Source organism: Salvia hispanica, chromosome 2, assembly GCF_029641045.1.
Source record: "Salvia hispanica isolate PSC_SH4W2 chromosome 2, Shi_PSC_v1, whole genome shotgun sequence".
NCBI lineage: Eukaryota > Viridiplantae > Streptophyta > Magnoliopsida > Lamiales > Lamiaceae > Salvia > Salvia hispanica.
Window position 1 is genome coordinate 43234068 of NC_142693.1, and position 121896 is coordinate 43355963.

General features: G+C 38.5%; 11 protein-coding genes, 4 long non-coding RNA genes and 2 pseudogenes across 19 annotated transcripts; 9 read left to right on the forward strand and 8 right to left on the reverse strand.

Annotated features, from left to right (window-relative positions):
* Positions 1-6918: 6918 nt before the first annotated feature.
* Positions 6919-7906, forward strand: LOC125202296 (receptor-like protein 44 pseudogene; annotated as a pseudogene).
* Positions 7907-14572: 6666 nt separating this feature from the next.
* Positions 14573-18132, forward strand: LOC125201718 (Serine carboxypeptidase S28 family protein). The gene is made up of 10 exons (XM_048099943.2): positions 14573-15014; positions 15184-15370; positions 15469-15602; positions 15706-15818; positions 15919-16042; positions 16289-16438; positions 16548-16700; positions 17070-17149; positions 17262-17311; positions 17809-18132. The coding sequence occupies exons 1-10, from the start codon at positions 14610-14612 to the stop codon at positions 17946-17948; spliced, it is 1536 nt and encodes a 511-aa protein (XP_047955900.1). The 5' UTR covers positions 14573-14609; the 3' UTR covers positions 17949-18132.
* Positions 18133-22952: 4820 nt separating this feature from the next.
* Positions 22953-28092, forward strand: LOC125215459 (uncharacterized). 2 transcript variants are annotated; one of them, XM_089063846.1, is made up of 10 exons: positions 22953-23201; positions 23956-23996; positions 25523-25598; positions 25673-25882; positions 26469-26591; positions 26667-26724; positions 26811-26884; positions 27024-27112; positions 27215-27290; positions 27789-28092. In XM_089063846.1, exons 1-9 carry the CDS (start codon positions 23097-23099, stop codon positions 27279-27281), a joined length of 843 nt encoding a protein of 280 aa, XP_088919972.1. In that variant the 5' UTR covers positions 22953-23096; the 3' UTR covers positions 27282-27290; positions 27789-28092. The 2 variants fall into 2 exon arrangements, with proteins under 2 accessions (XP_088919972.1, XP_047972841.1); XM_048116884.2 differs by having other exon boundaries at positions 22956-23201; positions 23974-23996.
* Positions 28093-30154: 2062 nt separating this feature from the next.
* LOC125218976 (elongator complex protein 3) lies at positions 30155-36041 on the reverse strand. The gene is made up of 8 exons (XM_048120812.2): positions 35507-36041; positions 33811-33880; positions 33543-33715; positions 32954-33128; positions 32120-32286; positions 31766-31985; positions 31580-31684; positions 30155-30600 (listed from the first exon to the last, which is right to left on the reverse strand). Exons 1-8 carry the CDS (start codon positions 35977-35979, stop codon positions 30289-30291), a joined length of 1695 nt encoding a protein of 564 aa, XP_047976769.1. The 5' UTR covers positions 35980-36041; the 3' UTR covers positions 30155-30288.
* A 58-nt stretch (positions 36042-36099) lies between these two features.
* LOC125218986 (26S proteasome non-ATPase regulatory subunit 6 homolog) lies at positions 36100-40124 on the forward strand. Its single transcript, XM_048120824.2, has 8 exons — positions 36100-36345; positions 36437-36551; positions 37655-37745; positions 37821-37966; positions 38063-38282; positions 39262-39370; positions 39517-39685; positions 39768-40124. The coding sequence occupies exons 1-8, from the start codon at positions 36213-36215 to the stop codon at positions 39940-39942; spliced, it is 1158 nt and encodes a 385-aa protein (XP_047976781.1). The 5' UTR covers positions 36100-36212; the 3' UTR covers positions 39943-40124.
* A 792-nt stretch (positions 40125-40916) lies between these two features.
* LOC125209252 (uncharacterized) lies at positions 40917-42839 on the reverse strand. Its single transcript, XM_048108889.2, has 2 exons — positions 42657-42839; positions 40917-41460 (listed from the first exon to the last, which is right to left on the reverse strand). The coding sequence occupies exons 1-2, from the start codon at positions 42757-42759 to the stop codon at positions 41096-41098; spliced, it is 468 nt and encodes a 155-aa protein (XP_047964846.1). The 5' UTR covers positions 42760-42839; the 3' UTR covers positions 40917-41095.
* Positions 42840-44499: 1660 nt separating this feature from the next.
* LOC125195684 (protein SUPPRESSOR OF GENE SILENCING 3-like) lies at positions 44500-47731 on the reverse strand. The gene is made up of 5 exons (XM_089066223.1): positions 46747-47731; positions 46341-46635; positions 45964-46208; positions 45041-45150; positions 44500-44833 (listed from the first exon to the last, which is right to left on the reverse strand). Exons 1-5 carry the CDS (start codon positions 47716-47718, stop codon positions 44626-44628), a joined length of 1830 nt encoding a protein of 609 aa, XP_088922349.1. The 5' UTR covers positions 47719-47731; the 3' UTR covers positions 44500-44625.
* Positions 47732-50050: 2319 nt separating this feature from the next.
* Positions 50051-51262, forward strand: LOC148932459 (uncharacterized; annotated as a pseudogene).
* Positions 51263-53752: 2490 nt separating this feature from the next.
* On the forward strand, positions 53753-56652 carry LOC125195692 (replication factor C subunit 3-like). Its single transcript, XM_089063682.1, has 11 exons — positions 53753-54841; positions 54935-55045; positions 55135-55167; positions 55243-55420; positions 55487-55668; positions 55745-55881; positions 55961-56056; positions 56151-56220; positions 56285-56359; positions 56475-56520; positions 56597-56652. The coding sequence occupies exons 1-11, from the start codon at positions 53765-53767 to the stop codon at positions 56650-56652; spliced, it is 2061 nt and encodes a 686-aa protein (XP_088919808.1). The 5' UTR covers positions 53753-53764.
* Positions 56653-58414: 1762 nt separating this feature from the next.
* Positions 58415-61711, reverse strand: LOC125202073 (epoxide hydrolase 1-like). Its single transcript, XM_048100394.2, has 2 exons — positions 60956-61711; positions 58415-58960 (listed from the first exon to the last, which is right to left on the reverse strand). Exons 1-2 carry the CDS (start codon positions 61675-61677, stop codon positions 58717-58719), a joined length of 966 nt encoding a protein of 321 aa, XP_047956351.1. The 5' UTR covers positions 61678-61711; the 3' UTR covers positions 58415-58716.
* Positions 61712-63524: 1813 nt separating this feature from the next.
* On the reverse strand, positions 63525-65548 carry LOC125190790 (uncharacterized). Its single transcript, XM_048091612.2, has 2 exons — positions 65409-65548; positions 63525-64947 (listed from the first exon to the last, which is right to left on the reverse strand). Exons 1-2 carry the CDS (start codon positions 65469-65471, stop codon positions 63694-63696), a joined length of 1317 nt encoding a protein of 438 aa, XP_047947569.1. The 5' UTR covers positions 65472-65548; the 3' UTR covers positions 63525-63693.
* Positions 65549-83091: 17543 nt separating this feature from the next.
* LOC148932460 (uncharacterized) lies at positions 83092-92895 on the reverse strand. Its single transcript, XM_089064191.1, has one exon. The coding sequence runs from the start codon at positions 86277-86279 to the stop codon at positions 83985-83987; it is 2295 nt and encodes a 764-aa protein (XP_088920317.1). The 5' UTR covers positions 86280-92895; the 3' UTR covers positions 83092-83984.
* A 4632-nt stretch (positions 92896-97527) lies between these two features.
* Positions 97528-98225, forward strand: LOC125200644 (uncharacterized). The gene is made up of 2 exons (XR_007172743.2): positions 97528-97612; positions 97866-98225. It is a non-coding gene; the product is annotated as an uncharacterized LOC125200644 (long non-coding RNA).
* A 1519-nt stretch (positions 98226-99744) lies between these two features.
* LOC148932461 (uncharacterized) lies at positions 99745-102059 on the reverse strand. 3 transcript variants are annotated; one of them, XR_016135868.1, is made up of 4 exons: positions 101924-102046; positions 100506-100569; positions 100144-100325; positions 99745-100006 (listed from the first exon to the last, which is right to left on the reverse strand). It is a non-coding gene; the product is annotated as an uncharacterized LOC148932461 (long non-coding RNA). The 3 variants fall into 3 exon arrangements; XR_016135870.1 differs by lacking the exon at positions 100144-100325; XR_016135869.1 differs by lacking the exons at positions 100144-100325; positions 100506-100569 and having other exon boundaries at positions 101924-102059.
* Positions 102060-102135: 76 nt separating this feature from the next.
* Positions 102136-102596, forward strand: LOC148932462 (uncharacterized). Its single transcript, XR_016135867.1, has 2 exons — positions 102136-102275; positions 102372-102596. It is a non-coding gene; the product is annotated as an uncharacterized LOC148932462 (long non-coding RNA).
* Positions 102597-106532: 3936 nt separating this feature from the next.
* On the reverse strand, positions 106533-108735 carry LOC125200922 (uncharacterized). The gene is made up of 3 exons (XR_007172807.2): positions 108639-108735; positions 107292-107352; positions 106533-106759 (listed from the first exon to the last, which is right to left on the reverse strand). It is a non-coding gene; the product is annotated as an uncharacterized LOC125200922 (long non-coding RNA).
* Positions 108736-111439: 2704 nt separating this feature from the next.
* LOC125200904 (mitochondrial inner membrane protease ATP23-like) lies at positions 111440-115276 on the forward strand. Of its 2 annotated transcripts, none has more exons than XM_048098746.2 (5): positions 111440-111676; positions 111812-111933; positions 112174-112311; positions 112475-112558; positions 112654-112836. In XM_048098746.2, exons 1-5 carry the CDS (start codon positions 111553-111555, stop codon positions 112684-112686), a joined length of 501 nt encoding a protein of 166 aa, XP_047954703.1. In that variant the 5' UTR covers positions 111440-111552; the 3' UTR covers positions 112687-112836. The 2 variants fall into 2 exon arrangements, with proteins under 2 accessions (XP_047954703.1, XP_047954685.1); XM_048098728.2 differs by lacking the exon at positions 112654-112836 and adding an exon at positions 114802-115276 and having other exon boundaries at positions 111442-111676.
* The last annotated feature ends 6620 nt before the right edge of the window (positions 115277-121896 follow it).

Genomic DNA, 121896 nt, shown 5'->3' on the forward strand with positions numbered 1-121896 from the left:
ATATTTGAATCAATATATATGTGTTTGATATGAAATTATTCATTCTTCCTAGCTTTGTATTTTCTTGAGAGATTTCGGAAAAATGGTCTCAGTTTGCATGCCTTTCGTAATTTGGGATTAAATTCCCTAACCTTTTGAAATTTGGGATCGTGGCATGCAAATTTTCCGGATAAGAGATTTTCGAATTTTTATCTATTTTTCTTCATTTATCTTATTATTTATCTCATACTCCCTACGTCCCACAAAATATGCACTTTCTTAATTTAGAAACTTATTTCTCTCTAATGAGATGAGACTCATTCTCCACTAATAATACTTTAATTACTTTTTCTCTCTACCTCTCTCTTACTTTATTAATTTTTTTGCTTTAAAAATTCAAGTGTATATTCTTTTAGGACAGGACGTAGGTAGTAATATTTACAAATGGACCAAATCACCCTAATATTTTCACCACAATTTTTTAATATTTTTACTCTAATTATGCAAATCACCTCTCATCAGTACCGCAGCCTCCAAATTCTAAATCAACGTGTGAAATATATTAAACAAACTGTTAAATTCATCAACTTTCACCCAATTCTGAAACACAAATCAGTTAATCAAACACTGTTTTTTCCGCAATCGGAAGCCAAACTTTTCTCTTCTCTCCACCCTCACATTAATAACTTCAACAGACGAATCTCCATTCCTCTGTCATGGAATCTTGGATGAACCACGATTTCTGACATGAATCTCTTCTTATCGGGATTCTGCGAGCCACGATTTAGTATAACCCTATTGATATATTTCTACCTTACATATATATACATGAGTTTATTTTGAGTGTGATTATGTTGTACATTCTTGATATTAGGGTGGCCTATATATATCAAGTGTAGTGCCGAGGCGCAACAGGTTTGCTATTTCTGTATACATCTGGAATGTCTTTGTCCAAACATTTTGATACTGCAGTTTTCCTTAGTGATTAATAACATTGCATATATTCCTTCGGTTTGTAGGAATGCCTCGAGGAGGATTTAGAGGACAAAAAAAAGGCCTCATCCTCCATTCTCCCTTCGGCTATGCTAGAGGAGGACACTGGCGCTCACGCTCTAACAGAGCATGTGTTGGGTCTTGTAAATGTTGAAAGAAGAAAATGATGTCCAAGGGAAAGAATGGGAGAGGAATGATACAGGGAGGGAGGGACCGCCCACCACCTACACATGGTAACGATGGTCGTATATTCATACACGATAAACCTCAGGAATGAATTGCAAGTGGATGGGATAATTTTATACTATTGAGGTGTGCGCAGAGTTGGAGAAGCAAAATGAAGCGTCGCGTGCGGAGTTGGAGAGGCAAAATGCGGCGTCACGCGCCGAGTTAGAGAGGCAAAATTCCGGAGCTGTGCACGGATTCAGAGAATAATTAAGAGGTTGTTGGAACAGTTGATAAACCTGAACAGGTGAACGAAATGAGAAGTCAAAAATAGATTAAGTCTTACTCCCTCCGTCTCACATAATTTTACCTACTTTGACTCGGCACGGATTTTAAGAAATTTAATGGAAAGTGAGTTGAAAAAGTTGGTAGGATGTGGGTCCTACTTTTAAAGTATTAGTTTTATAATTAAATGTGAGTAGAAATGAGTTAGTAGAATATGAGGTCCACTACCAAAAATGGTAAAAGTTAAGTGTGTAAAATTATGTGGGACGACCCAAAATGGAATGTTGGGTAAAATTATGTGGGACGGAGGGAGTATAAACTAAAAATGTAAAACAATTGTATTATTTTTTTATGTAATTTTTGAGTTTTGTTACTTGTTTATTTCATTTCATTATGATTTTATTTAATAAATTATCCAGATAATAATTTGTGAATATATAATATTAGAATTTATGATGAATATACTAATTTGCGAGCACAAGAGTCGAAATTCCAAGCGCAATTGAGTTAGAGAGGCAAAATGTGGAGTTGAGCACGGATTTAGAGAAAAAAAAATGAGAGGCTTTTGGAACAATTGATGAACCTTAGCAAACAAGTGAACAAAATGAGAAGTCAAAAATTAATTAAGTTTTATAAACTAAAAGTGAAAAAAATTACTCCCTCCGTCCCGCTTTAGCAGTCCCATTGACTTTTCTGCCCTATTTTTGTAAAAATGATAAAAAATAGTTAAAGAGGAGAAATGGTAAATTAAAAGATAGAATAATATAGAGAAGAGTCTTATCTACATTATTGTCTCTCTTACTTTACCATTTCTTCACTTTAACTATTTTTTATCATTTTTACAAAAAGAGGGCAGAAAAGTCAATGAGACTGCTAAAGCGGGACGGAGGGAGTATTAATTTTATGTAATTTTTGAATTTTGTTACTTTTTTAATTTTATTTCATTATGATTTTTATTTAATAAATTATCCAAATAATAATTTGTGAAAAAATAATATTAGAATTTATGATGAATATATGATAGGGTCTCATTTTCACGTCCACAAGAACCCATGCAACAGCTTGATCAAGCAAGCCAAGAGGATGCCCAGCCGGAGGTGGCAGCAGTGGAGGCCCAGGAACATGACGGCGCTAAGACCAAAGGAGGCAAGAAGCCCAGAGCTCGCGATCAGGCCAAGACGAGAGTCCAGCGAAGAGAAACGCGTCCAAGCCCGCTAAGCTTAAAGACTAAATATCTCATTAGATTTTTTTTTCCTTGTTTTATTATTTTCTTGCCATGTTGAACTATTCCCTCCGTCCCACTGAAGATGACTCACTTTCCTTTTTCGTTCGTCCTAACCAAGATGATCCCTTTCTTATTTAGGAAATATTTAAAATACTCAATTATCTTTTTCCCTTTTTTACTTTATTCATCTATACTACTTTTAAACATCCAATAACCTTTCCGTCTCATTATCCATTAACACTACTTTAACTACCCTTCTCCTCATCTCTCTTACTTTACCAATTTTATCTCAATTTTCGTGTCATACCAATTGCCCATATTTTTTGGGACGAGGGAAGTATGTATTAGTGTATTACTATATGAATTGGACTTTGAACAAATTCTAAAATACAGCCACAATCATTGCATGGGTCACTACAAAAAAAAACAAGGTTTATCGAGCACCAATGTGCTCGGTATAAGGTCAAAAATGCTCGGAAAATCGTGATATGCTGAGCACTCTCCAAGCACCTAGTTTGTGCTCGAAAATTTCCCCAGCACATGTAAAGGTCCTTGCTATTTTATATAGATGATTTATAATTGTTGGTATAGTTGATACGATTGTGTTTGATACCATGGCCAACTTTTAAATGAAACTAATCATTTTCACAAAAAACTTGAATCAAATAATTGGTTTATAATCGGTATCAGCATTTTGGGTACATTTTTCTATCTTTAAGTACATCCATTCTTCTTCTATATTTGTAGTTTTTAAAATCATATTTGTATTTTAATTTATGGTACATATTTCCGAGCACATGTAAAGGTGCTTGCTATTTTGCCGAGCACAAGTATACTTGTATACGTGCTCGGTACTTTCCGAGCACGGGTAAAAGTAATCATTGGTTTGTCAAGCACAAGTAAATATGCTCGGAATATTTCCGAGCAAATGTACAACTCCTCGGTATTTTCTGAACACAAGTAATGTGCTTGGATAGTGTTGGTCGGAAAACATTGTTTTTTTTTGTAGTGGGTCAGACTTAGACTAGTGTTTCTAGAGAAGAAGTCTTACGAAAAACACGTCTAACTCGGCTCATTTCAATCACACAAATTTCCCAAGTGTTCCTAGTGAGGTAGACCTACAAAAACACGTCTTACTCGGGACATTTCAGTCACATAAATTTTCCTTTGTGTTGCACCTCTCAGATTATATCACCCACAACCTGATAAGGCATTGTAATGAGAAGACAATTTCTAGTGGCGAGAGGTCTTATTGACCACAAGGGGGCTTCACATGATGTTTTCTAAGGGAACAACTCCATTTTCACACGCACAGATTGTATCACACCCTTTGACATGCCTTAAACATTACGGGCGGTGTTCGGTTTCCTAGATAAAATAATACTCCCTCCGTCCCACAAAAAATGTCACACTTTCCTTTTTAGTTCGTCCCACAAAAGATGTCACATTTCCTCTTTTGTAAAAAGTTCCTTCTCACATCAATTATAAAATTAACTTTTCTCTCACCACTAAACATACAAAATAACATCCCCTAAAATCCCATGCTATTTCCCAAGTGTGACATCTTCTCTGGGACGGAGGGAGTACCAAAATATAATATAGGATTGAGTTGTGGGATTAGTTTAGTCATAGGGGATTAGTTATGACTAATTATCTTATGATTATCCATCTAGGATTGAGTCGTGGGATTCAATCTCATGAAATAAACACACTATATAATTAATTTCGGGATACAATCTTACAACCGAACACCTATATGGTCCTATATATGAAGTTGTTAGTTACCTCCTTAGATTGTGAAATCAATACATAAGATCTAGTTCTCGAAGTATTAATATAAAGATCGAAAAATAATCCAAAAAAATACCATAGTTTTATAAAATTGATTAAATCTCTAAATACAACAAATATGACCTTTAATTTTTGTGTATTAATCAAACATGAAACACTAAACTTAGATGCTTTACTATTGCAAATTTAATTTCTGTATTTTCCTATATAAAAACAAATAAAATTATAGTACTACTTCCGTCCAAAAAAATAGACAATGTTGTAAATAGCAAGAATTTTAATTTTCAGTTAGTAAAATAAAAGAGAAGGAAAAGGTGGTGTAAGTAGTGTTAGTGGATTGATGTGTAAGGTTAGTATTTAAATAAAACTTTCCATATTTAGAAATAGTCTAATTTTTATGGACGGTCCAAAATTGTAAAATTAGTCTATTCTCTTTGTCTAATAGAAATATACTCAATTTAGAATTGACACGAGTTTTAATGTGTAATTGGTAAAGCAAGAGAGGAGGAGAAAAGATAGTAGAAATTGTATAGTAGATGGTGAGACCCAAAATAAAAGAAAATATAATTTGTTTTGGAGGGAGTATAATATATTTCTATGGAACGTATAAAAAAAATATATGATTTATTTCTACATGATGGACAAAAGAAAATATAGTGTATTCCTATACTAGGGAGTATTTATGGACAGAGGCAGTACTATTTATAAGAAATATGTGGAAAACGCCCTAGACAAGACTTAGTGTTGTCCCTATCTTTACCCACACGCCCGATCGACCCACCACCTTCACTCCTCTCACTTTCACTTTCACCTTCATTAAACCTCCAAACAAACACCTGTAAGCTGTCCCACCACTTAAAAACATATTTCTCGTGATATCTCACTTTCTATTATTTCTGTTAAAGTATTCATCTTCTTGTAAATAAAATAAGAGAACGGATATACAGTGTGTTTGTTTGTCGAATGGTAGAAAAATTAATAATATTTGAGGCTAAAAGCCTCGGTTGAATCCTCGGTAGCATGGATTTTTAAATTTATGTTTATTTAATTATTAAAAAAAAAAGAGTGAACTGATATACAGTATAGTTCAACAGTAATTTGTTTTAAAAAATAGCCGCTTTTAAAATTGACCTACTTATTTGTTACCCTCATTTTTACGTATTGAATAAAAATAATTAATGAGGTTGAATCGATTTATTCGAGGTCAAATTAGTTCTAAAAATTTACTCCCTTCGTTCGTCATTAAATGTTTCATTTTTTTCTTTTTCGTTCGTCCTCCAATAAATGTTTCTTTCCATTTTTACTATACTGGGTAGGTGGACCATATATTCCACTATTTCATTCTACTCCATTTTATTATAAAACCAATATATAAAAGTAGATCCACGTTCCACTTACTTTTTTACCCACTTTTATATATAAAATCAAACAATTTCTTAAGACTCGTATCTGTCAAATATGAGACATTTAATCACGGAGGGAGGATATTATTGCCTCAACAGTAAAATAATGGCAATTCCTCTATTTAAAAATAAAGATATGTCAGAAAATTCTTGTATTTTCAAATTTAACAAGGAATTATTCCCTTGTCCCACGTTATGTGTGCCAATTTTTCATTTTATGTGTTCTGTATTAATTGTTCCATTTCGTTTTAACCACTTTAATATTATATTTCATATTTCACTAACTCATTTTACTCAAATTTTATTAGTTTAAAAGTATGACTCATATTTTAATAACTTTTTCAACTTATTTTCTACTCCGTCCGTCCCTGAAACGTTCATACATTTAGTTCGGTACGGATTTTAATTCATAATTGGCAAAGTAAGAGGGAGATGGACATAAAGTATTGTTAGTGGTTTGTGGTGATCCGGAGGTCACGAGTTCAAACCCCACCTTGGGAGACATTCGACCTTAATCCGCAAGCCCGGTCGAGCAGGATTAATCCGATTCCGCTGAAGGAAGGTTCGAAACACTTGTTGTAAAAAAAAAGTATTGTTAGTAGAGAATGAGTCTCACCTCATTAGAGGAAATTTTTTTTTCAAAAATTAGAAAATTTATAGAAACAGACTAAAACGAAATATTTCATAATTTTTAGGGATGGAGGAAATATTACATTTCTTAGAACTCTATTAGATTAAAATGAGACATATATTAGAGCACAAAAAGAGTACTCCCTCCGTTCCTTGTTAATAGAGGCGCTTCTTTTCGGCACCGAGTTTAAGAATAGAGTGTTAAGTAGATAGTGGAAAAAGTAAGAAAGAATAAAGTAAGAGAGATGAAGAAATAAAGTAAGGGAGACGGAGATAAAATAAAGTAAAAGAGATGATTACTTTCTGCTAAAAATAGAAATAACTTAATTAACTTTAAACTTTCCAAAATAGTAAAATGACTCTATTAACATGGAACGAAGGGAGTACGTCTCTGAATATTGTATTAATATCATGTGCAAGTTTCTATTTTTGAAATATTCTTAAATATTTATAAATTATTGCTCAAACTATTTTTGCATTTTTTTAAGAGTCACTACGGCCTACGCAGCATGGGCAGCCGGGCCCACCTGTTCGCCGCCGCAGCGCTCCTCCTCCTCCTCCCTCTCTTCTCCTCCGATCCCGACGACGAGCGCTGCCTCACCCATCTAAGCCAATCCCTCTCCGACCCCCTAAAAAGCCTCCACAACTGGAGCGCCACCACCTTCACATCCCCCTGCGACGGCTCCACCTCCTTCCTCCGCGGCGCCACCTGCAACAACGGTCGCATCTCCACCCTCTCCCTCTCCAACCTCTCTTTACGAGGCTCCATCCCCCCTCACCTCTCCAACTGCACCGCCCTCCAATCCCTCGACCTCTCCTCCAACGCCCTCTCCGGCACCATCCCGTCCGACCTCGGGAGCCTCCTCAATCTCGCGGCGCTCAACCTCTCCTTCAACGCCTTCTCCGGCCCAATCCCGGCCCAGCTAGGCCTGCTGGTCCGGCTCTCGGCTTTTGACATCTCGAGTAACCGGCTATCCGGTCCGATTCCTTCTTCGCTGGGGAACCGGACTGGGAGCCTGGCCCGTTTCAATGCGAGCTCTTTTGTTGGGAACAAGGGCCTTTACGGCTATCCCTTGCCACCGCCAAAGAAGTCCGGGTTTCCGGGCTTGGCGATCGTCGGAATCGGGCTCGGAAGCGGGCTGGTGAGCTTGCTGCTTAGCTTTATTGTGGTTTGTGTTTGGTTGAGAGTTATTGAGCAGAGATCCGAGAATCATGAGGGCAAAATTACTCAGCTCATGCCGCATTATTAGTTTTACTTTTAATTTATGCTTTCTTTATCTTATCGGTTACTATAATTATTATTTTTATTATTTTAAATTTAGATATATATGAACATCTCTTTCTCTTTCATGATTGGGGTTATTTTTAATTTTGAAATGAGTATGCATGTAATTGGTAGTACTCTCTGCATCTTGAGTTATTTGAATTATATTATATTTTGGATTATTTTAAATTATTTATCTTTATCTTTTATAACTAGAATCAAAACTTCAAATCTCACTTCCTTTCTTATTTTTCTATTTTATTCTTTCTTTTCTTTTCTACTTTATTCTCTGTCCTATATTATTTTATCTAGCTATATACTAACTAAAATTTTCTTAAATCTCGTGTAAAAAAAAATATATCAAGTAATATGGGACAATGTCAGTACATTATTTCATCATGATTAACACGCACACATTAAATAAAATTTAAATTTTAACAAATTGAAAGGTTTGGTCATTATGAAATACTACTATTCATTTTGTATATGAACAAATGTTTGACTTTGATCCGTGGGTATAAAAAATATGAAAAAATTTCAATTAAATCACAATTTTTAGTTGACTTCCGGTTTATCACACAACTTATAAAGTTAGCTAATTAAATCATAAGTTATAACACCTTCGCAATTGTACAATTATGCGGTGATGTGGACGCTCTTATTTTCCTACGCGAACATAAACATCATTTATTTAAAACAATGTCAGCTCTACACCCCTATAAAACGACATTGTTTTGTTCCATCATTTTCATATTTAAGGTTTTTTTTTAAAGAAAAGTGTATTTGGTTTGATTATTCTAACGATTTTTTAATTCTATAATACCACTTCAGAATGTCATATTATTAAATAATGTCATTTTATGCCATGTCACTAAATGCTCTGTCACTTAACAAAGGTTGATGAAAAAGTCAGTGGTTATATATACTAGGGCCGACAATTATTTAATTTCTTGTAAATAAGGTTTAGATCGTGGAAATGAATTTTAATCATGTAAATCAAGTTTAAGAATTAGGTTTATTTGTGAAATATTAGGTTTTAATACATAATATTTGGATTGGGGCGTTATCATGTCATGTCAACCTATATTATATCGTGTCGTTATTGGGCTTGTATTGCTTAGGATTTGAGGATAGCGGTCAGGTTTATGTTTGGATTGACAGTTTCCTTAACAAGTCGGGTTCTTATTAGGCCTTATTGGGTTGGGTCAACCTGATAACGACCCAATCTGCATGATTTGTCACCCTAATTTAGAAATGCCCCCTTTCTCCCTCACTTTGCTCGAATTAGGGCTAGTTGAATTCAAAGTATTTTCATGATCTCCAGTCGAAATTAAGCCTACATATTCACCATCAAACACATCAAAGGCATCAAATCGGTTTAGAAACTCCATTGCAGACGAATTTGGTGACAGCGGAAGTGGAGTCTTTTTCGCCGGAGAGATGGTAAAATACGCACCATCGCCTACATAACCAGATGCCGAATTCCAGTATGAATCTGACAAGCCACGGTGCGGTTGTGGTGGAACCAGAGTTTTCGTAGGTAGAGGCGGCGGAGCTGACTTCTTCATGTAGTAAACATTGCCTGAATAATTAGACGGTGATTTCTCCACATGATTATCATGATGATGATGATCTTCTGGATCGCTACCATCGTCGGTAGAAGAATCCGTTATACACAAATGTGACTCCTCCTCCTCTTCGTCTTCATCATAATCATGCAAATGCATTGATTCACAACCATGACTATCACGACCGCCCTTTCTAGGGTTAATAATTGCGGGTGGTCGCGACTAATGGTACTTTAAGAAAAGAAAATTATTCTAGGGTTTCAATAGAAAAGTTTTACCAAATACTAATATTCAAATAGTGAGGGAAAATCAGAGCAAATGCTTAACATTTAAATCCTGAGTCAACAGTTATCATTATTATTAATCCACGTGTAAAAGGAATTCAAAACATAATTGAGAAAAAATAGTTATGGTTTAGCGGAAGCATTCAAGAGAAAGAGTGACGCCATGTATGAAGAAAAGACGACCCTCAGAGTTCAAAATAAAATCCAACAAGGCTTAAGGCTCGACTCAACACCACCCAAGCTCGTTGTCGCTCAACCTGCACATAAGGAAAACACATGCAGGGCTAAGTACTATAAAATACTCAGTGGGCTTATGCCAAAAACACAGTTATCAAAATATTTATCATGTCATTGTATGGTAACAATCGGGGTTTTAGCTTTAGAAAGGCCTGCACCATCATTCAAAAATCACGACTGCGCAGTCATTTTCCCATAGACGTCAACCATATCTGCCCATACATGACATGGACTATGGCCACAATCCAAGTCACTAGACCAGCCAACCCATAAGATGACACACGGTCTACCATAGGTGTACACTAATGTGAGTTCTTGCTCTAATTCTTCATTGTCTAAAAAATGAAGAACCCTAGTTCTTGTAGTCACTCAACTTCATAAGCTATGGAACGTTCGACCTACAGCAGAGGATTCGGGATCGGTCCGGTGAGAGTGGCGGCCGATGTGACCTTAGATTCCCGTACGAGTCTTGCAATTGCAAGAAATTTGCTTCACTCCGTATCGTCAAAAGCCATGGAAAACCTACAAAGGGAAAACTCTAATTTGTTTATAAGAGAAAAGAGTGCACTTTTTTCAAGTGGTACAAACCAATCGAGCCAATTGAAGAAGACGACGACGTGGAATCATCGCCGACGTTGGCCGAGACGGATGGGGACAATTTAGGCTTGATTTTAGCATCAATCGATGACAATAATCGGAACATATAGAAATTAGGTAGTGTTGTTATGTATGGATTTTGTTTCTTTGTTATCGTAACGTTTGTTTGTATTTTGATGTTGAAGTAATGTATGGATTTGACATCAATATGGAGTGGAATTGTGACATCCCTGATGCGTAATGTATATTATTTTGTATAATTATATTTCCATGACATATTATATATTTACAACATTAAAAGAATAAGATAGAAAGTTACATTTTAATGAATTATTAGCATAATTGTTATATTATTATTTTATAATTATGATGTGTATAAAATTAGAGTATACGTGTAATGCATATAATTGAGTACCATGATGCATATTATTTGTTAAAATAATTGAGTGCTTATCAACCATATAACATAAGTTTTCCACGTGTAATGAAATAAACCAATGCATATCTTTACCTTCTAGAAATTAAATTGAAATAATAAAGTGGTATATATGGCGGCCGACTTTACTTGAATAATATATATAGATACATATATAGCTTTGTGTTCGTAACGGAGGGGGTTCCTAGAAAAGAAAAAAAAGAGAAATAAAATAGGCAAAAAAAAATTAGAAGTATGAGGGGAAATTAGATTAGACAATAAGAAAAGAAAAATATTGTTCCGCTCAGTTCGGACGTGAATGTCCTAAAATAAGATTGAGATGGTAGATCAGGATACAGAATCAAGAGTTTGATTAAATTACTTATAGATACCAGAGTTTGATTAAATTATTTATAGATACTTATTTTTATATATTACATAGTTGATTGCTATATGTTAGCTTGGAGTGAATATTTGATTTATATGGTGGAATATGATATGAATATATGATTGATATAAGAGAGTATATTTTAAAGGAATTTATTTGATGAAATATGATAGAAATATTAAATATGTAATTGAATATTGATATGTTCTACCTATAGTATCAAAAGTATATGAATTGTTTGATTAAAAAGAATTTGTGACGGTTTTGCCCGGTATCTGAAATTATAGAGGGACCTTCGGATCGAAATACAGAGGGACCTACGGGTCAAATACAGAGGGACATTCGGGTCATAGAGGAATTCCGGGCAGATACCAGACTTGATCCGTCACAGAATAATAAAACGGAACATGGAGCATATGCATATGAATATGAAATTTATTATTTATATGTTCCGTATGATTTTGATGATATGTTTTATATATGATATTATTGAAAGTACATGAATCATATGATTAAAGAGAATCTGTGACGGTCTTGTCCTGGATCTGAAATTTTAGAGGGACATATGAGTCCATTATTATAGTGGGACCTATGAGTCCAATACAGAGGGACCTATGAGTCCAATTACAAAGGGACCTATGGGTCATAGAGGAATCCCGGGCAGATAACAGGCTTGATTTGTCACAGAATAATAAATTGAACAGAGAAGCATATGTCTGAAATTGTTTATGATATTTGATGTTTATATATATGTACGGATTTAGAGTATTTGTAAATAAACCTAATAAATGATGGATTTTGTAATTATAGTATTTGGATGGTGATGTAATTAATACTATGTGATTTCTTTATTTTAATTTGTATTTGTTGATTATAAATGGATACTTTTGAGAAGCATATGCATATGGATCTGAAATGCTTTCTTTGAAATGGAGTAAAACAATTAGAAGCTACAAATTTATAAGAAATAAAAATAAACTTATCAGTCCATAGATGTATTACATAGATTTATTATAAATCTGCTCCAATAGATTGATCTCGATATGAGTTGATGATCAACCTTTTCTTTCTCAACTGTTGTCTTCATTATTGTTGTGGATGCCACTACGGAAATGCGCGTGGCTGCCTAAATGATTCAATGGAATTAATGTACAACCATATGCATAGACGTATCAATGGAAATAAGAGTCGTAGAGGTACCATCTCTTCTCCTCCTCCTTCTCGTTCTCCTTATACTTATTGTTATCTTTCTCCATTTAGGGTTTCTTCATTCGTTCGGTTAGGTTTTCTTTGTTCGACTGAGAAACTAGAGTTAGTTGTTTCGTTGAGAACTAGGTTACCTCTCATGCACCGTCGTCCAGGAATAGGATTCACCGTCTGATAGCCTAGGAGAACAAGGGTTCCGTCGAAGTGAGAGGGGGAGGGTGATAGACATTTCGATTTTGATTCTGAAATTGGCTAAGTGTTGAGTTTATTTCATTTTGGTTTTTAATATATTTTTGTTTTATTTTTAAATGATAACTTATAATAATAATTGAGGATATAAGTAGGGAGCTAGTAATCACAATTAAGAGTAAAAACCAAAATTGGTGTTGAACATATGGTCATTTTACGTTTTTTGTCCTAAACCTTATCTTTTGGATTTTTTGGTCCTGAACATATAGAAATTTGATCATTTTGGTCTTCCGTCAACTATTCCGTTAAAAACTAACGGTCAACGGGTTTAATCCCGATTTTGACCAAATTAAATTATAAATATTCTTTTAAAATTAGAATTAAATAATACTCCCTCCGTCCCAAGATAAGTGACCATAAACTTTTCGGTACGGGATTTAAGGAAATGAGGTTTTGTTAGTAAAGTGGAAAGTGAATAAAGTAAGAGAGTTAATAAAGTAGAGAGAAAAAGTAAGAGAGAGAGAGTACCAAAAAATGAAATGAGTCACTTATCTTGGGACGTCCCAAAAAGGAATACGAGTCACTTATCTGGGGACGGATGAAGTATGTTTTGGGAAAATTCCCAATTCTCATCACTCTCACCACCAAACACATCAAATCAAATCTCCATTAGTTTTGCACAAGAAAAAAGGTAAACAAAATGCGCGTGAGCAACAATCTGGTGGGAATTCTGAACTTGGTGACGCTGCTGCTCTCGATTCTGATAATCGGCGGCGGGATATGGCTCTCGAAACAGGCGAACACCGAGTGCGAGTGCTTCCTCAACAAACCGGTGATCGTGCTCGGGGTTTTCGTGCTGCTGCTGTCGATCGCGGGGCTGGTGGGGTCGTGATGCCGCGTGACGTGGCTGTTGTGGGTGTACCTGCTGGTGATGTTTCTCCTCATCCTGCTTCACGATATTCGCCTTCGTCGTCACCAACAAGGGCGCCGGCCAAGCCCTCTCCGATAAAGGATACAAGGAGTATCGCCTTGGCTATTACTCCAATTGGTTGAATCGAGTCAACGACAATTGGGTAAGATCCGGAGCTATTTGGAGGATAGCAAAATCGTGCCACAGCCAGTGTTCACATATCATTTATAATCATTTTTTTGCTGCAATTCCTATCTTTTGTTAATGCTACTTAACCACCATCTAAACTTATGATTATATATTATTTAACTGAGGTGAAACACTCGCTAAACATATTATTTAATTCTAATTTTAAAAGAATATTTATAAAAATAATAAAAAATTAATTAGGGAGTAAAAAATTAGAATTAAAAGTTTAATTTGGTCAAAATCGGGATTAAACCCGTTGATCATTAGTTTTTAACGGAAATGTTGACGGAGGATCAATTGTGATCCGATTTGAAATGTGCAGGACCAATTGTGATCCGAATTGAAATGTTCAGGACCAAAAAATCAAAAAGATAAAGTTTAGGATCAAAACATAAAATGGTCATATGTTTAGGACCAATTTTGACCTTACTCTCACAATTAACAATTTAATTTGGTCAAAATCCAATTTAAACATGTCGATTGTTAATATTTTACAAATTCGTAAGTTTTGGACTAACTGTGGTCCGAGTTGAAATATTTATGATGCATAATTACCAAAATCATAAAATATACTTCCTCCGTAATAGGAGTCACTCTTATTGTGTGCACGAGTTTTAAGAAATGCAAAAGATAGTGAATTGTAAAGTTAGTGGAACATGCGACTCACTTTTTTATATTGGTTTTATAATAAAATGTGAGTGGAGTGAGTTAGTGGAATGTGAGGTATTCTTACCATTTATGATAAAAAAATGAAGTGTGATTTTGTTATGAGACGGATCAAAATAACAAAGCGTGACTTTACCGTGGGACTGAGGGAGTGTATGTTAGGTGGACGGAGCGAATATAGTTTTTCAACATGAGTAGTGCTTCCACTTTCTCTCTCTCTCAGAAATGGGCGATTTCATAGCAACGCTCTCACTCCCTCTCCTACTCTCTTTCGCTGCCCTCTGCATCTACCCTTCACCTATCTCCTCCCTGCCCCTTCCTCGCTTCTCTCCATCATCAAAATATGCTCCGCGCTTTCTCGGAAAACCCTCTCGCTCTAATTATTCCGCTCCTACGTACCAATACGACACCCGCTACTTCGACCAGAATCTCGACCATTTCAGCTTCTCCAAGCTCCCCAAATTCCGCCAGCGCTACCTCATAAACACCGATTACTGGGCCGGCCCCTCCCGCTCCGCCCCCATCTTCTTCTACTGCGGCAATGAAGGCGACATCGAGTGGTTTGCATCCAATACTGGCTTCCTGTGGGAGATCGCTCCTCGTTTCCGCGCCATGGTTGTTTTCCCTGAGGTTTTACTCTCTCCCCTTCCTCTTCTCTTACTATCTATCGCTGTATTTGTACCAATTTTTACATAGAATTTTTTAATATGGGTAGTGATTGATCATGCGTTTGTAGTGATTGATTATTTTAAGATTTTGGTTTAAAAAATCACCTAAAAATCAAAATTGAGTTGAGCAGCATCGATATTATGGAGAGTCGATGCCCTATGGGAGTCAGGAGGAGGCGTATAGGAATACATCAACGTTGGCTTATTTAACTGCTGAGCAAGCCATTGCTGATTTTGCTGTCCTGATCACTGAGCTGAAAAGGAATTTATCGGCTCAGGATTGTCCTGTTGTGCTGTTTGGTGGATCATATGGTGGAAGTGAGTATTCATGCATTGTTTTTAAGATGTAGGGATTCCTTAATTAGGAAGCTTTGTGTGTTCATTGTAAGATCAGCTATATTCTCTGCTTTCAACAGTGTTAGCAGCGTGGATGCGCCTCAAGTATCCCCACATTGCCATTGGAGCCCTTGCTGCTTCAGCTCCCATTCTTCAGTTTGAAGATCTTGTGCCTCCGGAAACATTTTATGATATTGTTTCCGATGATTTTAAGGTAGGTTTTTGCCTTTACAGTGGTCCTATTGCTTGATAACTGTTGGTGTGTGTGTGTGTGTGTGTTAGATGTCCTTACTTCTGTTTGTTCATTTGTTTGTCAGCGTGAAAGTCTTAGCTGCTTCAATACTATAAAAAACTCTTGGGATGTAATAGAATCAGAGGGACAGAAAAAGAATGGGCTTTCATCCTTGTCTGAAACTTTTCGATTTTGCAAGTATGTGCTGCAACTTTCTAGCTCGAAAGCTCCTTTTCCTCTGTCATGTTTCAAATCTTGGTGATAGTTCTCGAGTTTGACATTGAATTTGAATTGACAGGAAACTCAAGAGTACTGGTGCTCTTTCTGACTGGCTATATTCTGCTTATAGTTATTTGGCAATGACAGATTACCCATATCCTGCTGACTTTGTAATGCCATTGCCTGGAAACCCGATAAAGGAGGTTCGTCTGGCTCATGTTCAGTGTAAATGTTTCTATGATCAAGCAGATTGTAGTCTAAGTTAATTAAATAGCGTCCTAGCTTGTCAGCTCAGATATATTACTTAACGAGATGATGGGAGACTCCCTACTCACTTTCACATGGAAAAGTGTTTCACCTAAATTGGTGGTTCCATTAGATCGTTTATGTAACAGGGAACTATATGTTTTGCATTTCTAAATGCTCATCGTTATAGCCTTCTTTGTCAGGTATGTAGAAGGATTGACAACTGTCCAGATGGGACTAGCATCTTACAACAAATATTTGAAGGTGTAAGTGTTTATTACAACTATACAGGAACCGTTGACTGCTTTGATTTGGACGATGATCCTCATGGCATGGATGGGTGGAACTGGCAGGTGCAAGTTTATGTCCTTTGCAATGTGATTCTTTTGCTTTCTCTAATAACAAAACAATACTTAAAAGTATGGTGTACGGGAATATTAATGTATTTTCTGTATTTCCCAGGCATGCACTGAGATGGTCATGCCAACGGCTACCAGCAAGTACAGCATGTTTCCAGAATACAGTTACAATTACACTTCTTATGAAGAGTGGTGTCTGGGGGATTATCATGTCAAACCCAGGCCTAACTGGATAACCACTGAATTTGGTGGGCATGTATGTAAACTCTTGTACAATATATACTCTAATCCTTTATTTGTAGTTAAATCGATTTGTGAATATATTGTCTTCCCTTTTCCTTATTGTTCTTAATTGGCAGGAGCTTGACTTCTCTAAAGAGGGTTCCATACTAGTCATCTAATTTGAAACCCCCTTAACCTGATGACTCCCTAACTGAGCTTTTGCTTGGAGTCTATTTTGATGAACAGACTTCCTTATAAGTATTTATGTGATCACCCCATGAAGCCCTCCCCTTGTTTTACTACTAGTACCGTAGTATGTTATTTATACCATACGCTGGATATAAGTCTCTGGTAGCAGTATATTGAATTTTTTTCTTATTCTTCCATATTCTCCTTTTTAAAGGGATTTAAGCATGCCCTCAAAACCTTCGGGAGCAACATCATATTCTCAAATGGGTTATTAGATCCATGGAGTGGTGGCAGGTAACATATTATGTCTCTGTATTTATTGTTTGCTTGTTTTTTGTACATTTCTCTTTACCTTAACAATAGAGCATTGATAAATCATTTATTTAGATAAAATGGTTTTGTGCAGTGTTCTGGAAGACATTTCTGAAAGTATAGTAGCTCTTTTTACGAAAGAAGGTAACTATGTTAGAAACCAGTTTTATGTCGATTTAGTTGTGAATGTTACAGTTGATGCCTTTTACCTTCTCCGTTAGTTTAGCAACTGGGATGACTCTGGAAAGAAGATTTGTGTTAATACAATCAGGAATATTATTAACAGTTTTACTCTGTATGATAGATTGGACTAATAATACATAGGAGTGAGTATCTAAAGGTGTACATGTTTGTTCCCAATAAGTTTACGTACAAACACTGTCAAGTTCTTTTCTACTATGGTTGTTATCTTAAGGTTGTAGAATGATGAAGTGTGCAGCAACTAGTTAAGCTGATGAACTACTATAAAACTCTTCGAACATATCCTGCATTAGGCTAATTTATGTTGTCTTTCTTTCCCAATGTAGATCTGCTTAGTGTGGTTTGTTATCACGTCACATCCAACATGATGTATCTTGGCTATCCGGTTGATGCCCTTCGTGCATATGTAAACTGATCTTTTTCTTTTGATTGCTTATTAGGAGCACATCACCTAGATTTGCGTCCATCCACGGCCGAAGATCCCGATTGGCTAGTGGAGCAAAGGGAAGCTGAAAAAAAAATCATCCGAAGCTGGCTAGATGAGTACTTTGAGAGAAAAAGAGCAGTTCTTGACATGTGAAAACCTCTTTATTTAACCTTTTCTCCCCTATCAATCTCTCTACTGAAGAACTGTTTCTTTTACTAGCTATTTTGGCTGAAGGATCTGGGAAATAAACTCTGTATAATTTCACTATTCCACGAGTTGGGAAATGTTAGTACACTAAAAACCACTATTTAGTCGAAATAATGTACAATTGTGATTAGTCGTGCGTTTATTCTATTGTCGATTGTTGACTTAATTTGCATTCAAGAACAGACCTTAATTTGGCATCCCTTTATTTTGAGAAACGTAAATAAAATTCATGCAAAGGGCTAATAATTGCTCATTACTTAATAATCCCTCGTCAATCAATAATTGTAAAAGTGGGTTGAAAAATTAGTGGAATTAGTCCTACTTTTATATACTAGTATTAATTTATAAATAAAATGTGAGTAGAATGAGTTAGTGGAATGTGAAGCCTACTTATCATTTATGATAAAAGTGAAAGTGGACAATTAACAAAAGAATGAAAGAAAATAACAAAAGTGAACAATTAATAGAGAACGGAGTGAGTATGATGGAATAAAATAAGAAAACTGAATGATATTCCTACTTTGATTTTATTTTATTTGTATAAAACTCTATATTTTTTTTAGAAATCAACATTCCATATTATTGATTTGGTTGATCAATTGAATCAAAGAGTGTAGCTCAGAAAATAGAGATTCAAGAAATGCATCAAACTTGCTTTTATAAATATTATAATAACCCAAACTTGCTTTTATAAATATTATAATAACCCAAAAAAAAATGAAACAATAAAAGTGATGGAAAGGGAAGAAGATGAGGTGTTATGATTTAGATTCATGTTTGGAATCTATAGACCTTATACAAAACAATTGAGGTGTTATGATTTAGATTCATGTTTGGAATCTATAGACCTTATACAAAACAATTGAGATAGCCCAAGACAACTTTCACGGCTCCAAAAAACTAGAAACACAAGAACTAGAATTTCATACCTTAACATTAATCTAAGCCCGTCAATAGATTAAAATGCAATCACAAGAACTAGACATGGTATCTAAACTAGAGGATAAAAATGCTAAATAAAAGAGCCAAAAAGAGTTCAAAAATGCAAGTGGCACAAAATGTCCGGTCTGGTGTTTCCCCTCCCATAGACGCACCCGATCGGGCAAACTCCCTGGAATTCGCGACCAAAAATAGCCAAAACTCTCGGTCGGGAGTTTTCCCCTTGTAAATCGCCCAGTCAGGCTATTTCTTTGGAATCCTCTAATTATATTGTCTTAGTCTTTGAAAGAACTTCGCGTGAGTACCTTAAACTCCCCAATCGGAGTCCGGAAGAGTTATGGCCATTATACGAACGTCGTGCATTGAAGAGCGGATGACTCCAAAAGAAATGCCCGGAGTGGCGTTGCTTCGCTCGGGTTGGGCGTCGCTTCTGTTCCCTCCTCCCATGAGGCCTGGAGCACCATTTTTAGCTTTCGGTCGTCCCCCACTTGAGTACTCTCTTCGGAGAAACTTATTCCACGGATAAATGTGCTTAAGGTTTCTTACATCCTCTTTGTCATTGCCCTCGTCATTGGTCGATAGATGTTCAAAGAATCCATAGCAAAATGAGGTGGCAGAGAGAATGAATAGAGCTTTGCTAGATAGAGTCAGGTGCATCCTATTCTCTTCTAGATTACCGGCTGAGGCCATGTCCACTGCTGCAGTGCTCATCAACAAGTGCCCCTCTTCTGCAATCTCTAATGAGATCCCAGATCACAGATGGTATGGAAGTTTGGGAGATTATTCTGATTTGAAGATTTTTGGGTGTGCTACATATGCACATGTGAATCAGAATAAATTGGAACCAAGGGCCAAGAAATGTGTGATGCTCATGATGGTGTGAAGGGTTACAGACTATGGAATCTTCTGAAGATTGTTGTGAGCAGAGATGTAGTGTTCAATGAAGAAGAGAAGCCATTCAAGAAGAAGCAAGTTTCCGATGAATGCGGTTATGTTGGTTTGCAGAATTTGAAGTAGGTGAAAGCTCCACCAAATCAGATAGTGATGAAGATACTGAGATCATGGAGAATATGGAAGAAGGTGGAGCTGAGCATCAATCATCTCAAAGCATTGAAAGACAACAACCAACAACAATAAATGAAAGACCAAGAAGAAATGTCAGATTGCCTGCAAAGTTTTATGACTATGATATGAGTTTCTTTGCCTTATGTGTAGCTGAAGTACTGCTATATGTATAACCATCAACATATGAGGAAGCCATGAGGTGCAAAGAGAGTTAGAAATGGATCAAAGCAATGAGAAGAGATAGATTCTCTACTTAAAAATGATACTTGGATTTTGGTAAATGATCCAGGGACTCAGAAACTGATCAGCTGCAAATGGATTTTCAAGAAGAAGGTGGAGGTGGAAGAAGTTGAAAGCATACGTTTCAAAGGCAGATTGGTGGCTAGAGACTTCACATAAGTGAAAGGAATTGACTACCCAGTGTGTTTTTTTTTTAGCTCTAACTACTCATTTTGATTGGTGGCTGCACTAGCTCAATGTAAAAACTACATTCCTACATGGAGATTTGGAGGTAACAATTTACATGGTGCATCCTAAGGATTTTGAGCCAGGGGAAGAGTAGAAAGTCTGCTTGTTGAAGATAAGCCTATATGGACTCAAGCAAAGTAGCAGATAGTGGAATATAAAATTCCATGAGCATGTGAAGACTAAGAATTTTGAGAGATCTAGTTGACATCTTCGTATACATAAAGAAGAAATGAAAAGTGATAGTTGCTTATCTGCTGCTCTATGTAGATGACATATTGCTAGCAGGATCAAGCAAAAATGAGATACAACTGGTAAAAGAAGATCTAAAGTTGAAGTTTGAGATGAAAGATTTGGGAGAGGCCAAAAGAATTCTAGGCATGGACATTCTCAGAAATAGAAAGAAGAAAAAGAAGCTAAAGCTTGCACAAGTTGATTATGTCAACAAGGTAGTAGAAAATTACCATACGAAAGATGCAAAGCCTGTGTCTATTCCATTAGCAAGCCATTTTAGACTCAGTAAAGAACAGATGCCAAAGACAACAGAAGATAGAAAGGAGACGGGATTGATACCATATGCCAACATAGTAGACAGTGTGATGCACTTAATGATATGTACAAGGCCGGATGTTGCACATGCTATCAGTGTAGCCAGTAGATATATGTCTGACCCGAGCAAAGAGCATTGGAATGCTCTAAAATGGATCCTGAAATATCTAAAAGGTTCTGAGAAAGTTGGTCTATATTTTAGAGGTGGAGCTTGGTCAAAAAGTGATTGAGATTCTGGAGATCTTTTGTGAATCAGACTATGCAGCCAATTTAGATAACAGAAAGTCACAGGGTGGATATATCTTCACACTATTTGGCACAACAGTCGGCTGTGGTTGCCCTATCCATAACTGAGGCTGAATATATTGCCTTGACAAAGGCAACAAAGGAAGGGAAGTGGCTGCAGCTTGCAAGGAATTCTCCAAGATTTTGGCATTCATTTGGATGAAGTAAAGATTTTGGCCAAACATCAGATGTTTAATGAAAGAAGAAAGCATATTGATGTTAGGAGACACTTCATTCAGGATGAGATTCAAAATAGAAGGATAAATGTTGTGAAGGTTCCAACCTTCAGATATACTAACAAAAGCTCTTCCGGTTTTCAAGTTTAGACATTGCTTGGAGTTGGTGGAGATTGTGGAGTGCTGAAGTCAGCAACAACTTTGAGAAAGGAGTTAGATGTTGATCATGTTTTGCAAGGTCAAGGTGGAGATTTGTGAAGTTATGCCCGTGCAAACCATATTTGAGTATTGAGCTTGAATTGGGAGCCGTTGGAGCACAAGGTGAAAAGCAAGAAGTGAGCTCGGCCAGTGAGTTGAAACTAGCTGTTGGTAGATGGCGGTTGTAACTGATTTTCAGCTGAAGAATTAGTTAGATTCAACTCTTTGTAGTTTCTCATATCTCGGTAATTCATTATTTGTAGAGGTAGTGAACACCCAGTATACACACACAAACTGAGAGTTGAGCCCTTGCTTGTGATTAGTTAAGGGCGGTTCATTTTGTATGGTGAGGATTGAGGAATATCTTCTTGAGAACAATAAACTTCGATATCTTCTCCGTGGATGTAGGCAAATTTTGCCGAACCACGTAATTGTTCCAGTGCATTTTACATCCCTTGTTGTGTGCGTGCAATCGGTGTTTCAAACCCAACATTTTGCCCAACTTAAAATTGCATAAATTTGATATTCTTGTTGTGCCACATCTTAATACACTTCTTATACCATATGACATAGTCATATGCTTCGAGATGTAGCTCTTCCAGTGGCATTTTCATTTCCTCACACTTGGTCGGCTGCATAGTTTACTTTTGAACTACCCAATACGTCTTTGCTCCAACTCCACTAGATAATGACATGTCTACCTGAAAATTAATTAGTACGAGGACATTCCTATGGGTGTCTTCTATGTAGTCTTTTAATCCATAGTATGTCTTATAGCTTTGAGCTCCACTCCCTTCATGACGTGTTCATCATCTTCTCCAGACTTTACTTGATTTCTTACTGGAAATCTCTGCTTGCCCATTTGAATGCAGATGGTAAGACGGTTATGGACTTCATATATCGTCATCAAACTTTTCATCGTTATGTTATGTAAATGTGTTCCTATATGTTGACAATTTTCTTAGGTACACGGTAATGTGAGACTAGAGAAATGTTGTTACCATTGATGCATCGTTGGTTCTTGCTGTTTTTGCTTCTACCCTCTAGTAAACGTAGTCTGTTGCTACGAGGATTAAGAAATTTCTTTCGAAATTTTGGAATGGGCGCATGAAGTCCATTCCCCAAATGTTGAATATCTCACAGGATGTCCAAGGCATGTCATATTTACTCCATATTATTCATGTGAATTGACACCTTTTGTAGCTATTGCTATATAAGCACAAACAAAAATTGGATATGTATATTAACCAAAATTAACCTACGAAAAAAGGCATGGTAAATTGTCGTGAATACCGAATAACTGTAATCATCCAATCCAAGAATCAATCTTTATTTAATTTGATCAAATTAACGTCCAGTTAAGCAATGCAAACACCCAAGAGGGTAGTTGGGTGTGCTGGGAACTGAGAAAAAGTTAATGAAGGGTTTATTCCAAATGGGAGAAAGTAGATGGATGGGGAAGACGATGGCCATCTCCACAATATCTCTTCTACTCATCTCCTTTGCAGCTTCTCAATCTCAGGTAATCTTTTTCTCTTTCAAGATCCAAACACCATATCATCATTCTCCCAGAAGGGGTGAAAATAGAGAGGAATCTTCAACTTTTTATGTGTTTCGAAATCATTCTCAAAATTAAGGAATTCAATATTTCTTCGTACACATACTTTTTCTTGATTCATGCGTGTTTCTTCTTCTTTCTTTTATAATTCATTTTATTTGACTTCAAAAATCAGGGCCGGTTGGTTTCTTGGATTTTTATGCTTGCTGTGATTTCACTTTGTAGAAAATGCTAAACAGATAAGCCAATTATCTCAACCATCATGTTGATTCACTTTACCAGGGAGTCATGTAATGTTTACCAAACTTATAGTTAGATAGGAATAAAGATTTTGAGGGAATTTTGGTGTGGAATTTAATCTGCTACCCAAAAATTAAATTTTGTGCTATTATATATAGTAAAAGGTTTGCACACTGTAGGCTTCCTTCTACTTTTTTGTTGATCTTCATCGTCATCTTCGTGTGCTTATCATTCTTGCTTTATCAAGTGTGTTACTTGATGTAAATCGGGTAATATGTTCATGTCTTCACAAGTTATTTCACATTTCAGCAGCTTAATTAGAATGCATGATTCATTGAGAAACTTCATATTATATCAATTGAGTTCGCGGTCAAGTCATGTTAAGTTGCAAATGATAGATCCATGAAGGTGTTCGCAATAATTTCTCTTTCCGTATGAAGAGTATTTAATTTCACACTTGAGAATTTAACACTTGCAGTTTTACTTTTTGCCACAGGATATCAACAGTGGTACTTCAAGGTAACTTACCAGTCATTTCTATTAGATTTGTGGATATTATCTATTGGGTAAATCATATAGTTGGAAAATTTTATTACTAATTACAACCTAGAACTGTGTAAATAGGTAGAATATGGACCTGTTTGAAGAATGAAGAGTGGTTGTTATGTATGGAACAATTATTGCTGCCTCGTAAAATGCTCGTATTAGAACAGAGGTTGATTGTCTTAGAAAATTCCTGTATCACTGGCAGTTAGAAACTTTAGCTGTTCCAGGTTTTTAGTTCACATGCCTCCTCCTCAAATTTCTGTAGCTAGCGATCTGATTTTGTCTCCATATACTTTTGTTTTGCTTCGAAAAGTACAAACTACAAAGAATGCCCCAAATTCACGAACAATAACTACATCTAGATCTCCAATCTCTAGGAGAGTTAGCCAATACACATCTTTAAGGATCATACCCTGTCTACCATTAGTCTTTGTTTTGAAGAACTATAGTAGCCGTGTGGTGGTGAGTCATGATTGAATAACTTTTTTTGGTAATTTGACTATCTAATATTTCTATACTTTCATCACCATACACTTAGCCATAAAGGTCCACTTGCAGCCAGTGGTGTTCTAAATCTAACCTCAAGAATTCTAACATTTCACCTCCTCAAAGAAAGCGTTTCCTGGCGGGGTTGGCTCACAGCCTCAAGAACGACAGTCATCGTTGTAATTGTTCTGAATGCAGAGATAATTTTTTGTTAAAAAAGTTATAATTGTGATGTTTGCTATGAGTCTTGACACCATGTCAATGCAAGCTAGAATCATTAAAGAGGTTTTGTAATGGTGTTATCTAATCATGTATCAGTTTCTTTTCGAACCATTTTTTGTATTGCACCATCTATACTTCATTGCTGTGTTTTTTGCCTCCGATTTCCATGTATAAATGATGGATGCGGTTGGGTTTTGCTTTCAGTCATGTGAAGGTTATTTATAGTTGTATTGATTATCTTTGAATATGATAGAGGCCTTGAGGTTACAGTTGGAGGCTGGAAAATGTCCTAGGAGTGGTCTTAGTTTCATGATAGAGGTTGTCAGTGCTCAATGGAAAAATGGCAAGTGATAATAAATATTGACAAATGACAATTGTATTAAGAGACTTGATGTTTGCGATCAATGTTGAAGGGGGTTTGGATCATAACTTGCAGTAAGATTTCAGTTCCTTCGCTAGAAACTTAAACAATAAGATAACTTCCATAATCATACTCAGACCTGACAATCAAACAAATTGTGTAGAACTGTAGATTAGAATGGGACAATGGGAAGGTATGCGCAAGACCATTGAAAAGTTCAACTCTAAAAGGAATCCAGTGATTGAGCCTTGGGATATGATGGCTATAGATTACAGTCTGAATGAATTAATGACGAGTTAGATCGATTAGGAGTAGCATTCCCTCCAAATTATTCATTTTCCATAATGACCATGCAAGTAAAAAAGATATGATTGCTTGAATGTGGTTGTCATATTGGTCGTAATCTCAACTATGTTGTTTTAATGCTTAGAAATCTTAAAGAAGGACACCAAGAAGTTCATTGCTCAAGAGAGAGGAGTCGAGCAGCCTGGAAGATTATACAGGAGGTATGAAGAACTGGAAAGCATATTGTTTGACATATGTAGAGGCCTAATTTAACTTTGTACTATTTATGATCCAGTATCTTGCACCTTTTGTGGAGAAAGAGAAATATCAACTTCCAAGCAGATGCAGGCTTCATCCAAGCAGCGATTTATTCAGGGATCAGGAGGAGCATAAAACTCACTTTGACATAAATGATTGGCGATGTGGTTATTGTAAGAAAATCTTCCGAGCAGAAAAATATTTGGATCAGCATTTTGACAACAGGCACTACAATCTTCTAAATGTTGTATGTGACATTGTCTTTATCTTTAGTGTGCTGGTTATTGGATTAAAGATGCTCTTATTGTTTTTGTTGGCAATAAGAGATGATATTATATGAGCCCATCTTTATATGCTTGTTAGCATGCTACTAAATTTGTAAGGTTCTCCACCCACGTATCTTTTCAAATATCATCTCGTTTCTTTAATAGCTTCTAGTTTCTTATGAATAAGCCCTTCTATCTCGGTTTGTTAAAATGTTCAGATTCGGATATCCATGGATCTTGAATCAAGTGTTTTCTTGTTCTGGACTGAACTCTAAATTGTGCGTGTCTTTTTCTATATTAACACACAAAGTAAATGAATCTGTCTGAATTTACTTTCTTTCTATTAATTTTACACTATCATCCATATGTGATAATTCAGAACCATTAGAAATTACTCTTCATCCCCTGAAATTATCTTGCATTATGAGAAAATTGACGATTGAGTGTGTGGACCATGAGATCAGTTCGATATTATTATTTTGTTTCCTTTGTTGCATGCCAGAATGGGGTTCAATTGAAATGTGTATATATATGATACTACAACTTTACTGCTTTCTTTTCCTTCAGAGTCATGGCAAGTGCTTGGCAGATCTATGCGGAGCTTTGCATTGCGATTATGTGATTAATTCAAAATTTCATACAGCCAAGTGTAATCCTGCAGCTGCTTCAAGGAACCGTCACTTGTGTGAGGTTGTTCCAGTATAAGATATAAGGCATTCCTAGTAATATGACCTAATCATCTAAGGCACTCTTTTCATCTTGCAGGATCTTGCAAACAACTGTTTTCCTGTGAATAAGGGCCCATCGGCTACTCGCCTACATGGTACCTCTTTTCTTACTCCTGAAGCATGAAACGGCTTTGGTCAAATCACGTTCATTGACAACATCCTTCTCTTAATGTTCTTCCAGAATTCTTTTTACACCAGTTCTGTGATGCCCATACTTGTTCAAAAGGAGTAAAACCGTTCTCTAGAGGAGGCAAGGTATGTGGTTACTTCTTGACATCCGAGTTGCAAGCGTATGACAAATTTAATTTTCTGCTAAAGAGATTATAAAATTTGCCTCAAACAAGGATAATTGCTCACAAAAATAATAGTTTTGTCTTATTCTTTTCCATTGCAGAAGCATAGCAGCATATTTTATTTGGCGGCTTCTGTACTGATATTGATGTTCGTTCCTATATTTTACTTACTTGTGTACCTGTCTTGGAGGTACCGTCCCTGTCTATATATCTAGTCACGCATTCAATGACTTCAAGTTAAAAATGCTAAAAATAAATGTGTAAAATCTCATGGATCTGGTTATATACACAGGGGAAAAAAAGGAACGTCACAGCTCAAGCGCGTAGCAAGACCTGGGAGAAAACCGAAGCCCTCTTGATGGACTCAGGTAATCAACTTTCCCTAATCTTGCAACATAGGGTGATTATTGTCATAGTTTCATTTCCTCTCTAGTTTGTGATATCTCGACTATGCATCTTAAAGTGAATTTATTATTGATGGTATTAGTATTAAAAATCACAAACCTTGAGCGAATTTTGGTATTTTCCACAAACCTTGGATGTGATCTTAAAAATCACAAACTTTTAAGGGTGCAATTGTCCCAACCCGACCCAAATAGAATTTTTTCGGCAGATTTTGATTTTGTGTGGCTAGCCCTGTAACAATCTATGTGGCTTAGTCTGAATTATACATGAAACAATTCGACATTGGATAATATGTAAATATGCCATGTAGATCAGAATGACCTGACCCGTCATGGAAAATTGGCACTGATTTTAAAGTTTGTGATTAACATCCTGATTTGGTTCCTTGAAGCATTCTTGGAATTCAATCAACTCAGCATGCATGTGATTTATATCCTTGTATGCTCTTTATTTGTGTTCAGGTGAATAATTCTTGGCATCTTACATTGCGACCTACGAGAAATGACATGGCACATGCACAGCATCTTGTTGTCCGATTCAGATCTGCAGTTGAGGCGTGTTCACCGCGAATAACCCAAAGACTCTGGTGATAGAACGTAACAATGGAAAATTAGCAGCATTGCTTTTCTTTTCTTTTATAATTGTTAAGACACTGCTTCATTGACACATCTTGTAGACTAGTTTAAAAATCGAGGGCCTCTGTACAATGCTTTCCAAGTGTATATACAGCATACAAATATACAGATTTCCACCTACTTGCCATTACCCCCTTAGTACATAAAAATAATCTTATTTTTTCATTTTAGTTCGTCCAACAAAGAAAAGGCTTCTTCAAATTTTGGTAAGTTTTTTTCTCTTATAAGGGGACTTCATTCTCCGCTATAGTCATTTTTTATTTCTACCTCTCTCTTACTTACCAATTTGGCATTAAACTCGTGTTTCCAAAGTTCTTATTTTTATGAGATGGAGGGAGGATTAATTTTTTCTCAAATGAATATTGAGCGTATGAGAGCAAGTCTTAGGTAAGCATAATTATGAATCTCACATGTAGATTTACATCATTGGATTACAAGAGTCATGCGTTCTTGCTCTTGTAAATGAAAATGATTGGCTTAACATTCTTTGTTTCCTTTGTTTTGCCCTGTTAAATTTTGTGATCAAGATGGAGTTATTGTTGTTCGATTGAGTTGGAAATTTATGTACACGATCTATGATATGTCAATTCTCTTTGTAAGATACGAGTAAACATTCCTTGATTTGATTATTCAATTGTAAAATTGAAATTAATTATCATGTTTTGGTATAATTGGAGAGAACGTGAAATTTGATCCTAGTTGAGAAATCTGAGTGGTTGGGGTTAATTTACACATAATCTAGACCTTGGTGTTTTTCTTGAGAAATAAAAACAAGAAATAATATAAATCAATCAAATAGAGAACCCCTTTTTCTTGACACCACATCCAACCTTTGTTTGAAAAATAAACCAATAATTCTCAAATTATATTCAATTTGGAATTGGAGAACTATTCTAAAAAAATACACCACCTAAAGTTGATCGAAAATCTTGGAAACTTTCAGCTGTGTGTTATAGCACCAACTTTCAAACACTTGCTTGGATCATATCATCTTTATTAGAATTACATAGTGCGTGATTGAACCTAGCTCCATCACTTTATTTGATTTTTAGTAATATCAATATGCACCTCAAAGCGGATCGGATTTTGTTGATTATAGCTTTTTACTTTTCACAACTATGAATCTGCAGAATTTTACTAGTAACTCACATCGACGATAATTATTTGTTATTGAGTGAAGTGTTTGTTTGGTTTGTTGATTTCCAAACCGAGTGAGATTTGAGTTGAAATTTTCGTTCACATGTGAAATTTATCAAAATTTGGTCACGATCAAATAGAGTCTACATAATGGTTGTTGTGAATTAGGAGATGAAGTTAAACCGTTTTTGTGAGTCATTCCTAATCCATATTTGAAATACGTTCTTGTTAAACAATCCGAGTTAGCCCGCTTGAGCTTAACGCCTTTTTGTTCTCGATGAGCTAAATTATGAAGTACAAATCCTTTTGAGTTTAAGATGCTTGAAAAAGAATTGTTTTTTTTCCAACACAAAGGTACAAGGGGAAAGGATGCTGTTTTATGTTCAAAAGAATTTAAAAGACGTGATTTGAAGGGTTAAACACTAAAAATACAAGAAATAATGAGAATGAATAAATAGTGAGATAAACAAAAAGGTATTGGATGAAAGGAAGAATTACAGAGAATGAAGTGGGGTATTGTTTTTCTTTATGAGAAATTATTAACCAATTAGCCTAAAATTCTCTACCACCCAAAGAGACTATATTATAACCCAAAATAAGACCTTCTTGATCTTAAGTTTGCAACCATATTTGAGTAGATGAGATTTGTGCTTTTGAGCAAGCTTATGTTAAACAATTACATGTTGCTTATATTCAAGTGAAAACACATTACCTTCGTACACTTAGAGAGAAAGAAGAAAAACACACTAATTTACTTGTCGGGGCATGACAACAAAATGATATACGAGATAGTAATTCGAAGTGATGTTTAATCATCTATGTATATTGCTATGTCATTAGAACATCGAGTTTATTTGTTTTTATTCATAAAAAGATTATGGCAATCAAACATCTATGCACAAGTATATATCTTCATTATTTTCTTCTTCTTCTTATGTGAGGGGACACACGAGTTTAAAGTTTGCAAGATTTTATAAACTCATATTGGTATAACTTATATTGATTGTTTGAAGTAGTGTTTCATTTCTCTTCTTCAAGCCATAAATAAATCAAGGTTAGCCTCTGAATCTCTGTCGCTATCATGAGCCATTGTGCATCGCTTACAAATACATCTTCCATCAAGCCATCTATATATATTTCAATATCAAACACAAACAAAAGCCTGGTGTTGCGTTGCACTAGTGTTTTTTCATTTGAGGTATTTCACCATGTACGGACCTTCAAGCTCGTACCCCAATTTTCTATAGTAATGCCTCGTTCCTACACCTGAAATCACAGCTATCTTTGTCGATCTGTGCTCCCTCGTAGCAATTCCTTCTGCCTCCTCCATTAATAGTGTACCATAACCTTGATGCTGCAGTTTATCAGCATCTCGTCCATGAACAGGAACTGCAGTGCCATAAACATGCAATTCACGGACAATTGAACACTTCCCCATAAGCTCTGGGCAAGTCACATTCTTTCCACATTTCCGCAAACGCAATAACCCAACAAGTATATCCTGGATTAACAATACACAACAGCATGTAAGTTAACATCGGTAAAATAAGCTAAGAGGGAAAATTTCTTGGCGAGTAAAAAGCAGCTAGGACCAATATGTTTATCTAGTTAAATTGACAGCACAAATGGCTACTCCAGTTTTACTTTTTATGCAGATCAGTCAAGCTTCTCGTACATATTGCAAATAATCATGTTTCCGTAGTTAAATTGACAGCACAAATGGCTACTCCAGTTTATTTTTTAGGCAGATCAGTCAAGCTTCTCGTACACATTGCAAAAATCATGTTTCTCATGGAAAACAAAATAAACCAAATCATGCATATTCATATTCTTGAGCCTATTTCTCTTTTTTGAATGAATATGTATTCATTCAAAAAAAAGAGGCTCGAACATATGAAGATGCATGATTTGGATTATTTAATATATAACCAAAAATTGAATAGGTTCGGCCTTAAAGATAGAATTGATCCTATTGTGCTGAATGACATTGATGAGTGCAGTGTTGTTAGGGGCGTGGGGCGACCGTCATATCCCTGTGGCGGTACTTTGGCTGACCGCCATAAGCCGCCATATGCCATTAATAACATTGCTCTTACTTCATTCTCTAACCACTTAATTCACTAAATATTCATTCCATAATCTCCGTGCCCAAAAGAAACGCCTCAACTATAGTGGGACCGAAGGGGTACAATTTATGTGGCTTTATTATCAGTCCAGGATTTGAGAAATCAGAAATTGCAAGTTAAGAAATGTAGCAAAGCAGACAGCTTATAACCATTGGGAACAGAGACAAAACGTAAGCGTTAAAAGGGAAGCAATTTCCAGTTTTCCAAGAAGTAAAAAATTCGAAAAAGTATATAATAAGTGGTTGGCATCTAGAAAACACTCATGTATACTTGAGAGTATCATATAACTTAAGATCCTCAATACGTGTAATTACTTCAAACTATATTGAAAATAATTGATGGTGAATCACGCACCTGGCGAGTGTCTTCATATGAAAGAAAAGTTTCCCACCCCTCATTGGCTGTATAATCACGGCGAACAAGCTGGACTTCCTCTGGTTTTATCTTATGGTGAATGTCCTGATTTTGTTCACTTCTATAAATTTAGTGGTTCAATCAAAACAAAGCATCATTGCACAGCACGAAAGAGTTTTTGCTTGCCTGGATACCCGCTTCCCGTGTTCTAACATCTCTGCATTTCAAGCCCAAATCATCCATCCTTGCTAAAGCAAGTTCCCGTAGATTACCCTTCTCAACACCAGAAGTAACCAGAGGCATAGGGATATCTCGTTGAACTCTATAAACACGAGTCCAAGGAGGGACCATTGCTAGAATTCGAGCTATAATGTCGACAAGCTGTTCGGGAGGATAATTTCTATACCTATACATGATTATAAGTTTATAACAGAAGACCAAATTAGCTATTTACAGAGTGAAAAGGTGGAACCAAAGCCAAATTGACTTCCAATTCCAACTGAGAATGTAATGTCTATAATGTATAACTGAAAACAATACCTGCCAGTTTTCCAAAGTTCATAAAGTCCTGTTCCACGAATAACTAGGGTCGGATAAATTTTAAGCCCATCAGCTCTAAAGCGAGGGCTCTCAAAGAACTCTTTAAAACTTTCCATGTCTCTCTCAACACCAACATGTGGAAGATCAGGCATCATATGAGCTACTACCTGCAGTAAAATGAGCAATTAAGTAGTGGACTTAGAGAAATGGATAGTATGACAAAACAGTATGCCAAAAAATAATCATATTCTACACAAGAATTTACAACTATCAACCATTACGAGTTCATATTAATAACAGCTATTGGTGATGGTGTTACATGGGTAGGGCACAGCGGTAACAGTTTCAAACAACAGATTGCATAATAAAAGGATTACTGCACAACAAATTCACAATTAGTTTTCATCTCGGCACAGTACGGAGTTGGAATTCTTGGCAGAATGGTTTCTTGACAATTTCTGAACTTATTAGTTTCTAATAAATGCCCTCATAAACTCAGCACGGGTTGTATTTTTGGCCTTCATTTTCTTTTGTGTTTAGATAGGTCAGTTTAAATGCACAAAGATATATCAGCATTTAAGAAAGTTAATACTTAAAAAACACATAGATACTCAGCCAATTTCCAGCTTGACACCAAAGAAATGGTATTAGAGCTCAGTCTAAAAAGGCTGGATAGTGGGCACCAACATTAGTTATTACTGTAGTCTTCTATCAGTAAGTCAGTTCATGTTTTACTAGGTCTTTTTGCTCCTATTTCATGAACCCACAATTCTCCTTATCCTTAGCCTAAAAAGTAAATAACTTTACACTTTGTAGAACAGTATAGAAAAACACCTTGAAACCAGCATCCTTTGCCAAGGAAAAGCAATCTGCCACAGCTGCTACAGTATGACCCCTATTGGTGTCACGAGCAACATCCTCATATGTGCTTTGTACCCCGATTTCCAGTCTTGTACAACCATATGATAGCATCTGTCTCAAATGTGGTCCCAGGCAATAGTCTGGCCGCCTTAAATATTAAATAGAAATAAGCAGCAGTCAATTACAGGAATGAGAGAAGCTCACTTGATCCAAAAAAAGAATGAATACTATGGAAGAAAGGGAGAGGAGAAGGGAATTAATCTTGTTTGTCATTTGTAGTAATGTGAGCATTTGAATGACTTCTAAAGTGCCAAAATCAAGGGTGAGAACTGAGACGACCCATTTATTTAAGGAATAGTGAAGCTTGTTTTTGTTTCGTCAGTAGAACACATACATTAAATTTCAATGGCTCAGAAGTAAAACCAACATCTTCCCTCAGCAAATGTGTCTCCATAAGAAAAAAATGCTAGAAACTGGCGTGCTCTTAGGGAAAATCTACAAACCAATTTAACCAAGGTCGCATCTAAGATTCTAAATAAAGAAAATCCCATTTGTGACTTACGTCTCAATTGTCATCCCAATACACTTTATTGCACTGTGCTCGGAGTAAGATACTGCTTCTTCAACATTAGCAGAAGTGTGCCCCGATAAAGCATCATGGAGATTCCTAGTAAAATAATCACGGTACTCTGCAGGCAATGACATAAAAGTACCACCCATCAAGATGAACTCGACCTGTATGATTAACACATCAGAACATTTTAATTCTAGGAATTTTTCCAATGTGGATTAAACCAGTGGAGGAATAAGCCTCCACAGAAAAAGCAAACCTTGTCAACACTGTGACCCAATCTCCTAAGCTGGTCGATCCTGCTTCTTGCCTGGACATAAGGGTTGTATCTAAATCACCAGAAAATAATAAAAAATTATTCAAATTTCTGATGTACATCCCACCATATTCAGGAACTGAAAACCATGATTTTAGAAAGTACTATAACTGATAAAATTCCAAATCAAATACAGATGGATAGGGCAAAGATTGTTAAGTATCTTCTTAGGCCACTATTTCCTATTTTCAATGAGGACTAAAATCCAAGTTCTATATCAAAATAGAATCACAAAGTTGCAAAATAAAATGCCAAATTGAATAAAAAAGGAGTAAACATAAGGGAAGCATCACTTCAGATCAATGATACAGATTCCTCATACAGTCATACTACTAAATTACTCGTTCAGTAACTTTTGCACAGGATTTATATAAAAAAGGAAAATCCCAATAGTTTACAAATGGAATCTGTAATCCCAAAAAACAAGAATCATATCATAGTACTTTATAACAACATTCCCAGTGTACTGTAATACCAAAAAACAAGAATCATAGTACTTTATAACAGCATTCCCAGTGTAGAACCCAGGTAGATGTGCCCATGTGTAAACAAAGAACGATTAAATAAAGATAAAGGGTTGTAGAATAATCTGGATTTATAAACATCTTAGACATTACAATCTTGTTTCTTAGTGTATCAAACGACTTGAAGATCTGCCAATTCTACAAAAACATCCTGTTCTTTACTCTTTAAGCAGCCAATCCTAGTAGTTTTGCTATTGGGATATTAGGGATTGCTTTTTTTTAGCTTAGTCATGTAAATGGTAAAATCCAGGCAACTAATAGAATGTGAAGCTAGATGAAGCTAGAGGGCTACATCATGAACCCCACTTTTCATCAAACTAAACTATGAGGGAAAATGATACTTATTGCGGTGAAAAAGAGCAATAATTAGAGATGGAAGCATGATTCAAGACCAATTAAGCATCTAGTAAGTAGACAAGTAGTCTGAACATCATCAAATGCCTTGAAGTTTGAACCAACCAGAACCAATTTTAAGATAGTTCTACCCAAACTCAAACCATCTATGTGCACACTTGTCAAATAATCAGCAATTGAAACATGAGTTCATGACCAATATGAGTTCAGAGCCTATGACCAAAGACCTTATCAGCATTGTCAGGGGCACGGGGCGCACCAGGGCTTACTAGTAGCATGTCCTAAAATGCATAATCTAACACCAGTTAAATTACATCAGAACAAATTTCACCTGATGAGACATCAGTACACCCATTCTTTTAAGTAAAAGCCAGCTGGTACAGATTAGCTTGAGAGTATTGGGATAATAATATCTTACGATATTTCACTCCTCCAAGTATAAACTAGGTTCAAAAGTAAAAACAAGCTAAATCTCAAACATGTCCAACGCAAATGCTTCATACTGATCTCTTGGCAAGGCTTCCACTCGAATCTAGAGGAAAGTATTCATTTTTATCACAGAAAAGAAAATGATACAGTTAAATCGCAACCCCAACCTCGAATCTATTTTAAATTGAAATAACTCTAATTCACGACATACTTTGGTTATCAACCATTTGACCTTGCATGTAAAAATACACAATCCTATGCATTTCCAATCACCAGAAAAAAAGTTAACGTCTTCTAAAGCAACATTGCAAGTGAAAAAGAAGATAATTTACCTAGCCCTAATAGCTCTCATGCTAGTAGGCTCATATCCCGTGTAACTCTGCGTGCTGTATTCGAAATCGGAATCAGGGCCGCCGGGGCAATACACGCATATATTCCCCGTCGTTGCAATATGCGGGCAGCGGTGAGGCTTCGACATTACGGCCACCACGGCAATCCCAGACGCCGTGCGAACTGGCTTAGCCCTGAGTTTGGGCAGCAGCGCTTCCTTCTCCGATTCCGGCAACGCTGCTATCATCTCGACGAGCTTCGGCGCCTTCGAGAGCCCGTATTTCCTGCACGCCGCCGATTTCACAGCGTTTAGGTCGACGTCTTGCCCCTTGCGCGACAGATCAACCATTGTGGATACTATTTCAGCGATTGCTTTGACGCGCGCTTCTTCTTCGGAGAGTCCATGGCCGACGACTCCTCCGCGCCCGGGCCGCGGGAGCTTCCGGCCTTCAGCCAAGGCTTCCGCCGCCGTCATTTTTTCTCCTTCTAGCGGTGAATCAATCGATCGAGGGTTTAATTAAACCATTTATTTATTTATTTAAAAGAGAAAATAATTAAACCTGAACAAAATATATTTAAATTTTGAGTAAATCCCCCAATATTGAAATTCCCATCATTCTCTCTCCTCTCTGTGTTGCTGCCTCCTCCCTCAAGAAAACTCTCCTTCATCTCTCTCTGTGACTGAAAGAAGCAAGGAAAAGGTCGGCAATGGAAGGTGAAGGAGTTCAGCAGCCACAGCTTGTGCTCGCCAACAATCTCTTCCTGCTCACGCAGAACGACGTCGACGACATTGAAAAAGTGCGCCTCCGCGATGAGGTCTTCAAATTCATCGTTGCCAACGGTAATTGGGCCATTTCTATGAAATTCATTCTTCAATTAACAGTTATTAGTTTGATCGCGGAGCTTCATTGTAGAGGAATTTGTTTTGGTAGATATGGCTCCATTGTACGAAACCCTAGTTGCCAGCAAGGTATTGGATTTGGATCAGAAGGCACTTGACTCGATGAGCTCCAAGATCGATGATGAATTGAAGAAGCTCGAAGAGAAGTCAGTTTTGCTTTTCATGAACTAATATTGAGTTGCAATTGCGTTATGTGAAGTCTATGTCTATGAATTCATCCTTTTTGTTCTGCTCCTTTCCTTACAATTTCCATATGTCCCTTTCTATTGTATCATTCTTGCTGCAATGTCCAGTGTTTGAAAGTTCTTTCTCCTTGTTAATTCTACAGTTCTTTCTATTCTACAGTCGCAATGTCCAGTGTTTGAAAGTTCTTTCCATATGTCCTTTTCTATTGTATCATTCTTGCTGCAATGTCAACTAAAATTTAATAGTGCAACTATTTGGACAGAAAATCGAGCTATGATTCATTTTTAGAGCTTATTGAGGATTGTCTTTTAGAGTTGCAACTTATGCTGGTAGTGCTAGTGCGGGTTTATAAAATTAGTCTTCGGAGTTAGTTTCTGAATATAATTGATATCTTCGTGTAACATAGCTCCTTAAAAATCTCTATATAATTTTGTGATAAGTTATCCTCATCAGTTATGAGCTCTAGATGCTCTAATTCTGGTTTGTGAACAGTAAGTAGAGAAGGGGCTTGATGCTTGCAAGGCCTATATATAGTGCTGCTTTACCTGTACTTTAGAGATGTATTTCTCAATCCTCACAATGGTTTGTGAATGTAATTATTTCACATTTCCATTTTGTTTGGCCTTAAAAGATTTCTAAGTGCAGTTTACTTTATTTTTTCAAAACTTCTGCTATCCTCATTTTATTACTCCCTCCGTCCCTAATAATTCGTCACCATTTGACCCGGCACGGGTTTTTAGAAATGTAATAGAAAGTGGGTTGAAAAAGTTGGTGGCATGTGGGTCCTACTTTTATATATTAGCTTTATAATAATATGCGAGTGTGAATGAGTTGGTGGAATGTAGGGTCCACTACCAAAAATGGTAAAAGTGAAAGGTGACAAATTTTAGGGACGGACGAAAAAGGAAATAGGTGATAAATTTTCATGGAAGGAGGGAGTATTTGTTCACCTTTTAAATTCATTGATATCTAGAAATATGATTGGATATCTTCTAGACCATCTAGAGTTCAACATATTGTGTGGGCTATTTCCTAAATTTTTTATCACTGTGAATTCATGTAGGATTGCTGATGCAGAAGAGAACTTGGGTGAAAGTGAAGTTAGGGAAGCTCATTTGGCCAAATCATTGTTTTATATTCGAATTGGTGACAAGGTAATGCAAAAAAAACCTTTGATTTCAAGTTCTTTTTTTCCCATATGAAATCTTTCTACATTCTTTAATATCCAGGAAAAGGCACTGGAACAACTTAAAATAACAGAGGGCAAAACTGTTGCAGTTGGACAAAAGATGGATTTGGTATTCTACACACTACAAATTGGTTTCTTTCACATGGACTTTGATCTTATCTCCAAAAGCATTGACAAAGCTAAGAAGTAAACAATGGTTTCTGTTGCTGTGGATAAATTTTCCAAACCTTTTTTTTTTTGTGAGCAGAGGTTGAGCACTGATTTTGACTTTTAACATTACAGATTGTTTGAGGAGGGTGGTGATTGGGAGAGGAAGAACCGTTTGAAGGTGTATGAGGGTTTATATTGCATGTCCACTCGCAATTTCAAGAAAGCGGCTGATCTTTTCCTTGATTCTATTTCGACTTTTACAACTTATGAGCTTTTCCCCTACGACACCTTCATATTTTATACTGGTCTCACGAGCATCATATCGTTGGATAGAGTTTCACTAAAACAGAAGGTTTGCTATTTTTCTTAACCTTGGTATTTTGTTTTCACTCATCACAAACTTGCCTTGGTTTGCCTCACCTTTTGCTGATGTGCAACCTAGTACCTCCTTTCGTATGAATGTGCTGATCAATGTGTAGCCGTAAGTAGAAGAAAATATAAATCAATTGAATTGGAAAAGACTGTAACTCCTCGTACTGAATTGGAAAAAAACAGTACTCCACTGATGCATCAATTTACTTGGACTCGATCAAGTTTTAAAATTCCAGGTTCTATTCTCCATAATATTCTTATGAATGGTCAAAAGATTACTAGTAAGAGTTGAATGCATCAATAAAATTTCATTTTTATTTGTCGAACATTTGGTTGGACTATGCTATTTAAATGAGGATCAATGGATCATGTTGTTGCAATCTTAACTGTGATATTGCTTTCATTGACAATAATTATGATTTTGTTAGTCTGGTCTACCACACTCCCTGCAAAATTGGACGGATAATTATGTTGATACTTTATTAGTTAGATTTATTTTGTGGTTGGGAGAATAATAGTTGCTATAAATTTTATAATTTAGTTTGATAGTATATATATTTGGTTCTACACTCATTTTTAAAATGATGTTTGTCAGTGGGTCATTATGATTAGCTGCAAATTCTAGCTATTTTTCTTCTGCGATTTCATTTAATATTTTTGGTTATGTGCCTTAAATATGGAGACACATCTTGGTGGTGTACCTTCTTTGAATGAATTACTGAATGGCTAGACCATTTATGTAAAATTGTGAATGTAGCCTGGAGAGTGTCACTCAAAGTGGCTCTAATGTGAAGGACTAATTAGCTTTTGGATGTTATTCATAATTGAAATATAAAATTTGTTGTCCAAAAACCTCTCCTAAGTCCTATCTCAATAAAATTCTCATGCCTCCCCCACCCCCTTCCCCAACCACCATGTTATTAATCGATCAACTTCTTTTGTGGTTGGATATGTGGCAGGTGGTGGATGCACCAGAGATCCTGACCGTCATTGGCAAAATCCCATACTTATCAGACTTTCTGAACTCTTTATATGATTGCCAATATAAATCATTCTTTATCGCTTTCGGTAAGTAGCCCCTTCAAGCAGGGTCCTTGTTCTTGTAGCAACTGCTTATTGTGCTTTGAGTCAAGCATTGCTTGGATCAGAGGGGGTATACGATCTTATACATGTTTAGCTCTGCTAATTATATTTTGCATATTTTGGTTTTTCAGCTGGCTTGACCAAGCACATTAAGTTGGACCGCTATTTGCACCCACACTTCCGGTACTACATGAGGGAGATAAGAAGTGTTGTATACTCGCAGTTCTTGGAATCTTACAAGAGTGTAACCATTGAAGCTATGGCAAAATCATTTGGCGTGACAGTGGATTTCATAGACATGTAAGCGCTTAAAATCCTGCGTGATGTGAATGAGCAACTTTCTAGATTTGAGCAATATGTTAAATGTGTTTGTTTTTCGTAGGGAACTATCTCGGTTCATTGCAGCGGGGAAGCTACATTGCAAGATAGACAAAGTTGCAGGCGTGTTAGAAACCAATCGGCCCGATGCAAAGAATGCTCTCTACCAGTCTACCATCAAGCAAGGGGATTTCCTCCTGAATCGCATCCAGAAGCTGTCACGTGTTATTGATCTTTGAACTTGGCTTACGATTATAATGTGTTTACAACTCAAAACTAGTAAAATTTCACAATACATGTAGCCCTCTCCCATTTGATTAATGTTGTTTTTCAACGTCATTACTTGCTACTAGTTTCCGAAATGATTTTGATCCTGGAAATTTGATTACTACTCCTCCAATTAAGCTGGGAGCTTCTATGATTCAAGAGTGTATGATATAGTTTCAACTATTCATAGATTGCTTGTTTATTTTCTTTTAATTTCTTGTTTCAATTATTCATTGTGAAATCTAACTAAATTACGCAATTAATTACCAATTGCATTATAAGAAAACTTAATTTATTAAAAATTACAGTTAAAATCCTAAAAACCAGAAATTATATACTAGTTAAATTGCTAAAAGCAAAAAAAAAATAACATACTTAAACTTACAGAGCAAATTCCTTTTGAAGTCCCCTTATCATCTTCCAGTGTGATTCCGACTGTGGTGGGTCATGCTGCTTGTGTTGGTAATTTTGGCTCTCTGCAAATATCCAAATAAAATGTATTTACTTGTCTCATACACATGTTCGGGTACCGGGCTGCACTACTCGATATGACACCTCGTCCTTGGCATTTTCCTTTCGCCTTCTTCATTTCGATCAAATGGGATCACGACAAGAGTACAGCCCTTGCTCGCACCCATAGATGCACCTTTGCCACTTGTTGAATATTGACCCTTATCGGTGTGCTTTGTTCATTTCGGGCTCTAGCTCGAACTTGACTCTGTGACACCAGCCCACTTGTTGATGTTACGAACATTTTCTCAGGTTAAGACATACTACTACTATATCTAAAAGCTGGGAGCTGTGTCTATCATCATTTCCATATATTATATGGTGATACCAAGAAAGAACTACAAAAAATTAAACATAGATACAAATACTGGTATCGGAACGAAATTTGTAATATAAATTCCACTGGTAGCATAAATTTCTTGGTGAAAGAGGATACTTAATAAAAGAACCTAAGCTCCACTAAAGAATTCACGAGAAATATTAATGTATATGTATTTCCTACAAATTATCCATTGTCCAATAGCAAGTTTCCTTTAGTTGATTCTGATACATGAAGAGAAGACTCCACAATCAGGAGCTCAAAGAGTAAATATTTCCCTTCTCCCAGTTATATCTTCAGCGGATGGCTGCCTGTGAATCGCTAGATGAAGGTGAAACACTGGAAGAAGATGAATAACCACTTTCTGTAGCCATCGACTCTGTATCACTTGGACTTCGAGTATGTGTTGTACTCTTGTGTTTTGAGAAGAAATGAAGAATAGACATATTTGTTTTAGCTGCCTCATTTGAGAAGGCTGTAGATTGATCACTAGAACTAGACATTGGAAGAGATTCTGTAGAGGACCAACCAGCACCGGCACTCATAGCCTCCTCCGGTGAATTGATGGCCATGATACAAACTGCATTGTTCCTTGAATAATCCTCAGGGTCGCAGATTGGATTGCAACGAGAGCCTTCTTTTAGTTTGAGAAGAGTTGATTCTACAACAATTGGAGCACAAAATGGTCATGAGTTTGATTCTGCTACACTATTTGCACCAAGTAGAGCTACCAGCTTATGAAAATAATGTCATAATAGTGATTCAACTCAACTAACGTATAAATGTTTAAAAAGATTGTAACTGCAATGACCATCCTTTCACTGTTTCTCTTAAGATGTCGACTTCCATACATATAGCATCTCAGTTGTGCTCCGACAATCAATGCAAGCGTAAAATTGCTATGCCATAAATAGGGTTACAGCCCTATCCTGTAGCACTGAGTCTCACTCATCTTCTACTCCCCATTTTTAAAAAATGGAACCAACTACATAAGTTCTTGAAAACTAAAGAATCAATCGGATACATGACATTGACGTACTCTTATTAGGGAAATAGATCTAGTTAGCAATTTAGCATACACATTACACACAAACACACATTTAGAATCTTGCTACATCAGCTTATAAATTGTGAGGGCTGACCATTTCATATATAAAGGATATATATTGGCTAACCTTTATAAGATCTCAATTCAGGCTTTTCTATTCTAACGTGAAGCTGCAAAAACTACAAAATCCCATTTTTGAAGAATTACAACATCTCATAAAGGCTGTTATGTAACGAAACAGCAGCAAACGACCTGCCCAAAATTAGAGTAGTCAAGTAAACCCCACTCCTATAAACCTAATTCAACATTTAGCATCATATAATTGGGCATCATGGAATTGGGCTTGCAGAATTGGAATTGGAGCTATCAATTCCAAATCCAATATTGGTGCCACAAAAAATTTGGATTTGGAATTGAAATACAATTCCAATTCCTCCCGGTTCCACAATTTGGCTTCCATATCAAAAGTAGATAATTGGAATTCCAAAACTATTTTTATCAATATTGCAGAAGTGAGACAAATATCACAGCCAATATCAAAGAAAAAAGAGAAGGGGTTATTAAAAAAATTGGTAGTGTTTAACCCCAGCTCCTGTAAACCTAATTCAACATTTACAATTAATTCCCAGCAACCATTATAAAGAAATCCCTATAAACAATACAATTAAAAAGAAAGGAAAAATTATGACAGCGTGTGAGCATCCGCGCGCATGGTAAATTAATGAATTTCAACGAAGATCTGAACACAAATTATACAAAATTTATAAATGTAAGATGAACGGTAAACAAAAAGAAAGAATTGGTGGTACCGTAGATGGAGAGAGAATCGTGCTTGATGATTTTGGTAGAGGATCTTTGGGATTCGAGGGGTTCCAAGGAGCTGATCGGCGCCGGTCTCACCCTACCAAACATCTCTCTGGCACTATGCTTGTGATGAAAGCCTTTTTCGCTTGAGAGTGGGAATGAAATTGCGACTCTTTCAACAGTGAATTTGCTTAACTTTGTTTTGTTTTCATTTTGAATGTATTGATTCTATTTGCGCGCCAACACTTATTATCGAAACAACTTGATCTAGATGAGCGCGGTTTTATACTTTAAAATAAAAAATTTTAAATTTTTAAATATACGTTCACAGTTATTGTTTACTTAATTTGATGGGATTTTGGTTTGTATGATTTTAAAAAACAGAAATAAATGTTGCCAAAATATAATTTTTAACGGTACACCAAAACTAAAATGGAGTGGGCAATTAACATCAATGATACTTCAAAACTAATCTCATTTTAAATTTTTGAGTGCCGGTATTTATCTTTAAGTTTACATTCAAATGAACTCAAATAACTTTTATTTCAAATTTTATGAGTAAAAAAGATAGTTGATAAAGAATATTCTTTTAGCATGAGTTTATGTAAATGGTTGGACTAAACTCACTATTTAATGTAACTTTTACATTAAACTGAATTTTAATTTAGTATAAATAGTTGGAGATGTTATTAAGTGAAAGATTAAGAACTAGATCAATTAGAGTTGAAGAATTTAAGAACTAGATCAATTAGAGTTGAAGAGTCTTATCTCAACTTCTAATGACATGCTAGAATTTGTTAGAACTGTATGCGGGTAGACGTCACCACGGTTCATGAACCGCCGGTTCCCGGTTCGGAACCGGCGGTTCCGGTTCAAAAAAATATGGAACCTGAACCGGCCCGCCTAGGGTCAGGCGGTTCCGGTTCCGGTTCCAAGCCGGTTCAAAACCGGCGGTTTCCAGACGGTTCCGGGCCGGTTCCGGTTCGGACCGCCGGTTCAATGCCGAATTTTTTTATTTTTTATTTTTTAATTTTATTCCGGTATAGTACTAATTGTAGAGTTGTAGGTGTAGTTGTAGTCTTGTACTATCGAATAAATAAATAAAACGAGAATGACAATTGACAAATGGAGTAGAAGTCGACATTGGAGTTGGAACAATTGGAATTTTATTGAAACAATCATACAATCATACAAATTTGAACGATATGTGAATGTCGATATTACAAATACAAATGTTGAAAATTGAAATTACAAAAGAATCAAAAGACTTAAATAAAAAAAGTTGAAGTAAAAAACAATAAATTATAAATGTAAATAGATAGTATATATATATACTCTTAGTCGGCATGCCTACGCCTGCATGCCTATACCCTAAACCCTGAAAAGCTATCGGAACCGCCGAACCGGCGGTTCGGAACCGGCGGTTACGGTTCTTGATTTTTCGTGAACCTGAACCGGCCCGCCTAAACCGCCGACTCCTATCCGGTTCCGAACCGCCACCGCGGTTCCGGTTCACGGTTCCGAACCGCCGGTGACGGTTCCGGGCCGGTTCGGTTTGGTGACGTCTATATGCGGGTAATGAGATGCATGTTATACTCTTCATTTGGTTTGGCTTTGCATGATTAAACATATTTTTATATGTCAAATGAGTTTACTATTTTATTAGTGGTTGATTATTGCGTTCATTGTCGAGTTTTATAGCTCGAATCTTGATTTTACGTCAATAACATACCAATAGGTTAAGTTAACGAATACCAAAGCGGACAAGCACACCGGCCGGGTAGGTATAACCTTGGAACCACGTGGTCAGGTAGCACATGCGGAGTGAGAATGGACCAAATAAGTCACTCGGCCGTTTAAGCATCAGCTACAATATAACACTTGGAAGCAAAGACAACTATTTGTTTTGTGTTCAAATAAATGCACAGGAAAAGACAACGTCTTCACTACCGTCCTATGCGTCTCTGAATCGTGCTACTTGGATTCAGCCGGAGTGTATTCCCCAATGAGCTTATTGAATTCCTCATCAAGCTCCTTCTCCAGCTCTATCTCTTCAGCCGTGTGCTTGCGCTTCAGTTCGGATCTTCGCTCTTCATGGGCTATCATCAGTTTGTCCCTCTTGCTGACAAACTCATCCATCTCTTTGTCCTGCACCTGAATGGATTTGGAAATCTCTTCACCCCTAAAAGTAAATTATCAAGATTCATCAAATGTTTTCTTGAATGGCTGTTTAGCCAATATACTCATGCAGAACTTGAACAATCAAAGACAAAGAAATAGTAGTATGATGTAAGACATCATAAATACTCATGAGTAAAATGATACACACAAACTGAATAAGAAAACACAAATTATTAAGGCAGCAAACTCAAAATGGATGCAACATTACCTGCGTAATCGCTCTTCAGCCGAAGAAACATTTGCCTCGGACTGAGTTACCTTTTCACGTTCATAAAGCTGTTTGAAGTGGTCCTCCATGAATTGCTCCTGACTGTCCATCTAAGTTCAGAACAAAGTAGCAGGAGGTTAACACAAAAGGAGAAGACAGAGATAAAAAATTATGCATCCTAAAACTTATAGGAACAAATCCAATAAGTGTGCAACTATAGTTATCATAACATAAACATATAAAAACAGACTCAAGAAATTGAAGCCCAATTTTCTTTTATATTAGGCAAATCTGAAGCTCAATCAAGCAGCACCCAAAGTTACATCTAATTAAAACAGAACAACCTCCATCTCAAGTCACCTTTAGCAATACAATCTATCTATGAGGCTTCATTGCGTTAAGCTACCATAACATATAGAGACACAGAGTCAAGAAAATGAAGCTCAATTTTATTTTATTTTTTGATAAACTGTTTACAGACCACAAGTTAATATTCTGAGCTGTAGAACTGAAGAAACAATCAACGGATTTAACCTTCTAAAACTCTGAGAGAGAAAAAACTGAGCTGAAATGCATGTAGCTTCACCAAAGAATATAAAACAACTTCTGGATGTACTGGTCATACAGATCATACAACATTATTAAATTAGACTTCAAGAAAGTTATCAAGAATACGAATATTTTTTATAGTTTTGATACTTGAGAAATTCATCACAGGGTTAAAGACAGTTCTTGCTTTAGTGAGTTCATTTATGAGATTATAAACCAACTGAAGTAGGTCGGGTGTCCATAAATAATCTCAGTCAAGAGAAAAACTGATTCATTTATCCAATTTCTTTGTCTATATAGATTAAAATTTCCACCAGAAACAGCAAGATTGTTCAGTATTTCTGCTTTGGTACATTTATAAAACCTTAACATACCTCTTCTTTGTTTTGTTCATGATGCTTTTGTGTCCTGAGCTTAATTACTTGATTTTCCACCTTGGTGTTACGCAGCTTTTCACTTATTATTTCAACAAACTGCTCCGCGGCTTTCGTCTTCTTCTGTTCTTTGATAACTTTGTCCTTAAAATATATGAGCTGCTGATTGTCATCACTCATCTGTTTCATCTGTTTCACGACCATTTCTTGATAAGATCGGACCTCATACTTCAGTTTGGATTTACCTAAGCATTTAGGAAAATTAATAAATGATAATAACCAATGAGAAATTAACAATAAATCGCCAGCACCATTGACGCGAAAGGAAAAAAAAATCCATGACATACACAATCTACCCACACAAATAGAAAGTGCACCTTGAGAATGTTTATTGAAGTCCTCCATATCATGTTTTTCGGCCATGTACCCATAAAGTTGCCGCTGGCCTCCAGGGTAGAACGGAACCTTGTTTTTATGCCATGCAGTTCTATCTCTGGAACTGACTTCGAAATGCTCGTTCAACCGTACAGCCTCTACATATCCCACTGCTGTGGCCTCAAAAATCAACATACTGATGCCACGATGCCCCTGTGGTCCATATGAATGACGTGCCTTAGTTGCAGGATATTCACTGAAATACTCAAGCAAGTCTTCATTACCCATGCCAATCCACTGTAAAATGTAAGTTTACAATAGAGAAGGGTTAGTATACCATCAGTAAAGTAAATTTGCATGAATACTAAATTACTAATACAAATACAAACTTCTATAAGAATTTCATACTTTGTCATTATCATCCTTGTCATGCTTGGTGTTCAAAATTACCACCATGGGAGGCCAAATTATGCCTTTGTCAGCTCTTTCATCCAAACCCTTCCATTTTCCAAATGCCTCACCATTTGGCACTACTGATGCTCCCCTTCTTTTAAGTTCCTCATCTAAGATTTCAGCAAGCTCTCTGTGGAGCTTCACCCTTTTGGATCTTTTAGTCTTAGCATGTGTAATCAGGGGTTGCAAACCACGATACCAGTCAATAGCTCCAGGCCCATTCTGGCATGCTGGGCAATGCCACTGCCTTTCAGGTTCATTAATCTGATCGACGGTTAAATTATCCAGAGACTGAAAAAGCTCCTTAAACCACTTGTTCTTCTTTCTAGTCTCATGGCTTTTCTGGCTTTCATCTGAGTCAAAATCATCACTCATAAGCTCATCATCTGAGTCATCAATGTCATCAGACTCTTCATCATCATCAACTTCGTCGCTCTTGAAAGCCTGATTATTAACTGCTTGAGCTCTTTGTTTCTGAACCACACCATCATCCGAGGGCCGAGAAGAAGCCGCTCTAGTGTTCCATCCCCATCCATTCTTTAGAGGAGGGGGGATTAGTGGAGGTGGCGCAACATAGTCATTATGGTTACGGTTAAGTTCCTTAGTATACCCTCTGCCATAATAGTGTTGACTGCCCTGTCCAGTCCCTCCATCAGTTCGCATACCAAGTTTAAACAAAGTATCAGCATGACCCCATTCCTTAGGGGTGGAATGCTGAGGAACCCACTGTTTTGAGGCATTATTCTTGTTCCTGTTCTTCGGTTTCTTTCCATATTCTTGCCATCCATCATCTTCTGTAGAATTCACATTCATATCCGAAACACCATGATCAATGCTGGAGTTAGATACATCTGCTGTGCTTTTACCCTTGAGGGATGGATCAGATGGGTACCCAACCCCTCTCGAGCTCATCTCTAAAATTATCATGGCCACAATGATTAAGCATCACTTTCCAGAAGATGCCACAAAAGGAGGGCAATATTTAAGACAATGAAAGACAATTAGTATGAAGTACCCATTTGATCTCTAAAATATGACCAAGAAACATGCTTGTGGTGGCAAAAAAAACATTGCAAAATTGATCATACATCAACATCATAGAAGAGGATCTCAGTTGGACTTCCTGATTCTAGACCAATAAGCATCATCACATTATTCTCGAAGTCATTTCTTCACTTAGTTCTGCTTATATTATACACTTACACAGGCACTAGAAAAATCAAAATATCACAAAATAACAGCCGTCAGCCAATTGGTACAAAAAGTTTCATTAGCGTTTCAAGTTAATACATTTCCTATACCCAAAGTTAAATAGTACTTACAATAAACAAAAAACAATGAATTCATTCAAAACAAAAACGAAACATTTTGTATGATTTATATAAACTTTAAATTTTTTTTACCAATTTGAAATATTTTTGTATGTATCTCATCAAGTTTTTTGAACCAATTTGAAATATTTTTGTATGCATCTCATCAACCATAACAAGAGCAAGATTAGAGAAAAGACCGTGGGAAAATCGGGTGACGGAAAGCAATCAGTGGAGAGCGAGAGAGAAGGGCTTGTATTGTATGACAAGCTAAAAGTCCTTCCTCGCAGTTGCAGACTTTCGTTGCATTCAATAATATTCATTTATCCTTGTATTTCTACCTCGGACTCCAAATTTCAGTCAACGTTTAGTGCTCCACTAATTGTACACTTTATGGCAATATGAAATTTAAAATTATGTACACTCAACTTTTTGCATTTTCCACTTTAATTGATTACCAAAAATTCAAACATGCATGCGTCCACCGAGCAAAATGACATTATTTGATTATAGTACTTAGTATAATAATATAGTACTTATACCGCGTCCGCTCTAGTGCTTGATTATAGTACTTAGTACTCCCTCCGTCCCCCATTAGCAGTCACAGTTTGACCAGGCACGGGTTTTAAGAAATGTAAAGAAAAGTTGGTTGAAAAAGTTAGTGGAATGTGGGACCCATTTTTTTATATTGGTTTTATAATAAAATGTGAGTGAAGTGAGTTAGTGGAATGTGGGACCTACTACCATTTATGGTAAAAATGAAGTATGACTCTTAATTGGGGACGGACCGAAATGGAAAAGTGTGACTCTTAATGGGGGACGGAGGGAGTATAATACTTATACTACTTTCTCAATCTCGTTAGAAGTAACAAAATATTTTTAGCATGACAGTATTATTTAGGTGAAGATAATAAAGTGACATAGAATAAAATAAAAAAGTAAAAAGAGAATAACATAACAAAAAACAAGAAGAAAATAAATTTTGTGAGTAAAAAAAGATAGTGGATAGAGAATATCCTTTTAGTATGAGTTTATATAAATGGTTAAACTAAAATCACTATTTGATGTGATCTTTATTATAAAATGAATTTAAATTTAGTATAAATGGTTGAAAATACTCTAAAAGATTTAAAACTGGACCAATTCGAGTTCCAAACTAAAATTTATCTATACTTCTAATGATATGCTATAATTTGTTAGAGATGTATGCGAGTCGTGAAATGCATGTTATGTTATTTATTTTGTTTGGCCTTACATGATTAAACATATTAAATAATATGTCGAATGAGCTTACTATTTATTAGTGGTTAATTATTGCGTTCATTGTCGAGTTTTATAACTCGAATCTTGATTTGTAATCAATTACATACTAATCGGTCAAGTTAACGAATTTGTTCAATATATGTTTGAGAAAATTGATGAAAACAAGCCAAAGCAGACAAGCACACCAAAGAGACATAATCGGTCGGGTAGGTATAAGAGCATCCGCAGTGTGGCGGATGATGCGATGGACAAAGCAGACAAGCACACCAAAGGGACATAATCGGTCGGGTAGGTATAAGAGCATCCGCAGTGGGGCGGACGATGCGACGGACAATGCATCGTCCATCGTATCATCCGCCACTGTGGCATCGCGGATGATGGGTTAACATGCTCATCGTCCGTCGCATCGTCCGCCACTGTGGCATCGCGGACAATGCCACGGACGATGCGAACGCATTTTCTTTTCTTTTTTTGAATTTTTTCCAAATTTTTTTTCTTATTTAAACACCACAATTCCAACCCATTTCACACACTCCAATTTCACATCTCTTCAATTATTCTCTCTCGTCACCTCAAAAATGAATCCCGCCGACTACGATTTGAGTACATCGGATGGCTGCAGACGGGCCTTGACTCGAGCCTTGTTCGATGCCGTTAATGAAGCCGCGGCGGAATGCTTGGCACAAATGCAGCGGGAGCAGGCAGCGGCGGCGGTGGCGCGGGTCCCTCGCCCGATACAACGTCGGACGTATGCCCCGCGCGAGCACGACGTAGCCCACGAACGTCTATTCGCAGATTATTTTGCCGAGAATCCAAGGTGGGGCCCGAATGTTTTTTACCGCCGTTTTAGAATGAGCCGAGATCTTTTTTTCCGCATTGTGCACACGTTGGAGGGACGTGAGGAGTACTTCCAGTATCGGGAAGACGGGATCGGCAGACCCGGACTTACGCCGTTGTAGAAGTGCACGGTTGCGATCCGCCAGTTGGCCTACGGCACAACAGCGAATATGTTCGACGAGTACCTTCATGTCGGGGAGACAACTGGCCGCGAATGTCTCAAGACTTTTTGTAAGTTAGTTGTGGAGGCTTTTGGTGACACATATTTGCGACGCCCGACTGCTGATGATTGCCAGAAGCTGATGAGGATGCACGAGACGGTGCACGGCTTCCCCGGGATGCTAGGGAGCATTGACTTTATGCACTGGCAGTGGAAGAACTGCCCGACGGCATGGAGAGGCCAATTTACCAGCGGCTACAAGGGTAGCCACCCTACGATGATCCTGGAAGCTGTCGCTGACCAACGCTTCTGGATCTGGCATGCCTACTTCGGTGTAGCCGGGTCGAACAACGACATCAACGTCTTCAACTCGTCCACCCTCTTCACGAATCAGTGCAGGGGTCGCGCACCGGCCATCGAGTTTACTGCCAACGGCCGCAAACATCATATGGGGTACTACTTGGCCGATGACATATACCCAAGGTGGCCTGTTTTTTTGAAGACGATCAGCTGCCCAATTGGTGAGAGGAGAGTCTTGTTTGCGGCAAAGTAGGAGTCCGCGCGGAAGGATGTGGAGCGGGCTTTTGGGGTGCTCCAATCGCGGTGGGCAATCTTGAAAGGTCTAGCGCGTTTCTAGTACAAGAAAGTCATCGCCGACGTCATGTATGCATACATCATCATGCATAACATGATAGTCAAACAAGAAGTTGGACATGTCACCGATTGGGTGGATGATGAAGCCAGACCTAGCTCCAGCACGACGACCCCGCCTGTCACTCGAGGATTACCGATGGGCTTCGGTGAGGTTCTACAGCGACAGAGCTCAATTCGCAGCCAACAAGACCATACTCAGCTCATGACCGACATGATTGAAGAAGTTTGGAACCGCAACCGCCGTTGAGAATTTGTAGTTTTTTTTTATTTCGTATTGTAATGTTTTAATTTTAATGAAATTAAAAAAAAAATTCCAAATTTTGAAGTATTTAAATATTTAAATAATAGATAAAATGTTTAGGGCGTCGCTTAGGGCGGGCTATAGTCCGACCCACTGCAGGTGGAATGGGCGGAGGATAAAATGCTGACGTTGTGTGCATAGGGCGTCGCTTAGGGCGGGCTATAGTCCGTCTCATTGTGGATGCTCTAACCTTGAAACCACCTGGTCTGGTAGCGGATGCAGAGTGAGAATGGACCAAATAAGTCACCCGACCGGATAGGTTCCTCGCGTTCCAGACCATAAAATTATGTGTGTTGCAAGACCAATAAAATGGAGTTCAAACAACAAATTTGATAAATATTAAAAAAGTACTCCATATGGCACATCGCACGATCTTTAAATGTTGAATGAAGTAAAATAAAATTTGCATTGGGGCTTAAATAATCTGAGTAAACATAGGACGAGAAAAATAGAGAGAGGTTAGTCTAAGGTACTAAAGTTATTAATGGACAAGATTTTATGATTTAGGGGAAAAACAACTTCTATTTGTGTTCAAATGCACAGGAAAAAGCAACTTTTTCACTGCAGTGCCGTTCCCATGCTTCTCTCAATTGTGCTACTTGGATTCAGCCGGAGTGTATTCCCCGATGATCTTATTGAATTCTTCATCAAACTCCTTGCCCAGCTCTATCGCTTCAGCCCTGTGCTTGCGCTTCACTTCGGATCTTCGCTCTTCATGGACTTTCATCAGATTGTCCCTCTTGTTGACAAACTCGTCCATCTTTTTGTCACACTTTGATCAGGTACGTATTTTAAGAAATGTAATGATAAATGAGTTGAAAAAATTAGAGAAACGTAGTTTAAACTTTTATGTACTTCCTCCGTCCCATATAAATAGACCATTTAGGGTTGACGCGAGTTTGAATGCTTAATTGTTAAAGTAAAAGAGAATGAGAAAAGTAGCTGAAATTGTATAGTGGATGGTGAGACCCATAAATAATACTCCCTCTGCCCGCCATTAAATGTCCCACTTTTTCTTTTTCGTCCGTCCGCCAATAAATGTCTCATTTCACGTTAACCATATTTGGTAAGTGTATTCCACATTCCACTAACTCATTCTACTCATATTTTATTATAAAATCAATATATAAAAGTAGGCCACATTCCACCAACTTTTCTACTCATTTTACCTCATAAAGTCAAACAATTTCTTAAAAACTGTTCCGGTCAAATATGAGACATTTAATGACAGACGGAGGGAGTAAAGTAAAGAGAAGAAAAAAAAGTTGTTATAAATGAATATGGATTATTTGTATGGAACAAAAAAAAAGGAAATATGATTTATTTTTAAAGCGCGGATGGAGTATTAGTTAATAAAATGTGAGTGTGAATGAGTTAGTTGAATATGGGGTCAACTACTAAAAATACTAAAAAGGGAAATATGATAAATAAAATGAAATGTGACACGTTTTATGGGACTGATGAAAATTGAAAAATGCGACATACTTTTTGGGACTGGGCATGAGTATAAAAATTTGAAGGACTCTTAATTCAATGTTGGCACTATTTGTGTATGTGTGATGTTTTGTTGGGAGTTCGTTCATGAGCACGTGTCATTTCTAATCTTTTGAATATGTACTGATTTACGACGAGAGTTTTGTTAGATGAAGCTAAATAGACGAGACTATCGAGGAGTTGTTTTTCTTGGGAGCATATTCTACTCTGTTTGATTACTTCATTTTTCTGGGTAAATAGGCTAATATCTTGTGAAACAGAGGGACGGACACAATTCATCAAACTTAGTAACAAATGTGATTGCTTTCGACTTTCTCTGCGGTTTTCTTTGGTTCTATATATTGATTACACCATTCTCTTGTATTCGTTCATATGCCTGTTATGCAACCTAAGTATATTCTTCATGGAAATTTAGCTTGGCTCGATATGGTACAAAAAATTATTCATTCAGATCATCATTAAATGTCTCATATTTGATCATCTCAGGTTTTGAACAATTATTTAACTTTGTGAAAAAAATAGATACTAACAGTTAGTAGACAGTGTATCCTATTTTATATATTAGTTTTATAATAAAATGTGAGTAGAATGAGTTAATGGAACGTGAGTCTATTTACCAAATATGAAGCAAATGAGACATTTATTGGCGGACAGTGGGAGAAGATGAAAATGGTGATTAAATGGATTAAACTAGCTGGCTGATCTGGTTATATATCTTGGTCTTGGCTGTCAAAACAAGAAAGTTGTAAGCAAAGCAGATGATTTAAATTAGCTCTATGAAAGCATTAGTAAGTCATAGTTAAAGCGATAATTTTGTTGTAACATTTGTTGTCTTGCAGCAATATTCCCTCCTTGCAGCATGAAATCACAAAGTCCAGCAACAAACAAAACAAATTAACCAACTGTGTTTTTTCGAAACACAATGCCATCTCTTACATTACATCGTCTATACCAATGTTTGGTCCTACTCCTCCTCGCACTCGCCGCCCTCTCCAACTATATACATTCACTATACTCCCCACCACCCTTTCCAAAAAGATGGAGGTGTCAATGCGCCCCAACCGAATTAGAAGCGGTTACGAGCCATCCGACACGGAAAACGAGCACGAGTACGAACACGAACACGAGTACAACAATGGCATCGCGTACGACCATATACGCAGCAGAAGCCCTCTGCCTACCTCCACTCCGAGCCCTGCTCGGAGAAGGCACAGCAAGTCCCCTTACCGACCGCGCACCAACGCTGATCTCCCGCGCAGAACCTACTCTGATCTCCGCATGTCCGTCTCCCAACGCAGGCACGCCAACGGGAACGAAGACTGCCCCTTCTCGCAATCCGAGCGCAGGACTAATAATATCCACCGCAACGAGAGCCCATTCTCAGCATCCGAGCGGAGGAGATACGCTTCTCCTTTAAAGGACGACGCGAGTCTAGGGCGGAAGGAGCGGTCTAGTGGCTACAGCAGAAGGGCCGCATCCGCTCCCCGGTCGAGGCTGAGGCCGAGAAGCAAGGAGATGAACATGGAAGACCAGAAGCTGCCTTCTGTTGGAGAGATCAATGAAATGGTCGCCAATGCTAACATGAGGTCCAATGGAGGAGGAGTTAACTTAGACAGCATGGACTCCATCTTCTTTTCCCGCGCAGCGAATCAGCCGTCTGCTCTGCCTAAGCCGCCCGGTAGAAGCTCTGCCTCTTCCACTAATCGGAATTCTAACTGGAGCTCTCTTATGAGCAGGCAGAGTAGTAACATAAGTGACACAAGCGGGCGGACGAGTGGCAGCACTGCCAGATTCGTGGCGAGCAGAAGGAAGAATCAGTCAGAAACGACATGGTTTCTGTGCATCAAGAAGGGCTCTTGCAAGACCTCTAACAAATCGCCGGTGAAGGAGAGGCCATTCAACGAGGCTTCTTTTATTAGTAAGGCGGTCGTGGTTGAGAGCTTGAGGCCGCTCTGGGCTGATAAGCATCAGCCTCTTACCTTGACCGGATTCGCTTGCCACAAGAATGAAGCTCAGCTTCTTCTCCAGCTCGTGAGTAGTTTCGTTCGTGTACGGATTATAATCAAATGAACATAAATTTAAAGGCCGTGTCAATGATTGCTTTTTTGTTGATTGTGCTACCAGGCGAACAGTGAAATGTTTCCGCATATTTTGCTCAAAGGTCCGCCCGGTACTGGTAAGAAGGCTCTCACGTTGGCTCTTCTCCGCGAGCTATATGGTGATCCTGTTTGGAATGTAAGGTTTCTTTTTTTTTATCATGACATAATTGTAATGGAAAAATTGGATGCCTAATTAGCTAAAAATGTGTTTTCTCTGATATGCAGATATCTCATGACTTGAGATACTTTCACATTTTGGTAAGTGTATGAAGATAATTAACCTTTTGTTGCTATTTTCTTAAATTTTGTGTCAATCTTGAGTTATATGAACAGGAATCGAGGCCGATCCAAGTAGTCGTCCCTGTAAGTTCGAGTCCTCACCATGTGGAACTCAATGTCTACACAGAGTCCAAAGCCGCATATGCACTGACAGCTCTAGTGAAGCAAATCAGTAGCGAGTATGCCGTCATTCCTGAAATCAGTGTAGCTCCTAACAAGGCACATTACAAAGGTCTATGTCTATTCATCCAAAAATTTCTACCAATTTCATCAAATTATTAACAGTTTTTATTTGCAGTATTGGTTCTATATGATGTTGACAAGGCTGCAGAGAACATACAACATCTCATAAAATGGATCATGGACTGTTACTCGGATTGTTGCAAACTTATCCTTTGCTGCGAGGACGACACAGACGTCCTCGACTCTGTCAAGAGCCGCTGCAAAATCATCAATATCGAACCCTCCACAACTCATCAAGTAAGTGCATAAATTTTTATGCATCAATAACTTCCTATTTCAACAAAATTTTAAAGCTTTAGTGTATTCGACTTAGGTAATGGAGGTCCTCATCCAGATTGCCAAGAAGGAAGGTTTTGAACTATCCACAGGTTTTGCTTCAAAGATTGCAAACAAATCAAAGCAAAATTTGAGGAGAGCAATCATGGCACTTGAAGCATGCAAATTGCACAAGTAAGACAATGACTAAGATAAATATGTTGATATTACTGTTTTCAGTGCAAATGAAACAAATTAATATTTCATTTTTCAGCTATCCTTTTGCAGATGACCAACACATACCCGTTGCGTGGGAAGAGGCCGTTGTGGAACTTGCTGCCGACATTTTGGCAGATCCTTCTCCAAAGAGGTAGGTAGCCCAACTCTTCCATTTTATAGAAAAACTAAACATTTTATCCACTCATATATTAACATCTACATATCCTCTGACTAAACTTGTTTAGGTTATTGACTGTGAGAGGAAAGATTCAAAAAATTCTGGCAGATTTTGTCCATCCAAAACTAGTACTCCTGGTAATTTATCGATCAGATCATATACATTACTTGAAAACTTATGTCTAACTTACTTTTTTCCCAGAAACTCGTTGAACAACTCCTCCGAGGAGTCGATGCCAGTTTGAAAAGGGAAATATACTATTGGTATGCATACTATGTAAGTCTAATGCTCTTTACTTCACCACTCTTGTTTCATTTGAGACTTATCTAAAAGAGCAAACACAGACATAGGAAAATGAAAAAGAAACAATGTCTTATGATTACTTGTGCAGGATAAGAGACTCCCTAGTGGAGCAAGTGCTTTACTCAAGTTAGAAGGTAACTATGTTTCCAATATTTATGGCTATGATAATACTAACATGTAATTAATCAATGGTAGATTTTGGCGTTGCAGAATTTGTGGCAAAGTTTATGAGCATATACAGGAAGAGTTCCAACAATCGGCGTTAGTTAATCTGTACTGCATGGAGAAGATACACTGCATTCAGCCATGGGGAAGGGGAAGGGGAAGGGGAAGAGTTCCCTATTTCTAAGAAGAGATATATACAAATGTGAAGAGCCGAGAACAGTCGACCAATTTTTTTTCGATTAACATGATTTAATCGGTCCCTGCTGATATGCCTTTGTATAACTCCTTTATTTCAGATAAGGCATGATCGATCGATACATTGGTATCTCAGATACAAATTATCACGAAATACTACGATTGACCACGCACATTTAGTGGTTGTACAAATAAGAGCATGGAAGACAATTTTTATGAGATTCATTTTTTTCAGAAATTGTAATTTTATGAGTTTAAGTGCTTCGCTCTAATAATACACTAAACTCCATCTACGTCAATAATGCACGCTTAATGCTTTGATCTTATCGAAGATAATAGAAGTTGTGCATTGTATGTACACAAATCTCATGCATCACTATCTTAATATGCAAAGATTAAAACAAAATAGATATGTGTATATGCACGATGCCAAATCTAAGGATTAGAAACCAATGACATTTGATGAGAACAAACCAAGTTAGTTGTCCACTTGTCCTAATGAAACAAGACAAAGCATGTCTTAGCAAAAAGGACGGATAATCCCAGAAGATGATTCATCAATAATCTCATTTTTTTTGGTCTTAGATGATTAACCACAACGATTGAGTTTTGGCATGGTTTGGAAAATTAACACATAGCCAGTTGTTGCGATGGTCCAAAAGACTGCTGTATCGGCTTAGCCATTGTACTTTCAATCATTTTTTTTTGTATGCGTGTAAGCTCATGGGGAAAAAGGTTGCTATATTTGATATACACTTGATAAACCTATGTTTTTGTACTGCAAACCACACATGAAGAAGAACAAATGTTATTTTCTTCGTTTCATTAGAGATCTGGAATAAAACATTTGTTTGGTAACCCCGTTCGGAACTATTTGCTTGACAATGACATAATTCTTCATTGGGCATTGGGCATTAGTTCCAATACCAATACCATCGTCTATTCCAATGTTTAGTCCTCCTATGAGGGACATGCATCATCTATCCCAATATCTCATTACATTTGTTTCATTGAAAAACGTCGCATGAGGGACATGCGTAGCACATTATCTAGGAAGTTTAAAAAACACAATACATTTATGGAATTGCATTAGTGTCCTAGCACACAAAAAGAAATAACCCGGCTAGGAGCGATAATTTATGGTGGAGATATTGGAACCAACCTTTAATCGAACCTCTCATTGGACATCTATTACGCAAGGTACAAGTATATGGATAGTCATGCACATATGGATGCGGAAAATTATCCAAAAAATTGTGGGAAATTAATTTAAACAAGCAAATTAATCCAAGCAACATGTGTAACAGAAAAGTAGTGGTAGTGCTAGCAATGGCGATGGTGATAGTAGTAGTAGTAATAGTAACCGGTAGTTATCCTAAATCTGTTGTTGAAAATGATAAGACAAAGTTTAGTATGATAGATAACTTATCTATTTTGAAATTATGACCAAAAATGAGTTAAAATGAGTATTCGTTTATTAAAAGCAAAACAATCGCAAGTGTAGATTAGCTTATAAACAAGTGATATACAGTCTATAATGGAAATGCATGTATTTTAAGGAGCGAAATTAGATCCAACATCAAATTTATTCTCAAACTAGTAATTCAGTTTCTAGTTAGTATACATTAGCTTAATAAGGAAATACTACTATATAGATACAACCCTCTAGAATTCATGCAATCCTAAAATTCAACAAAAAAAACATCATTCAAACAGCAATCACCCCTCATTTGATTACAAACCTGAAGAATTCTTGATGCATTTATAGCACCTAAGAATATACAACATCCATCTACACTTCACACTAAACTCCAAGCAAAAAGATCCAAAGTTATACCAGAAAATGTGACCCACAAACCGAAGTCCCATTTCCAAAAGTATCATTAGTGTAGGCGGAATTAGATGAAGTGAATCCCATATGTGAAGTCGCATTATTTGGAATGGGATTATCATACATTGAGAAGAATGAATCAAGAGTGTTTAAGAATGAAGGACAAAATCTCTTGGGAAACTTGGTGGGCCCTCTCTAAGTGAATGAAGTGATGGCCATCAAGTATGACGATCTCATGATCTGGAACTATAGTTTTGAAGGTGGAGCTCTGTATATACTCCTTTGTACCACCGCTTTTAAATCCCATATCCTTGTCCCCCACAATCAGCTTCGCTGGAACTCCGATCTTCGCCCCTTGCCACGCCGCCAGCACCTCCCAATTCCTATCATCAATTACAAACCTAATTTATAATCAATTACATGGATAGATTAACTGATTAAGAGCATCCGCAATGGTCGGCTAGCGACCGGCTAGCCGATTCGTCGCGCTAGCCGATCGGCTAGCCGAACCATTGCGACCGGCCAGCGCGAAATCGGCGAGCGCATCGGCGTGGGCTGGCCGATCGCTCGTCGCTAGCCGATCCGCTGGCCGATCGGCTAGCCGCCATTGCAGGGGCCCGATCGGCCAGCGGTGTTTTCCGATTTTTTTTTTTTTTTAAAACCTATATAAACGCGATTTTCGTTTCATTTTCATTTGCACCACTTGTTTTAACGAGTTTTCTCTCTCTCTAACTTTCTGTTCAAGAGCATCATCGAGCGATGGATCACGCGGGTGGTAGCGGTAGCGGTAGTGGTGGGGATCCTGAGGAGTACGAACGGAGGATGAACGAGGCTATGGAGGCCTACATGAACCGCGGGATGGAGCGGTACATGCGTATGGTGGAACAGCAGGCGATACCTCGCCCTCCTCCACCAGTTGTCCACCACCGAGCAGTGATTGATCGGGATCACGTAGCTGCACATCAGCGGCTGTACGAGGACTACTTTGCAGAGTACCCGCGGTTTCCGCCAACATGTTCCGGCGGCGTTTCAAAATGCGCAGGGAGTTGTTTATGCGCATCGTTAGGGCATTGGAGCGTCAATATATGTGTTTCCGCTTCAGGCACGATGCGGCTGGCAGACCCGGCCACACCCCTATCCAAAAGTGCACGGCGGCAATCAGGCAGTTGGCCTACGGAGGCGCGGCAGACATGTGGGATGAGTACCTCCATATCGGTGAGTCGTCAGCCCTGAAATGTCTGAAGGAGTTCTGTGGGGGCGTGATCAGCATTTTCGGTGAGCAGTACCTTCGAAGCCCTACTCCCGAAGATTGTCAGAATTTGATGCAGATGCACGGGGAGAAGCATGGGTTCCCCGGGATGTTAGGCAGCATAGACTGTATGCATTGGGAGTGGAAGAACTGTCCGACTGCCTGGAAGGGGGCCTACACGACCGGCTACAAGTCAAAGAACCCCACGATAATCCTCGAGGCCGTAGCTGATTACCGGCTGTGGATCTGGCATGCGTATTTTGGGGTAGCCGGGTCGAACAACGACCTCAACGTCCTGAACTCGTCTCCCCTCTTCAACGAGAAGTGCCAGGGCGTCGGTCCAGCCGTCTCATTCGTGGCCAACGGCAACCGGCATGATATGGGCTACTACTTGGCGGATGGGATATACCCTCGGTGGCCGGTCTTTGTGAAGACGATCCGACAAACAAGTGATGAAAAGAAGGCCTACTTTGCGCAACGACAGGAGTCGGCGCGCAAGGACGTGGAGCGCGCATTTGGTGTGCTCCAGTCTCGATGGGCGGCAATCAAGGGCCCAACGCGTTTGTGGGATGTCGGATGCGTTTCCGAGATAATGGACGCCTGCATTATCCTGCACAACATGATCGTCGAAGACGAAGGCGTACAACTGACTAGTTGGGTCAGTGACGATGAAGCCGGTCCAAGCCACGGAACGGCCACCCCTAGTGTGCGACAGGGGGTACCCCTCGATGAAGCCGGCCGACTCAAGGAATTTGCCAGCATGCGCCAAGTGGATACTCATATTCAACTCCAAAAGGATATAATTGAAGAGTTGTGAGCACGGAGGACTGCACGACGATAGTTTTTTTTCTTTATTATGCATGTACTTTTTTTTTTATCTATGTAACTTTTTAAAATGCAATTAATGAATTTTCCCGTACACGTGTCTAAATTTAATTCCGTATTTTAATCGTAATTTTAATTCCGTAAATCTAGTATATTTTGAATTGTTTTTATTGCGGCTGGCCTATGGCTGGCCTAAATCTGACGTGGCAGGTGGTTTTTTTAGTGTTGATGACGTGGCAGAGGAGAGAATGGCTGGCCTATGGCTGGCCTACCGACCATTGCGGATGCTCTAACACAGACTCACAAGTCTAGGGCTCGATAATAGTTGAATCCGCCAGTGAACCCGGACTCTTGGAATTTATCGGCAAACACCTGAATCTCCTCCTCCGTGATCCACGGCGGCGTCACCGCCGGCGTCTCTAGGTAATCGACGATTTCCATTCCAGGAGGCGCAATTAGCATCTCCGCCTTGTTGATTAGCAGGAATTTCTTCATCACCGTCGCGCAATCGTACCTCGACAGCGCCCTCTCCGCTCTCCCCGCTTCCTGGAACTGGCAGATGTAGAATTCATCTCCAAACATCTGCCTCATCGATTCAAGCGGTTTGACATCAGTAAAGCGCGGAGCGAAGGGAACGGAGAGAGCGACGATTCCTCTGACTCGATCGGGGCGGAGCAAGGCCAGATGCCAGGCGGCGACGGCTCCCCAGTCCGTCCCCACGACGTACGCCTGTTGAGAGGAGAAGTGGTCGAGGAGGGAGATGAGATCGGCGGTGATGTGGAACCAAGTGTAGGAGGAAGGAGAGAGAGGGGCGTCGGAGTCGCCGAAGCCTCGCAGATCGGGAGCGACGGCGTGGAAGCCGTGAGCGGCGAGGAAGTCGATCTGACGGTGCCAAGAGAACCACGTCTCCGGGAAGCCGTGGAGGAGTAGCACCAACGGTCCAGATCCTTTCTCAGCTACGTGCATCGATATTCCGTTGCCTTTTACTGTTTGATGATTTACATCTATTCCCATCATCATCATCATCGTCCGCCGCCGCTTGCTTCTAATCTCGCTCTACTTTAAATCTCAATCAACGACTCTTGTGTTTGCTATTTCCGGTGGACTAATAAATTTATTAGTGCTGTACATTTTAATAGTATTAAAAAAAGCTTCATTCATTATCACTCTCATATTTTTCCCTCTAAACTGCAAGAAATTTATTTTATTAATAGTATTACATAAATTAAAAAGTAATCTTTTCTAAGCTATAGAAAAACGACGTAAAGATAATTCTCCCCGTTTCATAAAAATATGTGCATATGATATATCACGAGATAAAATTAGTGAAATAAAAAAGAAAATGAGAGATTAATTAAAATAGTGATAGTGGATATTGGACCTTATTATTATTTATTATTTGTGTTTTAATAATGGTATACGTCATAAAATAACTTGATGTGTATGGTAATAAACTGAAATAATTTTTCATAAATGCAAATGTCCATATTTTTATGGTATAACGAAAATAGATTGTCCATATATTTTTATGCTACGAGGGAGTATTATATCCACATGTTATGGAAAAATATGTTGTACTTCCTTTGTCTCCTAAAAATAGAAACTTTTTTTGTCCTCTAAAATAGAAATTTTTTATTTAAGGAAATTTATTTCTCTCTAATAAGGTGAGATCTATTTTTCACTAACACACTTTTCTTTCTATCTCTCTTACTTTGCCAATTTTATATTAAAACTTATGTTGTTTACTTTACCAATTTTGCATTAAACTTGTGTTATTTCCAAAGTTTCTATTTTTGGGGTAGGAACATACTCCCTCCATCCCACAAAGATTGTCCCATTTTTCTATTTCCGTCCGTCCCACAAAGTTTGTCTCATTTCAATTTACCATTTTTTGTAGTGGACCTCATATTCCACTAACTCATTCATACTCACATTTTATTATAAAACTAATACTCCCTCCGTCCCGGAGTATTAGACTCACTTCTTTTGGGCACATGATTTAAGGAATTGATATTTAAATAGTTAAAGTGGAGAGAGTAAAGTATGAGAGGGGGAAAAAGTAGGGGAGAGAAGAGAGAAAAAAGTAGGTGGAGAATAAAATAAGATAGATGCTTTTTGCTAAAAAAGGAAACGAGTCTAATATGTTGGGATATCCCAAAAAGGAAAGTTGGTCTAATACCTTGGGACGGAGGGAGTACTTTAAAAGTATGACCCACATCCCACCAACTTTTTCAACTCATTTTTTATTACATTTCTTAAAACTCGTGCCGGGTCAAAGTAGGACTATCTTTGTGGGACGGAGGAAGTATTATCTCTTCTGAAATTAAGATTGATAAAAGAATAGGACAAAAGTTACAAAATTAAAACTCATATGAAGAATGTTATTTGAGTCATGTATGTGACACTACTACTTTAACTTCCGTTGCTATGTTTTATCATCATCCGTCAATAATTTAAATTGTTAAGTAGATAAACAACATAAGAACGACAAGAAAATTGCATCCTTAAATAGATAAAAGACAGACTGATCAATCAAGAGAAAATGTGTAGTAATTGTAAACTGGTTTGGTATCAGAGTAATAACGCGATCGAGTAATGGCTCTTTTATTAAAACAAATTAACTTTAGAAATAAGGAGAGATACCCAAATGCCATATATTTATAGTTTAAACAAACAAAAGTATCATGATCATTTTTCAAAACCTTTCACTTCCCATAATATGATAATAATCACAAGAATCAAAAAATATTTCCACTTCCCCAAGCATCACAAACTCTATTACCTTCATTTCGACAAATATATAATGAAAGAAGTTTGTAGCAACGAAACTAGTGTTAATAAATGTTGCAAGCAGAAATGACAGAGGAAATCTGTTTGATCAAAATCTTGGAGATTCAAGATAGTACTTTGCCCTTTGCAGTAGTTGGTCTATAAGTAAAAGGGCTAATACAGCATATTAACATAAATTATCATCCATTGATTTTGAAAATCCAACTAAGCATAGTAATATTAATAGCACAGGATAAGATAAGAGGTGGTGTGCTAAAGAAGACCTTGCACCAATGACTGAGCTGCAAGAGCTTTTATTCCAGCCCTGATATCCATAGCCATCATTGTGCATTCCTTGGCCATTGCCTCATTCCCTTCCTTCTCCCTCTTTGCTGCTGCTATCTTCTTTTGAATCAATGCAATATGTCTCTCATTCATTTCTATCACCTCCTCAATCCTCTCATTAGCCTCCCTGCACTTTGCTGCCTTTTCCTTCACCAACAAGTATTTCTCAGCATCCTTGTTTGCCTCGTAAATCCTCTCCACCTTCTCGAGAATCCACCGCACGTTGAACTTCTGCTTCTCATAATGGTAGAGCTCGTCAAGCATTTCGTTTATCTCAGCGTACGCGATTTCAGCCAGCTTCCTCTGCTTGAGCCTTTGGTATATGTTGCACAGGCGCTCGAGGAAGAGGGAGACGATGATGGAAGGAGACTTGACTCTGCTCTCTGCAGTGATATCACCATACTTGTCGAATATAGCTCCAACTAAAGCAGCAATCTCCGGCTTCACTTTGTGGCCACGGATGCACAGAGCAGACTCCACTCCATCTTCGTCATCATCATCTTTAGGCCTTTTAGCAAACTCTGTCAAGTTAAGGCTACGGGAGGCGCTAAGGCAGCGGTTGTTGGTTGAAGGACCATCGTAGGTTTTGCACTTCGTTAGGATATGCTCGTCGTGTGGCACCACCACCCCCGGAGGCTGAAATTGGCCATCCACGTCGCGTTGAGGAGGCACGACATTGTTCTCAGAAGCCTCAATTTTGTCTGCATCATCTTCGGGCCCTACAGCAGTCTTCCACGGAAGCTGAAAATGGCAATCTCCGTCGAGTTGAGAAGAATTGACATTGCTCTCAGAAGAGATATCAGCAATCTCTGTCTTCACTTCCTCTGCATTCTCTTTGTGGCCTGTAGAAAACTCTGTGGAGTTCAAACACGAAATGCTCGAGGGATCATCGTGTGTTTTGCTCTTCTGGATGACTGCTGACATATCCGGTAGAGGCTGAAAATGGCCATCTAAGCCTTGCTGAGGCACTTCAGCTTGTGAAGTGTTTGTGGCGCAGAGGCCATCCGTATCCGTGGTGTGCTGAATGAGAGGATCAGGAGAGACCGGTGACTCAGGTTGTCTGAGAACTCGTAACGCTGGTCTAAAGACGAGGCTTGGGGTGATGCTTCGCGCAGATATAGGGAAAAACACTGGAGCGGCTGACGACAGTCTCGTTGGGCACCTAGAACGCAAAGGATTGTCCTACACAGATAGAGGAAGTGCAAATTTATGTAAACAAGAACATAATAAAGGTATTTCAATTTTCAAGTAGCAAAATTATGCAGAATATCAAGCATTAGTTCACTTTTCTCTAGAGTTGGTTAGTTTTTGCTTGAGATTAACAACAATATTTAGATCTTCAAACATATAAAGTTGCTTATGTGAAAAAGACCTTATTTCTTTCTCAAATAACATGGATCCAGGAAAGCAAAAGAATTTCTTCACATTTATGGTTGTTATCTTCAAACTCACAAAATAAGCACAATACTAAACTAAATATGGATAACATGAACAATTTTTCTTTACATCTTTAAATTATGAGAAGTTTTAACCACTGAAAATGGTAGAAAGAGGGATGGAACCGGCAAATGTTTCTTCATTACATTATTTCTCACTGAAAATAAAATAAATTAAAAAGAAAAGGAGTGTAGCTTTTTTCGAACCTGAGTAGGAAGGGTTTCTTGGGGTGGTGCTTTTCTCTTTCTTCCTGGTGTTGCTCCTTTCATCTGGATGAGGAAAATCGAAAATGGAGGTAAGAGTGAAAGGGGGGTTTGGGTTTGGGTTTTGGTTTGGGGGATTATGGTTTTACTCACACAGAAATGAAATGGGATTGCTTCTTTTAGTTCCTCCAATAAGGATCATTTTACTCCTATTTTTGGCAATGCTTGTTTCAGTAAGTATAACCAGGTGTCGTCTTACTATTGCATGCATTCCAATGCAAAAGGTGTGTATTTTCACTGATTTGATTTGATTCCTCAGCTGATCAACACTCTTGTCCTTTAGTGATTAAATACGATGTAATACACCTTAGTTAGATTTTTAACATCAACTTAAATGGCAATGAAGAAATATAGGATTAAGAGTATCAACTTTGAAGAGTGAATTTTAATGTGTGGATCAAGCACTCACATATAGACCTGCCCAAGGTTTACCGAACCGATAGTTAAAATCGAAACCGTAACCAAACCGTGAAAATTTACCCGAACCGAAATCGTCAATTTTTGAACCGTGGTTCGGTTCAGGTTCAAAAAATTTGAACCGAAACCGTGCCGGAACCGTAAAAAACCACTGGAAAACTGTGAAACCAAGCCGGAACCGCAAAAAACCAACGGTTCGGAACCGTGAAAAACCGCCGGTTCAGAACCAAAACCGAAACCGTAACCATGAAATACCCTCGCGTTTCGATTCCGGTTCGGCAATTTCCAAAACCGGAACCGGCGGTTCCGAACCGTAACCGCCGATTCCGGAACCGTGGGCACCTCTACTCACATATTTGTAGTCTTGTAGATACCAAAACAAGTCATTGAATAATTTGACAGGGAAAAAATGAACTGAAAAATCGAAAGGTGAAACAAAAACGCTAAATATCGATTTTTAATAAAGTTGTTTTATGTTATAAGATAATGAATCAATAAATTAATTGTGGATGAATAATTTGATCATGAAAGCTATGTATCCTAGTAATTAAATTGTGACATCCCTAACCCAAAACATGCATCAATTTGCATATTGAAATACATTCATTTATCATTGCATATATATAATGTTATTTACATTTATGCGTGTATAACCCAAAACATGCATCAATTTGCATATTGAAATACATTCATTTATCATTGCATATATATAATGTTATTTACATTTATGCGTGTATATGCGTGTATGTGTACGTGACCTTAAATAGCTAATTTAAATGTGTGCATATGTAATAATGCGTGTGTGTGCATGGGAGAGTTTTAGTACATGGAAATATATAATACTCTCTCCGTTTCTTTATAGTTGAGGCGGAACTTTTCGGCACGGAGTTTTAGAAATGAATGTTGGGTATGTTAAATAAATAGATAAAAAAGTAAGAGAGAGGAAAAGTGATAAGGCTCGTTTCATGCATTGCTTTAAGGTTAAAATTCTGTGCATTTGGGGCGCTAATGTGCGTTTATGAGTTCAGTTGCGTAGTAAATCTGCTGGACCTAGGAAGTTGCTGTTACCTAACCTGGCAGATGCAAAAGAGATGGAATTGAAGTAAAAATCAGAAGTCGTCGTTCGGACCCGGGAGAATCAAAAGTTGGCGACAGGAGCAGAATGGAGCATGAGCATATTATTTTAAAGAGTCTTGTTCAAGGGCAAAAGCGTCTAATTACCAGAGGGATACCCTAGGGATCAGAGCCTCACATATATAAAGAGCTCAACCTTGAAGAACAAGACAACCACTTCTACTCACACTCTTAGCTCAAGCTTTCGTTCCATGCTTTAGTTCCACACTTCAAATTTCTCATTTCGTTTGCTGCGCTCTTGGAGATGGAGGATTCTGACCACTGTGGTTCTCATCATCGTTATTTTGCTGCTGTGTAACACCGCCTTGTGAAGGCGAAGAAACAATATTTACTTGTTTTCGTTTAGTACTTGTTGGTTTTTAAGTTTCATAACTCTAGTTCTTACTTTGATCTACTGGATTCGAACCTATTTCTCTTTATTATGGAAGGTTATGTTGGTTTCGGTTGCATATCGCTGAGTTGATGTTTATTCCTTGATTTTAGCTTTCGTTATTATTGATTGTTGGATGTTTGGAGCTGAGATCTGTTGGTTTGTTGTTGGAGGTTGGGATTTGCGTATGGAGATGTCTGGATTTGTTGAAACGTGATGTATTTGAGTTGGAGTTTCGCGTATTTGGTGTTTGCTGTTTACGTTGTGCATGATTATGGCTGTTTACTTTCTGTTTCTGCATTCTTTAGGTTTAGTAGCGTAGATCTGTTAGTTTAGGCTTTAATTTCTCGTTTTAAGTCTGGATCTAAAGTTTGCTCTGTTTTCATGGTGTTTAATACTCTGTTTTATCTGATATTCTCGTTTGATTCCCGAAGAAGATGAAGTTGTTGGTAGTTAGAACCAGATCTGCTTTATGTCAGCACTTTTCAGCATGTACTTTACTTTTCTGCATTGTCCTCTAGACCCTGTCAGTACGATCTGCTTTGTCTTTTTACTTTTCTGCATGCTTTTTCCAGACCCTGGTAGTTTAAGGAAATTTGTCTTTACTTTTCGCTTTATGCTTGTCTGTCCAAATTAGGAAAGTCCGTGTAGTTAAGTTTACTCCAGTTGTTTTAGAACTTTAAAATATCTCATTTCTCTAAGTCATGCATGTTCCGTACACTCTCGTTTCTTAGACCCAGTAGGTAGAGAAGTTTTTTCTATCTCTCAGACCCAGTAGTTTTAAGTTCTCGACCCACAAAATTGCGTGGCAGCAGCCAACCCCTTTTCCCAAAACATCCTCAAATGCAGTTTCGTAACACCTTCGTCCTCGTGGGATCGATCCTTTACTTCCCTCTGCTAAGTTGTAGTATAGTGGGTTGAGGTTTTTGAAGGAATAGAGTGCACCCAACGACCCCTTTCTGATAGTTTCATGATCTTCTAGCGAAGTCTAGTCGAATCCTCTGGACCTGTTAGATCGAGTGATATCACATACAGTGCAAAACTGCACGTCTACTCTAAGTCCCTTCAAAATGGCGCCGTTGCCGGGGATGCATGGTGTTATTTGTGTGTTTGCGAATGTTTTGGTGTAAATAGTTTATTTACTATGTTTTCTTTTGTTTTTTTTTCCAGTTTATGAACAGGAGCTACCGGTTCGGACACTGGAACAACTCACCTGGTTGGAGAAGCGCCCAGACTAGTTGGCGGGTCAAGGAAGCGATATTCCCAGTTACCACCAGATCGGGGCTTACAACAAGGGATCCAGTTCACCTGAGTTCGGAGAGCGACGAGGAGTCAACTTCGTCAGTTAAGAAGGAACCAAAGTCAACCTCAGAAATAGAGGAGGAAAGCGTTAAAGATATGGCCAACGCAGGCGACGATGACTCGGAGATCGGCTGGCTCATTGCCCATTTAGATGGCGAGCCCGCCCAGGCTATCGTCTCTAACCAGCGCTAGAGGGCGATCGACATCAAAACTAATGTGCTGGGTATTCTACCCAATTTGTCGGGTCGGAGGAATGAATGTCCATATGAATTCCTCAATGAGTTCAGTAAGCTTTGCAGTATTCAAAAGAGGCCCAACGATGTAACTGAGGAGGATTACCGACTACGCGCGATCCCGTTTGCGCTGAAGGGAGAGGCTAACACTTGGTTGTTAAGGTTGCCACCCGACTCGATCCATACATGGAAGGATTTCAAGTTGGAATTCCTGGATTACTTTTTCCCTTCTAACAAAACGAATGCTCTTAAGAAGGAGATCCAGGAATGCAAGCAAGAATATGATGAATCGTTGAGTCAATACTGGTCCAGATTTAAGGGGCTGCTCGATGCTTGCCCAAACCACAGGATGATGGAAGCCGAAACCTACTATCTATTCTATGAAGGGGCAAAACATGAGTCCAAAGACCTGATGAATACCGCTAGTGGAGGAAATTTCACCAAGAGGAAGGTGAGCGAGGCCCGAGAGATACTGGGAAGATTAATTGATGCAAAAAAGGCATACGATTCACCTCGTACCATCCTAAGGAGAGGAAGTGCGGATGTAGTAACAATGCAAAATGAATAAAGGATGGATGCCCGAGTAGATGCAAGGATGGATGTTAGAATGGAGCAGCTGAAGAAGACTATTCTAACCGCCCTGGGGAAGAACGACTCACCGGGTCCAACAGAAAAAGAAAAACAAGCACTGGGTCCAGAGGATGGTTACAATTATTGCGGATCTCAAGGAGGGATGGATTGTCCAGCCCATATAAATGTTGTAGGAAATTGGAACCAAAATAATCAGGGCAGTAATTGGAACCAGTGGAAAATTAAAGACGCTCCATGGAGGAACAATCCATGCTTCAGGTGGTCCGATGGGAATCAAAACCCTCCACTCCAGATTACTAACTCAGAAGGAAACCAAGGGAACCAATCCAACTGGTCCGGAAGGAATCAAGAGGGACAGGGCAACTGGAATCAAGGAGCACAAGGTAATTGGAGTCAGGGAGGTCAAGGAAATCAACCCAGCTGGAACAATAGGAATCAAAATAACCAGGGAAGCTCATATGTACCCCCACACAAGAGGAACAACAACTATCAGGGACCAGGGAATCAGTACAACAATAACCAAGGAGGTCAAGGAAACTTTCGCCCGCATCAAGGGGGTGGACCAAATCATGGTCAAGGGCCAAGTGGCAGTCAACCGAACTCCAGGACCCAGAGGAATCTGGATGATATGGTCCATGACTTAGTGAATTCTCAACAACACATGCAGAACAACTTACTGGCAAATAATGACTCCACAAGCTCTAGGATGCTCAGCAGGAACACAAAGCCCCGATGGATCTGATGTCAAAGCAATTATCTCAGATCGCGACATCCCTGAGCGACATGCGAGGGAATGAAGGGAGGATTCCAGCCTCAGTAAAGCCACCAGAATGGGAAAATATCAGCCAGGTTACCCTGAGATCCGGGAAAGCATATGAAGGACCCAAACTGAAGGTAAATGATGAAATGCCAGTGCCGATGAGCGAGGATGTTATCCACCCGGTCCAGCAAAAAGAAGAAGTTAGAGCAGAGGATAATATCCAAGCCGGTGATCTGGGAGGACCGTTACCTCGGATGGCTGACCCATTTTTCTTAGACCCGGAGCCTGCGGTAGAAACTGAAAAAGAGAAAGGAGAGGCGGAAGAGCCCTCTAAGGAAGATCCGACCAACGCAACAAAGAGGATTAAACCTTTTCCCTACCGAGGGGATGCTAAGAAGAAAAAGGACAACCACGTGGATTTCATGGAGATCTTTGGAAAGCTGGAGATCAATCTCCCGTTCCTGGAGGCTTTGAAACTGCCCCCGTTCAGCAAATTCATTAAAGAGTTCATTGCGGGCAAGGCAAAATCCGATGGAAAGATCGTGATCGGGGAGAATGTATCCGCAGTAATCCAGAAGAGGATAATGCCGTCAAAGCAGACTGACCCAGGTATGTTTACCTTACCTATCACTATAGGAGGTGTTAGAGTCGAGCATGCTATGTGTGATCTAGGTGCGTCTATTAATGTGTTACCGCTTTCCATATATAAAAAACTGGTAGGAGCAAGAATGACTGATACGAAAGTGGTGATCCAGTTAGCTGATAGATCATGCATTAGCCCTGAATGAGTGTTAGAAAATGTGATAGTAAAAGTTCATGATTTTCTATACCCTGCTGATTTCCATGTGATAAAGATGAGTGACAACGAAACTGCTGAGTCTAGTGGCGTTCTTTTAGGAAGACCATTTTTTATGACCGCTAAGACTATAATTGATGTTTTTGATGGCACCATCTGTTTAGATTACAATGGGGAGAAATTCACTTTTAGCATTGATGAAGCTATGAGGAAACCACTTGACGTGGAAAACCTCCATTTTGTTGATGTCATTAACCCCCTGGTCCAGGAGTTTCTTGAGACCGAACTATTGCAGGAACAGGCTGATGCATCGGAGATGACAGAATCTATGAGGAAAGAAGTTGCAGGATGGTGTGAAGCATTATTAAGCAAGGGCTATCTGATGAAGAAATCACAAAGGCAATAATGGACTTCTGTGGCGAGGCAGGATCCCCTGGGTCCAAGGGATCAGTCCAACTGGGCAGTGTGGAAAAGTTGCCAGAGTTGGACGAGCTGGTCAAGAAAGGTATGGAGAAGAATCCATTGCCCCCTAAAGTACCCCCTCCAAAGAAAGAGTTGAAGAACCTTCCTCCGGGTCTGAAGTATGCCTACCTAGGCGAAGGCGAATCCCTGCCTGTCATAATCAACAGCCTTCTGACCCAGGAGCAGGAAGTCAAGCTATTGGAAGTGCTGGGGAGGAACTAGAAAGCAATAGGGTGGACTCTATCTGACCTAGTGGGGATCAGCCTCGATCTATGTATGCACCACATCCGTTTGGAAGAAGGAGCCAAGGCACACAGGGATCTCCAGAGGAAACTCAATCCCAACATGAGAGAGGAAGTCTTAAAGGAAGTATTGAAGCTGCTGGCCCTGGGAATCATATACTCCATTCCCGATAGTGAGTGGGTGAGTCCTGTCCACATGGTGCCGAAGAAATCAGGAATACAAGTAGTCAAGAATGAACGTAACGAGCTTGTGCCCACAAGGTTAGTCACGGGATGGAGAATGTGCATAGACTACAGGAAACTTAATGCGGCCACACGCAAGGATCATTTTCCGCTACCCTTCATCGACCAAATGCTGGAAAGGTTGGCGGGAAAGCAATACTTCTGCTTTCTAGATGGCTACAGTGGATACTTCCAAATCTATGTCAATCCGGAGGACCAGGAGAAAACCAAATTTACCTGCCCCTTTGGAACATACGCCTACCGGAGAATGCCTTTTGGTTTGTGCAACGCACCTAGGACGTTTCAGCAATGCATGATGAGCATTTTCTCGGATCTACTGGAGGACTGCATAGAAATTTTTATGGATGATTTCACCGTATATGCATGTTGTTTTGGAGAGATGCAGGAAGAGGTGCTGAACTATGAGAAATGCCACTTTATGGTCAAGGAAGGGATAGTATTGGGACATGTTGTATCTGAGAGGGGAATCGAGGTAGATCAAGCAAAAGTGGAGGTGATCTCTAAGCTTCTGCACCCAACGAATCAGAAGGAAATTCGAGGATTCTTGGGGCATGCAGGGTTCTACCGAAGGTTCATTAAGGACTTCGCAAAAATCGCCCAACCCCTGACAAGACTTCTCCAGAATGATGTGGAGTTTGAGTTTGATGATAAGTGTAAAAAAGCCTTCCAGCTACTCAAGGATCGTCTGGTCACAGCTCCGATAATCCGCTTGCCCAACTGGAATTACCCCTTCGACGTAATGTGCGACGCAAGTGACTTTGCAATAGGAGCAGTTTTGGGTCAGAGGATCGAAGGAAAAAGTTATGCCATATTTTATGCCTCAAAGACTCTCAACCAGGCCCAGAAGAATTACGACACCACCGAGAAGGAGATGTTGGCTGTGGTGTACTCATTTGAAAAATTCCAACCATATCTACTGGGGTCGAGGGCAATAGTGTTCACTGACCATGCAGCCATTAAATATCTCCTAGCCAAGAAGGAATCCAAGCCAAGGCTAATCAGATGGGTGTTTCTCTTGCAAGAATTCGACTAGGAAGTCAGAGATAAGAGAGGGACCGAGAATAGAGTGGTTGACCACTTAAGCAGAATTACCCAAGGAGAAGATGAGGAAGCCGTGCCCGATGCTTTTCCAGAGGAGCATTTGTATTACTTAGGGGGATCTACTAGACCAATCAGATGGGTAGCAGTGCTAGCGTTAACTGGGCCCTAGGAGTCGGAGATACGGAAAGGCAAAACGAATGACGAACCCTGCGAATTATTTAGTTACTAGAGAACTACATGCCGCACAAGAAATCACTAGGGCCCGGAGGATGAAAATTAAAAGTGAATCCAAGTACTACTTTTGGGATGACCCATACCTCTGGAAGATGGGTTCAGATCAAGTGATAAGAAGGTGTATTCTAGAGTGGGAGCAAAGAGACGTACTAAAACCATTGCCATGCACTAGCGTGTGGTGGCCATTTCGGCCCAAGGAAAACTGCAAGGAAAGTTCTGGATAGCGGTTCTACTGGCCTTCGCTGAATAGGGATGCTTATGAGTTCTGCCAGAATTGCAACAGGTGCCAACTGACCGGAGGGATTTCTATGAGAGATGAGATGCCACAGACTCCGATAATAGTCTTTGATGTTTGGGGCATGGACTTCATGGGCTCATTTCCATCTTCATATGGAAATACGTATATATTGGTTACTGTGGATTATGTGTCTAAATGGATAAAGGCCATGGCTACAAGTTCGAGCGACGCGAAGGAAGTTTCAAAGTTCCTAAAGGCCAATATATTCAATCGATATGGCGTACCCCGAGCGATCATCTCAGACCAAGGGACTCACTTCTGTAATAGGACGATTGAAGCACTGATGAGAAAATATGGAGTCCACCATCGGTTATCTACTCCGTATCATCCCCAGTCAAATGGGCAGGCTGAAATCTCAAATCGAGAGATCAAGGGCATCCTAGAGAAGACGGTGAATACCTCAAGGAAGGACTGAAGCAAGCGTCTGGGTGATGCCCTCTGGGCCTATAGAACCGCTTACAAGACACCAATAGGAATGTCACCCTACAGATTGGTATTCGGAAAAATGTGCCACCTGCCCGTGGAGATAGAGCACAAAACGTATTGGGCAGTCAAGGAAATGAATATGAAGGCTCATGCCTGTGAGGAAGAGAGGAAGATGCAACTGCAGGAGCTAGAGGAATTGAGGCTGGAGTCATATGATTCGGCCATGTGATATAAGGAGAGGACAAAACTCTGGCACGACAAAAACCTTCGGGTCAAGGAGCTGCAGGTCGGGCAGAAAGTACTCCATTTTCAGTCAAAGCTCAAGCTCATGCTTGGAAAGCTAAAGTCCAAGTGGATAGGGCCTTACACAATCCTTGGCATTCGAGCGCATGGAGCAGTGGAAATTCAGGGAGTCAATGCTAACTCTGTTCCTTTCCTTGTTAATGGTCATAGAGTGAAGGTGTTTAGGGATAGCTCGGAGTTGTGTGAAGTGGAAGAAATTCCACTCCACACCTTCCGCTATTGCCTAGTAAGCCACGTTTAAATATTCTTCGGGAATTACTGGGTCAGGTAGATAGGGTAGAATTTTCGATCAGCTGACTGAAACAGTTAGTTCCCAAGAATATTTAAACATTTAGGTGTAAATAATTTGAATAAGTTTTTTTTTTTTATGAAAATACAAAAAATATATATATAATTCTAAAACTCAAAAAGATTTTTGAAATTCTGAGCGTCTATGGAAATGCACAAATTTGAAAAGCTTATCTCTTTGACCCACACGTTCAGCAAATTTCGCTTTTTTACTAAGTGTTTAAGCTTACCCGGTCAGAGGAAAGTGAGAAAAATCAGGGGGAAGTTTGAAATTTGAAATTCGAAAAGTTGGTGAGGCGTACGGTTGCTTGCGTCAGAGACGCGACTGTTCGCCTGCAGCCAATCATGATATTCCTTTTTTATTTTTCCTTTCTTTTTCCTTTTATTTTTTTTATTTTCCATTTATTTTCTCTTTCCTAAAAATAACTTCCCTAAAAAAAATAATTAACTTCCCTCACCTAAAATTATTCTCTCACAACTCCGAATTCACAAACTTGTTTTTCTCTCTCTGCAGTTTCGAAAACCACCACCACCGTCGTAACCACCACCGTCGTAAACCACCGCCGTTAACCACCGCCGTAAACAAAGATGCAGAGAAACTCGATGGCGCGCTCAGCCCGCGGGAAGAACCCACCAAAAGAAAGGACCAAAAAGAAGGCAACGGAGGCGACGAGTTCGACCCCCGCGGCCGAGAAAACACCGTCACCGCCACCAGAAGAAAATCCCACTCCACCAGTGGTTCCACCGTAGCCCATGCCGACCGAAGTTCAACCACAACCGGACATCGGCCAAGACAACCCCGCCGCCGAAATTATCCCCACCGAGGCGGAATCTGACGACGAAGATCTAGACGAAGAGGAGGTCATCAAGGAATTCATGAAGAAATATGGAAAGAAGCCGAAGGCGAGCAAGTTCTTCGCCAAGATGTCGGAGGCATGCCGGAAACAAGAAGAGGTAATTCTTGCCCTAACCCCACTTACAATTCCACCAAGGCCCAAAACCTTAATCGAAACACCCACTGCACAAGCCTTACCCACACACTCAGAAAACCCCCAAATTTTACCCGAAACCCTAACCCAAGAAAAGAACTCCCCACACACTATTCCTCAAACAGAAACTGAACCCCATGCCGAACCCTCTGAAAATAAAGAAGAAACTGGAGAAGAGGAGGGTGAACGGGTTGAGCGAGTGGAAATATTGGATGAAGGGGCCACTAGGTTAGGGGATCAGGAAGACAAGGAAGAGGGTAAAGATGGTGGGGAGGGTGATAAAGCAGGGGAAGTGGAGCAAGAAAAACTGGGGATGTGGAAGAGACGGAGGACCAGGGTGTAGAGAAAACTATAGATGGCGAGAAAGGTAGTAAGGGTAGAGAGAGTGAAGAAGGTGAGGCAATTGATGATGAGAAGGCTGAAAAGGATGGTGGGGATGTTGATGAGGAAGTTGCTGAGAAGGAGACAGAGGAAGGAGAGGAAATTTGTGAGGAGGATGTTGAAAAGGAAGAGGAAAGAAACGGCAGTGGACAAGATGCCGAGAAAGAGTGTGAGGAGATAGAAACTGACATCGCCGTGGTGGACGATACAACTACTGATGACCAAGTAACACCGACAGATGAGAGGTTGACGAGGAGGCAATCTCGTCGTAATAGGAAGCATGAGGATGAGGCAGAGGCAGGCAGGCCCAAGCGCCTAAGGCTGGAGGACATAGAGGAAACATGGGATGATATCCCCCTGGTCCAGGAAACTCTGCCAGCCGAGAAGGAGATCTCTCCGGAGGCCCTGGAGACGAGATATGAGGCGGAAAGGAAAAGGAAGGAGAAGCATACTGCTAAGCCCCAAAAGAAGAAATCTCGCCCCGCGAACACCACTGTGGTGATTAGCGAGCCGGAGGCGATCCGTGTGCCATCTTCCCATCCGACTGAAAAAGAGGAGGCTGAGATACCAGTCGTGGAGGAGAGCCCGTTCGAAACAATGGAGGTCCTTGTGACCAAAAGATTGTTGGAAGCGATGGTCCAGTTTGAGGACCCAAAGTTGCAGAAGGCATGTGATGGCCACGCCACGAATGGGAAGTCAGCGAAATCCGGAAAGAATCTGTGCCTCTCGGACATGAGGGATCTGGGAGTAGAGAAGAAGTCCATCTCCTACTTCAAAAGCATCGGGTTTGAGTGGCTTCTTAACCACAGCGAAGAGGAGGTACCGGTGGCTCTGGCGAAGGAGTTCTTCACATCCTTCAAATTCAAACAATCTACAGATCTCGATGCAGACACAATCTCCTTCAGACTGTTCAATGAGGAGATGGAGATGAGTATCAGGGAGTGGTCGTTGAGAATAGGACTACTCACACTCGAGGAGGAGGAAGAAGGGACCTGGAACGAGAGGGAGATCGGGGCACAAAAAAATACAGCGGGCTTCGATGCTGAGGAGGCCTGGAGGATGATTGCCCACAAGAAGGTGGCCAAATTCAAGACAAGCACATCGAAGGGGTACACATTACTGATCCAGTGCTCCGCCTGGCACAAATATACATTGGGTACAATCTCCTAGGTCAAGTAGGTGCAACCCTCACTACTCCAGAGCTATACTTCATGTGGTGTATGCTGAACAACGTGAAGGTCCACCTCGGGTACTGGACTGCCTATGCATGTCAGAGAGTTAGAACTCACTCCGACCGCCATCTCTACACGTGCAATTTGCTGGGAGCATACCTCCAGAGGGATGTGTCAATGAAGATAGTGGACTCAGTCGCTAACTTGCCAATGTGTAGCGCCCCAGGATACTTCGATCTCCCGTTCTTCTTCAACAAAGGGTTGACGATAATGAAGGATGACGTGCTGAGATTTTACGAAGTGGGGAAAGCTGATGGAGTGAAGATAAAGACCCAGAAGGCAGAAAAAGAAGAGGGTGATAGAATGGCGAATGCAGGGTGGCAGACAAGAATGGAGGAGACGAAGTTGAAGTTGGGCGCAAATACGGTGCAGCAACATGAGATTTTGCTGAAGCTGCACCATGAGGCGGTAACTCAGAGGGAGATGATGGCTGCGCAAGCTGACAAGATAGCCTAGGCCGTGGAGACAATGATGAAAATGGTCACCGTGGTTGACCAAAAGATCCTCTGGGTCCAGCAGCAGCGCATGCCCCCGAAGTTGCCCACAGAACTTAGGCAACTGACCCCGGGAGTGACCCCAGAGAAGCCAGCCTCCAGCGTCCAGGGAATGCCATCAGAAAGGAAGAAGAAGGACAGTGAGACCACCACCAGTGTACCGGTGAAGAAGGATACCCCTAGGCCAGGGGAACAGAAGGCCAAGAAAGATGATGAACCCAAACCAAGCCAGAATAAAGTGAAATTGACCCCCCCCCCTCATAACCAAGTAATTTTAAATTTCAGTTTCCATTTTTTTTTTTTGTGTCTTTTTATGTTTTAGTTCTTTTTACAAAGCATGCCTGTTTATATGTGTCTGTGAATACTTGTGTTATCTTAATGTATATATGTGTTAGCTATCTTCTCCCACTTAGCCCGATGCTCGGTCTAAGTGTTAGAAGTTTGGTGTCTGTTAAATTGTGTATCTTCTCCCACCTAGCCCGATACTCGGTCTAAGTGTGAGAAGTTTGTTTTTATATAATATGTGTTTTGTGAGTCTGTTAAGTGTCGCACTAACTTAGCCCTGTTTTCCACTTCACCGAAAATGCTTGGGGACAAGCATGGTGAAGTGAGAAGGGGGAGGGAGTTAGTGCAAGTTAGTGCCAAGCATGTGAGTCTGTTTACTAGGTCTAGGAGTTAGTAGTAGTCGGTTAGTAGGAAATTCTGTGTTTATGCATAACTGGTGAATAGAAAGCAAAAGCCCCTTAGTGAGAGTAATTGAAGAGAGAATGCATGTCAACTTTGATGCCCTTTTCCTTACTAAATCAAAATCGGTTTGGATGAAGAAAGGACGACAGAATATGCCTCGACTGATCTAGTTGTGAAGCCCTCCATAAAAGTGAGTTATAAGCCTTAAACACTTCATACTAACACAAAATGAGAGGGCTGCCATTTGATGCTTAGGGAGAGAACTTAGAAGGAGAAAGTTTTGGTGATAGAAGTAACCTCTCGGGCCTAGGGAAAGGGTACTGGAGGTATAAGCTGGACGAAGTCCAGGGTCTAAAAAGGAGGAATAAACTGGACAAGGTCCAGATAAAAAAAAAAGAAAAAAAAGAAAAAAAAAATGGAGTTATAAGCTGGACAAAGTCCAGTGAGGAATAAGCTGGACGAAGTCCAGAGAGGAAAAGAAAAAAATTATAATAAGAGCAAAGACAGGGGATGTAACGCCCCACTTTTTCAAACCCTAATTTTCGGGTTATAAAATTTTTTGCATTAAATGCCTTAAATGCTATGATATGTGGATTGATTGATGAGTGATTAATTACATGATGTCTTTGTGACCTAATTGCGTATGGGAGTTGAGATTGAGTTGAATAGTCAACTTGTTGACGATATGACGTAGCGTTGAAAAGTCAAAGATGTGGAAAATATGCCATGGCCGCGGAATAGTCAAAGTCGTGGAAAATGTGAAGTGGAAGTGAAATTCGAATATGTGAATATTTGATGCGGAGTAATATAATTGTGGTGAATTATTTTCCTAAGGGATGAGTGAGAATTAAATAGGAGCATTATTTAATCATGTGGAATTTTCGATCCCTCCTATTAATGGAGAAGGAATCCCATTTTTCTTGGATTTAATTATTTGCTTTGGATAATTATCCGAATTAAATCCAAAGTCCAATTATACTTTAATTCCACCTTGGAATTATCGAAAACTCCATCTTTGATTTCCATGAGATTTTCGAAAATCTCATATAATAGGGAAGAAGGAATTGTTTATTATATTATTTGATCCCTTATTTATTCTCTTCCATGAATAAATATAAATATGCTAGAATATCTTACCATATCTTGTCATATCTAAGAAGATCTTACCATATCCTAATTAAATTAGGATTTGAATTTAAATTCCTTGTGGGAGAGGCATAAAAACCGCCACTTCCTATATTATTTGGGGAGGATTTATTATTTTATTTTGCTCCGTGATATATTATTCTACTCTGTGAGATATTTGAATTAAATCATAGCCTAATTAAATAGCCTAGAATTTTTGAATTTCCCTTAATTCTCTCTAAAATCACGCCAACTACTATATTCAAATCTCTCCATATCTTCTCAAATCTTTAATTTATTTAATTAAAGATATTATTTTGGCACTCTATAGATACATGAGAGATCCTAAACCCTAGCAACACAAATCACACCCCACTCCTCCCAAAATTTCGAAATCTCTTTCTCCCACTCTCTCCAAAAATTTCTTCTACTTTCTTCAAGATTTCTTCATCAATTGAGAAGAATCCAAGTTGAAATTCAAGAATATATTGAGGAATCAAGGCTATAACTTGTTTCTACCGTTCGTTCTTTTGGAAAAGGTATTTTCTATATTAATCTTTCTTCTTCTACAGATCAATCGGTATTCTTGAGTCCACATGCATTTAGATTGATTGAAGGGGAATTAAATTGATGAATTTGGGATGCATGAGATAAGTGTGTGTGTGTGACCGAGCGTGTGTGTGTGCGTGCACGCCTCGGAAGGCGTGCACATGTGTTGTGTTCGTGTGCGTGTGTGGTGTATGTAGAACACTCATGCGTGACACAATTTAATGGCGAATCTGGAGTTGTTATTCGAATAAAAATGATATACTAATCGTACCTTGATTTTGGATGATGATATTAAAGATTTATCGATGGGAAAAAGGGAAACGTGGGAACATGCATGATTTGCAATCAATGTTCGAAACTGATTTGTGATACGCCTAATTTAAAGGTGATACTTTGCGCTCTCAGCGTGATAAACGAGGAGAAGAGAATACTTCCGAGCTAAGCCGATAAGGTGGGCTTTCTTTTAAAATAAGGACATTGTCCTAAACTGATATTGATGAGAATGAAATATGTGTTATCATGCCTTGATTTGTTTTGTTGTGCCTATCCCTCATGGCTATGCCACTATTGATTTAATCGAATTCGGATCCTTGTAGAGCCGCAAACTCTACTTGGGTTAGTGTACACCAATGTTAGACCGAGTGCTGGCGTACGGGTCGGCCGGTCTAGTGACCTGGATTGCGGCCGCAAGGAATCCTTGTCATGTAGAATGAGGATATGGTAAACGTCGATGTGAAAAATGGTTGCGCGACCGTGATATTTGATAAAGACTATATTGTGGTGCCTCGGGCCTTTCTAAAGATAAAACCCCGATGGACACTTGAAAATGGCATGATAACTATTTTTGTGATAAAACTGTTTTCGGCAATGAGTCCACTGAGTATGATTATAGTACTCAGCCCTGCATGTGTTTTCCCTATGTGCAGGTTGAGTGGTGACGAGCGGGCGGCGGTGTTGAGTAGGAAATAATAACATGATCTGTTGGAACTTTAAGTGTCGTTGTGTCTCTATACATAGCTTCACTTCTCTCTTGGTCGCTTCCGCTAAAAATATGAAACTTGTGATTTTTTGGTTGGGTTAAATTCTTTTATTTCGTGGGAGTATTTTGGATATGAAACAGATGAGATTATTTTGGAACTTTGCTATTTCGGAGCATTTATTGTGATAGTTTTTTTTTGTTGGATCTCATTGCTAAGGCATTATTCTTCCCCTACTTAATTGTTCATTAAATGCTCTGGTAAATTTTCTTTAAATGAGACCCTAGCTTATGATCTTTGTTGCATTTAAGTCTTCCTAGATAGCGATCGACATTATTATTATACCCTAAAATGGCGGGTCGTTACAATTGGTATCAGAGCCTCAGTTCTTTCCGCTCTGGACCCAAGAGTCTTGTTGAATTAAAAATCTGAAACTTGTGTAAATTGATTAATGGATAATCGTCGAAGGCTCAACACCGCAACTCGTCTCTGCTCAACCACGATGAATGAGGTAACAAGTATCTCTTGAATATTGATTTGAATTATGAAATATTGGAAGTTGAAGTGAATGGGTTGTTGTGATATTTGGAAATTTGTGATGGAGTATGAAATGACGAATATGCATGAATGAGAAATTGCTATCTTCGACTATGCCAAAAATGATGAATGCTGTTACCCAAATGAAAATGTGTTAAAACTTCTTTGAGTTGGATAAATGAGATGCTATATAATTTCAACGGCTTGATTGTGTGATGAACGACATCTATGAGGATGAGCTTAAGCATGCTGCTATACATAGTTGTAAGTCGTGTCGTGAATGAAAATTTTGTGATAATATCGAACTTGGAGGCATCAAACGCCGAATACGAGGCGAGCGACTTATGAGAACGAATTGCGAATCATCAAAATGCGAAAATATATATATACAAACCTTTTGTCACAGAAAGGAAATTCCGTTATTTCTTGATATGATATTACCTTCACACCTTCGTCGTTCGACGCATACATATATATATATATATATATATATATATATATATATCCATCATACTCTCGGCATCAGTTTGAAACCTCATACACTATTAATTTTCCGATCCTTGTACTGATGTTGAGGTTTTCCTTTTTGTAGATGCCTAACCGGTATTATACACCGATGCGAGACCGTTACGCAAAGAATAAGGTTTTCCCTGTCGAAACCTACCAAGAATTTGAATGGGATGGAAAGTCTTTTCTCCTGACCTACGTCACCGAATTCTACGATCGCTGGATGATTGCATACGCGTATGGAGGGGTTACCCATCACACGGGGATCTCGAGATTGATCCATAGCCTGCCGAGTCCTTGGAGCGAATGGACTGTCCAAGCTGCATTGCTATATACGTGGTTCATTCCGCCAGAGTACAAGCCTCGAGGCGATATAATCGGCTTGATAGGAGTGCTACTCCCAGCCATGGCAGCTGCGAGGGACGGACCGCTGCTTGGTCCTCCACCGCACAAGTATCCGCCAGGTCAGGCCCGCCGATGGAGGTATCGTCACGATAAGGAGCCGCATGTTGATCGTGTCCCTACTAAGCCAAGACTTAAGGCTAATGCGGCTAACCCTTTGATCATCCATGGGAATGTGGAGGACATGCGTACGATAACTCCGCCGCCCCCGGATGTTAGTGAATATAGCGAGAATGAGGGACCGGACGAGGAAGGACCTGCCTTGGAAATGGATGAGGACGAGGACCCCGAGGAGGATATGAACGACATCGACTAGGAGTGATAGTCGTGGAATATTTGTTTTGCTTCCCCCATGTTTTTGGATTGTTTTGCTTGATTTTCTACCCACTTCATTAGTTTTGCTACTCTTTTGTTTTTCTGCATTTGATACTAAGACCTCTGTGAGGCAACGTGATGTGGATCCATGTATTTTGTGATCCATTTCCCAATGATTTACCCAATTTGTAGGTGATTGATCTAATATTTTTGTGAAGTAGATTTTCTATTGTATCAATAATGGCAACCCAACAAGAATTTAGGAAACTAAGATAAACAAAAGAAGGAAATAACATTGGATAGGGTGGAAATTGAGATACATAGTCATTTATGAGGCAAGCTAAGACACTTAAAACATACTAACATGCATCCATGGCTAGATCTTCAAGGGAACCACAAACCTCAAAGCATACCTCTACTTGATCCATGCTTGAACTAGCAATTGATGGAAATCCCATGCTTGAACTAGCAATTGATGGATTCAAGCAACCTAAATTTAGGAATTGGATAGAAACCCTCTCCAAGAGGAAACAAAGCTCTCAAGCATCTAATTTCATCAAAATCTAAGGAAAAGAAATGACATCAAGAGGTATTTATACTATGGGTCCAAAAATAGAAAGTTGGTCCACAAAATCTAAAAAATCGGCATAATCGTCCGGTCGGGCATTTTTCACATGTCAAAATGCCCGGCCCGGGCGTTTTCCCTGTCCCCGGGCGATTTTCACAAGCAAAACGCTCGGTCGGGCGTTTTTCCCGAAGCTCTCGGCCTTCTCTGCGCGACTTCCGTAAAACCGCCATAACTCCCTCATTCAGACTCCGATTGGGATGTGCAAGATACCCACGCGAAGCTGTTTCCAAGACGAAGACAATGGTGGTAGTTTCATAGATTTCGGATGTCATCTCAATAGGACGATTTCCAGTTGAATCCAACTGTAGTTGAAATCCTTGACGCACGGCTTCCATGATCGTATCATCCTCCCCTTCTTAGAAAGGATTTGTCCTCAAATCCGAGCCGTCTCTATTCATTGCCTCATCGGGAATCCCTCTAGCTTTGTTGGACCATTGGCTTGTCTTCTCTTTCATCCTTGGGCCCCAATCAACCCATGGCTCATGCCGAAATGAAGACCCTTGACGTCTAGCACTCGTGGTCATATCATCCTCCCCTCCTTGGAAAGGATTTGTCCTCAAATCCGGATTCGTACACCTATGAAATGGAAAAAGAGCAAATCAAATATGAAAGTATGATGAAAAGGATTAAGACCACTAACGGCTCTAAGAGACAATAGTACACCAAAGACGTTGTGTGGGCCTCCAGAATCATGTTCCCTCAAGCTCAAGGCCAAGTGACAATAAACATGAGAGCACGAATTAATGATTCCTTTCATGTCCAAATCCCTCCCATAAGAAATCAAGACAAAATCATCAAGATACCCTTCATAACAAAACTCAAACAATCTCACAATATAGGTATAAGATATATGTGCAAATAAACATAGGCATTCCTTCACAATGTAGTCCCAAACAAAGCCATTAGATATAAAGTTCTTCACAAATAGACCATAAAACATCCCAACTCCATTGAATGGTTTGATGGACATGCAATAAAAGCAATCAACATGCCAAAACACAAATGCCCCAAGCACCTTGTTTCTATTTGGTTCGATCATCCTCATACAAATGATGCCCAAATCCTTGAACATCTTCACAAAAGATTTGGCATTCTCAACAAGACTAGGCATATACAAGAAAGGGTCCTCATAGTGTGTATATTCAAAGGTAACCGAATAAGGTTTATTCACAAGATTCTTATTCTCAAGGTTAAACAACAAAAGACCATAAGGAACCATTGATACATCATTCTTGCTCAAATGAGAGCTACTCCACAAATTGACAAGCCCATATTTAACACATAGAGTAGGTTCATCACAACACACATCAAGTTTGCAAGAAGGATTATCATTTAACAAACAAAGTTCATCAATATGGATTTCATCCCATTGCCCCATCAATTTCAAGAGATTATCAAACATAAGGGAGCAATGTGTCCATAAACCTTCATGCACGACATGGAGACAAGACACAACACCATGCATATGATACTTGTAAAAAACTACATCAAGTATCATGAGAAATGTTTCCAAATTAGCCCCACACAATTGCTCTAGCAATTTTAAAACAATACCACAAACATGAGAACGATGCAATTTTATGCCATTAGTCACAACATCATCCTCAAGAGACATATGAGTGGAAAAATCCTTCACAAAACGGCCATAGAATACTCCAATCCCATTGAAGGGTTTAACCACTTTGCAATGAAGACATAGCAAACACCAAGTTCTAAAGTCATTATCCATATTACTCTTCTTGGTCTTAGTATCCTCATCCACATACACATGAAGCTCAAAATTACCAACAAATGAAAGTTTAGGCATCTTAGCATGCAAGGAAGTCACTCCAACATTCAAGGTAGAAGCCACAAGAGAAATGTCATGTCTCTCAATGCTTGATTTTACCAAGAAAGGATCAATATATGGTGCAAAGGTAGATTTAGCATTCAAAGTTTCAAGCTCATGAGACCACTTTTTACACAAGACATCAATAAAAAATTTATCAACACAAAGGGGTTTCTCTAATATAATCTCATTTAATGAAACATCACAAGGAGATAAGGATAGTGCACTTGAACCTTGGGCAAGGAGTTCATCCACTTGCCCTCGTTCCTCTTGTTCCTTCTCCGGGTGAGTAGTTTCCAAGCCATGTACAATATGATGCCTCACTTCCATGCCTTCAATTAAATTTCCTACAAATTCATGAACACAAAAAGACATAGAAGAAGTGTTAGTGGGTAAGGGTTTAGTTTTCTCACCAAGGGCAAGAGGCAAAGGATCATTTGGTGCCCACCCAAGGTTGACCTTAGAATCTAACAAGCACCCTTTACTCACTTGTGCTTGTGGTTTTTCTCTCATTTGATATTTTTCTTTTCTCTCACCCCCACCACTCTCTCTTGACTTTTGCACCTCACACTCTTGTCTTTTATCACGCTCTCTTGGCTTTTTAGACTCACATTCACTCTCAAGCCTTTTCTCTCTCTCTCGTTCTTTTTTTCTACTAATTTGGATTAAGCTCTTAGAAGATGAGACATTTCCATATACATCAAGAGACTTATGTGATAAATGGAAAGAAGAGGGTGTAGCCAAATTACTTGATGAGTTACCTCTTTGGTTTGTGTCAACACCACCATGTGGGTAGGTAGGCCTCAATCGAGCTCTATATGAGACTTCTTCTTCAATTGGCCTCTCAAACCCCTTATGGCTAACTTGATCTCTCACCCTCCTAGAATACCACTCTCCATGAGACTTGAGAGCTCTTTTCCCACTATATCCTCTATCAAGCCCATCTCCATGGTACCTTGATTCATAGTCACCTTTAAAACGGCCACGGGCACCATTTCTTCCCCCAAACCGATCATTCTCCATGTGATTGACTCTATTTCTATCATTCCCCCTTTGTCATCCCTCATACACCACTTCTTCCATCATCTCCTCCGGGGCAACATTAGGTAGATTGTTACCCCTAGAAGTAGGAGTCCTAGATGTGCGGCCTCCCTTCAAGGTGTTGAACTCCTCAAATAAAGTGTTTTGGGCGGCAAGCATGCGGGCTTCGGATTCTTTTGATTGAGCAATGGATTCTTTTGCTCGCACATCCATTTGGATCATCATCTCTTGTTTGAATTCCTTCATCATGCGGGCCATCATGCTCACAAGGTCCCCATCGGGTATAGGGTGAGTCATGCTTGTTTCCTCCCCTTCCGCACTTGTCCCCGCCATTTTGTTGGACCGGGTGCGAGGAGGCATAGAGTAAGTACCTACAAATCAAACAAACACTAGGAACTAGTCCTAGAGGTTAGTAATAAAAGAAAGTAGAATTTAAGAAGATGAACTCAACCTTGATGTCCCAAACCCCCCTCAAATCACTCCCCAATAACTCTCGACAAAGGCTTAGAATATTGTTAGAAAGGTGGATTCACTCACACTCACAACTCCAATTCCAAGATTTAAGTGCTTGAGGTGGATCAATCAAGGTATACTCCTTGGTCAACAAAATCAAGAAGACAAAGCCATAAACACATATTAGCAAGATGCAAGTCAAAGAAAAACAAACAAGGGGTGACACTTTTGCTGAAATATGGCTGATCTTTATGATTTTTTTTTGTATTGATTCCCTTGCCCAATTTGGATGAATTTTGGTGGATAGATTCCCAAACAAGTCTAGGTCAAGGTAAAAATGACCATATATAGTCAGATTTGATGATTGGATATGTTTTGTATGGTTTTCCCCAACTATGCCAAAACAGGGCAATGATGTTAATCTCCACGGTTAACTAGGCAAACGAAGGAATGTTTTGATGATATTTTGCAGGTACGTAGGTCACATAACATAGATCATACACACCAAATTTCAGATTAATCTAAGCACAATGGATCAATCCGATCATCCCAACAAAATAGAGCAAAAACAAAAGACAAAAAGGAAAATAACCCAACCCAAAGCAACAATAGATCAAACACCTAGTGGGTACTAGGCTCTGATACCAAATGATGTGGATCCATGTATTTTGTGATCCATTTCCCAAGGATTTACCCAATTTGTAGGTGATTGATCTAATATTTTTGTGAAGTAGATTTTCTATTGTATCAATAATGGCAACCCAACAAGAATTTAGGAAACTAAGATAAACAAAGAAGGAAATAACATTGGATAGGGTGGAAATTGAGATACATAGTCATTGATGAGGCAAGCTAAGACACTTACAACATACTAACATGCATCCATGGCTAGATCTTCAAGGGAACCACAAACCTCAAAGCATACCTCTACTTGATCCATGCTTGAACTAGCAATTGATGGAAATCTCATGCTTGAACTAGCAATTGATGGATTCAAGCAACCTAAATCTAGGAATTGGATAGAAACCCTCTCCAAGAGGAAACAAAGCTCTCAAGCATCTAATTTCATCAAAATCTAAGGAAAAGAAATGACATCAAGAGGTATTTATACTATGGGTCCAAAAATAGAAAGTTGGCCCACAAAATCTAAAAAATTGGCATAATCGTCCGGTCGGGCGTTTTTCACATGTCAAAATGCCCGGCCCGGGCGTTTTCCCTGTCCCCGGGCGATTTTCACAAGCAAAACGCCCGGTCGGGCGTTTTTCCCGAAGCTCTCGGCCTTCTCTGCACGACTTCTGTAAAACCGCCATAACTCCCTCATTCGGACTCCGATTGGGATGTGCAAGATACCCACGCGAAGCTGTTTCCAAGACGAAGACAATGGTGGTAGTTTCATAGATTTCGGATGTCATCTCAATAGGACGTTTTCCAGTTGAATCCAACTATAGTTGAAATCCTTGACGCACGGCTTCCATGATCGTATCACAACGTTTTTGATTAATATGCCATGGGGAGATATTATTTTTGATACAATAGATTGCCTTTCGTACATTGTGCAAATTATCTATCACTATGTTATCACCCCATCACATCATGCCTCTTGTCGCACCACCATTTTTGAATACCTTATGGCGCCCTGTACTCGCCACTTAAATTGTGCAACTGTTTCTTAAGTGCAATTACCTTGATGATATGGAACATTGATCTTTTGATGACCTTGACACAACCGATTTTTGTAATGATGATTGACACTACTCTTTGCAATCCGTCTATGTGACGAACTTTTGATATCTTGTGCTTGGCCATATGCTCTAAAACAATTGACCCATGAACCTTGTTATTCAACTATACCACGTGACTATTGTTAGAATCATGGGAATAATTCGTGTGTTGATAAACCAGAATGCCGCCAAGATGCCACCTAGAACAAACTCCTCAAACGGAGGAAGAGGACATCGTGTCACAACCCATTCCACACCCTCCGCCGCCTCCGGTCGATCGAGAAATCGTGAAGCTATTTTTGGAGCAAAAGTCACCTATGTTTGATGGATTGGGAGAACCGGCCAAGGCTGAATCTTGGATCCGGGCAATAGAGCGCATCTTCGTGATTTTGAGATGCAACGATAGAGAACGCATGAGTTGTGTGACCCATCAACTGACTGAGGCAGCCGACTTTTGGTGGGATACTCGAACGAAGACTATGCCACGAAACCAAGTAGAGGCGATGACGTGGGAAGGTTTCAAGACGGAAATATGCAACAAGTATGTGCCGAAGAGCTATCGGAAAGCAAAGGCATCGGAGTTCCACAATCTGACTCATGGACGCATGACGGTGACCGAGTACGATCGAGCACTCAACAGCATGACCCGGTACGCCCCCGATCAAGTCGACACCAACGAGAAGTTGTCTGACAAGTTCTGTGAGGGACTAAGACCCGAGATAAGAATGTCGTTGGCCAGCCGAGGGAGACTCCCCTACACCGAAGCATTAGCACTTGCGCTAGATATTGAGGCAGCAATGCCTAAGGAGAGAGCTAAGGAGAACACTACCTCGTCTTTGCCCCCACCGCACTACTCCAGAGAGAAACGGAAGTGGGATGAGCCTAGAACTTTACACGATGGAAAACGGCACCAGTCGAGTCAGCATCGATCCCAGCACGGAGGAGGGCAGCATACGTCTAGCCAGAGAGGAGACTACCGACCTAGGGCACCACAATGCAATGTGTGCTCTAAGTACCATTTCGGAGAATGTCGGTACCAGAACGTGATCAAGTGCTACACTTGTGGAGGAAACGGTCACTTCTCTAGGGAGTGTCCAAATAACAAGGTAGGATCGGGATCAAGACAGAACGATCAGGGATCCCGTCAACAAGCGAGGGCACCGCAGAATGAATCGGGAGGAAATCGCAACCCATCATCGCGGCAACAACAACCTCACCGCCCCAGACTTCCTCCCCAAGCTAGAGCGTTCGCGCTGGAACAGAAGAAGCCGAAGAAAGAGCAAGAGGATCGTGAGAAAGGAAACTTGACACGTATGGACGAAATTCTCGATACCCCCGTTGTTGTGTTATTTGACACGGGCGCATCGCATTCATTTATATCTGAACTATGTGTGCACACTTTGAGCTTGTCTACTAGCGAATCTGAACATAGAATGATGGTGACCTCACCAGTAGGAGGAATGATAGAAATATCTAGAACGTACCCGAACGTAGAAATTGTTATGGGAGAACTTAAGATAGTTGCTCACAACTTACGAGTTATAAAAATGGAGGATATCGATATAATCTTGGGAATGGACTGGCTGACAACGAACTTTGCGACGATTCGTTGTAAGGAGAGGCAGATATCTCTACAAGCTCCGGGAAGCGAACCCACCATATACCATGGAATCTCGATGAACCGGCGAACCGCCATCATATCCGCGCTTCAGGCGACCGCAATGATGAAAAAAGGGCGAACTGCCTATCTTGTCTACCTCCATGGAGAGGAGAAGGATGAAAAGAAGATGGAAGATGTCGCTGTCGTGCAAGAATTTCCCGACGTTTTTCCCAAAGTGTTACCTGGACCGCCGCCAGATCGACAATTGGAGTTCACGATTGACCTTGAACTGGGAGCCGCACCTGTATCCAAAGCACCATATCGAATTGCGCCAAAAGAGTTGGAGGAAATAAAGATACAACTCCAGGAACTCATGGACCTAGGTTTTATTAGGCCTAGCGTCTCGCCATGGGGCGCACCAGTACTTTTCGTGAAGAAGAAGGACGGGTCGATGAGAATGTGTATCGACTATAGAGAGTTGAACAAATTGACCCTAAAGAACAAGTATCCACTGCCGAGGATAGATGACTTGTTCGATCAACTTCGAGGAGCAGGCGTGTTTTTAAAGATGGACTTAAGGTCCGTATATCATCAGCTAAGAGTTCGAAGGGAAGACATACCGAACACCGCATTTCGTACGAGATATGGACACTACGAGTTCGTTGTGATGCCGTTCGGCCTAACGAATACCCCAGCGGTGTTCATGGACTTGATGAATCGAATATTCCATCCGTACTTGGATAAATTCGTTTTAGTCTTCATAGATGACGTGCTAGTCTACTCAAAGAACGAGAAGGAGCATGAGGAGCACCTACGAATCACGTTGGAGATGTTAAGGACCGAGAAGTTGTACGCCAAATTCATCAAGTGTGAATTCTGGCTAAAGGAAGTGAACTTTCTAGGACACATTGTGTCGGCAGAAGGAATCCAAGTGGACCCCGCCAAGGTTGAGGCGGTACAACAATGGAAGTCGCCTTCAACACCAAACGAAATTCGGAGTTTCCTAGGATTGGCAGGATACTACCGAAGATTCATAGAAGGATTCTCCAAGATAGCGAGACCAATGACGCAACAACTCAAGAAGGGAGCCAAAGTGAATTGGACTCCGGAGTGTGAAGCGAGTTTTCAACTCTTGAAGGAGAAATTGACCACCGCACCAGTGTTAGCCGTGCCCGAATCTGGAGTGAATTACGTAGTCTACACCGACGCTTCAAAGGTTGGATTAGGATGCGTATTGATGCAAAATAACAAAGTGATCGCCTACGCATCACGACAATTAAGACCACATGAGTTGAATTACCCAACGCACGATTTGGAGTTAGCAGCAGTGGTACATGCCCTAAAGATTTGGAGGCATCATCTCTACAGAGTTAGATGTGAAATCTTTATGGACCACAAGAGCTTAAAGTATTTCTTCGAGCAGAGAGACTTGAATATGCGACAACGAAGATGGCTAGAACTAGTGAAGGACTACGATTGTGGCATCAACTACCACCCCGGCAAAGCAAATGTGGTGGCAGATGCTTTGAGCCGTAGAGATCATTCGCAAATAGCTACTTTTCTGACGGAAGAAGAGAGCTTGATACGAGAATTTAGCAAAATGTGATTAGAAGTGATAAGAGCACCTGAAACAGTGGAAGGGCGAATTGCCACTTTGGTGGTTAAACCAGATCTGAAAACGAGAATCGTTGCAGCGCAACGGATGGATGCAGAACTAGAGGAAATCCGAATTGAAGTGAGAACCGGTGAATCCGGAAAATTTAGTGAGGAGTCCGACAACGCCCTCATCTTTGAAGGAAGGTTGTGCGTGCCAAACAACGAGGAACTTAAGAACGAGATCATGAGCGAAGCTCATGAAACTCCATACACTGCCCACCCTGGAAGCACGAAGATGTACCAAGACTTGAAAAAGTCCTTTTGGTGGAATGGCATGAAGAGAGATATCGCGGCATTTGTGGAACGTTGCTTAGCCTGCCAACAGGTGAAGGCATTACATCAACGACCACATGGAAAATTACAACCATTGGAGATACCCGAGTGGAAATGGGAGCACATCGCCATGGATTTTGTGACGGCCTTGCCAAAGACCCTAAATGGGAACACCGCAATCTGGGTGATTATAGATCGACTTACCAAGAGTGCGCATTTCATACCGATTCTGGTAACTCATGGATCGAGCAAGCTGGCTCGGATCTACATAAAGGAGATCGTGCGATTGCACGAAGTCCCAGTGACAATTACGTCCAATCGTGACCCGAAGTTCACATCAAAATTTTGGATTAGTCTACAGCGCGAGCTTGGAACACGATTGAATTTTAGCACGGTGTTTCACCCGCAATCCGATGGGCAATCCGAGAGGACGATCCAAACCCTCGAGGATATGTTGAGAGCCGTGATACTCGACCGCGGAAGAAGTTGGGAATCCGTACTACCGCTAATTGAATTTGCTTACAATAACAGCTTCCAAGCAACAATCAATATGGCGCCATATGAAGCCTTATACGGAAGAAAATGTAGATCGCCGCTCTACTGGGATGAAGTTGGAGAGCGACGGGTGCTAGGACCCGATGCAGTCGAAGAGATGGTTGAAGTCGTTCGACAAATTCGTGGGAGAATAAAGGAAGCCCAGGACAGACAAAAGTCATACGCTGACGTCCGACGAACCGACTTACAATTTCAAGCTGGTGATAAGGTTTTTCTTAAAGTGTCCCCGTCGAAAGGGATAACGCGTTTTGGTGTTAAAGGAAAATTGAAACCACGTTTTATCGGGCCTTACGAAATTCTAGAAGAAATAGGACTCGTAGCCTATCGATTGGCGCTACCGCCAAGTCTTGGAAACGTGCACAACGTCTTCACGTATCGCAGTTACGAAAATGAGTTCGATCTGAAGCACGTGATTCACTACGAAGAAGTCGCGTTGAATTCCGACTTGAGCTACGAAGAGAGACCCCAAATGATCTTGGACCGAAAGGTTCCGAATTTGAGAAATAAATCCATTGCTAGCGTGAAAGTACTATGGAGGAACCACGAATACGAAGAAGCCACGTGGGAGCTTGAAGACAAGATGATGGAACTGTACCCGGAACTTTATCCATTTAGTACCAAATTTCGGGACGAAATTTCTTTTAAGGGTGGTGGAATGTAACGCCCTACTTTTTCAAACCCTAATTTTCGGGTTATAAAATTTTTTGCATTAAATGCCTTAAATGCTATGATATGTGGATTGATTGATGAGTGATTAATTACATGATGTCTTTGTGACCTAATTGCGTATGGGAGTTGAGATTGAGTTGAATAGTCAATTTGTTGATGATATGACGTGGCGTTGAAAAGTCAAAGATGTGGAAAATATGACATGGCCGCGGAATGGTCAAAGTCGTGGAAAATGTGAAGTGGATGTGAAATTCGAATATGTGAATATTTGATGCAGAATAATATAATTGTGGTGAATTATTTTCCTAAGGGATGAGTGAGAATTAAATAGGAGCATTATTTAATCATGTGGAATTTTTGATCCCTCCTATTAATGGAGAAGGAATCCTATTTTTCTTGGATTTAATTATTTTCTTGGGATAATTATCCGAATTAAATTCAAAGTCCAATTATACTTTAATTCCACCTTTGATTTCCATGAGATTTTCGAAAATCTCATATAATAGGGAAGAATGAATTGTTTATTATATTATTTGATCCCTTATTTATTCTCTTCCATGAATAAATATAAATATGCTAGAATATCTTACCATATCTTGCCATATCTAAGAAGATCTTACCATATCCTAATTAAATTAGGATTTGAATTTAAATTCCTTGAGGGAGAGGCATAAAAACCGCCACTTCCTATATTATTTGGGGAGGATTTATTATTTTATTTTGCTCCGTGATATATTATTCTACTCCGCGAGATATTTGAATTAAATCATAGGCTAATTAAATAGCCTAAAATTTCGAATTTCCCTTAATTCTCTCTAAAATCACGCCAACTACTATATTCAAATCTCTCCATATCTTCTCAAATCTTTAATTTATTTAATTAAAGATATTATTTTGGCACTCTATAAATATATGAGAGATCCTAAACCCTAGCAACACAAATCACGCCCCACTCCTCCCAAAATTTCGAAATCTCTTTCTCCCACTCTCTCCAAAAATTTCTTCTACTTTCTTCAAGATTTCTTCATCAATTGAGAAGAATCCAAGTTGAAATTTAAGAATATATTGAAGAATCAAGGCTATAACTTGTTTCTACCGTTCGTTCTTTTGGAAAAGGTATTTTCTATATTAATCTGTCTTCTTCTACCGATCAATCGGTATTCTTGAGTCCACATGCATTTAGATTGAGTGAAGGGGAATTAAATTGATGAATTTGGGATGCATGTGATAAGTGTGTGTGTGTGTGACCGAGCGTGTGTGTGTGCGTGCACGCCTCGGAAGGCGTGCACATGTGTTGTGTTCGTGTGCGTGTGTGGTGTATGTAGAACACTCATGCGTGACACAATTTAATGGCGAATCTGGAGTTGTTATTCGAATAAAAATGATATACTAATCGTACCTTGATTTTGGATGATGATATTAAAGATTTATCGATGGGAAAAAGGGAAACGTGGGAACATGCATGATTTGCAATCAATGTTCGAAACTGATTTGTGATACGCCTAATTTAAAGGTGATACTTTGCGCTCTCAGCGTGATAAACGAGGAGAAGAGAATACTTCCGAGCTAAGCCGATAAGGTGGGCTTTCTTTTAAAATAAGGACATTGTCCTAAACTGATATTGATGAGAATGAAATATGTGTTATCATGCCTTGATTTGTTTTGTTGTGACTATCCCTCGTGGCTATGCCACTATTGATTTAATCGAATTCGGATCCTTGTAGAGCCGCAAACTCTACTTGGGTTAGTGTACACCAATGTTAGACCGAGTGCTGGCGTACGGGTCGGCCGGTCTAGTGACTTGGATTGCGGCCGCAAGGAATACTTGTCATGTAGAATGAGGATATGGTAAACGTCGATGTGAAAAATGGTTGCGCGACCATGATATTTGATAAAGGCTATATTGTGGTCCCTCGGGCCTTTCTAAAGATAAAACCCCGATGGACACTTGAAAATGGCATGATAACTATTTTTGTGATAAATCTGTTTTCGGCAATGAGTCCACTGAGTATGATTATAGTACTCAGCCCTGCATGTGTTTTCCCTATGTGCAGGTTGAGTGGTGACGAGCGGGCGGCGATGTTGAGTAGGAAATAATAACATGATCTATTGGAACTTTAAGTGTCGTTGTGTCTCCATACGTAGCTTCACTTCTCTCTTGGTCGCTTCCGCTAAAAATATGAAACTTGTGATCTTTTGGTTGGGTTAAATTCTTTTATTTCGTGGGAGTATTTTGGATATGAAACAGATGAGATTATTTTGGAACTTTGCTATTTCGGAGCATTTATTGTGATAGTTTTTTTTTGTTGGATCTCATTGCTAAGGCATTATTCTTCCCCTACTTAATTGTTCATTAAATGCTCTGGTAAATTTTCTTTAAATGAGACCCTAGCCTATGATCTTTGTTGCATTTAAGTCTTCCTAGATAGCGATCGCCATTATTATTATACCCTAAAATGGCGGGTCGTTACAAGGGAACTCTCTGACCCAAGGCATCAGTGGTATGAAAATATAAGAGCGAACGATCCTAACATCTCTGGTGAGGAATGAGTGATCGAGCGAATCCAACAGTTAGTGAAGTTAGAGGCTATCTTGACAAGCTGACAAGCCGATTAGATAGAAGAAGGGAAGGGGAAGATTGGGAGACTCTAGGTTCTTGGATTGACCTCAATCTTGTGGGGATGGCTACTAGAAAATGAACCAGTTTTATGCATTTATGTGTCAATGTGTTTTATTATATGTCTTTGTATGTTTTCTTTGTCTAAGTCCTTTAGTTTCTAGGTCTAGTAGTTTGAGTGTTTTTCTATTTGAGTAGAGTCGGTTAAAGGGAAACCATGCATTGAAACTTGCCTTATTCCTTTTTCTTGTCTTTATACTTGAGGACAAGTATGGTTTAAGTGTGAGCAGTTTGATAAGGCTCGTTTCATGCATTGGTTTAGGGTTAAAATTCTGTGCATTTGGGGCGCTAATGTGCGTTTATGAGTTCAGGTGCGTAGTAAATCTGCTGGACCTAGTAAGTTGCTATTACCTGACCTGGCAGATGCAAAAGAGATTGAATTGAAGTAAAAATCAGAAGTCGTCGTTCGGACCTGGGAGAATCAAAGTTGGCGACAGGAGCAGAATGGAGCATGAGCATATTATTTTAAAGAGTCTTATTCAAGGGCAAAAGCGTCTAATTACCAGAGGGATACCCTAGGGATCAAAGCCTCACATATATAAAGAGCTCAACCTTGAAGAACAAGACAACCACTTCTACTCACACTCTTAGCTCAAGCTTTCGTTCCATGCTTTAGTTCCACACTTCAAATTTCTCATTTCGTTTGCTGCGCACTTGGAGATGGAGGATTCTGGCCACCGTGGTTCTCATCATCGTTATTTTGCTGCTGTGTAACACCGCCTTGTGAAGGCGAAGAAATAATATTTACTTGCTTTCATTTAGTACTTGTTGGTTTTTAAGTTTCATAACTCTAGTTCTTACTTTGATCTACTGGATTCGAACCTATTTCTCTTTATTATGGAAGTTTATGTTGGTTTCGGTTGCATATCGTTGAGTTGATGTTTATTCCTTGCTTTTAGCTTTTGTTATTATTGATTGTTGGATGTTTGGAGCTGAGATCTGTTGGTTTGTTGTTGGAGGTTGGGAATTTGCGTATGGAGATGTCTGGATTTGTTGAAACGTGGTGTATTTGAGTTGGAGTTTCGCGTATTTAGTGTTCGCTGTTTACGTTGTGCATGATTATTGTGATATCCCCAACCCAAAACATGCATGATTTTATATTATATTATATTTTTAGTTGTCATTGTATATTACAAATATTATTTGCATTAGGAAAATATTAACCAGTAGTATCAAAATGACATTTTAATTAATTATGTGAAATTATAATAGTTAAGCATGTATGTATAAGTATGCGTATATATGTACTAATTCAAATTATAAGTAGTGATTTTGTTGTATTATATAGGTGTTTTCATTTTTTTTTAACTAGATGGAGTATATTATATGTACATAGACGCCCAAATTAGAAAACTTTAAATTATCTAAACCTTAGCCATCATAATATTTTAATAAAAATATATGTATATAATAGTTAAGCATGTATAATGATACGTGGGAGTTGAGGAATGCATGTATTTTGATTAGGTGGCCTAATGTGAAGCCTCTGACTAAGCTAATTGAGGACACTTCATTATTTTGGGGATAGACTAAAAAAACGGAGGAAAAAGAAAAAAAGAAGAAGAAGAGAGGAGACGGGGAGAGGAAGGGACGGAGTGGAGAAAGGATAGAATTTGGGGAAAAAAAAATAAATATTTGAGCTTATGTTGTTAGCACCAAGGTTGAAAATTAGGAAACGGATACGAGGTTTTGTTAGATTCTTGTCATACAGGTATGTATAAATAAAATTTATTTATTTTACAAATATTGCATGATTGATTATTATATGTTATATTGAAGTGAATGTTTAGTTTATATGGTGCAATATGATGTGAATATATGATTGATGTAAGGATTTATTTATATATTGCATTGGAATTATTTGACTGTCTATATGTTAAGGATATCTAAATGATAGGATTGATATGTTTTACATATGATGTTGAAAATACATGAATCATTTGATTAAAGATGATCTCTGATAGTCTTGTCCTGGATCTGAAATCAAAGTGGACATATTGGAACCTTCGGGTCAAATCATAGTGGGACCTACGAGTCAATCATACTGGGACCTTCGGGTCAAATCATAGTGGGACCTATGGGTCAATCATATTGGGACCTTCGGGTCAATCATATTGGGACCATCGGGTCAAATCACAGTGGGACCTACGGGTCAATCATATTGGCATATTGGAAATCCCGGGCAGATACCAGGCTTGATTTGTCACAAAATAATAAATTGAGCATAGAGGCTTATACATATGGATCTGAAATTGTTTATGTGGATATTTGTAAATATAGTTTTTGGCTGGTGAAATAATTAATATGTGATTTCTTTACATTAATTTATATTTATTATTATAAATATATACGTCAGAGGGGTTGTGGTGTGTCAGTTAAAGTGGTATCAGAGTGGGGATAAAATCCCGCTGGGACTTAGCATTATTGCATATCATATGATACGTTTTGGTTATAGAGTGCATTTGAATTTGAATTATCATGAACATGTGTTACCGAGAAGAGAATGCCCTTTATTGTCCATTCATTGTAAATATATTTCATATACATGATGTATCATGTGGGGATAATCAACAAGTACATAGGTTGGTTGAACAGAAACTGCAAGAGCCAATGATGAGGCAAAGTGGTTGAAACTCTAAAGAGCTTCGAAAATTAAAATCGTTGACCTTATGAGAAAAAAAAACTGATCTTGCTGAGGATAGATATGACGTAAGAGGCCATAACATGTGTTTAATTAAATGGGGTGATACTCGGGAAGAACGTTTTGATGATGCAGTATATTTTTTTTAATTTTTTTTCCACGACGATGCGTACTATTGGTAGGAGACGGGCTATTATATAACCTTTACTACTTAGTTAGGAACAATTTTAAAGAGAGTTTATTGATAAAGTTTTCAGCCAGTTGGGGGCACTCGTCTTCATTTTAGTATTACTTTTTCACTATCTACATTTCAGAGAGAGCTATTGAAATGTTAGAAGAAATGCTTTGTATGTGTGTTATTAAATTTCAAGGTTCATTGTGCCAAGTATACACAGCTGATAGAGCTTGCGTACAATAATCAATTTCATCGCGATATTGGGATGATATCATACGAAGCATAATGTGTTAGGAAATGAAGTCCAGTTTACTCAGAGATGACATAATTAAAAATACGTTGAAAGTGACAAAATATAGACAAAAGAGTTACTACAACAAGTATTGAAAAGAGATAGAATATAAAGTGGAAAATAAAGTGTTTAGGAAATGAAGTCCAGTTTACTCAGAGATGACATAATTAAAAATACGTTGAAAGTGACAAAATATAGACAAAAGAGTTACTACAACAAGTATTGAAAAGAGATAGAATATAAAGTGGGAAATAAAGTGTTTATGCAAGTTTCATTAGAAATGAGTGATGGGATTTAGAGTGTAAAGGTAAGTCGAGTACAAGCTATATTGGACCATGTGATATTGTCGAGAGAGTTCATTGGTGTGCAGGTATACATTACCTCTAGAGTTAGCACAAATTCATAATGTTTTTCCATGTCAGTATACTTCGTCGTTATCGATCTGATCCATCACATGTTTTAAGAGATCCTAATATACAGAGTATTGAGAATATGATTAGTATAGAAGAACCAGACAATATTATAGATCGACGAGTTAAACAATTCTTGAAAAATCATTTAAATGGTTGAAGTTATCAAACGGAACCACAGAGTTAAAGAAGTGACTGAAGAAAAGATAAGAAAGAACTATCCACATTTGTTTGTGATTTAGCAATTTCATTTAGTACATCAATTAAAAGAAAATTAATTTTGCGGACAAAATTCTTAAAGAGGGGAAGAATTGTGACATCCTCAACCCAAAAATACATGATTTTATATTTTATTATATTTTTAGTTGTCATTGTATATTACAAATATTATTTGCATTAGCAAAAATATTAACTAGTAGTATCAAAATGACATTTTAATTAATTCTACAATTCTCACTTCACAAAAGAGCAGCAGAATAAGTCCTTACTAAACGACTTCGTGTATGAAGACACGAATCGTTGGGAGATCAACTTGATTGTTTAACAACATCGACTCCGATCATCACTCCATACTCTTGACGTTCAACCTGCACATTTATAAATACATGCAGGGCTGAGTACTTGGTGTACTCAGTGGACACGTGCCGAAAACAAAACATATATTATATAGTTGTCAAGCCATCACAGTAACACACGGGAGTTTTCTTAAAAGGCCCGAGCTTACTAAGTTCTTTTGTGAGCTAAAAGTTCGACTGTAGACTAGGTTCTTTCATAAATCATCGCTCATCATTCATCGTTCATCATTCATCATTCATCATTCATCACTCATCACTCATCGTTCGTCATTCATCATTCGTCGTTCATCATTCATCATTCATTCCAGTTAAGTGTCGCTCCAACGGTCACCTATCATTCCATGACAATCCAATGACAATCCATTCCATGACATTCATAAAAAAAAAACATCTATGGCATGACAACAATTTGAAAAGAATCATAGCTCCATTTTGAGAAAAGATGATTTTTCATAATTTCGCAAGTATTTGATTTATATCCACACTAGTGTGCTGGATAAAGAAAGCCCACCTGATATGCTTATTCTTCAATTCAATTATTCGCTTTGACCTCACTTTCCCTTGAGCAATTTTTCCTTTGAAAATAAATAGCGTAACACGCTAATTAGTACTTTAACTATTCCACCTTAGAAGAATGCATGCACCCTATGGCATAGCACCTATATCCTTAGTCTTGTCTCGTAGGATCTCTAGTCCTTTCTCGGGCTACACTAAGTCGTAGGATTTATTTGTCCACTTTAACTAAATTCGGAGAAGTTCAATATCTTTAAAAATAATTACTTGAGCATTTAATATGGATTCTTGGAAAATCCTTTCTTAAATCTTTTCTTTGAATTTTTCTTAAGGCCGCCCATGGCGTCGCGGGGCGACGCCGGTCGGCCCTTCGCATCTTACTTAACCATTCTTTTCCATCTTCGGAATTTTAATTAATTTATGATCAAGCATCTTAGCTGAATCTCTTAAATTAAATTCCATTCCAACAATTAAAATCTCATCAACTTTCTTTTATCAACTTGCATCGGCCCATTACTTTTATTTACTCAATTTGGCCCAAACCTTAAATAATAACATAACAACCCATTATACTTAACTCAAATGGAACATAGCCCAATAAAATAAAATTAGAACCCAATATACCCCTTCCTCCATCGATACTTCTTCCCCAATTCACTTTTTCCAATTGAAATCCCTAATCAAAACGAATGGAGAAGCAGCGGCGCCTCTTCTCCTCCGCCCAATCCCTCGGCGTCTCCGGCAAATCGCCGTCTCGCTCTCACACCCTTTGCCTTTTTTCGGTGAGCTCACGGCCGGATCGTCTTCCTCCGTCTCCGCCTACCTCTTTCTCTCTTTTCGTCGAGTCCTCTCGCCCGACGAAATCGTCGACAGAGAAGTGTCGCTCCTCCATGAGCAGTCGTCTCGTTCTACCGCCCGCGTTCGCCCCTGGTCGCTCGGCTCCCCGGTGCTCGCAGCACCGGTGCCGGAGTCCGGCGGAGGCCGTCGCTGCTCCGGAAGGCTCCTGCTACTGCTACTGCTACTGCTACTGCTACTGCTGTTCGGGCGAGACTCAAGGCGCGCCCCCCTGCCGTTCTTGCTATTTCTCCAGCGGCGTCGCCGCCTCGTTGCGATAAAGCTAAGTCTTCTTTCCCCCTAACCCCTTAATTAATCTGATTTGCTTTGTTGTTCTACTTGAAGGCAGTAGATGTTCTAAAGTTTCGATCTTGGGAAACAATTAGCTCACTGGAATGAGCTCTTGGTAGGGAGTTACTTGACATGTTTATACTCGATATTTGGGCAGTAGCTATGGTAACTGATTATTCGTTGATCCTATCGCTATGATTTGTCCTACGTGAGCATGCTGCCTATGATTCTAAGTTTTGGAAATTTCGTGGCATTCTAACGTGATGTCGAGAATGGCATCGAGGGGATTACCTCACTCGGTGAATCCTCTCGGTTTGCGGCTGTTCCCCCGCTTCACCGCTGCCTCTCCTCGCCTTCTTGCTCTTCTCGTTTCCTTGCTGCACTCCTTGATCTTGAGTGAAATTGTGGTGTCGAAAGAAGAGGGAAGGGGAAGGGAGATGAGGCTCCTTATATAGTTCTCTATTTTGGTTGTTTGTGCTGAAACTTGGGGACAAAGACTCCCATATTTGGCTGCCAGCTTCACCTCTTTCTTGGCATCATATTTCTTTACTTAATTGAGCAAGTCTTGGGGTCAAAGGCTCCTATTTTTGGGGCTGCCAGCTCATCCCTCCCTTGTGCTTATCCAATTGTATGCCATTTTGGTGTAAGTTGGGTCATACTTGCTATTTTGGAGAAGTCTCCAACCTTGAGTCTTTGTGAAGCCATTTCTAATAATCCCTTTGGTGTTAAATTCTTGCAGGATCCTTGGTGTTATTGGCTGTCAATTTTGGAGTCTTATGAGATGCCAAATTCGAGAAGGATGGGGAGGAGAAGAGAATAGAGTAGAAGATCTTGTACTGTAGAAATGTATCTTTGAAAGAAATCTCACTTATAGCTCCATGTATCCAATTCGTATAGCTTGTGTTGTACTTTGTACTAATTTATTCTCTTTTACTCATTCCAATAATTTTAATTTACAAACTTAGATTTCCTTGCACTTTAATTCCAATCGTACTTTTGTCCAAATTTTTTTTTATACTCCAAAACTAGAGCACGAAAACTCGGGGTGTTACATATATATTGCATTGGAATTATTTGACTGTCTATTTATTAAGGATATCTAAATGATAGGATTGATATGTTTTACATATGATGTTGAAAATACATGAATCATTTGTTTAAAGATGATCTGTGATAGTCTTGCCTTGGATCTGAAATCAAAGTGGACATATTGGGACTTTCGGGTCAAATCATAGTGGAACTACGGGTCAATCATACTGGGACCTTCGGGTCAAATCATAGTGGGACCTATGGGTCAATCATATTGGGACCTTCGGGTCAATCATATTGGGATCATCGGGTCAAATCACAGTGGGACCTACGGGTCAATCATATTGGCATATTGGAAATCCCGGGCAAATACCAGGCTTGATTTGTCACAGAATAATAAATTGAGCATAGAGGCTTATACATATGGATCTGAAATTGTTTATGTGGATATTTGTAAATATAGTTTTTGGCTGGTGAAATGATTAATATGTGATTTCTTTACATTAATTTATATTTGTTTATTATAAATATATGCGTCAGAGGGGTTGTGGTTTGACAATTATGGCTGTTTACTTTCTGTTTCTGCATCCTTTAGGTCTAGTAGCGTAGATCTGTTAGTTTAGGCTTTAATTTCTCGTTTTAAGTCTAGATCTAAAGTTTGCTCTGTTTTCATGGTGTTTAATACTCTGTTTTATCTGATATTCTCGTTTGATTCCCGAAGAAGATGAAGTTGTTGGTAGTTAAAACCAGATCTGCTTTATGTCAGCACTTTTCAGCATGTACTTTACTTTTCTGCATTGTCCCCTAGACCCTGTCAGTACGATCTGCTCTGTCTTTTTACTTTTCTGCATGCTTTTCCAGACCCTGATAGTTTAAGGAAATTTGTCTTTACTTTTCGCTTTATGCTTGTCTGTCCAAATTAGGAAAGTCCGTCTAGTTAAGTTTACTCCAGTTGTTTTAGAACTTTAAAATATCTCATTTCTCTAAGTCATGCATGTTCCGTACGCTCTCGTTTCTTAGACCCAGTAGGTAGAGTAAAGTTTTTTCTATCTCTCAGACCCAGTAGTTTTAAGTTCTCGACCCAAAAAATTTCGTGGCAGCAGCCAATCCCTTTTCCCAAAACATCCTCAAATGCAGTTTCGTAACACCTTCATCCTCGTGGGATCGATCCTTTACTTCCCTGTGCTAAGTTGTAGTATAGTGGGTTGAGGTTTTTAAAGGAATAGAGTGCACCCAACGACCCCTTTCTGATAGTTTCATGATCTTCTAGCCTCTGAAGTCTAGTCGAATTTTCTGGACCTGTTAGATCGAGTGATATCACATACAGCGCAAAACTGCACGTCTACTCTAAGTCCCTTCAAAAAGGTAGAAAGAATAAAGTATAAAGTGAATAAAGTAGAGAGAATAAAGTAAGAGAGCGTAAAGTAAGAGAGAGGAAAAAGTTATCATATAAGGAAACCACTCAACTATGAAGAAACTTCCCGAAATGGTAAAATGACTCAACTATAAAGAAACGGAGGGAGTATTACGCAGGAAATGATAGTATCCTAAATCAATATAATATAATATAATATAAATAATAGTAGTAACATGTGTATTTTTGCATGAGATAATATAGTAATAGTATACATGTACGTATTTATATATATAAATTTAGATATGTGCATGTTTTTGCATAAACTAAGATTGATATACATTAAATAAATATATGTTGTACGTGGCATAACAAATGCTCATTTTAATATATTATTGTGTTGCCTAAATTTTTATAAAGGTTATACGTTTTATGTTTCATTTTTCATTTATACGTGTTTTGCTTTTAAAATACAAAATAAAATATAAGGTGAGTCACCAAATTATGCCGTCAATGTACGTGACTATATATAGATTATTTTTGTTCTTTATTTTGGAGGATGAGAATTAGGAAGGAAGAAGGGAATAAGTTTTGCTATACATATTTTTAGAAGAAAAGGAACGAAAGCTTTTAATACAAAATATGAACGGTAAAAGAACAGGAGAAGGAGAAGAATATTTAGGCTTTAGAAGGAAGAGATCGAGCTTTTGAGTAGTTTATCCATCGTAATCAGGTGTGTATAAATCACACTTTTAATTTACATATTTTATGTGATTGATTGCTATGTGTTAAATTGGAGTGAATATTTGAATTATATGATGTGAGCCCGAAATGTGTTGTTTTAAATTTTGAATTTATTTACGTTAGAAAGGGTTGAGATGTGACGTTTAAAGCTTTTACTTGAGAATGGGTTCGCTGCAGGAATTATTGGTGCAACCCGTAATTGTCTGATAGTTTGGAGAGAAGCTCAGGTTCAGAATGACATTGGTGCACGGGGTGGGAGACTTCAGTTAGAGGAAAAATGGGTGAAGCCGCGTAATCAGGGGCGGGGACACACTTGGGAGAAAGGTGGGGGCGTGGGGCTTAAGCCCTTACCCAAAATGTAATTTATTTTTTTTTCTACTTCGAAGTTCTTTTAAATTTTTGAAAAATCATCCATAGCCCTTACTAAATTAATGTTTTTGAAGACTAAATCATTATATGACAAAAAGGTTGAACTAAATCTAAAAAGAAAAATTGCAGAAAGAAATGGCTTGTTGTGTATAAATCCATCTCACATCGGATGAGTGAGGGAAGTTGGAAGGTATATATAATGTTTGTCCAACTCCAATTAGTTTGAGGTCTTTTGGGAGTGACTCAAAAACAAATTCGTGTGGGCTTGACCCATAGCGGATGTTATCAAACTAAAGTTGCAGTCGACGATCCTAACAAGTGGTATCAGAGCTCAGATGGCTATGGGTCGGGCCCGGATGAGCCCCGGTAAGGGTCAGGCCCTGAAAGACTCAGGTTAGAGTCGGCCCCTGGATGACCTAGGGACCAGGACCGGAACGACCCATGTTTGTGTTGACTATGTTCCCGATGTGGTCTCGATTTATTGCAGTCCATGATTCTAACATGGACAACAATGGTTGCCGGTGTTTGCGAAGAAGATGATTCAATTCAAAAATATAAAAAGGTGTCTCAAAAACTGGGTCAATTTAATTATAGATTTAAAATATAAGTTGAAAAACCATCTCCAAAACTGCGTTGGTTCATTTATTGTTTAAAAATAGTGGTGCTTCTTATTATTCTATTCATTTAGCCGATGGTATAACAAATGAGTACATGATGGTACTCACTCCTCCCATAGCAGATGTAACACTTTTCTTTTTAGTTTGTCTCATAAAGGATGTCGCATTTCATTTTTTTGGAAAAAGTTCCTTCTCACATCAATTATAAAATTATATTTTATCTCACTACTTAACACACAATAACATATCCTTAAATCTCGTGTCATTTCCTAAGTGAGACATCTACTATGGGACGGAGGGAGTATTAAATTGCATATTAATTTTTCTTCCAAATTCATAATCTATTTTTGATAAATTGTTACTATATTAACAAATTATATTGGGTTTAATGCATTTGTTACTATATTAACAAATTATAATGGGTTTAATGCGCATTTTATAAAGTAAAAGAGATATCAAAGAAAATGATTAAATATTGTTAGTGGAGGACGAATTAAAAAAAAAGGTAATTACTTTCTGGAACGAATAAAAATGAAAATAGTGTATGTTTTTTTATGGAACGAAAAAAATTATATACTTTGTAGTAGTTATGAGACATATATAGTCAGCCCCTACTAGGATATTTTTCTGCGTCCGCCCCTGCTCGGAATGGTGTGCTAAAATGCAATATAGATGTCACGACCGCACTTTGCTAGGGATAGCAAAGCCAGGAAACCGTGACTAGGGGTGGGAAATAAGAAGAGGGGAATAGAAAGGGGATAAACAATGACTAAATATTCACTTAGAATTAAAGGGCAAACAATTTCAAATCAATTCTTAATCACCAGAACTTGAATGAAAATCTTACATTTTAATAACTAATTATCAGAGTAACAGTCGATGTCATCTAGAACCTTAGTACGCAGCAGAATGAACACGGTCACATGTATGGAGACATGCACCGCCGAGAGCCTCTACTTAAAATAAAAGGAAAATCATAACTCTGCTCAGCATTCTCCACCGTCACTGCTCAACCTACACATTTAGAAATATATGCAGGGCTGAGTATAAAAATACTCAGTGAACACATTTCCGAAATATACATACATAAAATGAAAATATTGTCATGCCATCACAGTAACACTCGAGGGTTTTCTCTTAAAAGGCCCGAGCTTACTAAATTCTTTGTGAGCTAAAGTTCGACTGATCAGTCTAAGTTCTTTATGTACTTTTGCCATATCTAAACACCAAGTGCCATGGAGATGGTGCTCTCCCACGGTCACCTACATCTTTCTCCAGCCGGGGAGATGGCCACCTCCCAACGGCCTCCACTATATCATCTTTGTGCCGTGGAAGGTGGCCACCTTCCAACGGTCACCTGTGTACACTAATCCGAGTAGGGACACCACCCTCACTCGGACCCGAATTCGATTCTTACGTTCCAACCAAACAGATAGGCATAAAATAAATCATTTATGGCAAGACAACACCATTTACATAAGCAACAAACATAGATTCACATTTTCATATTTTCATCCACATTAGTATGTAGGATAGAAAAGTTCACCTCGTTCGTTTAATTTCTTTAACTTGAATTTCTCGCTCCGACCTTAACTTGCGGAGATAACCTTTTTGAAAACATCACAATATAAAATAAAATACTAATCAAACTTCAAGAAATTCTTAAACTTTTATAGGAATGCATGCCTCATAATTAATGCCTTATATTATTTCACTTGTCTTTAAGCAATTTCTAAAACTCATATTATTTGATGCTTCTTCTTCCACTATTCTCGGGTTTCGACTAAATTGGATCTATGTCTCTTTTACTTTGAAAATTTACTCTTAAGCAATACGCTGAAATAGTTCAAAAGATCAATTATTTAGCTTAGTTACACAATTAGAAGAAATCAAAATATTAATTGAACCTTAATATAAAACTTAGGGCTAAAATTCAATATTATATTTTCTACCAAATGATATCATTTTTACAATTGGCCAAGACTCCCTTTTATTTTCAGCCCAAAAAAACTACGTCTATTCACCCACCTTATATCCCCACTTTAAAAGTAGTGAACCCAACTATTATAACTCAAAAAGAGGCCCAACTTCTTCCTCAATAATTAAAAGAAAAGGAACCCATAATTAAAAGTAAAAGGCCCAAATTAAATTAATTGGGAAGAGGCCCAATTTGAAATACTCCCTTCCTCCACAATCGTCCCCTCCCTATCTCTCTCATTTTCATTTTCCCCAAATTAGAGACAAATCCCTAAATTTCGTCGTCTGCCTCCTCACTCCACCAGAATCGATGCCCCACTCCCCTCTCCTCTCTCGGACCTGTTCACGCCGCCGCCGCCGCCGCTGCTGCGCGTGCGGTGGCTCGCTGTCGCACCTCCGTCTCCTCATCGCCTGAGCTCTGCCTCAGCCGTTGCCCTCTCTCTCGAATCTGCCGCTGCCGCCGACCCTGTCCGCCGCCGCCGTCCGCCGCCGCCGTCCGCCGCCGCCTACGGCGGTGTCTCTCTCTCTCTCCTTCTGATTCTCCCTCTCTCTTCCCCACTCCCTCTTCCTCTCTCGGCGCTGCTCAAGCCATCGTCGTACGCTTGCTGTCGGACAGCCCCGAATCAATATCCAGCAGCCCCGACTGAGCTCGAAACAACCTCGCCGGTATCCGGCAGCCCCCGAACCATTCAAAGCAACCCCGAACTCAACTCGATCACACCCGAACCAGCCCCGAAACGCAAGATAAGTTCTCGCACTCAAATTATGTTCTTTTCGTAGTTCATTTAGTTACATAGGGGTGTTCAATTCGTTGTGTTCGGTTCATTGTTGATTGTTATTGATTGAATTACTTGGGTGAGAGTTGGTGGATGATATGCTATGTATAAACATGATCAAAAGGGGAAGGGTTTTATACCTCAAAACACGATATTGAAAGGAGTAGTTTCCTTGGACTTGGCAGGCTCGTCTCTATGATTTGGAATGCTTATTAGAAGAGAATTAGGCAGCACCCTTGAACTCTCGATTTCTCCGTGAATGGTTGGTATTGGAAACGAGAGCTCTTCTACTTCTCTTCCTTCCTCTCGGCTCTCTCTCTCTTTCTGTTTGGGATTTGCAGAAAGTGATTGTGAATTATGTGCAGGAGCTGGAGTGTAATCAAGCAGCTAAGTGCCTTGAGGGGAAGGAGAGTAATCAAGCAGCAGTTACGTGCCTTAAAGGGAAGGAAAGTAATCAAGCAGGAAGTGAAGGAGTGGATCAAGCAGGAGGTGGAACAGTTACGTGGCTTGAGGGGGGATGAGAGTCATCAGGAGGAAGAAGAAGGAAGGAGGAGGTGGAGGAGCAATAAACAAGAATTAATTTAGTTATTTGGGTATTCCATGAATGGGTTCCAAAATTTTTGAAGTGGGTTGGGATTTAACTTATAGGCCCACATATGTACACCATTTTATTTCTTGTATTCCATTTCATAGTTTTTAGAGATGTATCCCGGTAGTTAGACTTGCAAAATAAAATTTTTGGTTGACTATGTTTCTCACTTATGTATAACCTTAATTATTTACTAGAATTATAATAACTTATTTTATTCTTTAGTTTGAAATTTTCGGCTAAACATTTAATGTCATTTCGAGAATAATAAAAATAAACGAGGTGTTACATTCTACCCACCTTAACAAGACGATAAAGGTCGGGATGTTACAATAGATGCCGTTGTTCGCGAGCCAAAGTAAAGTTGGATGTGGGGCGGTTGTTTGAGATTTTGAAGGGACGGTGGTAGCGGTGATGAGTGGACTGGAAAGAAGGGTGGCTGACTCATCTATGGCCGAGCTCCTTAGCTTGAGAGAGGTGTTGAGTTGGGTCAAAAGAAAGGGATGGAATGAGATAGAGTTTGAGATGGATGCCCAAATGGTAGTAATTGCGGTAACGGGTTTATGGAAGGATGAATCTAGAGCTGCCCAAGGTTTACCGAACCGGCGGTTACGGTTCCGAACCGAAACCGCGAAAAATATGCCGAACCGAAACCGTGAATTTTAGAACCGTGGTTCGGTTCAGGTTCCAAATTTTTTGAACCGAAACCGCGACTGAACCGCCGGTTCCGGACGGTTCCGAACCGGCGGTTTCACGGTTCCGAACCGCCAACGCAATGATAATTTAAACATAGTTAATCCTTATATTAAAACTATACTCCATTAAATAAAACATTGCTGAATGATCCGGTTTATGAGTTTTATACTCTTATATAAATAACTTTCGTTTTTAGATTTGGTAATATCCGTAGAAACAATAATGTGGGACAAAATTTTGTAGCAAAAATAACGTTATAATACTATTTGGTAAAATTGGATGGTAAAAACATAAGATAAAAGATAATAAAACAAAAATAACTAAATTACAAGATGGAGTCTATGTTGTATGGTTTATTGTAATAACTTTATAATACTATTTCCGATTTTATTAATTAACACATTTTTTTACGTATGGAATCTATGAGTATGGATAATTATTAATAAATATTTATCCAACATTTTTAAATAAACTTAGAAGAATTGATTACTTTAAATAAAGTATAATAAATTAACATTGGTTAATGCTGTAGTCTTCAAAATTGATTAGTTGAGTCTTCAAAATTGATTGGTTGACGGTGGGCGATGGTTGCACTATTCAAAATTGATTGCATAAAACACCATTTCTTTTATTTTTATTTATTTATTTATTCTTAAGTGTTGATTTTAAATTCAAATTGAATCTCATTTCTCTCTATTTTTATCTATATTAAATACTCCTCTTTATCCTTACTTACACTCACCTCATTTTAGTGTTAACAAGAATTTCTCTCTTCAATCTCTCAATTTAAACTATCCATTTCCTTGTTCCAATTTATTTTATAATTTCAAACTATATGGCAAAAAAAAATTAACGGAAAAAACTGTGAAACCGCGAAACCGAACCTAAACCGCTACGAACCGTCCGAAAACCGGCGGTTCCGAACCGAAACCGAAACCGCCGGTTTTTGAACCGAAATCGAAACCGTGAAACAGCCTCACGGTTCGGTTCCGATTCCATATTTCCCAAAACCGGAACCGCCGGTTCATGAACCGTGAGCAGGTCTAGATGAATCTATCTTTGAGGCAGTAAAGAAGATTGTCGTCAACTTTTGAAAGATGTCTCTGGATCCTCTATGAGGTTCGCATGGTCATCAGCAATTTCATTAATGTTGCCCACACGCTTGCTCGAGCATCAGATTCTGTAGTTGAGGTCAAGTTTTGATTGAATTGCATTGCAATTTTTATTCATGTAAAAAAAAATACACCCTCCGTCTCATAAAAATAAGGACACTTTTTCTCGTCTGTCCCATGAAATTATCATATTTCCATTTTGTGGAAAGTTCTCGCATACTCATTACCATTACCAATATACATCAATTTATTTACAACTCATAACATTATGACTCCACTATTAAGCAATAGCAATAACGTGGTTTCTACTATTCACTAATTCTATTTTTATTTTCTTTTTTTATCTTTCATACTTTATCAATTATATATTAATTTTTTTTTTCGTATTTTAAAGCTTGGTCGCATTTTCTTTAATTTAGTTCACATCGTAAAAGCACTGGAGAATAAAATTATAATCTATCTTGAAAATAATTTAATCCATCAATATATATTAATTTTTTTTTCCGTATTTTAAAGCTTGGTCGCATTTTCTTTAATTTAGTTCACATCGTAAAAGCACTGGAGAATAAAATTATAATCTATCTTGAAAATAATTTTATCCCTTATGAATCAATTGAAAAGGAAATACTGAGCTTCAATAATCTAATTAAAGATTTGATGGCGCGTGCTACTAGGAATAATGCTCAGCCAACTTCAGGCGGTGGTTGCGTCCCTTCCGCCGCTCCCGGCGGCGGCTTGCCGATGACCGAATGCGAGAAGATGATCCGACGAAGTCTCAGAGGTATAATTCCTTTCAATTTAATGTTTCTTCTTTTCAAAGATGAAACCTTTTTAACTCGAAGCTCACATTTCCAATTTAGGGTTTAGGGTTTAAGGCTCTAGAGCCACACTTATCGCCGTTGCTGTATATTTTTAGATCCCAAGGTGAAATTTCTGAGGGAGAAACTGGAGAAATCGGGGTGTGGTGTTGGAAGCAATTTCATTAAGGGATACAACTGTGAAGAAGCCATAGCCGGTGGATATAATAGGGCTGAAGGGGTAATTCAGCGATTGTCTGTTGCTTTTTGCTTAATTCAAGACCTCAAGTTCGAATTTTGGAAACCTGAATCACCAATGTAAATATGTTACTGTATCATTTTTTTGGATGGTTACTTGCACTTTATTACTGTATCAACTCTTATTGGAAGAAAAATTAAATTAAAAAAGAATTTGGTTTGATGATGTAGCCAGCAGTAATTGGAAATTATTTGAGTTATTCATTTTGTGCAATTGAACTAGGTAGTGGTATGTTGTAATCATTTGTTAATACAAGACCAAGTTACCCAAGTGGTTATTCATGAGCTGATTCATGCATATGACGATTGTCGAGCTGCAAACTTGGACTGGGCAAACTGTGCTCATCATGCCTGCGCCGAGGTTAGGCTCTGCGAGATATTGCCTGTTTTCTTATTGTAACTTCTTTATAATTATTGATGCAATCTTCAGAAAGTGAAGGGGTGTTATTTGATCTCTAAGGGTTCGGTCATTGTGGTATTCTTTTGATGATCATATATGGTTGCTATATTTTCTATTGGAGCAGATTCGAGCTGCTCATCTCAGTGGTGATTGCCATTACAAAAGAGAGTTAGTTCGTGGTTTTCTAAAGCTAAGAGGTCATGAGCAAGTGAGTTTTGACTTGCACTAAGTCCTGTATTTTATTTTCTGTTTCATTTTTCTTTAAGATTGAACAAAAGTGCTCTGGATTCTTTAATTTGGCAGGATAGTAGAAATGAACCAGAAATTAACAAGTAACGAAATAGCGTCACTGTAATTATGTGTTGTCAGGTTATTTAATAATGAGTTATGTCCTCAGTGAATTAAACAGCCTTAGTTCATCAATTCCGATATGTTCTTTATGGCATTTGGCTTTTGAACTTTCATCAGTTTGATGTAGGATATGGTTTGTAGGGCTCATAATTTGTTTATGGGGTGTATTAATGGTCATTAGCCAAAGTCCCTACCTTGAGACTGACTCTCTATCCCAATCAGGTAAGTAAACCCAAGGAGTTTAATTTAACATGCCAAGTTATAAGAAATATTGAATCGTGAGAGGAGTGGACCAAGTTCATACCTTTCTCCATTACTTCTTGCATCTTTGTTTGTGTGCTTTATGTTTGCCATTTTCTCTTAAATGTGCTGAATGGTATATGAAACTATCTTGGTAAGTATTAAGTAACATGCACTCGCACTTAGGAAGTTTTGTCATTATTTTTATGTAAGTGGAGTTTTCATCAAAGTGTTCAGTTTCTACTACTTTGGCTACAATTGTCAGAGACCTTTGTATAGCTTTTGACACTTTATATTAACACGGATGCACATCTTTTTTTAATGTTGGCAAGGAGTTAAAGATCGATCTGCATTTAGTTTATTAATTGTTTATTGTTAGCAAGAGTCTTGTTCTTGGTGGAGTCTTAGAGATAGAGTTATCTTTAAGAGTTTTAGTCAAGTTGGAGTCTTTTATAATTTTATAGATAGAGCTTTGTTCCTACTGTAGAAGTGTACACAAAATTAGTCTTCGTTTGCTATTTTTCCTAGTTCAGTTTTATCATGGTAGTTCGATTTGTTCTTTGTTCCTTGTGTTATTTCCTGCTTTCTCCCATTTAACATGCTGGTTGTGCTATATGCTTTTTATGCCGATATCTTGTCAAATGCATTCGTTGTTTAATGGATCGAAGACGTCGGTTGAGATCCATATTTAGAAATGTGGGCAGCCCACCCACTATCTGCGACCGCATGCTGCGGCACCTTGACGCATAGTCCAACCATCTGCCCCCACCACTGTTTGCGTCAGTTGTACCGTCCATGCCCTTACCTGTATTAATTTCAATAAACAGAGCAGCAAGTGTGCCGCCATCATTACCAATCGTAATTGGAGAAAGCACCACTTTATCATTCACATCCTGATGTTCCATCTACCGTGCTTGTGCCATCAGCTCAACCTGCTGTAGTGACGTCCACATCCGTTGCGCCAGCACACATGCTTCGAGTTCTAGTCAGCCACGAATATCCATCACCACAGCCCCTGCTCCCGCCCTTGCCACAGCATCAGCCACTACAGCCAATGACACTCGTTCCACAGTCCACACCATATTGTTTCTGTTCATTGTCCAGTAACCATTTTTGCGCCAAGGTTGTTCGCCAACACTGCTTGTTGTTGTAGCTATTCACCACAGTCACAGCTCCCGCCCTTAACCCTTCCACCACCTCCATCGTCTCTTCCGCTGCAGCATTCTTCTCCATTGATCTCCTTATGATAGCCCGCCGCCCCTCCTTTCGGTTTCTAGTGAAGCCTCGCTAATCTAGGGTACTGCCCCATTTAGCCTAACTGACTTTTCCGTGTTTCCACACCTTGACTCATGTCTATAAGCATGAACATAGCCCCCTTTGGTTGGTTTCAACTCCGACCTTCCGACCTTGTGGGGCAAGGCTGTTTCAACAATGGAAGTATTAATATCTATATGCATTTAGTTTATTACTAATTGTTTATTGTTAGCAAGAGCCTTGTTAGAGGTCGAGTAATTGAGATATAGTGATTTTTTTGTTTAATTCAAGTTGGAGTAATTTGTGGTCTTATGAATAGGGCTTTGTTCCCTACTGTTGATGTATCGTTTGTTTTTTTTTTGTTACTTTAGTTTTATCGATGTACTTTGGTTTAATCTCTGTTCCTTGTGCATTTTCCCGCGTTCTCCTATTTATCATCCCAATTGTGCGATAAGCTTCTTATGCTGATATCTAGCACTAGACGAGAGATCCAAGTCAGAATTGATATGGATTGTTGCTATGATTATGATATATTACTACTTAGCTTCGTGCGTTAGTTTTTTTTAACATGATTTCTAAAGTCTGTGTGTCTGATGCTGATGCTAGGAATGTGTTCGGCGGAGAGTAATGCAATCCCTCGCTTCAAACCCGAACTGCTCAGAAACAGCAGCAAAGGATGCGATGGAAGCTGTTTGGAATATTTGCTATAATGATACACAGCCCTTTGATACAGTTCCTTGAAAATGCAGGTGGAGCTCTCTCTTTATCAGATACTAATAATTACATTCTTGCATAGCTATTCGATTTAAGCTCGAAGGAGATGGAGATGGAGATGGAGAAGGTTTCCTCTACTATCCACATAACTTCACTTGTAGAATTTTTAGTTTTGGGTTTCCCTTGAAAAAATTTATCCAGCAGGTGTATTGGTTAAGAATATTGGAATTTTGAAATTATTCAGCTGGTGTATGATTAAGACTCTTGGAAATTTTGAAATAAACTTTCTGACTGATATTGAATTGCAGTCGTGAGAGTTGCTCATTGAATAAATAAGTTCTTGAATGGAGAGTGCCATTTTATTTCATGATATAATCTCTAACCTACTATTGCTCCTTCGGAATACATTACAACTGATGGCAGATATTAATTGTACAACAATGTACTTATGTACCTCACGAAAATATAATCTAGCTTTAACCAAATTTCATGTCATGTAGTATTATAGATAGTTAACACTATTCAGTTGTGGGTTATTGATACTATAACTATAGGAGTGCTGGAACAGTGTGTGAGTTCTTCTCTCCCCTTTTCACTTTCAAATTTCTTAAGGCCCAACCATAAAACACGCAAATTAAATACAAATTGAAATATCCATTTACATATAACACAGACAATTTATTTATTAGCTATTAACATACTTAATATAATTATTTTCTTCTTAGAAAGTAGTAGTAATACTTATGTAACGACACCAAAAAAATGTTTCAGTTAATTTCCTATAAATTTCTACTTTCATTTCGTATTTTCTATGACTACTAATTAACTTATAAAAGCATAAATATAAGCAAGTGGACTAGTATATTTTTGCTAAAGTGCATCCTTGCTCTAAATTGAACAACCTTTAGAATCACCGGAAAATCAAATCTACGAATTCGAAAACTATAACAAATAATTAATCAAGTCTGAGAAATGTAAAGGGAAGTGAGTCGAAAAAGTTAGTGAAATGTGAATCTATTTTTATATAAGTGGTATCGTAATAAAAAGTGAGTAAAATGAGTTAGTGGAATGTCATGAATTGTCAAAATTAATAAAAATGAAGTGAGACAATTACTTAAGGTCGGATCAAAATGAAAAAAAAAACTAGGATGCATAGTGGGGGACAAATGGCGTATGATTAAATTTCTTTTCAAATTCAATGATACGAGGTATTACGATTTTATTAAGCGTCGAAAATGCTAAAGCGTGCAAATGTGCTTCACAACACCACTCTCATGACACATGTTATATCGAATGATATCATAGGGACGAGGAAAAATACCGAATACCGCACTTACCGTATCGAAAAATACAAAAAAAATCTGATTTTTTGGTATACCACAATTTTCGGTATACCAAAAATCTTTCAAGATGATAACGGTCTATACCGCGGTATATCTAATCCTTGGTGTATACCAAAAAATTGGTATATGTTGAAATATTATATAAATATTAGTGGGATCATGTTAAAATTCATATACTATCCAATCCACAACTGAGTCCAATCATACACCATTAGATCTTAAAATAAGTAGATGAGATTAAAGCTCATAGATTTCAATAAATAGTAAATAAAATTTCAACAAGAGGGTAAAATAGTCAAAGTGTTATAACATAAAAATTTTCATGGATTTTATATCAACGTAGTGTATTGCAAATATCAACACAGTGACATAAGAATCTCAATACAAGTACCCGAAAATATCAATACATTTTTATTGATATTGTACATGCATTATGTTGAAATAGTGTATTTATTGATATAAATATATTGAGGAGTGATCAATTGTTAACTCATCATTTAATTGCTAACTCATCATTTAATTTCTAACTACAACTAATTTAAGACCATAGGATTTTAGAAATCTTGTGGTCTAAAATTTGCCATGTGTAATTTTCGTTTTTATTAATTAAATCGAAAAAGATAAAAAAAAACCTACCAAGTTAGGGTTTTTGATTAAAATGTCGATATAGTGTGTCGAAATATCAACACAATGCTTTGAGAATGTCAACACAATGCTTTGAGAATGTTAATGCATTGCTTATATTGTCATTCTTCATGTATTATATTGACATATTTTATATACTATGTTGACAATTGTTGCTGTACGAAAAAATTGAAAATTTTCAATTTTTTTTTAAAAATTTTGACATTGGAACATATGCATGTGAGATCTCATTAGAATCCTTATGAAATTATCTTTAATTTTATATATGTTGTGCGAAAAAATAATTTAAATCAGGAAAGTTATATGCGTTTTAAAGTTATGTGATATTTTTCAAAAGTTAGCTACAACTGATTTGTTGTAAATTGACCTTAATACCCTTATTGACGTTTTTTGTTGATCGTATTGACATTCCGGGGCTATTGATCTAGGCCCTTGATTTGAATATCTAATGACTATTATTTAATTGTAGTTAGCGTATTGAGTTAGCAATATAACCTCCCCTAAATAAGTTTATCAACATATATGAAAATTAAAATAAAAAATTATAAAATTTCATTATTTGATCATCGTCGGAATATATGTAATTGAGATCTCGTTAGAATCCTTATGAATTTACCTTTAATTTGATATATTTTTTACTAAAAAATAATTTAAATCGAGAGATCTTACTAATCTAAAGTGACAGTTTGGTGAAAAGACAATTTTATCCTTTTTGGAGGGAAAATGTGAATCTATTTTTGTTCACCCTTTTGGTCATTTTGTGAAATGGCAGCTATTGGATAAAAAAAATTGCAGCTCCTATTGGCTTCTCAAATGGTCCAACCAAATGCAAACTAAGAAGATTTAAAACACTTTTAAATAGATGGACTAGAATCTGCATTCTGTGGACTGATTTTGTGATTGTTGTATAGCAGGTTTGGTTCTGCTTGGAATCCGGTGACGGCTCCGACGACCGTTGGCGGATGAGGCGACGAGAGAGATGCCAGAGATGCAGAGGAAGCGGCGACGCTGCTGCTTTGCAGGATGGGTTACTGCGGAGGCAGCGATGCAGGAGGGCCGACGGCGGCGGAAGCGGAATAAATAGAATCTTGATGAATAAAGTTGATCTAAACCAAATCTTGAGAAGAAGAAATTCAATATACAATATAGATAGAACCAAAGCCGACGAGACATAGCGGTGGAACACTGAGGAAGGACGGTGGCTCGGCGTGTGAGGGCGGCTGGGCAGCGGCGAGGCGCGACGGGTGACGAAGCAGGGAACGGCGGCTGGGGAGCTATGCAGCGCGGTGGATGTGAAGGAAGCAAGTGGGTGGCGAAGCGCGGCGGTGGACCGCGAGGCAAGGCGTGCCGATTGAAGTGTGTCGTCTAGGCAAGCGGAAGGAGACAGGCGGTGGGGCTGGCAGCGCATGGCAGGGCGGGGAGTAGAATAGCGTTGAGGGAGAAAGGGAGAGAAATGATTTAGGGTTTCATGGAATATTAGTTATTGTATACTAATGGGGCTCTAATTTTGGGCCTTTAATGTAGCATATAATTTGGGTTTTAATAGTGTAGTGTAATACATAAATAATGTTCTTTTCAACAAAAATAGAATTTGTGTTAAATTCTATTATTATTATTATTATTATTATTACAATAAATATTTTTATCTCATTTTTGTTCTCTATTATATTTATTTATTTCACTCATATCAGATTTAAAATTGTATAAAATTGTTTGCCAATTCAGAGATGCTTCACGAGCTAAATAATAGTATTACTAAGTTTTTAGATTAAATTACAAAATAAGATTAAATTATAGAGTATATATTTAAAATTAAACTTAACTTATAAAGTTTGTATAATTTCTTAATATAAAAAAGTGTAAATTGTTACATTATTCCAAACAACAAAGATGCATAAAATATTATCTATATTTTAAGTGATATTTACTTTTTATACGTATATGTGGCAGGGAGTAAGAAATTTATTCTTTCTAATATCAAACACTCATTTAGTCTTTGACTATATATCAAGTTATGTTATAGTTTGAAATTAAATAGAAGAAATAAATAATCAACTGATTAGATAATACAAATTTTCTAACTTGACTTCTCAATGAAGTCTTAAATTTTTTAAAGTCATTTAGTCTTTGACCATGTATAAAATGTGATTATTGGATAATACTAATTTTCTAACTTGACTTCTCAAAGAAGTTTAAATTTTTATTATTTAAATTATTCATATATTTAATGTGGATATGTTTAATAATTTTTTTAATGAAGCTATTAAATTTATATATTGATTTACCTTTTATTTGGATTAATGACTACCATAGCACTGTCAACAAACATTTCTACTCACACATATTTTCAATATTTATACTGTATGTCTTATTCTAATTAACTCATATTCTTTTATCATAGTTATATATCTTCTTATTGTCATTAATTTTTATTGTTTTACTCCACTTAGTTTATAAATTAAAATTGTATAGATATTTCATTCATTTGGGAGTATAAATTCTCCAATTAGAATAAGACAAGATAAGTATATTTATGTTTTTTAAAATTTTCACATTGCTTTGAATTCATAATTTCTTTATATTTATTATGTTTTGTATCTATTATTTGAAATTTTTATGTCATGTGCATAGCACAGATGTTAATACTAGTTTATGTAAATTTAAAGTTTTAAGATGATTTTGAGGAGAGAAAAAGTGATTAATTTTAACTACCATATATAAGAATTGATATTAATACCATTTAAGTTTATTTAATTATTTTTTTATTTTAAAATATAATTCAGTTGGCATAATTTTAACCACTAGATCTCATAATCTAATAGCTAATATTTGGTCTTAATTGGAGATTGATAATTAGTTAGTAATTGATTACATCCATATATTAGTATATTTATACATAAAATAAAATAAAAGAAAAAAAATCTTTGAAAATCCTACCTTTAGATATATGGCGTATAAAATAGTTTTTTTTTTTTTTGTATAACGATATACCATATTGTACTTCGGTACATCATATTAGTGCAGTATACCACAATAACTGTGGGGTAACAGTATCAAAAACTAAGCATACTAAATTTCTGGCACACAAAAAATTGATATTTTATTGATATGATATTTTGTCGTACCACAATTTTCACTACAATATACGGTGTGGCGTTATCGATAAGATACAATATAGGTTGGACAGAGTAGTATAGTAATAGATTGATAACTACATTGTTACATATATCGAGTGGAGTTTTGAAAACAAGTAGAGATCAGTATCATCCGCTTAGATATCTTTTAATAATTCTATTCTCACCTCAACTTTTTCATGACTACCAATAATAATCACGTATGTGTATGTACATAGCGACATTCATATTGCAATCATGCTCTACTTTATAATGCAGAAAAACATAAAGATTTAAAAAAATGGTCCTGAGATTCTTTGAACGTGAGATCACAATGACTTCGTATTGAAGTAAGAAAGCAATTCCATTACTTCTCTTACCTTCTTGTTTTATACTCCATTCGTTCACAAATAAGAGTCTCATTTTTTCATTTTAATTCGTCCGCGAATAGAAATCTCAATTTTTAATTAGCATAAATGATAAAGAGGTCCACATTCCATTAACTAAATCCACTCACATATCATTTAAAACTAATATATTCAAGTTTGACTCATATCTCACTAACTTTCTTCCACCCATTTTTCTTACCATTTATTAAAACTTGTGTCGGAAATTAATGGGACTCATATTCACGGACGGAAAGAGCAGATAACTAACGTATCAATAGAACAAATATTTGTCTCCTCGCATATACATCTGATTCATTGATCACTAATTAGCTGCGACAAGTCACATTTTTTATAGTAAATCACTATGTTGAAGACTAGTAGTTCACTCCGGGGTTGTTCGGTTGGCAAGACTAAATCTCATGATTAAATATGTATCATGTTTGGTTCATAAGATTAACCCCCTCAACTTAATCCTAGATGGATAGTCTCATGATAATTAGTCATAGCCTCCCCCCTCCAACTAAAATAATCCCACTACTTAATTCTAGATGGATAGTCTCATGATTATTAGTCATGACAACCGAACGTCACCTTCGTAGATGTTTTGTTCCTATCATAATTTCATTAGTTAAAGCAAAGTTATGGATTATATCTCTTATCATGTTTCCTCGTATTGAATTGTACTAGAAGGTGGCGTTCGGTTGTCATGACTAATAATCATGAGACTATCCATTTAGGATTAAGTTGTGGGATTATTTTAGTTGGAGGGGGGAGGCTATGACTAATTATTATGAGACTATCCATCTTAGATTAAGTTGAGGGGGTCAATCTTATGAACCAAATATGATACATATTTAATCATGGGATTTAGTCTTGCCAACCGAACACTCCCGAATTATACTATTTCATCCGTTCCGCGGTAGTGGAAGTGTTTCTTTCTGGCATGAGATGTAAGAAAATTGTGTTAAGTAAGCTACGTAAAAGAACAATAAAGTAGAAAATGAAAAAGGTAGAGAGATAAAGAGAGAACAAAGTAAGTGGCAGTAAAATAAATGAAAAGAAATGTGTTGACTTTTATTAAAAAGGAAAATGACTACACTACTATGAAAAGATGGCTCTTGTTAAGATAAGTGAGTGTCTGACATATCTCATGGTATCTACCAAACAGTTAAAATAAACTCATATAACTCGTATATCTTGGCAATTTAAGCTACCAAACAAGCACTATAGTCTGATGAGATTACACGCAAACCTAAGGCCGCTCGTGTCTACTTAACAGCGAACAATTAATGATTCCATTATTGTATATACCCATAAATTCAAAGATGACATTATTGTAAATACCCATAATTTGCAACTATACGTGAAATGGACTTATATCTGAATGGTTACGGTGTCTAAACCAAGACACAGAAACATAGAGCTGAGGTATCAAAATCTGTCATTTTTTATAAACCACCAAAGATTTATTTATGATAAAGCCAAACACTCTGCACA

Bases quoted from the DNA above. Each gene is read 5' to 3' on its own strand.
- LOC125195692 (XM_089063682.1), top strand. From the start codon at position 53,765: ATGTTTGGTCCTACTCCTCCTCGCACTCGCCGCCCTCTCCAACTATAT. The intron at 55,421-55,486 runs GTCTATGTCTAT...TTTTATTTGCAG, and splicing joins TAACAAGGCACATTACAAAG to TATTGGTTCTATATGATGTT. The intron at 56,360-56,474 runs GTAAGTCTAATG...TTACTTGTGCAG, and splicing joins ACTATTGGTATGCATACTAT to GATAAGAGACTCCCTAGTGG.
- LOC148932460 (XM_089064191.1), bottom strand. From the start codon at position 86,279: ATGGAGAATGATCGGTTTGGGGGAAGAAATGGTGCCCGTGGCCGTTTT.
- LOC125218976 (XM_048120812.2), bottom strand. From the start codon at position 35,979: ATGACGGCGGCGGAAGCCTTGGCTGAAGGCCGGAAGCTCCCGCGGCCC. The intron at 33,129-33,542 runs GTAAGTCACAAA...TTAATATTTAAG, and splicing joins ATTGGGATGACAATTGAGAC to GCGGCCAGACTATTGCCTGG. The intron at 31,986-32,119 runs GTATTGTTTTCA...AATCATGTATAG, and splicing joins GAACTTTGGAAAACTGGCAG to GTATAGAAATTATCCTCCCG.
- LOC125190790 (XM_048091612.2), bottom strand. From the start codon at position 65,471: ATGAAAGGAGCAACACCAGGAAGAAAGAGAAAAGCACCACCCCAAGAA. The intron at 64,948-65,408 runs GTTCGAAAAAAG...CTATCTGTGTAG, and splicing joins AAGAAACCCTTCCTACTCAG to GACAATCCTTTGCGTTCTAG.
- LOC125200904 (XM_048098728.2), top strand. From the start codon at position 111,553: ATGGCGCGTGCTACTAGGAATAATGCTCAGCCAACTTCAGGCGGTGGT. The intron at 111,677-111,811 runs GTATAATTCCTT...GTATATTTTTAG, and splicing joins GATCCGACGAAGTCTCAGAG to ATCCCAAGGTGAAATTTCTG. The intron at 112,312-112,474 runs GTTAGGCTCTGC...CTATTGGAGCAG, and splicing joins CTCATCATGCCTGCGCCGAG to ATTCGAGCTGCTCATCTCAG.
- LOC125209252 (XM_048108889.2), bottom strand. From the start codon at position 42,759: ATGTTTGGTAGGGTGAGACCGGCGCCGATCAGCTCCTTGGAACCCCTC. The intron at 41,461-42,656 runs GTACCACCAATT...CAATTGTTGTAG, and splicing joins CGATTCTCTCTCCATCTACG to AATCAACTCTTCTCAAACTA.
- LOC125201718 (XM_048099943.2), top strand. From the start codon at position 14,610: ATGGGCGATTTCATAGCAACGCTCTCACTCCCTCTCCTACTCTCTTTC. The intron at 16,439-16,547 runs GTGCAAGTTTAT...TGTATTTCCCAG, and splicing joins TGGATGGGTGGAACTGGCAG to GCATGCACTGAGATGGTCAT. The intron at 17,150-17,261 runs GTAACATATTAT...GGTTTTGTGCAG, and splicing joins GATCCATGGAGTGGTGGCAG to TGTTCTGGAAGACATTTCTG.
- LOC125202073 (XM_048100394.2), bottom strand. From the start codon at position 61,677: ATGATGATGATGATGGGAATAGATGTAAATCATCAAACAGTAAAAGGC. The intron at 58,961-60,955 runs GTGAGTCTGTGT...AATTGATGATAG, and splicing joins TATTATCGAGCCCTAGACTT to GAATTGGGAGGTGCTGGCGG.
- LOC125215459 (XM_089063846.1), top strand. From the start codon at position 23,097: ATGAAGGGTTTATTCCAAATGGGAGAAAGTAGATGGATGGGGAAGACG. The intron at 25,599-25,672 runs GTATGAAGAACT...TTTATGATCCAG, and splicing joins CCTGGAAGATTATACAGGAG to TATCTTGCACCTTTTGTGGA. The intron at 27,113-27,214 runs GTACCGTCCCTG...TTATATACACAG, and splicing joins CTTGTGTACCTGTCTTGGAG to GGGAAAAAAAGGAACGTCAC.
- LOC125218986 (XM_048120824.2), top strand. From the start codon at position 36,213: ATGGAAGGTGAAGGAGTTCAGCAGCCACAGCTTGTGCTCGCCAACAAT. The intron at 37,746-37,820 runs GTAATGCAAAAA...TTTAATATCCAG, and splicing joins ATATTCGAATTGGTGACAAG to GAAAAGGCACTGGAACAACT. The intron at 37,967-38,062 runs GTAAACAATGGT...TTAACATTACAG, and splicing joins AGCATTGACAAAGCTAAGAA to ATTGTTTGAGGAGGGTGGTG.
- LOC125195684 (XM_089066223.1), bottom strand. From the start codon at position 47,718: ATGATAATTTTAGAGATGAGCTCGAGAGGGGTTGGGTACCCATCTGAT. The intron at 46,636-46,746 runs GTATGAAATTCT...TACATTTTACAG, and splicing joins ACAAGGATGATAATGACAAA to TGGATTGGCATGGGTAATGA. The intron at 46,209-46,340 runs GTGCACTTTCTA...CTAAATGCTTAG, and splicing joins CTTCAATAAACATTCTCAAG to GTAAATCCAAACTGAAGTAT.